This window comes from Cryptomeria japonica, chromosome 2, assembly GCF_030272615.1.
Source record: "Cryptomeria japonica chromosome 2, Sugi_1.0, whole genome shotgun sequence".
Classification (NCBI taxonomy): domain Eukaryota; kingdom Viridiplantae; phylum Streptophyta; class Pinopsida; order Cupressales; family Cupressaceae; genus Cryptomeria; species Cryptomeria japonica.
This window is the reverse complement of record NC_081406.1, coordinates 195,581,714-195,725,892: the sequence shown is the minus strand read 5'-3', so window position 1 is coordinate 195,725,892 and position 144,179 is coordinate 195,581,714. Positions and strand designations below refer to the sequence as shown.

At 36.0% G+C, this 144,179-nt stretch overlaps 1 protein-coding gene across 11 annotated transcripts; it reads right to left on the bottom strand.

Annotated features, from left to right (window-relative positions):
* Positions 1 to 51,072: 51,072 nt before the first annotated feature.
* LOC131072806 (protein ANTI-SILENCING 1) lies at positions 51,073 to 120,176 on the bottom strand. Of its 11 annotated transcripts, none has more exons than XR_009112758.2 (16): positions 119,731 to 120,172; positions 118,596 to 118,695; positions 116,135 to 116,186; positions 115,846 to 115,876; positions 94,738 to 95,157; positions 88,832 to 88,988; positions 87,812 to 88,710; positions 87,641 to 87,667; positions 73,876 to 73,968; positions 60,733 to 60,811; positions 60,332 to 60,422; positions 52,454 to 52,571; positions 51,984 to 52,100; positions 51,805 to 51,884; positions 51,606 to 51,693; positions 51,073 to 51,524 (listed from the first exon to the last, which is right to left on the bottom strand). XR_009112758.2 is itself a non-coding variant. In XM_058009067.2 (14 exons), exons 4-13 carry the CDS (start codon positions 95,113 to 95,115, stop codon positions 51,822 to 51,824), a joined length of 2,022 nt encoding a protein of 673 aa, XP_057865050.2. In that variant the 5' UTR covers positions 95,116 to 95,157; positions 115,846 to 115,876; positions 116,135 to 116,186; positions 119,731 to 120,172; the 3' UTR covers positions 51,073 to 51,693; positions 51,805 to 51,821. The 11 variants fall into 11 exon arrangements, 3 of the variants coding, with proteins under 3 accessions (XP_057865050.2, XP_057865049.2, XP_057865048.2); XR_009112762.2 differs by lacking the exon at positions 118,596 to 118,695 and adding an exon at positions 114,041 to 114,086; XR_009112753.2 differs by lacking the exon at positions 118,596 to 118,695 and having other exon boundaries at positions 119,731 to 119,779; positions 119,924 to 120,171.
* Positions 120,177 to 144,179: the final 24,003 nt, after the last annotated feature.

Sequence of the window (144,179 nt, the reverse complement as noted above, 5' to 3'; positions counted from 1 at the left end):
TTGTGTGCATGATCTCAAGAGGAGATTGTTGGTGTTGATTTCTTTCTTTGCATTGATTGTTTTACACATTCATCTATTGTCGTCAATGTCAAAGGGGGAGATTGTTGGACATTGTTGCTGCTAGGATATGTTGTTGTCATTGATGTCAACATATTCCTATGTTTTAGTATGTTGGTGATTGCAGAGAGTTGATATAGTTGGTTTATCTATTTAATATGCTAAATCAACTAGAGATACTTGATTCAGAGTTGGTTTCATAATGCTATGTGGTGATTTTATCGGGTTTTGGATTTCGGTAATGAGGATTGGTTTTTCAATGTTCAGTGTTGTAGTTTTCTGGTGTTTTATTCGTTGTGCTCCTAAATGATTATATCTTGAGTTACGGATTTGGGAGAGTGTTTGCCATGTTCATGTGTATCTTCAATTCTAATGGTTCATGATTTGGTGCTCTGCAAGTTATCCTTCTAGTCTTGATTGTTTTTTTTTGAGTGTTCTTGAGTATCAGCGTGTTGATCGATGAAGATTTGATTAAGTGGTGTTGGTACAGCTATTGCGGATGGTTCTAACGTGCCTATTGGTGTTTCCTAATCGTGTCCTATTTTTTTTGCTGGTCGTGTTGATCATTGTGCATGTTATTGAGGATCTTATGGGTTCAGTGATGTTCTTTGTGTTATGTGACATTTTTAGTGGTGTAGCGTGTTGCGGATTATCTTGACAAGATTTTTTGTGGTGTTGCATGTTCAAGGATTTGATTTGGGTCCATGCTATGTCATCTTGGGATTATATTGGTCTAGTGGTTGATTTATGTATCGTGTGATGTAATTTGGCAATTAGGTCATGAGGGTTGAGTTGACCTTGTAGTTAAGGTTGATGATTTGTATAAATAGGTGTTATATTTTTGTAATTTGGATATCGGTGGGTAATAGGTGTTGTGTTTGCATTATGTGAGAGTGGTGTATGTGCAAATAAGTGAATTCATATTTTGGTATGAAGTATTGAGCAGAGAGTGTTGCAGAGCAGACAAATGTGCTTAACCAGAACTGTCATCAAGCATTTGGAGATGTTATTCTTTCAGTTCATCTAAACCAGATTGTTGTCCAGATTTTCTTGTAAGGTAGTGAGCCTTTCCTAAGGTTTGTAGCCTTCCGGGTTATCATATTTTGAGCAGTGAGCTCTAGGCAGTGTGCCTAAATGCATGTGCATTTGCCATTATAATATTTACCCATACTATTGCAGAGTATCATCTCATTGTGGGTAGGTTCCCACTATGGTTTTTCCCTTAACCAGGTTTTCCACATCAAAAGCTTGGTTTTATGTGTGTCGATGTTATTATGCTTATCTTTGTTCTTATTGTAGCTTATCAAATCTAAAATTGTGCTTAAGTTGTTTAATCCAGTGAAAGTTGATTCACCCCCCCCCCTCTCAGTTTTCCTCCATTGTTGTTGCCAACAATAGCCTTCATCTTAGGTCCTTCACTATCCTTCCATATTCTGAAAAAATCTTTACCGAAGTAGATTTGTCTAACCTATAGTAAATCCTTTTATTCCCCTTTTGGTTGTTACACCAAGTGAACCAAATGCCTTGATAATATTTCTTGCAACCTACCAATGGGTCCATGAGACCAAGTTAACTAATCATCCTGGTCCAGAAGATCTTTTACTCCCCCTTCCTCTCAAAATTATACCCCCTACCTTATCCACTGGGTTCTCCACCATGTTTAAGTTTCCCCCAAGCATCCAGGAGATATTCTCCAAGTCAAACATCCACCTCCATAACTCCGTTCTACAATTATAGTCATTAAGAGCATACATCGAGCACTCCCCAAACTCCTTAAACTTCAGAATGACCCACATAAGCCTATTACAAGGTGAACAACCCCATCTAGAAACATGATCAGACCATTTCTTATTTAGAAGGATAGTTGGTCTACCTTTGCATTTAGAATGCTTTGTAGTAAAATTCCTTGTATCCCTCCAAATACATTTCAAATTAATATACAGCCAAAAATCCACTGCCTTAATTTCTTGCAATATAAGGATGTCCATGTTTTTGTACAATTTCAAAAATCTCTTAACAACATATTTCCTATCTAGGGTTTTCAAGCCCCTTACATTCCAAGATGTGATGTTTAACTCCATACAAAATTTTATGGGGAGGTTTGCATAGGAGCCTTAAATCTAGCATAGCATTTGGTCAGCTTTCCTTTAGGAGTCCTCACCTCCTTGGAGCTATTGGAGGAGCCACTAGGTCTCCCTCTCTTCCTTTTAAAAATAAATTCTTGATCAGCATCTACATGGGGGTTGTTAGCCATTTTTTTTGTTTTTTATGTTTTCTAGAACTCTTCTTTCTTTTAGTCATCCTATCCCCATACTCTTTCATAGCTTCCTCTACTATGCCAACATTGGAGTGTCTCCCAAAAGGAACCATGGCCCAATTTTCAGTATCCTCACTAATCTTATCCTTCATACCAAAGACCTCAACCTCCATGTTCATCAAGGAATCACCATCAGCAATAGGAGCACCAGTCTTACAAGTCATATCCCCACCATTATTGATTTTAATTCCAAAATCGAATGGGGGTACGAGTACTAGATCCAAGAGATAGATTCTTCTCAAGTAGACTAGCAAAAAGGTTTGAAGCCTTATTATCATCAGAAAGGAACACATCTGAGCACATAGAATGTTTACCAGCCCTATTAGAGGGGAGAAATATGGAATAGAACTCCCAAGGGAGCCACTTATGGCACAAGAGGTGTTAATCAAAGGGGGAGGATTTAATTCCTTGTTTCTATCACACCCATCTTTAGTCTTCAGGCCAAATCCAAAATACCGTGTGTCGGGTTTCATTCGGCTTTTTGAATTCCTCTAGGATAATATACTAAGAATTAGGCTTCCTATGAATATGGGGTGTTTCTAGCAACTTCAAGGACATCACATGATCATTTAGGATTAGCAAAGGGTTGAACACCAGTCGAGGAGCAACTGACTTTCCTAATTTCAGCACATAGGGTGTCCAATTTGTCCATCATAGGGCTAGCAACAAAAGATATGGTAAAACCAACAGAGAGGCCTGAGGGATCAACAGATGTCGGAGAGGAGGGTGAGTCATTCGATTCACAACCTAGGGTCGCAGTAGGGCTAGGTTTAGGATCACCTATAGGGTTAGCAGATTTGTTAGTTCTCTTAATGAGGGAGCAATTTCTCCTAAGATGTCCCTCTCTTCTACAAAGAAAGAAAGCATTTAAACCCCCCAAATATTTGATGGGGCATACTCCAGTATCACTAATAAGCTCAATTTTGGCATCATCAAGGAGATCATTTCCAAGATTTAGAGCCACAAGTAGCCTAGCATTCATGTGTAGCAAAAGTGAGATTGTTTCATCTATTCACAACACCTTCCTCAAGGGTTCCACCACATTAGGAATAACATTCCATAGATACAGGGGGACATTTTGAATGGTAATCCATCTAGGACTCGAGAGAGCCAAAATCTCATTTGTATTAGCCTTGGGGTCCCAAGATATGGCCCTAAAGCACCCAAACCCTATATTCCAATATTTTCAATTAATAACTTCTTTTTTACTATTAAGGTTATTAGAATGTCAAAAAAGCCCCTTTTGCACCATCCTACAGAAGAAAAAGGAAAAACCAAGTTTCTTGCCCCATGTATCATGTAACCAAGCATTCAAAAAATTCCTAGAAGGTAACTTATTTACATCCAAAGCCACAAGAAAAATGGCAGAATTTCTAAGTCTATTCTTCTCAAACAAAATAAAATTAGCTATTTGCGAATTAGGAAAGACAACCAATGAAGTGTCAGGGAGATTCTTACCTCTTCCTCTACCATCTTCTCCATTGTTCGACTGTACTTCCTTTGTGAAGAATTTCACCCCTTCCAGAAGAGGAACCGCCTTTGCCACGACCTTCTTGAAATTCTTTGAACCACCTTTAGCTAAGACACCAGAAGCAATAGCTCCATTCCCCAAAGATTTGGAGCCCATAAAACAGATTTACCAACGCACAGCATTAATGTCTCTCGCACCAACAAGGTTGATTGTCACTCAACCTGCACAAGGTAAGCCTCACACAAGCAGTCGGCCTATGAATGCAAAAACCCTAGGCGACAATAGCAAGGCTCTCATCCAATTCCAACAAAAATATCCAAAAACCTCCCCTCAAAGATCCCTTAATTGTAATTACAAATCTAATGATAATCCTTAAGGGTTCAAATCATGGTTCAATTAGAAAAGGTATTCCATAAGATTTAATGTACACTTTATTTAAGGTTATGTTTATTTAAGATAAAATTATATTATAATAATATAATATTATTATAATATAATAATATTATTATAATATAATAATATTATACTAATATATTATAACTATATTTAATTTTATATATTTATTATCATATTTATATATTATTTTTAATAATATTGTATTATTAATTTTAAAGTTATTATAATATTTAACTATATAATATTAGATTATTAGATTAATCTATTTCTTTTACATGTACCATCTATTATACCAATCATTTTGTTAAACAAAGATATTTCAAATAAATGTTAATCTATACATATTCGTAATATATTAACGCTTTCTTAAATGTTCTTCATATTCTCACACAAGTCTTATAGTCTTTTATTCTTTTACCTTTTCACTTGTGGATCCTCTACCATTGCTAAACCATATTTGAAAACATTTCTTTTAGAGGCAGATTTAAGATTATAGTTATATTGGACATATTTATCAACATCAAACTTAACTATGATTATCCATAATCATTTTGTCAATTATTATCAAGTATTATTTTTATTTCGTTTATTATTATTATTTATATTATTTAATTTAAAAATTATTATTATGATAATATTATTTTTATTATTATATTATCATTATTATTATATAATTAATATATTTTACTTATTTTTATACTATTAATATTATAATTATATTAATCTTATTATTATTAATTCTATACTCTATCAAAATAAGCATTTTGTGAATAAATTTAATCAATTTAAACGAAAGGAGAATATATGAGGACATCTTAAATGATTAAATCTAATATTTTGTATATTTATTCTAATTATAGATATTGAGTGATAATCTTTATTTTGTTGTTAATTATTAATAATATCATGTTGTTAATTATTAATAATATCACATTATTAATTTTGCACTCCTCTTAAGGAAATAAGCATTTTGAATAGATATTGAGTGATAATCTTTGTTTTGTCAATATATCATTATTAATTATGTAGTCACATAAATCTGTCCATTTTAATAAAATGAATATTTCGCATTTATTTGATTAAAAATCCACTAGCCTAATTAAATTAATATTTAATTAATTCACCTTCAAACATTCTCATATTAATTAAATAAATTATTCAATTTATTTTAATTCATTCATTCAACCAAATTCACAATCAATTAAATGAATAAATATTATTTATTCAATTTAATCCTCTTTCCTCTTTTAAATAAATTAAATAGAACATTTATTTAAATCATTATCCCCCCCCCAACTTGCATTTTCCTACAAATGCAAGTTGCAACCACAAGTTGAAATAAATTAATTTTTTTTAATTAAAATCTTATTTTCCCTCACCCACCAAATCCACTTGCACTCCTAAACCATCTTCTAAATTCTTCTAGAACCTATCTAATCCTAATCAATTAGCCTAATCCATCCCCTAATTATTGTCACATTCCTAAGCAACTTGGAGTCACTTTTCAAAGACTTCAAAGTCTTTGAAAAGCATTAAATGCTTGGTGTGTTCAACAATTTAACCTCTAAAGTCTTCCAAACCACTTATGGCTCTTACATGACCATTTATGGTTAACCCCTAACTCAACCCTCATGTGACTCATGTGTCTTCTCAAACATTTATTGTTTTGACCATGTTTATCCCTTTAACCTTTGCACAAGAGTTTATCCATTGGATAAAAGTATTATCCTTTGGATAATAAATTTATTCACTCAACCCAACCTTGACCTTAACTCTCAAGTTAACCTTTAGGTCATGTTAAGCATTTAATGCTTCTTCCCTCTCCTCTCAACCTATCTCATATTGACACTTGTCATCCTGGGAATGAGTTGAAAGTCCTCACATGGATTGAATATCATTCAATCTTGACCCTTATTGAGATTACTCAATCTCAACCATCCATTGCTCCATTTTACCTATAAATAGAGCTCACATTCCTCATTTTCAAATCCTGAAGCATTCTCAAGCACATCTATAATCCTGAAAACTTGTATGCATTTAATCTATAGTGAATTCTAGAGAGCATTTAGCATTTGCATTTACTCTTTTGGATTAAAATCAACACTATACTAGATAATAATCTCATTTCTAGCTTGTTCATACTTACATAGCATTTAGAATAATCATCTACAATCTTGAACCTCCATAAGCATCCATAGTGCAAAAAGTTGCTGAGAGCTACACTAATTTGGAACTTGGAGAGGAGAGGAACAAAGGAGAAGGAGCTAAGAGCATGTTAAAAGGCATTTGGAGATGTCTTGTCTTGTGGTATTTACTTCCATAGTTAAATCATTTATCATGTTTTTAGTGTCTCTTTTGATATGCCTGCTTAGATTAGTTTTTGATTGATTAACACTAACAGTTTCTTGTGTTTTTGTGTGTTATACGACCACAGGCTTTTGTCTAACCATTGTGTCCATTTTGCAGAGCATCATTTGGTGAACCCGACATGAATCCAACACCCAACAACTTTTTTTGTTTTCAAAAACTAACTTTTGACTATTTAGCTTGACACACAGGTCGCACTTTAGCGCTTTTGCTCACGCTTTAGCGCTATTGTATCTACAATAGCGCTATTGTCTCAAATTTAGCGCTATTGTCCGTATATTAGCGCTTTTGAGTCTTAAGTAGCATGTTTGTCCATGTTTTAGCGCACTTGTTTTGCTGTTAAAATTTTTAGTTTAGCGCTTTTGTCATCATTTTAGCGTGTTTGTGTTAAGTAGCGCTTTTGTTTTCACACAGAGTGGCGCTATTGTAACAGAACGTTGTAAAAAAGGCCATGTAACCGATAAAATAAAATTTCTTAGGCTTGTGGAAGCCCACCATATGGTCGAATTTTACTAACCTTTTTCTTCATGTGCAGGTTTTAAACTAATCCCATTTGTTACTTAAAATCAAAAACTTTCATTTGGTGCTCTAAAACTCAACAAAACACAAATTTCATTCCTTGCAAGTTAGGATCCATTTTGTTTTGGTGCTCTAAAACTCAACAACACAAATTTCATTTCTTGCAAGTTAGGATCCATTTTGTTTTGGTGCTCTAAAACTCAACAAAACACAAATTTCATTCCTTGCAAGTTAGGATACATTTTATTTTGGTGCTTAAAACAAAACAAGGCAAATTTTCTTTCTTGCATCAAACTTAAAAATCACAATCCACACTTCAATTTTTGTGCAAGTAAAAATAACAATCAACTTGTTTCAATTTCGCAAAATGATTTTACTTCACGCAAACGTGTTTTTCATTAAGTTGACCAGGATTTCAAATTCTAGTTTACTCAAACATATTGCCTTTGAAGTTAAAAAAAACATCATGGTTGTTGGAGAAACATCTCCAATTAGATAGAAAATCTTTTGCAATGACAAGTTAAAAAGAACAAGTGTATTTTGTGTTTGGCACACTTGTGCAAAAGAGTTTGGTTGAGTGGTCCTACTTCTAACACACACTATCCTCTCTCTTGGCTTTCGTGGTCCTAGGTGCAAGAGAAAAGTGTTAGTAACACTCAAGTTTTATCTTTTTAAGAGAGGCCTGCCAAGAGACACATCACTCTTGGGAATGACCTCGTGCGGTAAATCCTTCGAGCCGCTATAGAAATCAGGTGAGAGCGAAAGTTGTAGCCTTGGGTATAGTTGTTCCTACAGTGTAACTTGCCGAAAGGACAAATGGGCCCCACCACAAGTTACAAGGCTCTTAAGTGAGTCACTGCAGAATGAACTTATGTCCAAAGACATCAAAAATTACTAAACACCTTTATGTAGTAACCCACCCATTCTATTGATTGAGGATATTTCTGATAAATTCAGTGCAAGAGCATAGATGGTTTTGCTCCCAAGATACTAACCATACATATTTCCTTGAGTAGAAAAATAGCTTTTTGAAAAGTCACTTGTGGCTTGATGAAAGTGATGACTCCCCCATCATAGGGATCATCTATTTGTTATGCTCGTGCAAGACTTAGTATATCACATCCTTACCTGCCATGACAAGATTCATAAGGTATGTAGTACCAAAATCGAAGAAACATCAAGATGTGGGCTGAAATTATTGCAACTGGCCATTTGACCTTAGGGATAAAGAGTGTTTGAAGTGTTTTCATTTTGAGTCAAGACCAGTGCAAATTGAACCGACTTCAGGATTTGGAAAACACCTAAAATACATTTGAAGGAAATGGTCATAAAAAGTTCAAAAGATTGGGTTAATCTAGACCCATACTTACTTGTGCCTTTTGAAGCAACATTCTTGTGTTTGTGTTCTTGCTTTGTTTTCTTGTCAAAGAACCATCATAAAATCCAAAAAACCAAAACAAAGTATTCATCCAATTCAAACATTTTTCAAAAATAAAAGATCAAAAACAAAGAGCAACAACAAAAGTATCAAACTATATGACCATTCTTCACATCTTGAGAAAGAAGAATCTTCATCAAAACATCAACTTGAAGAAAAAACCATTGAGCTCAAAGTCTTTTATCAAAAGGAGGAAATTCTTCTATTTTAATAGACAAATATTTGTCTCTCATAGAGCCTTCTTACGTCGCATGCGTCTATACCTTCAAGGGAAATCAAACGAATTTGATCAAGAGTCATTAAACCCCAGAGCTTTTATGCAATATAGAGCTTTGAGTTATCATAAGAACAAGGGAGGCAAAATCAATCTTGCCTTCTTTCCAGATATTTACATCACATATAACGTAGCTTGGGAAGAACCACCGACTCCTGAAAGAGAAGGGGAAGAATTTGTCCCATATGTGACACAAAGCTTTTATTGAAGTTAACATTTCATCCATTATCATATCCATATCTCATCAACTCCATTCCAACTCTCAAAACATCAAAAGGTTTTTGTCCTAAGTTCTATTTTCAAAATTGCTTGAATCAAACACAATACATCACTTTTAGAGTGTCTCTGCATCTAGGATAAACTCATCCTAAGAGGCATTTCTACGCAGGTTAAAACTAGTCTATGAGTGCATCCTCTCATTACTAGGTAGTTAGGTCTGTAACACATCTCAGATTTCTCTAGACCTTATCACATCACACTTTGTCAAACACAACAAGCAATTCAAGAAAGAACTTTGGTAACATCTACCTTTAGTGCTCGGGATCCGTATGCAAATCATTTCACCAAACATCAATCTTTCATTCCATCAACACCTCATCATCATTTTCATCAAACTTCAATAAAAACTTATAAACAAAATGGCTCATACCAAATCAAGATCTAGACAACAAGAAATTGAAGAGGAAGAGGAAGAAAATATCAATGAGTTCCAAGAAGCCCTTGGAGGAAATGTGAATGATGAAAATCCAGGCACTCCTACTGCTGGGGCAATAGAAAGGGCACAACACAACCCTCTCTTCAATAGACTTTTTGATGAGATACTCAAGAGTAATGTTGATGCTCACTTTTTAAGACTTGCTCAAGAAGGAGCTAAACTACCCTCTGACTTTGGTGTTGCACAACTAAGACAAGCATCAGAACGCCAAAGTCGTAATGAGGATGAAAGAGGTCGAGATCACATCAGATATAGCCTTCATCAAGGTAATCCCCCACCTCCTCCTCCTCCGAATGACATAGACATGTTGCGGCAAGAAGTCGAGAATCTCGCCCAACAACTTCATAGTGGTGTAAAAACTAATCAATTTTCACTCAATGACATTTGTCCCTATCCCTTTGATAGGAATCTTCATATGCCACCTTTTCCATGAGGGTTTGGAACACCCAAGTTTGAAAAGTATAGAGGAAAGGGAGATCCTCGTGATCATGTTAGAGAATTCCATTCAGCCTGCCTCAAAGTGGCATACAAGGACACATACCTAATGTGACTTTTTCCCCAAAGCTTGGGAGGAACAACCCCATCATGGTTTTCCCGATTACCCGATGGCATTAGGACCTTCGAAGAGCTAGTCCAAAAGTTCCTGGCACATTACTCACACAACATTGAACGTGATATCACAATGGTTGATCTATGTAACACTAAACAAAAACCAAGTGAGCTATTTTCAGTCTTTCTGCAACGATGGTGTCAAATGTCTAGCAGACGTTCTCTTCAGTTACCTGAACAAGAACTAGTGGAAATATTTATTTCCAACTTAAATGATGAAATAGAATTTCACCTAGACGTAAAAGACACGGACTCTTTCAATGGCATGATCACCAAAGGCTTAAAATGTGAGCGGGCCATCATCAAAAAAGGGCTTATCAAGATATACAATGAGCCAAAGGATGGCCCTCACCCGCACTTCAATAGTGACAAGCCCAACTTCTGGAACAAAAACAAGAATATTGTCAACAACGGGGTTGTGGATGCAAGAACTATCAAAAGTGTACAACCTGTGGTTCAATTTGTAGGACAGAATCCCCCACCCAAGAATAACACAGTTACTCCTCCAAATCAAGGATGCAACACATCTCAAGAAGAACCCAGACAACATCAACAAAATTTTAAACCAAAACGAACATACACTCCCTTAGGCGAACCCATCGAAATAGTGTTACGTCAGTTGGTTTCTCAAAATCTGGTGACCTTACCCAAAACATCAAATAATGAACCTCAAGTCAAACCTTCATGGTGGAGGGATACTAAACATTGCGATTTCCATCAAGGGAAAGGGCATAAGACAAGCAATTGTCACAGATTGAAAGATCTTATTAAAGATCTTATTGACCGAGGAGAAATCGAAATCGAAGGACATGACCCAAAGACAACAAACAATGATCATCTCATGTTTAAAAATCCACTTCCATCACAAGATCAAAGGGGTCCTTCCACTTCAAGGAGAAACACAGATACCACCAATTATACCCAAGCCGCATATAATTACACTATGAATCACCTATATGATGCCATTGAACAGATTGCAACTATTACCATCAAAAATCCTAGCTCCACTTGCAATGTTGTTACACGTCACAACAAGATTACCATAAAAGCAGCTCCACAAGGCACCCCATCTATCCCAAAGTAGTATAACCTTGTGGACCAATTAGACAAAACACCCGCACTGATATCTATCTTAGAGCTATTGCGCTTATCTCCATCCCATAAAACAATCTTGGATCAAGCTCTCCAAGAGGCGTCAGTCCCTGCAAACCTAAATACAGATCAATTCCAAGCCATGGTTGGAAATCTAAGGTCATCACCTTGTCTCACTTTTTCTAAAAATGAAAACTCCTCCTTCCAACAACCTCATAATGCCTCACTCCACATTGAAGGGTTTATCAACCAACATAGGATCAAGCGAGTCTTGATCAATAATGGAGCAGGCCTAAATATCTGTACACTACAATTAGTCATAGCTTTGGGATATGCAATTGAATCAGTGGATCCCCGCAAGAAGATCACAATTAGAGCCTATGATGATGCAAAGCATTCATCCAAAGGAGTTGTGGTGCTACCAATCTGAGTGGGCCCTGTGGTGAAACACATCATCTGTCAAGTCCTGGACCTTCCTCTGCCATATAATTTATTGTTAGGAAGAACTTGGATACATGCCATGCAAGCTGTTCCATCCACCTACCATCAGTGTATCAAGTTCCCACATAATGGTGTAGAAATTACAATCCTGGGCGATGCAAACCCCTTTGCATATTGTCATAATATAGGTCATCAACCAGAGATTACCATTCCCAACAATAGAGAAGCCATCTCATCCACATCATATGTAAGTTCAGCCTCTCTTTCCAGTTCAAACACCACTATACCCAAGCAAGAGAAGCTCAAGATGAAAATAGTAGAGGAAGGTCCTGGGGAATACAATCTCAGCCAACTCTTTTGTGTGGGACAAATGCCTACTTCTCCTAGGACACATGGCAAACCTCAACGGTTACTTCAAACGCCACTAGTCAAACTAGCATGTACTTTGACACCATCCATCCTTGGAAAGAGTCAAGAAGAAGATACCAGAGATGAGGACTTAGCAGAATGGATCTATAAAGATCCTATCACCACAGAAATCCCACAAGCTAAGCTTCCCTAAGATCAGTATGGAAAAGGCCTTCTCATTATGCAAAGAATGGGTTATGATGGTCAGAGTGCTTTGGGACCTTGCAAGCAAGGAAGACATGAACCGCTACAGCCATAATTAAATCCCAAGGATAATATAGGCTTAGGTTTTCAAAAGGAGATCCTTCTTAAGCTATGATTCAAAGAAAAGCCCAGTCAACCTCTATATCAGCCTATTACAAAGAGGTCACCTTTGATTATAAAAAGCAGCATCAAACACCATCGCAACTGCCCCATTAAGGCTAAAATTCCTAACAAAACCATCCACAACACCAGCCATCCCACCAATCAAACCAGCAAACCCCTAAGCAACAGCAATAACATCAATAGCACTATTAGCAGCAACGATTGTATCAGAACCCACGACAGTATCTACAACATCAACAATTCTAGCAGAAGCAGTAGAGACAACACTACCGATACTCCCTGTATCAGATTCCTTGATCCCCATAATCCTTCCTGCAACACTGATCATTTCATCTACAAAGGTACATCAACCGATCATACCTGCAGCGTTTAACTCAACGGATATCCCAGTATGGTATAGTAATCAGAGACTAGAAAGTGACTCAGAGACTGACTCACATGAGAGGGAATTTCATTCCATACAACTTAATACTTCAGATGAGGAAGACACATCACTACCTACACCCCGCAAAGACATCCTTGTTTATGGAGAAGCACAGATAAAGACCTCTTGGGTTCCTGAGCTGGAAACTTCTTCCACAAACCCTACATCACATCCTATGCCTGATTCTGACAGGGAGAGTACCATCAACGACCTTCACCATACCGTCTTAACCCTCACTAATACATCTAACAAACTTAACCTAATCGATGAAGTAATGCCCATTATCCATCCTGAACTCATCGAATGAAACCAACCTAATCCCCCATGTCTTGACCTTTTCCAAAACGATGAATCGACCATTGACTTTTTGGAACTACGGGATAACATACCAAGCAAGGATCACAAAGCTGGATTTGCCATAAAACTTAACATTGCAACATACTTTGGGGCGGATGCCAAACATTTCAGCTGCAAAAATATAACAATAAAACATGGATCTTCTAGTGAAAACCACACCGTGGCATTGTTTTATCCCACAAAAGTAAAAAGAAAGAGTGTATCCAATGGTGAAAACCTCTCTGAGGTGCCTGAGGATGAAATGTTTGACATTCTCCCTTCTAGTACACAGCCAAAACGATCAACAATTCTCATCGAAGAAACAAAAGAATACAATGTGGGTACTCCTGAACTCCTCACCACATACATCTGGCATCTCTTTTAACTCCAGAGGAACAGCCTAAGTTTGTAGAGTTCTTCTAGAAGCGTCATTTCAACTTTGCATGGTCATATGCAGACATGTCTGGGCTTGATCCTGATTTAGTCATGCATCATCTCACCATCGCAGAAGGAGCCAAACCTGTCAAGCAGAAACTTCGCAAGATGCATCCTTAGATTGCGGTATTAGTCAAAGAAGAACTCAAGAAACTCCTAGATGTTGGTTTTATTAGACCAATTGATTATGCAGATTGGATATCCAACATTGTGCATGTCGGCAAATCAAATGGGGGCATTCGCATCTATACTGACTTCAGGGATCTGAACAAGGCATTTCTTAAAGATGACTTCCCCCTACCAAACATCGACATAATAGTAGACCTAACAGAAGGACATGCCATGCTTTCACTCATGGATGGATTTTCAAGGTACAACCAGATAAAGATCGCACCAGAGGATAAACATAAGACAGCCTTCACATGTCCATGGGGAACATATTGCTGGAATGTAATGCCTTTTGGTCTAAAGAATACAGGAGCGACCTATCAAAGAGAAATGACCACCATCTTTCATGACATGATGCATACCATAATGGAAGATTATGTTGATGACTTATTGGCAAAATCACTAACAAGAGAAGGTCATCTAGAAATATTAGAGAAAATCTTTGATAGACTAGAACAATATCATGTTCGACTCAACCCAAAGAAATGTGTCTTTGGAGTAACCTCAGGGAAACTTCTAGGATACATTGTCTCAAGCAAAGGCATTGAGGTCGATCCCGCAAAAGTCAAAGCAATAATGGACATGCCACCACCAAAGAACATCAGCCAGCTAAGGATATTGCAAGGATGACTTCAATACATCCGAAGATTCATTGCACAATTGGCAGATAAGTGTCACCCATTTACACACCTGTTACACAAAAACATCCACTTTCAATGGGATACCAAATTCCAGCAAGCATTCCAGATGCTTAAAGACTATCTCATGAATACACCATTGTTGATTCCACTGGATCCAAGTAGGCCTTTATTGCTCTATATTTCAGCAACAAGTACAGCATTGGGTGTACTATTGGCACAACACAATACAAAAGGGAAAGAGTGTGTTGTTTACTACATCTCTCGTACACTGGTTGGCTATGAACTCAATTACACACCTATTGAGCGAGCTTGCCTAGTAGTAATATTGGCAGCCACTAAGCTGAGACACTATCTGTTAACACATAAAGTACAACTCATCGCAAAGATTGATCCACTCAAGTACTTACTTAGCAAAGCAGCATTGACTGGCCGCTTGGCCAAATGGATGATGATCCTCAGTGAATTTGACATCGAGTATGTGGACCGTAAGGCTATCAAAGGCCAAGTTATTGCAGATTAGTTGGCCGATGCTCCCCTCATAGGTGATCATCCTCTCATTTCCAATTTTCCAGATGAAGAGATATTCATGATCACAATAGCACAACCATGGAAATTATACATTGATGGTTCATACACTAGACATGGCTTGGGGGCAGGCATTCTGTTTATCACACCTCAAGGTGACAGCATCCCAAACTCTTACAGGCTCACATTTTCATGTACAAACAACATAGCAGAGTATGAGGCCTTGATCACAGGACTCAGGCTATCCATACAATGGAAGTTACAAGAACTACAAGTATATGGCGACTCCCAATTGGTCATTCGACAAGCAACAGATGAATATCAGACCAAGGATGACAAACTCATGCCATACAAACAAATGGTGGACAAGTTAAAGGCATCATTCACTACTATCACCTTTGAGAAGATACCCAAAGATCAGAATCGAGCTGCTAACGCTATGACTACCATCACATCTCTCCTAGATCTTCCATAGAATTCAACACGCTACAAGTTCTTGGTAGAACAGCTTTGGATTCCCTCTTATGATATCTCCAAATCTGAGATGATATGTCACCTTATCGGTTCTGAATCCGCATGGTACGGTGAGTTCTACACCTACCTCCACGATAACACACTTCCCCTTAACTAATCGAATAACCAACGTAAAACCTTCATTCGCCAAACCACTCAATATACCATTATTGTTGAAACCCTATACCGATGCAGTCTTGATGGTACTCTCCTTCGATGTCTGGAACATGATGAGATAACAAAGGTCTTGGAAGAGGTACATGAAGGAATTTGTGGAACTCATGCAAGCGGTCTATCACTAGCCAAGAAACTCCTGCGCATTGGATACTATTGGCCATCCATGGAAAAGGACTCCTACTACTTTGTCAGAAAGTGCAAAAAATGCCAAGTTCATGGAGACCTGATACATGCACCAGCATAAGAATTGCAGCCAATCACAACACCATGGCCTTTTTTTCAATGGGGCCTTGACCTTGTGGGTAAAATCCATCCATCTTCATCCAACAGCCACAAATTCATTATTACCGCCACCGAATACTTCACAAAGTGGATCGAAGTTGTTCCACTTACCCAAGTCACTAGCAAGCAGATCGCCTCATTCATCCTTAATTACATCATCTGTCGGTATGGTGTACCCATATCTATCATCACAGATAACTGGCTTCCTTTCAAAAATTAGGATGTCTATGAGCTCTGTGAGAAGTTTCACATCCAACACCGCTTTTCCACTCCCTATTACCCACAAGGCAATGGTCAGTCCGAAGCATCAAATAAGAACATATTGAGAATCCTCAAGAAAATAGTCAATGATGTCGATCGTGATTGGCATGTTCAATTGAATCCAGCACTATGGGCGTATCGAACTAGCATTCGAACCCCTACAGGCGCAACTCCCTACTCACTAGTCTATGGAGCAGAAGCTATCTTACCTATCAAAGTTGAAATACCATCACTACGGGTTTCCTTGCATAATCTCATTGATGATGAGGCATACTGAGTATCACGTCTTCAGGATTTAGAGCTACTTGATGAGAAGCGACAAGCTGCATACAATCACCTCAAAGCCTATCAGTAGCGCATGAGCAGGAGTTATAATCACCGAGTTAGACCTCGTACATTCAAGGTAGGTGATCTTGTTCTTCGAGAGAATCCTCATAACCAACCCAACAGAGAACATCAGGGAAAGTTTGAATCAAACTGGCTGGGTCCATATGTTATCACTGTTGTATTTGGGTCTGGGGCATATCAGTTGGCACCTTCAGAAGGAGAACCGCTAGTAGATCCGATCAACAACATGCACCTTAAAAAAATTTATACATAAGCTATACAGAGCATCAGGCTCCCATACATATCAGCAAAAACACCAAAAACATTCAAATAAATGTCCTGAAGAAAATACAAAAAAAATCAAAATAGTAAAAGAAAAATCATGCATCCAAATGGTGAACAACCACTCCAGTGGCACCTTGGCTAAGTGCGATGGTGAAAACCTGGTAAATAGGCACCACTCGTAAAAGGCTATGGCTCCATTATCTTTCAAACTTGTTGCGATCACATTCACTCATCCATCAGTCCAAAACCATGGCTTGTTATTGATCAGCAATTGAGGATAGTACTTCATGCGTCTTGCATCCCGCTTTTTCATAATCATATCTAAACTAGCGGCAATGCCCTTAATCTACTTGATGGAAGTGGATTCTACATTATTTTGTGATTCATCAAGTTCTTCATTCAAAACTATCTCACAAAATCCAAAAACATCAGAAAACATCAAACAAACAAAAAAATGGCAACACCCTGTACATACATTTTTCAAAGAAGATACCAAATAAAACATTGTGAAAATCTCCAAACAATGACCACTTATCACATCGACCAAACAATCAACATCAAACATGCACACTATCTTAAACAAGGATGCATCCTTCCTTACCAAAACAAAGACAAAATGACATTTTCTTTGACAAGAAAATTTTGTTTAAGCTATCAAATACTTGGTTGATTTGTAGGGTCCTACAACATTGTTTGTGTATCTTCTGTAAATTGTTCTAATGAAATTCTGGGGCATGTACTAATGGTGTCTATGTGGGAAGTTCACTAAGCTACGTGATCATAGGCAAAATACAGTCATAGATCACTACGGATTGCTGACTATAGCATATACCTCGACCATATGAGCATGAACCATTATCGAGGGTCTATATTCTTTATTCTTTATATATGTTTTTTGCTTACAGGTACCATTCTCCATCCTTGTTTCCTACTACCTCATCCAAACTCGATAATGGTTTATCTCTGAGTACTGTATGAACTTGTCTTAGGATATGATCGGCAAAAGATCAAAGAGGACGTTCCAAGTTATGCATGAAAGGAGATAATCCTTGTCTGTTCCGCAAGCTATACTCAGGTCACTTGATCCATTATATCAAGTTGCTTGTATTAACTTGCTATATCAAAATCCATGTAAGGAATACTCAAGTCATCTTGAATCATTATGTCAAGTTGCTTGTATTTTCTTACAACATTTTAAAGCTCAATGATGAAAATAAAGCACTATGGATCGGCATTTCATCTCATCTGTATATATTGCATTTTGTTGCATTCCATCCATCCAAACATTCATAAATAGTTGCATATCATGCATACATAGTCATAACAATGCATACTCTATTTTACTCATCTTCTTTCATAGGACTTTGTCCTAGGTCCTCCATATCTTCTATCTAACACCGAATCCCCCCCTCACCCTCCCTATCTTGGTCATCATCATAATCTCTTCATCGTTTCCCATCAACCCAATCAAGCCACGTTCATCACCATCCATCTCTAAATAGGATGGACTGCATTTCCCATCCTAAGTCAACCCAATCAAGCAAGTAACTCTGTCTACACAGGTACATCGACTCACACATACCTAGACTATCAACAGATACTCTGATCAAGTATCTTCAGGTCTCAACAGGTAATCGATCATGGGAAACCTAGACTACAACAGGCATTTATCATAATGACCTAGGCTCAATGAGGCTACCATGATTCTTCACAACCATCCATCACACGCAAACACTATCAATTGATCAACCAATCAAACACAATCCAACAGACAATTACATCAATTGTCTAAGTCTCAACGAGTATTTTGCTTCAGATACCTTGACTTCATCGGACAATTACATCAATTGTCTAAGTCACATCAGGTCACTTTGATTCACTTACTCAAACTTTACCCTATCCAAGCGACCCACTGACATCAACTGTCACGCTTTGACTCGACCAGGGCAATTAAATTGATTGCACCAGATTGTCCAACCCATTTTGATCAATTGTATAGCATCAATCCAAACCACACACTACATTTGCTTGATATCTCTTACATGACCTCAAGGTACTTGCTGGCTTGTTTTTTCTTCGTATTCACTCTATTTTCTCCCATTCTTTCACCATTAGTTCTATTATCTTCTCTTCTACCACCCTGCCAATTTTCATCCTTTTTCGAGAGCGCCCGATTTTTCAAAAAAAATTGACCCATCTCTCAAGGGGGCATGCCACCCATTAAATTAATATTTTATGGGGCATATTTCTTCACACCTATTTTTCTTTCTTCAAAACAACGCGATAAACCGCACCGTCTCAAAGAGGGGCAAATGTAGTCACATAAATCTGTCCATTTGAATTAAATGAATATTTTGTATTTATTTGATTAAAAATCCACTAGCCATCAGTTAATTAAATTAATATTTAATTAATTCATCTTCAAACATTCTCCTATTAATTAAATAAATTATTCAATTTATTTTAGTTCATTCATTCAACCAAATTCACAATCAATTAAATGAATAAATTCTATTTATTCAATTTAATCCTCTTTCCTTTTTTAAATAAATTAAATAAAACATTTATTTAAATCATTATTCCCCCCCACTTGCATTTTTCTACAAATGCAAGTTGCAACCACAAGTTGAAATAAATTAATTTTATTTTAATTAAAATCCTATTTTCCCTCACCCACCAAATCTACTTGCACTCCTAAACCCTCTTCTAAATTCTTCTAGAACCTATCTAATCCTAATCAATTAGCCTAATCCATCCCCTAATTATTGTCACATTCCTAATCAACTAGGAGTCACTTCTCAAAGACTTCAAAGTCTTTGAAAAGCATTAAATGCTTGGTGTGTTCAACAATTTAACCTCTAAAGTCTTCCAAACCACTTATGGCTCTTACATGACCATTTATGGTTAACCCCTAGCTCAACCCTCATGTGACTCATGTGTCTTCTCAAGCATTTATTGCTTTGACCATGGTTATCCCTTCAACCTTTGCACAAGAATTTATCCACTGGATAAAAGCATTATCCTTTAGATAATAAATTTATTCACTCAACCCAACCTTGACCTTAACTCCCAAGTTAACCTTCAAGTCATGTCAAGCATTTAATGTTTCTTCCCTCTCCTCTCAACCTATCTCATATTGACACTTGTCATCTTGGGATTGAGTTGAAAGTCCTCAAATGGATTGAATATCATTCAATCCTGACCCTTGTTGAGATTGCTCAATCTCAACCATCCATTGCTCCATTTTACCTATAAATAGAGCTCACATTCCTCATTTTCAAATCCCGAAGCATTCTCAAGCACATCTATAATCCTAAAAACTTGTATGCATTTAATCTATAGTGAATTCTAGAGAGCATTTAGCATTTACATTTACTCTTTTGGATTAAAATCAACACTAGACTAGATAATAATCTCATTTCTAGCTTGTTCATACTTGCATAGCATTTAGAATAATCATCTGCAATCTTGAACCTCCATAAGCATCCATAGTGCAAAAAGTTGCTAAGAGCTTCACTAATTTGGAACTTGGAGAGGAGAGGAAAAAAGGAGAAGGAGCTAAGAGCATGTTAAAAGGCATTTGGAGATGTCTTGTGGTATTTACTTCCATAGTTAAATCCTTTATCATGTTTTTAGTGTCTCTTTTGATATGCCTGCTTAGATTAGTTTTGGGTTGATATGCCTGCTTAGATTAGTTTTGACTAACACTAACAGTTTCTTGTGTTTTTGTGTGTTATACAACCACAGGCTTTTGTCTAACCATTGTGTCCATTTTGCAGAGCATCAAATTATACAATAAATTTTAATATATCTTAATAAATATGGTGCATCTAATATGTTAAATAGTGTTTTAGATTTGATAAATAATAATAAATATCTTTTCCAAAATCTTAAATTTTATACACATTTTACAATTACATTATATTTTTTGTAACATCATAATGTATTATTTGTAAGATATTTGAACTAACTTAAATATATGTTTTATTTAAACTGAGCATACAACATAATATGATAATATCATAAGTCTAAAAAAATTGTTATACTTGCATTAAAATTGTAAATATATCAATTTTTCTCAGTAAAATTACATAATACTCTACTTCTAAGAGATAAATAGATCTAATAAATTGTTCCATTATATAAAAAATGTATAAATATTAAATTAAATATTAACATATATTTGCCCATGCATTTGCAAGAGATGTCGTTAGGAACGCGAGTGCAGACAATGGCTATGTCTTTGGATGAAGAAGAGGAAGCGCAAGATTCCAATACCGTAGTGGAAATGGACACAATGGATTAATATTACTTGCAAGTAGAATGTTTCTTACTTTTTTATTTTTCTCTACTTACAAGTGACTTTGTGAGTGCTCGACGACAAATTAAATTTTTTAGATTAATTTTGTTATCTTGGGCAATTTTTTCTTGGCATAAAATAGTCTTAGTTTACCTAGATGTATATAGTCATTGATGTATATCTGGGTAAACTAGTCTTAGTTTAATAGTCTTAGCTTATAAGAGACATGCTTGTAATGACTGTCCAAACAAGGATTAGATTATATACATTTGGAAGGAAATGATGTTAATGGGTTGCTAATCAACCTATTTTTTATTAGTCGCTCACATCATCAAGTTTGATGATAAAATAAAGTTTATGGGGGGTGTTAAAAATATAGCCTATATTTTAATCACAGTCATTACAAGCATGTCTCTTGTAAGAGACATCTCTCTATTGATGTACCTATTTAAGGATATTTGGATCCATCTATTTGAAATATAGTAAAAATATTATTATATTGTTCGCCATTATCCATAACAAATGTTTCCTATACTTTTCTTTGTGCATTCTCTACTTTGAAACCCCCTTAATTACTGTTGTTCATCATTATCCACAACAAGATGTCTTTCATGGTTATTCCATAAGGAAGGTGAAGCATTTCCAAAGATCTTTATGATCAAAAAATTCATAGGAATCAACAAAATATAGTGAAACATTTAATAAGATCTGTGTGATTAGCAACTTCATGAATATCAAAAAAGAAAGCAAAGTATTTACAAAGAGTTTTGCAATCAAAACCTTCACAAATATCACTAAAGAAAGTGAAGTGTTTCCAAAGATATTTATGATCAAAACCTTCGTAGATATCAACAAAATAAGATAATATATACTCATGTGTATCATGTATACCAAATTGTGTCACACATGGTAGCAATTCTTGTGTTTCACATCACCACCTATGTGATACATTTAGTTTCGAAAAAAAGTAAGTTATTTTTAGTGAGTTTTGCATGGTTATGTATAGACATTATTATAGATAAACCAAAATAACCTTTTTCAAAGTAAGAAGTAAACATGAATTATTCCAATCAATTCAAACAAACTAACCATGTAAGTCTCCTTTATCATTTTGATCTATGGGATTAGTACAAACAAACAAGTCAGCAAAGTAATTCTCTAAATAATGTCTTTATTATAAGTTTTATTTCATTATTTATATAGACATGCATTTTGCCTAACATATTAATTCTTCTCTTGTCTAATTTTTCAAGATAATGTTATATTTCCTCTCTATATCCAATGGAATTAATAATGCCACAAAAAGAAATATACAATGAAGGAATCTCTAGTTCAAGAGGCATAATGGCCTTAGTACATAAACCGATGAATAACGATTTTTTTATGATACATATAAGTGTGATAATCATATATTTACAACTACCTTATGCATGTGAATACATGTTTTTTACAACAATTAGGGAGAACTCTAAATCAAGATAAGTATCATGAAACCACTCCTCTTAAGCTAGTACAGTACAAACCAATAACATAGTATCTTTAGCAAACAATTATTGTAATATATGAATAAGCAATGTAAAGTGGAGACAATTGTCATCCATACTTATTAAGTGGCACTACTAATAGTAACTACATGTCTATTTTCCTTGTGAGGAAGAGCATCAATAGTAAATAAATCAAAAGAATCAAGTAATTGTACAACAGCCAAATGATGATGTGAAAGTGTAATTGTAATAGAGGAAATCTAACTCTAGAGAAGGAAAACTGTGTTTCTTTGAGAACCAATTTCACAACATAAATTCAAATATCTCCAACTCATTAAATTAGAGGAAATATATAATTATAGAAATAAAATTAAGTTCTTGAATACAAAAATGGAAAGTGTGGATGATAGGGAGTCTTCAGCCAAAATATGATCGTCTCGACCAAGGATAATAGCAAGGTGCATAGATGTATATGTGGTGCATTGTTGTCTCATACGGTCTGTGATAGAAAATATCCAACTCTATGCTTCAACTAACCTGCAAAACCCAAAAGTCAAAAATGCAACAACAAATACTACATAAAAGAGCTAAATAGAAATGAAATAAATAGACACAAGTTGCATTTAGATGCCTCTAATAAACATGCACACATAGAAAATGAAAAATGTGTGGGGTTTTTTGTAGACTTGCCTCAGTCAAGTCCCTACCTCGGTGTTTCCACCTCCACAACAGCTAGTTAGATAGTAGATCAAAAGACAAATAAAAAAATAAATTATTTGTAGACAAGAGATGTGATCAATCCAAGAATTATCAAAGGCACCAAAGAGATATTACCAAATGGGCTTGAGGAAGCCAAGAGTGTTGCAAAGATTATTGTGAGAGATTGATACCCTCTCTCTATTGTGAGACAGTGGGAGCTATGAGATTTCAAGAGATACCAATGTAACCTTCAAGTTAGATTGTAAGGACTAAAAGGATAGATTTAAAAGTGATAAGGGTAAGGAAAGAAACAGTCGTCAAGTTGTTACAAGTCATTTGGGGCATATTTCACTAACCCAAGTAGGTGACAAGTGGTGGAAAAGTCAAAAATGACAATTGAACATTAAAATGTAACAAGACACTAGCGTGATGTGCAAATGTCCACACAAGATACTAGTGTCCAAATAAATGACAAGAGATGAGAAAATTGCATAGTTAACACAAAACTAACATAAGAATTTAGTTGTTGAAAAGTGACCCTGAGCATCCTAAGAGGCAAAAGGTTGATGCAAGGGTTGAATTGAGCCTGCAAAAATGCTAGAGGAATGGACACTAAAGTGACTTCAAAAGTGTAGGTGAAATTGCAAAGGCTGAGCAATTTTTGACTTTATTGTAATATATTTGGTCTTATACTCAAAAATAATTTATCCAACCATCAACTACGAATCACCGTGAATGCCAATAGATTTAAATTTCAAACAAATGGTGACATGTAATCTTGTAACCAATACCTCATGCTAAACTATATTCTTAGAACCTAGAAAGTCTAACAAGAAAGATAAAGGGATCAAATCACATGAGGGTGGTATCAATTTCACACCACCCTAAATTAGTCATACATATAGCGTTGGAATCCAAGAACACTGAGAGGGGGGCTGAATCAGTGTTCTACCGGAATGGAGAAATTTAACCTTATTAATACAACTCAACAACCTGTAAACATAAAAGCATATAACAACAAGCAATAATGCAACCACAAAGATGAACACCATAACACCATAGAGTTATACGTGGAAAACCTCAAAGAGGAAAAACCACGATGGGATTCGAGACCCACAATATCTATCCACTGATCAGATGAATAAATATTACAATAAGGGGCCTGCACATGCAGGAAGGCACATTGTCTAGAGCGCACTGCTCATCACAATGGAGTCTCATGGGCTACAAAAGAGGTTAACCGCCTCAAAATATTTGGACAACAATCCGGAAAGAAGAACTGCCCATGATAGCATCAAACATGCCAGATTACAGTTCTGGTTAATCTCAATACCGGAGGTCTAAAACCTCTTGCATAAACCCAACTCGATCACCTATGATCGACCAAATCCTCTGCTCAAATGATTATTACATTATTCACTCCTTGCATATGATCTACAATGAGATCTTACAAATATTTATACAAACCCTGGACCTAAACAATTAGGTCGGCCACCCAAATGATAATTCAATAGATCTATTACATAATCCTGAAATAAAATCATAAAACATGTCAGCCTAAGGCCAAACAAACACCATCCAATCAATAAAACATCCCAGAAGTGCATCAGAAGGATTCATCAACATGTTTCATGAAACCGATCCATAACCTAGATAGCACCAGACCTAAATTAGATCCACACACGCCAAAGAAATGACACCAATCAGTTGAGGCACGAACACAATCACCATCAGCATCATGAATCCCTTCTAGAAGTTGCACCAATACCACTTATTGGATTCATCAAAACATCTTCAACAAAGCATTGTCAGTAAAACCCTTACCTGTAACCAAAAGGCTTACTAGAACATAAGATAGCATATGATCATCAAGTTAATACCAACTGAATGTGATACGCATCTGAACACATGAATAACCAATCCAAACCAATTCCACAAACCAGAGTATACAGGATCAATGTTGTAATCCAACCACTCTACCGAAACCAACTGGAAACCAATAAACAACCAAAACAATCAGTGTTTCCATCAATGACAAAACATCAATGCAACACATAATCAATTCCTCCAAATTTCCAACATATAGAACCATAATATAACATAGTACAAAGGAGTGAAGAATCAATATGTAGTGTATGTTATTCATATGTATACGAAAATGATCAGAATATGTTGTTGCAACTAATCATCTACTACTTGTTTGTTAATAGATTTTGAGAAATAAACCTTAGATCAACCTCTAAGTAGCATGAACCATCATTTTTCATGACCAAAATAATTAGTCGCAGAGAGCATATATTTCAATGGACCTTCCTTTACTATCACAAGTGTCTTAATATGCAACATATAGTGCCTCAACTTCTATGAAAGAAAAGACCATAGCCAAGCATGATGAAAGTATTGTCATTGAAGTCAAAATATTGTCAGGTTTATATAGTTGGTGCTCCTACAGTATCTCATTCAGCAAGCAAACAGAATTCACAGACATATTGGTTTACAGATAGAAAGAGTGATCAAAGAATATAGTATTGCACATTATAGTATCGGCGAGCATGAAGCGACAGAGATAGCGATGTCTCACGACATGTATTAAGCTTAAAAATATAGTAATAATAAATTACTATAGCATCTCTATTTTAAAGTGGCGAGATTAAAAACTAAGCAGATCTCTCTATTATCAATATATTAAAGTGAAGCGGTGATATATTGGCAGCAATAAAGTTTTTAGAAAAATATCAAACAAAGCAATTGATAAATCAAATTCATCGTGGTCAAAGTTAACTAAAGAGGACAAAGTATTTTGATAGCAGATTTATTAACCAAAAGTTTTTGATGGCGCCTTATTTATGAGTTTCTTTTTATATCGAACAAGTCAATGTTATTTGAAGCGGAGTATAAAAATTTAATTTTACCGATATACAAATATAATTGTGGATGTATTATCATATGCTATTGGTGGCTTACGATATGAAAAGATATATTATCGCAAATACATCATTGCCAAGTTTTATCGGTGGATACATATTGATACAAAACTATTATCGCACAGCCCACGGCAAGATATATATTCAGCGGAATAACTTTATTTTACGACAAGTATATAAACACTTATCATAGCATGCTTAAATAGATGGAGCGGAGTTTTAAATCAGCGGCAGCTTTATGATTAACACTCTAAATAAAACCTTAACTATAATCAAAACTGTGAAAAATAAAACTAAGCCAAAGTTATGAAGCGGTATTATTTTGTTATTATTTTTGAAACTCAACCAAATATCCGCTAAAAATAAAAAACAACTACTTAGTATAGAGTCACATTGTTTTGCTGGAGACATGAAAAAGAAGTATGATGTTTCAATTTATATAATATTACAGTGAAGACATTTGAATTATAAGTTTTTTTTTTTGTGGAATATAATGCTTGTGTAAAAAGGGAGAAAGTATACCTGGCATGAAAGGTTAAGACTATAATAGAATCTACAACAACACCTATCTACACAGATTGTTGTGACATAAAATCAGTAAGGATGTTTTTGAAGAATGATACAAGCTCTTAAGACTATTCATATTCAGATTTATTTGCAGTAATAAAGAGGGTTGGAAGATATAACCTGAAGATAGAATAGATGCATATATATGAGCAGATTTGAAGGATAAATACAAATTTAAGGAAGAGGCAGATTCTTTGTCATTTGCTGATTTGAGAAACGATTAGTGAAGAAGATAATGTCCATCATCAGTTGGTACAGCAACATGTCTAAGATGGGAAATTAAATTGATGAGAAGTGGGTTGGTGCTCACAATTTCAGCAGAGGGAGTTGGCGCTTCCAGTGGATTGGTGCTCACAATTTCAGCAGAGGGAGTTGGTGCTTCCAGTGGGTTGGTGCTCACAAAACAAAGTTAGGGGGTTGGTGCTTCCAGTGGGTTGGTGCTCACAAAACAGAGTTAGGAGGTTGGTGCTTCCAGTGGGTTGGTGCTCACAAACATTGTAAAAGAAATATATATATAACATCCATTTTAGTGGTTTTCTCCCGCATTGGGTTTCCACCTAAAATTATTCTGTTCATGTGCATAATTATTTTTAGCGATTGATTCTATCATATAAAATATTGAATTAGCAAAAGTTTCGTTATACTGATTTACCCCCCGCCCTCTCAATATAACTGTGTGCTCTTCAATTGGTATCAAAGTCGGTTCCTTCGGAGATAGCCTTACAACTTGAAGGTAGATCCTCAAAAGAGCACAATGGTAGATAACTATGCAGTTAGAAATCCAATTTTCGATGGGACAAATTATGCATTTTGGAGTATCAAGATGAAAGCCTATCTAAACGCGCTTGGTTATGATGTTTGGCAATCTGTGGTGGATGGGTACACACCTCCATCAACTCCTCCGACCGATGCAGCAGGAAAGAGGAAAAGTGAGAATAATGCCAAAGCAGAACATGCTCTCCTATGCAGCCTGGCTGATTCTGAATTTACAAAAGTCATGCATTGCAAATCAGCAAAAGAGATATGGAACAAACTGAAAAGCATCTATGAAGGGGATGAAAAGGTAAGAGAGGCCAAGCTTCAATCACTTAGAATGAAATTTGAAAGCCTTAAAATGAAGGAAGATGAAGATATCGCCACCTATTTTTTGCTTGTGGATGAAATCGTGAACGCAATCACAGCATTGGGAGAAGAAGTTGAAGACACATTCCTTGTTCGGAAATTGCTAAGAACTTTGACAATGAAATTTGATCCTAAGGTATCAGCCATAGAAGAAATGAAGGATTTGAAAACAATGACAAAAGATGAGTTGTTTGGAATTCTCACAGCCTATGAAATGAGAAGAGAAGACAAACCCTCTCAAAAGGAAGCATCTTTCAAAATATCAAAGAAAGGCAAAAACAAAAACCATGCGCCAAAGGAGAGCTCAAGCAGTGAATCAAATGAGGCTGAAGCTTATTTCATGAGGAAATTCAAAAAGGGCAAAGGCAAATTTCCATTTAAATGTTTCAATTGTGGTAAGGTAGGGCACTATGCTTCAAAGTGTCCTCAAAATGAAAGCGATAGTAGTGAAGAGGAAAATAAGAACTATCCAAAGAAGAAAAGAAAGAAATAATTCAAGAAGAACTACTCAAAGCATAAGAAAAGCTTCTACTCTAAACAAAGCTCTAGTTCATCAAAAGAAAGCTCTAAAGATATGTCCAGCAGTGATGGAGAAGAAATTCTTTTCATGGAAATGAAAGTTGAGGATGATGAAGATGAAAAAGAAGAAGAACAAGAGGCTATGGGTGATGAAGAAGATGTAGATCTAGAAGAAGAGTTACATTATGCTTATGAACAAAATGAAAAGCTAAAAGGAAGGGTTTCAAAATATAAGACAAAATTACAAGAGTCAAGAAAGCTCATTGAAGATCTAAAAATACAATTAGAGGAAGCAAAGAAGAATGAGGAAGAGATAAAAGATCAGATTAAAAGAAAAGAGGAAGGATGTAGTAAATTAGAATCAGAAATCGTCTCCTTAAAACAAGACTTGGAGAAACTTCAGAAATTTGATGCAGTACCAAGAAAATGGATAAACTTCTCAAAACACAAAGACCTACTTGCATTAAATCAAGTCTAGGATGTAAAGAAGATCAAACAACCAAGGCTACTAGTTCAAAAACCTTGGATGAGTCATGGAAGATAGTAGAAAATAAAAGAAGGAAGAATGATACTCATAAATCTCATCCTCCCACTAATGTGTTGAAAACATCCCACCTAAAGAAACCACATGTAACTAATAATTATTATTCATTCAAAGGACATTGTTTTTCATGTTATAAGTTTGGTCACAAAGCAATACATTGTAGGAGTCATAATAGAAATATTTCTAATTTTACTCCAAAGAACCACAATTCATTTTCTCCTCTAATGAATTATGATGTAATATGCTATAAGTGTCACAACTTTGGACACACAACCAGATTTTGTAGAACTATCTTTCCTAGTTTACCAAGAAAGGAAGATGTACCCATCAAAAGGGAGGAAACATCTAGAATGACTTGGAAGAAAAAAACAGCAAGAAGATAAAGAATCCCTATTTGTTCAAATAGCTCTTCATGCAAAGAACAAGAAGGATAGGTGGTATGTAGACAGTGCATGTTCAAGGCATATGACAGGGGACAAAAACACGTTCATCTCCTTTGAACCAACATATGAAGGAACAGTAAGATTTGGTGATAACACAAAAAGAGAAATAAAAGGTAAAGGAACACTTAGCCTAGATTATGGAAAGACTAAAACTGAAAATGTGCTATATGTTAAAGGATTAAAAGAAAATATGTTAAGTGTTAGTCAACTTTGTGACCAAGGACATAGTGTAACATTCTTGTCTAAGGGATGTGAGATTAAAAAGGATGGAAGAATTATTGCAAATGCTCATAGAATGGCAAATAACTTGTATATTCTAAATGAAATAAATGAAGAAACATGCAATTTTGTTCAGGAATATGAAAATTGGCTATGGCACAAAAGACTAGGTCACCTTAACTTTGACAATCTTGTCAAAATCAGCAAAAAGGAAGCAGTAAGGGATATGCCTAGGATTACAAAACCATCCAATGTCATTTGCAAGCAATGTCAATTTGGAAAACAAACTCGAGTGAGCTTTAAATCCAAAGAATACTCTTCATCAAAACCTCTAGAGCTTATACATACAGACTTATGTGGACCAACTAGAACAAAAAGTTTGCAAGGTGAAAGATATTTTATGCTACTTATAGATGATTATTCCAGGATGACTTGGGTTGCCTTCCTAAAAGAAAAATCTGAGGCTCTTGCAAAGTTTAAAGCTTTCAAAGAGTTAGTTGAAAATGAGATGGATGCCAAAATCAAGTGTCTTAGATCAGACCGAGGAGGAGAATTCACTACAAATGAGTTTGAAGATTTCTGCACAGAACATGGAATAAGAAGACAACTTTCAGTAGCAAGAACTCCACAACAAAATGGAGTTGTTGAAAGAAAGAACGGGACAGTTCAGGAAATGGCAAGGGCTATGCTAAATGAATCAAAGATTGCTGACACTTTTTGGAAAGAAGTTGTTCACACAGCCGTGTACATATTGAACAGGGTGCAAATAAGGGTAAATAATGACAAGACACCATATGAACTTTGGAAAGGAAGGACTGCAACTATTGATTATTTCAGAATCTTTGGTAGCACTTGCTACAATAGAAGAGACGAAGAGGACTTGGAAAAATTTGATGCCAGGTCAGATGAGGGATTTTTTCTTGGATATTCCACCAGAAGCAAAGCTTATAAATGCTACAATAAAAGACTTCACAAGATAGTTGAAAGTGCTAATGTGAAAATAGATGAAGGAAGACAATTTGAGAAAGACATGGAAGACCATCCTAAGGAGCAAAGTGAGGAGGAAGAATTAAAAGAAGAAAGTGAAAATGAGGAACAAGACAGTTTTGAAACTCCATCAAAAACACCATCAAAAACTGCATCAAAATTTGTTCTGGAAAAATCATCCAGAAGGCTTGGTTATTGGAGAGTTGGATACAAACATATAGACAAGGAGAAGATTGGCTACCACCACAGAACATGGTCATTTCTGCCTACTTTCAAAAATAAAACCAAAGAATTTTGATGAAGCTAGTGAAGACAAGTATTGGGTAAACGCTATGAATGAGGAGTTGGACCAAATTGAAAGAAATCACACATGGGAGCTTGTTCCAAGACCCTCAAACAAAAATGTCATTGGAACCAAGTGGGTTTATCGCAACAAAATGAATGAGGATGGTGAAATTACAAGGAATAAGGCAAGGCTTGTATGTAAAGGTTATGCACAAGTGGAAGGAGTCGATTTTGAAGAAACCTTTGCCCCAGTTGCCAGGTTGGAAGCCATCAGAATGTTTCTAGCGCTTGCAAGTCATAAGAATTTCAAAGTCTACCAAATGGATGTGAAATCAGCTTTTCTAAATGGTGATTTAGAAGAGGAAGTGTATATTGAACAGCCTGAAGGATTTATCTTGTCAGAAGAGGAAGATTATGTATGCAGATTGAAAAAGGCACTCTATGGCCTCAAACAAGCCCCCAGAGCATGGTACTCCAGATTAGACAGCTACCTACAAACACAAGGGTTTAAAAGAGGAGTAGCAGACAATAATCTGTATTTCAAGTGTGAAGGTAATCATTTGCTGATTGTAGTTGTTTATGTAGATAATATCATATTTGGTGGTAGTAAGAATAAAATGTGTGAAGAATTTGCTTCTGACATGCAAAAAGAATTTGAGATGTCTATGCTTGGAGAACTTTCTTTCTTCTTGGGATTGCAGATTTCACAAATAGATGAAGGGATATTTCTTTCACAAACTAAGTACGTTAGGGAGATGTTGAAGAAATTTAGAATGGAAGATTGTCATCCTATCAGTACTCCTATGGTCACTGGTTGCAAACTTAGCAAAAATGATGAATCCCCTGATGCAAATCAGACTCTATATAGATCCATGATTGGAAGTCTCTTATATGTGATAGCCACCAGGCCAGATATAATGCAAGCAGTTAGTGTAGCAGCACGGTATCAAGTAGCACCAAAGGAAACACACATACAGGCAGCTAAAAGAATCTTCAAGTATTTGAAGGGTACAATGGATTTTGGATTGTGGTATCCAAAATGTGATGATTTCACTTTGAGAACATACACAGATGCTGATTAGGCAGGTGACAAGGATGATAGCAAAAGCACTAGTGGAGGAGCCTTTTTCCTTGGCAACAACCTTGTATCTTGGTTGAGAAAAAAATAGGCTTCAATATCTCTATCTACTGCAGAGGCAGAGTACATTGTAGAAGCAACATGTTGTACGCAAGTATTATGGATGAAACAAACCTTGCAAGATGTTAAGATTGAGTATGATCATCCTATCTCTATCTATTGTGATAATACAAGTGCAATCAGTATGTCAAAGAATCCAGTGATGCACTCCAGGACAAAACACATACCTATCAAAATTCATTTCTTAAGAGAACAGGTTCTTGAGCAGCAAGTAAAGTGGGAATATGTTCCAACAAAGGAGCAGTTAGCAGATATCTTTACAAAGCCTCTTCCAAAAGAGACTTTTGAGTACCTATGGGAGAAATTAGGAGTAATATCACTCTCATCTTCCCAGTAAGTGCTTCGTATGAAGCATACATTAAACAGGGGCAGGTTACAAACAACAGACAATTTCTTGCCATTGATGTCAAAGGGGGAGAAATTGGAGACAGGGGGAGTGTTGGATTGAGGGGGAGCAACCTGAATTGAAAGGTTGTCATCAATGAAAAAGGGGGAGATTGATGAAACTATTGTCAATGATGTCAAAATATTGTCAGGTTTATATAGTTGGTGCTCCTACAGTATCTCATTCAGCAAGCAAACAGAATTCACAGACAGATTGGTTTACAAATAGAAAGAGTGGTCAAAGAATATAGTATTGCACATTATAGTACAAGCAAGCATGAAGTGACAGAGATAGCGGTGGATCACGACATGTATTAAGCTTAAAAATATAGTAATAATAAATTACTATAGCATCTCTATTTTAAAGTGGCGAGATTAAAAACTAAGCAGATCTCTCTATTATCAATATATTAAAGTGAAGCGGTGATATATTGGCGGCAATAAAGTTTTTAGAAAAATATCAAACAAAGCAATTGATAAATCAAATTCATCGTGGTCAAAGTTAACTAAAGCAGACAAAGTATTTTGATAGCGGATTTATTAACCAAAATTTTTTGACGGCACCTTATTTATGAGTTTCTTTTTATATCGAACAAGTCAATGTTATTTGAAGTGGAGTATAAAAATTTAATTTTACCGATATACAAATATAATTGTGGATGTATTATCATATGCTATTGGTGGCTTACGATATGAAAAGATATATTATCGCAAATACATCATTGCCAAGTTTTATCGGTGGATACATATTGATACAAAACTATTATCGCACAGCCCACGGCAAGATATATATTCAACGGAATAACTTTATTTTACGGCAAGTATATAAACACTTATCATAGCATGCTTAAATAGATAGAGCGGAGTTTTAAATCAGCGGCAGCTTTATGATTAACACTCTAAATAAAACCTTAACTATAATCAAAACCGTGAAAAATAAAACTAAGCCAAAGTTATGAAGCGGTATTATTTTGTTATTATTTTTGAAACTCAACCAAATATCCGCTAAAAATAAAAAACAACTACTTAGTATAGAGTCACATTGTTTTGCTGGAGACATGAAAAAGAAGTATGATGTTTCAATTTATATAATATTACGGTGAAGACATTTGAATTATAAGTTTTTTTTTTGTGGAATATAATGCTTGTGTAAAAAGGGAGAAAGTATACCTGGCATGAAAGGTTAAGACTACAATAGAATCTACAACAAGACCTATCTACACAGATTGTTGTGACATAAAATCAGTAAGGATGTTTTTGAAGAATGATACAAGCTCTTAAGACTATTCATATTTAGATTTATTTGCAGCTATAAAGAGGGTTGGAAGATATAACATGAAGATAGAATAGATCAATATATATGAGCAGATTTGAAAGATAAATACAGATTTAAGGAAGAGGCAGATTCTTTGTCATTTGCTGATTTGAGAAACGATTAGTGAAGAAGATAATGTCCATCATCAGTTGGTACAGCAACATGTCTAAGATGGGAAATTAAATTGATGAGAAGTGGGTTGGTGCTCACAATTTCAGCAGAGGGAGTTGGCGCTTCCAGTGGATTGGTGCTCACAATTTCAACAGAGGGAGTTGGTGCTTCAAGTGGGTTGGTGCTCACGAAACAGAGTTAGGGGGTTGGTGCTTCCAGTGGGTTGGTGCTCACAAAACAGAGTTAGGAGGTTGGTGCTTCCAGTGGGTTGGTGCTCACAAACATTGTAAAAGAAATATATATATAACATCCATTTTAGTGGTTTTCTCCCGCATTGGGTTTCCACCTAAAATTATTCTGTTCATGTGCATAATTATTTTTAGTGATTGATTCTATCATATAAAATATTGAATTAGCAAAAGTTTCATTATACTGATTCACCCCCCCCCCCCTCAGTATAACTGTGTGCTCTTCAAAGCATATATTTTCCACAAAAGTATATCATGAATCAAACCAATAAAGTGGCATATATAAGCAAACATGTGGTTCATTATTCTTGATATCGTATGCCTAGACTCAATAGTAGATACATATAATAATAAATATGTTTACTATCAATAATAGGAATACAGACTAGTATTCAAAAAATAACATTCTTGATTTTATTTATATTTCATTTTTTTCTTAATGATTTAAGTGAAAGGTAGAGTGGCATCTAATAACTATAAAATTAAGTGTCAAATAAATCTAGTATTTGGAGAATATAATATTGTGTAAGATTTCAAGGTTGAGGCATCCCAACAATCCACCTTAGTACCTTGTCTATGTACAATAACTCCCAAAAGGTGACCATTGTTTATACCAAATATGAATGTACTAGGATTCAAGCAAACTAGATAGTGTATTAAAATTTAAAAGTTGTTCCCTAAGTATCATAAACGATCAAATTCATTTCTTAGATTTACCCAAAATATCATCCAGGTAATATTTTAAGATATACATCAAATTATGAAAAAATTAAAGTCATTTCTCTTTAACAAGTAGTACTAGCATTTTTAGTAAAATTAGTCTTATATTGATCTTAGGGATGGGATTCTAATAATAACATGATAATTCATTCATAAATGACATCACATGTCCTAAGGTAGAATCAACAATTATACAATATTAGGCAATAGAAAATCATATTTAAGCAATGTTGTGGATCTCTAAAATCAATACATATGCTAATGTGTTCAAGTTTGGTCACAATCAATGTTTTTTAAATCTGTGGAAAGTAGCCACTAGGTTTAATGAAAACCTATTAATTCATCTTTGATCATAAAATAATCTTTTGGATGCATCTTTCTATTTTTTATTTATAGATTTATCATTTAGATCTAGAAAAATATTATATATAATAATATCACTAGAGATTTTTAGCACATCCTTATAAGACCACGCAATCAAGTCGCTATAATCAAGAAATGGCACAAAAAGATGTGGCATTCAAATATGTTCAAACATTTATCAAATTTTAAACACTTATAGTTTCACTAATAACAAGTGTATTTCTAGCCCCAATGAATGGTCTAGTAAGTAAACCCTTTAGTTAATTCTAGAAAATCTTCTAGTGTAAGGGAGGCTTGATCCATATAAGAATGAATCTCAAGAGCATATGGGAAACCTCTATCATGATGGAATTAGAATGAATTATTCACTAAAAGTAGTTAGGGATTTATCTCTACCTAGTACAAATCTTGTTTCAGATGATTTGCAACTTTGGCAAATTGTGTTCCTTTGATTTTATAATTTTGTGGCACAAAGTGACAATTAACTATAAATTTTAGTTAGTGCACACTATCTATTCCATGTCAACCTCATTCAATGATATGTGGGGTTCCTTCATACAATAATTTAGGTATTGGTTTTGAACCTTGGTATTGGTCCATGTCATTCAATAAACTGATTTTCTTTTATGATAAGTACTATTTGTTAACCCTTGAGTATCATATTGTATTCATGCCCAATTTCCTCTCTATTGTTTGTATCTTGACAATTCACTTACCTTGTGTTGACTTGTGTAATGCTAGAAGATATGAGATTCATTATGTGAGGTAACTTTCACTCGTTTTAAGGTATTCCAACTATCAACAAGCCCATTCAAGGAATCCAACTTGTAATTGGTTCTTTCCTCCCATTGATTTCAAGTTCAAATTCAAACTTTTTGTAGGTTCAAATATTTTTATGGGTTAGGTATTCTACTATCCATATTGTCTTGTGTGCCCAATTTTAGTTAAGGTTCTATTTTATGTGGATGAGCTATTGAGATTTATGTGTAAAACCTTTTTCTTGCAAGAGATCCTGGTGTTAGTGATATTAGATTGTATGTAATTGTTTAACACTATTAAATGTAGATAGATTATTATCCTTAAAGTTCTAACTCTTGATTATGTGTATGAATTTGTCTAATGCATGGCTTGGTTTTGTTAACTATTTACACCATGCCTTGTAATTTTTTTTCCATTATAAAAGAAAATACATTTAACATGAGTCTTTTTATTTCATGTTGTTTACTTTCTTGCATCTCTTACGTGGAATAGATATTAATCTATCCTTGCAATCTTTAAATTGAGTCAAAAACCTAACATTGATGAAGCTTTCCATGTTTGATGGTCATGCATTATGTTGTTATTCTAAACAAACATTTAGGGTCATTAATAGAAACCTAGGTAAATCTAAGTAAACACCAAATAATTCAACAAGAGGTTCATCATTAGTAAAATTGTATAGAAGAGTGGAATTTGGTATGTTTGTATAAATTAACATAGAATGTACCAATAGTAAGTCTATATAATGATTAATTGTACAAGTTGACTAAAGATTATTTGTTGTGAACCTTTGTGTTGTTATCCATAGTAGGGTAATAACCCAGCGACTAGTAATGTGCTTTTGTGATTGTTGAATGGGTTCTACCTGTAGACACCCCAAATTCAACACTAATTTTCATCATACTAATATCTCATAATTAATAATAGAATTTATTACTTAATTAAATATATTTTGAATTCATGATTGCTTAACCCCTCCATTATAACAGTAACCAATTAAAGCTAATTAACCAATCTTAACCAATTAACCTTACCTATGGATTCCTCCAACTCGATCAATTAAGTAATTCATGATTAGTTAACTAATAAGGCTCATTAATCATGCTTGTCATTTTCTTCTCTTTTAATTATAACTCATCGTATGACAAAATAATTTGTCATTTAATCCTAACCCTCCAATCTATTCACATGAATCAATTTAAAGTCACCAATCATCTAACATGTGTCCTTAGCCTCTCCATGTGGAGTGCTCTTAACCATTTCCCTCTTTGCTTACACGTGTGAGTATGCATGTCCTTTCACCACATTCCACTCTCTCAAATCTCTTTCAATCTTGTGATTTGATCATAGCTTTTTGATAAAAAAACCTTTGTTCCTTGTGACAGTTGCCACAAAGCTATGAATCATCTCCATGCAAATGCTTTAGATCCATGATTAAAAGCACCCTCATTTGTAGTAATATCCTCATGAAAAGTAAGTCGGTTAACAATATATAGTGGGATTCATATGTGAAGGTGGAATAGCATAATCAGTATTTCACTTCATGTTCTTCAGCATGATGTTGTGAAATCAAGGGAAACATAATCAACTTGAGCACATAATGTTGTGAAATCAAGGGAAACATAATCAACCTAAACACATAATGTTGTGAAACCAAGGGAAACATAATCAACCTGAGATCTAGATGGAGGAGAAATTATCAATGATAATATAATTGTAATCAATCAGTAAGAAAAAACTAAGATATTTTATTTTCCAACCATTTAATAATAATAATCAAAATTATCATTAGTTATGAATATACACCTCATTTTACTACAAATAAAAGTCCAATAAAGTGTATAAAGTATAGCACTTGTGGTATTGACCAAGAATTGTCCAAAAGAATATTATACACTAAAGGACCAATCATCACACAAAACACAATATTAAGCGTAATAGGTTCATACGTAATCGACAAAGTAACAATACTTAATTAGATTTGATCCAAATGTCCCCATACTTAACAATAATGTATAACAATTAATGCTTCTAAATAATATGGGGAGGAAACTCATGAGTTGCAAATGACATCTTCAAATTATTTTTGACAAATAGTTTCAAAGATGGTAACTACATTTCTAGGACTATCATCAAATAGAAAAAATAATTTTGCTAAAGCTTGCCTAAGGACATTTATATCTCAAATAAATACAATGAATCCCAAGATAATGTTTTAAGTAGAATATTTTTAAGTTGATCAAGTAATTCATATCCCTTGTTGTTTTTTAATAATCTTGTTCGCTTTTATGATAACTCAATGGTGTAGTTAAGGCATGAGAAGTAGGAATGTAGGAATGTTCTTGAGAAGAGATGGTGTAAGATGAAAGATTTGACATGAAGATGAATAAACTAAATGAAAAAAGGGAAAACTTATGCAACAATAAAATCACTGAAACATAAGAACATTGTTAAAACATACCTAAAGCATCATGGAAGGATGGAAAAGCGTCAAAATAAATAGCACATACAATTACAGGGAGGACTCCCTCATGTGCTCAAAGATATAGCCACTACAACAATAAATAATGAGCACCAAAGTACATAGATAGCATATCATACAATCATATGAAACATCACATTCAATAGAAACTTAACAAGAGAAACATCTTTAGTTAGTTCATGGAAGCTCGCCCATTGTTCATGTCTCCTTTGTTTTAAGCATTTTGGGGGCCATTGATCTGTCTAGTGCATGTTTTTCCCTACTTATAATGAAAGTTGTTTATCTGCCACGAGTCAATGGCTTAGATTATTTGAGCCCTTCTGTGGTGTTTGTGGTGTCGTGTTGCCCTCTCTTATGGATACCAGCAACAATATGGCCCCGACTCATGATTTTTTCGGTGACTGCGACTTTTGGGGTCATTAATGTTGCCACAAAGCTACAAATCCATGTTCCAATGCTTGGAGTTACTTCTAATAACCATTCTTTGTAATGTGAAGTCTATTGCTATGGGTTTTGGGCGTCAACATTTCTATACAGCCATCGCAAGTTCTCAAAATGCTACTTGCCCTCAATGAGCTAAACTTCAACCCTATTATGTTCAAGCATTTTGCAAGTCAGATGAAGAAATCCTGACGAATGTTATAGTCCACTAACGTTTTATCATTTTCAAGCACCCTATTACCAAACAAGAGCATCTACTTTTTCAGAGGGAATTCCCCCTCCTGAATCTTTGCCTTCACAAGAGCGGTTGTTTTTTAGGGGGAATTCCCCCCTCCTGAATCTTTGCCTTCACCAGCATCATCATGAGGAGGAGGAGCGAATTCCCAATGATGAAACGTTAGCGGAATATAACATTCGGAAGGATTTCTTCATCCGTCTTATGCAGGATTCACAGGATGCTCTGAACATAATATGGTATCAGAGCCAAAATAAAGAATTTTGAAATTATTTTTTAGACTTTTGAGCCTGCTGAAATTTTTGAAAAAAGGGGTTTTTTCGTATCTGCAGATTTTCCAAAATAATGTTTCTGCACATCGCGTTCGAGGGTTTTTGTTAAGAATCGCAGGTCTATAAATTCTCGTGCTTTGTTTCTCTTCGCGTTGCATCAGGCTTGATTTTTTTTACCACACGATTTTTATGATTGCGACTTGTTGTCCGTCTACAACAACTTTTCTTACGCCTACGACCCATAACGACTTGCATCGACTCTTCCACACTCACAACGCGATTTCGTGTTTTATCTGCAGTTTTCGTGTTTGTCAGTGATCTCTTTTTTCTACTGCGTTCTGCTTTTTCATGACGGCACCGACTGTGTGAAGGGTTTTGGCACCTTTTGTCTTCGTTCTTTGTTGGGTTTTTTCTCGCATGATTTATGCATACTGTGGTTCTCTATGCAATTTGCGGCCTCTCTTTTCCAGGACCCATCTGCGCCCTCTTAGTGCCTTCAACTTGAGAATTTTTTTTTACAAATTTTGAAATTTACTCGACTTTTTTTTTTGCACTCGACCCAGGGTTTCAGCCAGCTAGGGTTTTGTAGCATTCTCTCAGATTTTTTTTGTTGGAATTAAGTTTTCATTGCAAATTCCTTGTGGGTTTCTACCACATTGTTTTGGGTCTACGAAAATTGTACCTTGGGATTTGTGCCAGTTGTACTTCCCATTTTTTTTAAGTTTGTACGTAATCTGTCTTTATTTCTGCATTGGGATCTATACCTCAGATTTTGACTTTAGCGTTTTGCCTATTTAAAATTTCTCATTTTTCGTGCTTTGAAAAGTGTGCATGATGGCATCTTTGACCAACTTAATGTTGGAGGCCAATTAGAGATTCAACGGCAAGAATTATAACACCTAGAAGTAGTACATGCCGACGATTTTTGAATATCGTCGTCTTGATGAAATCCTCCTGGGTACAAAACTTTGTTCTACTGCAGCTAGACATTGTTGGCATTATGTTGTCATTGATGTCAACCAATATAGGAAGGCTACCGGTACAAGAGATGTATGTGCAACACTATCATTGATGCATACCGGATGTGATGTCTTTGATATCACCTAGCTTTCCAGACCACCGGTAAGGGAGAGAATGTCATTAAGCATAATGACCAGTGGAGTCACCGGTACACAAGTTAGTGTTTGACTTGTGTGGAAGATATGGACAAGAGACCGGTATGATATAACAACTGGTAAATGATGACATCTGCAAGAGAGCAAGATGTTGGTCGGTTGATTGTGATGAAGAGGGGGAATGTTTTCTAAATCACATCAACATCGAAAGAGAAGGATGTACAGGTCACCGGTATGTTGTGTGGATGTCAAACAACAAGACTCCCACCGGATAAGGATGCAGTCACCATATGAAGAGAAGACTGACAGTGAATGTGCCCCAACTAGATCACATGTGCTTGTTTGAAGATATGTGCACAAACAAGGAAGCCACATGAGTGCATTGCAGGATGCAGATGACAAGGATCCGCTCCCACTGGTAAGTGGAGCTTATCTCCTATTATGAAAAGTATGCATCTTAGTTCTGTGAGATAAGACAGAAGTAGAAGGCATGTGGTTGAGGCTCACACCGGATCTACCGGTGAAACAAAAGGATGCCTCAGGTGCATGTAATCAAAGATGTACACCAGATCAGAAAGGGTTGGCATATTGTGCCACCGAGATAGAAAAGGAAGATTAAAGAAGTGATGGGGTTGTCACCTTGACAAACCGACTGAGATGATGTTCAATCTGATGATGATGGCAAAGTTGAGCAACTGTAGATAGAGAGTGCAACTAGCATGCAGATGCCTCAGATGGAAACAACTGATGGTTGATGACATGGTGTCATCAAGGTGCCTACCGATAAGTATGAGAACCAATAAGAGAGCAAAGAGGCTAAGTAATGTGCTCCTACATGATGAGAATGAGCATGCTATAGATAGGCATGTTTGGCGACCGGTTAAGGTGTTCCACCGATAGAGAAGCAAAGTGCAGACACGATGGTTAACCGGTAAAATGTGAGATACCAACAGGGTTAGAGAACCGACAAAATAGAAGGACCGGTTGTGTGTTGATTGTCGGTGACCGAGTCTAACCGACACAAAGATCTTTGTTGAGGCGGATATCGACAAGGATGCCACGTGAAGTTGAAGTAGCAAGCTCGCAGAAGTCAATGAAGTGTCGTGTCGATGAGGTTGTTGGTATTTGGTCGACAATTAATGTCGACTGCAAAAATCATGGGAGACGTTGCAGAGGTGTGTGGCTCGAGGAAGGTCGAACAGATGTGATCGAAGGGAGGCATTGATCAACGCGAAATGTCTAGGTGTAGAACAAGGTTGGTGATGCAATCAGATGAACCATTTATGGTGAGTGACCAAGTGCCTTTTGGACAAATTGTCTATGTTTTCTAAACTTAGCAAATGTGTATTAGAAGTCGTGAGATTGGCGGAGCTTGATTGATTAGTTGCAGGTGATCGATCTCTGGAAGGAGATCTGATTGGATTCGATGTGCCTCATGATCAGTGGAAGAAACCCTAAGGTGCCAAGTTTGAATGTTGCTTTTGGTGGGAAAGTTTGATTATAAATATGCAAGTCGAAGACAGAATTTGATGATGCCTTAGAGAGAGATGTTGCCAAGTAATGCCAAAGGCCAAATAGAGAAGTAGATGAAGAGTGATATCTGCAGAGGATCATAGAGATAGAACAAAAGGGAGACAACCAGTAATAGGTTTTAGGGGAGGTTTAATCGATAAGGTTAAAGCAACCGGCAAGCTGCAAGAGAGTATCAGTGAAGCCAACCGGTAATGCTAGAACCGGCTAGAAGACAGTAGAGTGTTGAAATGTAGAGCAAGTGAAGAGGAGATCCAACAGAGCAAAAGCAGAAGAAAGGTAACCAGTAGAATTGATCTGGTGAGGCAGCAGAAGAGTGTAGCAGAGAGCAGAAGATAGCGATCCGGCAAAAAGCTGAAAAGAGGCAGAGTGACAGGAAGAGTACATAACCGATAAGGCGGAGAAGGGGTGATACTGGTAGAGAGATTATATGCAGTGGTTGCAAGATTCACTTGTACTAGGTTATTACTTTTGCAATCAATGATATATTTTGTAGATCACTGAGTTGTAGCTCGGTGCAGGCATTGGTGCCCTAAATTAGGGGTTGGTGCTCCTTGGGTCGATGCCCTAAAATTTGTAATCAGAAATTCATTGTGACGTTGGATTGGAGCAGTAGACTCCAACAGCATTTCTCATCGATGTTTTTCCCATCTTGGGTTTACCTCACATATGTTGGTGGTATGTGATGTCCCCTTGTGTGTGATTGCATTGAGTAATCTCTCCTTATCATACCGGTAGGTTACCTTAGCTTTAGTATGTTAAATGGTACACATACTTAGGAGTTTAAGGGAAAAAAAAATGAGTGCCATTGATTCACACCCCCTCAGTGGCACATTGTGTCTAACAGACATGACCAGGAAAAGTTTGATGAGCAGAATCGAGAAGTTGTCATGCTCCTCAAGCTCTCCATCACAAATGACCAATTGTCTCAAATTCCCTCTAGCAAGTTGGCAATAGATATCTGGAAGCACCTGAAGGAATTGCATGAGGCATCCGACAAGAGCCGAACGTTCTTCCTAAAGAACCAGTTGTTCTCCATCATGATGGATGAACATATGTCCCTACAGGAGTATCTCATGAAGATTAAGGACATTTGAGATTAGCTGGAAGCCATTGGTCAAAAAATAGAGGAAGAGGAGATGATGGTTATAACTTTGAAAAGTCTACCTAAATCTTATGAGCACTTCATAGAAACTCTCAACATTACTTCAACAAATGTTGATCTAAAATTTCTAGAGTTGTGCATCAAACTTCTCTAGCAGGACCGTTGCAAACAACTGTTTGGTAGCAATGCCACTTTGTCCTCCACCGAGCAAGCCTTCGCAGCCAAATCCTTTCACAAGGATAAAGGTAAAGCTCAATCATTTCGACAGAAAGGCCCTAGTCAGTCTCAAGATAGCACGAAAAAGAAGAAAGTGCAATGTAAGTATTGTCACAAATATGGTAACATGATCAAGGATTGTCGCAATCGTTTAGCTTCCGAACAGCAGAAGCGAGGAGGGTCTCATCCTAAAGCCAATGTCGTTGAGCGCACAGAGAAGAAAGAGTATGTCTTTTACGCCTTCATGTCTAAAAGACCTGCAGACCATGTGAAGTCTTATGCCTAGTATATAAATTATGGTGCATCTCGACATTTCACTCATCAACGTGATTGGGTTATATAATTCTCTCCCTTTATTGATTCAGTCATTTTTGGAGGAGGTGAAGAGTATATCATTGTCAACAAGGGCAACATTCAGATACAGTCTAGTGGGAGCAATCTCATTTTCCTCAATGTACACTACATTCCTGGCATGGAACTCGATCTTCTCTCAGTGAGTCAAATTATGCGGCATTCTCCTCAGCTTCATGTGATCTTCAGTTCACACAAGTGTTCAATTGTTGATCGTGCATCTCACACTATTATAGCTATTGGCATCAAGGATCATGTTCTATATAGACTTGTGGATACGAGTGATTCTCTTGAGCATGCTTTTGCAGCTAAATCCTCCTCTATCAGCAGTCTCTGGCATCATCAATATGGTCACTTGGACATTCACTATCTTGTTGAGCTTGTACAGGAAGATTTAGTACATGACCTACTTGAAATTCAAACTTAGAATCAACAAGTTTGTGAAGCTTGTCAAGCTGGGAAGCAGCACAGAACACCGTTCAAGGATGGTGACTCATGGCAAGCCTCTAAGGTACTACAGTTGGTCCACGTTGGTGTATGTGATCCAATGAATACACCTTCTATTACTAGGTACACATATTTATTGTTTTTTATTGATTATTTCAGTCGTAAAATGTGGGTGTACTTTCTGTTAGGCCCAATATGGAAAGCTAATGTACTGAGAGGGGAGGGGTGAATCAATACTCCAAAACTTTTCTTCAACAATAACTTTACTGTTATATATAAACCGAATAGTGCAGTAACATAATATAAAGCTAAAACAAATAGATAACAATCATACATGATTCACTCCATAACACATAAATTTTGGTTACGCAGAAAATCTTGGTTAGAGAGAAAAACTACGGTGGGGATGGCACCCACTTCACTACTGCTATAATAAAGGTTGCTCGGTTAGAGCTACATGTTTAGCTATTTCTGATAGCTTACCCTATTAGGAGTATCAAGATCTGTTAGATCTACCTTGCTAAAGGATTTTACAACACTTAAACTAAATGTTGCACCTGGTTAGAGGCTTTACAATTTATAGACTTGATTAGAGTCTTTTACCCTATTAAAGGTTTCTCTTACAACTTCAAAATATTACAATAAAATCATTACAAATATCTGCAACTTTACATTTGAAATGTTATAGCAGATTCTATGTGCTCAGAATAAGATTACCTTGCTTATAGCATACCTCAGAAACCCATATAGTAACTTAGTAAACCCTTTTGTTTACTCTGTTCTTTGACTGTTCTCTGAAATCCTTCTCGGTGACCTTTGTGTCTCTGTAACAATCATAACACTTAGTGCTTTCACATGTCTTGCTTCATATATTTCTATATCTTCCTTTCTGTCATGCTACATGTATATTTCTGATCTTAATCCATGTTGTATAAATAGATCTCTTATATCGGTGATCCATTCATTGCTTCGATCTTACAAACATGTTTTATCGAATGAATAACCATGCAAGATATTTCATTGGTTAGATGATCTCAAAATCATACACAATATTTAAGTGCAATTTCCAATGTGATAACGGTTAGATGTTCCTCGATCTTGTAACACGTTTTCATATGTATGTCCAAGTTCAATGAATATGGGAACACGTTTCACTCGGTGTGTCATCTTTGTTGCTCGGTAGACATGGAATGATACTCGGTAGACAGCTTGGTGTATACTACGCTCTTGACTACTTTCTTCTATAACCGACTGGACTGTGCATACCGATTGAATATCTCGGTAGAGATAATCAACTAGAGTATATAGAATAACTTTGAACATAAAACTAATGGCAACTTGATAAGTAGTAACACTTTCTTAGACAAAAATCAGATGTGTTTCTTGTATTTCAGAAATTTAAGGCCTTGGTAGAAAAAGAGCTTGGTTGTTCTATTATTCCTCTTAGGTCTGATAATGGGGGGAGTTTTGTTTTACTACTTTCTCCACTTTATGTGATACACATGGCATAAAACGTCAGTTAACCAAACCATACACCCCTCAACAAAATGACGTTGTAGAACATCGCAACTGCACCATTACAGAAATGGCTAGATCAATGTTGGAACACAAGAATATTCCTAAAAAATATTGGGCAAAAGCAATGTTTACTGCAATCTATCTTCTTAATCGGTCTCCTACAGATGTTGTTAAGGAGAAGCCTCCTAAGGAAGCATGGACTGGTCATAAACCCAGGATCAGTCATTTGAAATTTTTTGGCTATTTAACATATGTTTGGATTCCAGATACTAAGCACTCCAAATTGGGTTCCAAGAGTTAGAAGCCTATGTTTACAGGGTACAATCACAACCACAAGGCTTACCGACTGATTGATATAGACATTGATTGTCTTATCTTCAGTCGTGATGTTGTCTTTGATGAAGAACGAGGACCATTTCATCTTTCCTCGTCTGAGCATAATTATAAGGATCACCCTTTGAAGGCTTCTGATTTAGGTGTCTATCTTCCATTTGATTCACCTGATGGGAGGGATGATGCAGATTCTGAATTTGATGGTGCACTACCTAAATTTCCTTTGAATGATGTTAATCTTCCACCTGTTACACCTCTGGTTCCAGTTATTACTTATGTATCTAATGTTGGCACTTCTACTCTCCGGCCTAAATGGTGGGCTAAGACCATCAGTGATCTCCTTCCTGATGAGCTCATTGAGGGCAAACCTTCCAAAAACAAGAGCAAACAGCAAAATACAGTCAACTTTTCTCTCATGGCAGACATTCATAGTATTTTTGAGCTTCAAACATATTCTGAGGCTAAAGGGATTCCTAAGTGGAAAAAGGCTATGGAAGCTGAACACCAAATTCTTCTGAAGAATAACACTTGGGTCCTCTCTGATCTTCCACGAGGGAAGAAAACCATAAATGGGTGTATAAAGTTAAGCACAAAGCTGACAAAACCCTTGAAAAGTACAAAGCTCATCTCGTTGCTCAAGGTTTCTCACAGAAGGAAGGCATTGACCATGAGGAGACTTTTGCTCCTACAGCCAAAATGAGTACCATACAGCTCGTTCTTTCCTTAGCAGCTCAGTTTGGTTGGAAAGTCCATCAAATGGATGTTAAGAGTACATTCCTTATCGGTGAGTTTCAGGAAGAGGTTTACATGATGTAGCCTCTAGGGTTTAAGGTTGTTGGAAAAGAACATCAGGTGTGCAAACTAGTGAAAGCACTTCGGACTTGGTACATCAAGATTGACAAGTACCTCATAGATAATGGTTTTCAGAGGAGTCCATCTAATTCTAATAAATATGTCAAAAACAGTGGTGATGATATTCTTATTCGTGTTGTCTATGTTGATGACCTGATTATCATTGGTAGTTCGGCAACTTTGATCAATCAAATCAAACAGAGTTTATGCCAATCCTTCGACATGACAGACTTGACTTTTTCACTATTGTTTAGGTGTTTAAGTTTGGCAGACTGAGGATAGTATCTTCATATATTTGTCAAAGTATGCTCGCAGTTTGATGGACAAGTTTTGGATGCAAGACTGCAAACCTGCATCCACACCTATGGAGAAAGGCCTGAAGCTGACAGCCAAATCGGACTCACTTGTGGTGAACAAATCAACATTCGGGCAACTAGTGGGCAGTCTCATCTATCTTACTGCCACTAGACCTGATCTCATTTTTGCATTGAGCTACATTTCACGCTTCATGACAGCTCCAAAGGTTGATCATTAGGTAGCAGCAAAGCCTGTGTTGTGTTATCTGAAGGGCACTTCTTATTTTGGAGCAGAAGTCACAATCCTAAAATCTCTGGTTACTCAAACTCGGATTGGACAGATTCAATTGATGACGGAAAATAAACTTCTAGGTATGTTTTTAGTTTGGGATCTGGTGCAGTCACTTGGACTAGTAAGAAGTAGCAGGCGATGGTTCTTTCCTCGACAAAAGTTGAGTATCGAGGAACAGTTAAGGCAGCTTGTGAGACAGTTTGGCTTTGACGGATGCCTTCAGACATCAAAATGTCTCAAGCAGGTCCTACTCCCCTTTAGTATGATAATCAGGGGGTGCTCAAAATAGCCAAAAATTTGGTCTTCCCCGAGAGAACCAAGCATATTGAACTTCATTGTCATTTCATTTGAAAGTTGGCTAAAGACAAATCAATTCAGTTGTTTCATATTCCCGACGACGGATCAGACAGCATATATCCTCACCAAATCTCTAAGCCCAGACAAGTTTGTCAAATTTAGGGTGCAACTTGGTGTAGTTGATAGATTGGCCATTAAGGGAGGGTATTATAATAAATATCTTTTATTATTAGTTTATGGTCAATTATGTAATATATTGTAAATATTTAGTCAGTTTCTATTTACGATTGTTTCTTTTTAGAAACATCATTTTGTAAACTCTTTATAATGATCTTGCTATCATTCATTTTAATACATTGAATTTTTTACCAATTACTCATCGTAATAAACTGCTCCCCTATGCACATCTTCCCCAATGGTTGTTTTTGGACATGGTGTTCTTAAAATTAAAGATTTTAATCTATGTATGGGTTTGGCTTGAAGATTAAACGATTCTCAGTCCACCCTTTTCAATTTATACAAATGAATCTAGCATACATGAAGCCTCACATCTAAGAGTGAGATTGAGATTTTCCTTTGTGTCGAGAGCTTCTTTGTTGCACCTTTTAACTCTTCTAAAGATAGAGATTTGGTGCTTGACGAAAGATTATGGATATAGGTCAAGCACTTTGACTCAATCAAGCCCTAGTCTATCTCATTCAACCCTCTCTTTGAACCTCTCAATGTTCAAACTTTGTGCGTTTGGCTTCCAAATCTCCAATTTTGATAAGACTCATGCTATGAGACCATTGGGAATACTTTTAGTTGTTTTTTGGAAATTGACTCTTCTACTTCCTATATGTGTCACTCTATATTATGAGCTCATGCGCTAGTGGACATCAACATCTCCAAGTCTTTACAAAAACGTGTTTTTGATGGTGGGGAACAAACCTAGAACCTAACAAGTAAATTATGAGGGTCTTCCCTTCACAAGTAAACAAAGCTTTGCCATTGACCACCTAAATTTCTATAGTCCTCCCTCCCCACACAAGGGTGCAACACCATGGTGGAAGAATGCTTGCTAAGATCACTGGACTACTACTCGTTTTGACTCTATGATTGATGCTTTGGATAACGATTCTTCTCAAGATATTAAATCTTCTGTTCTTGTACACCATGTGGGCTACAAGGAGTCTCTTGTAATTGATGTGACTTTAATCAGTCTCATTCCTTTCGCACCATCAACTCCTATTGGTGAATCCCACTCACCTTTTGACCCAATTACTCAATCTCTTGTAATTGATGTGACTTTAATCAATCTCATTCCTTTTGCACCATCAACTCCTATTGGTGAATCCCACTTGCCTTTTGACCCAATTACTCAATCTCTTCTTACTCCATTAGCTTTGCTTCGGCCTCAATCTGCTCTTGAAGTGGTTGTTCAACTTTTGGCTTCTCAAACTCGACATTATATTCAAACCATGAACAAGGCCCTATGTGGAGGAATTACATAGAGAAAGAAAGGTTTTTTTAAATCCATCTCCCAAACTCATTCTAGAGTGAAGGGTGTGAGATGTGAGATTGAACATGGTTGGGTCTAGCATTGTTTAGACTGGTTTTGTAGGTTTTCCTTACCTATATGGGCTTGCTTGATCACAAGATTGGGGCCCTTGTTTTAAAATCCAAAGTGTGGCGAGTACGGACCAAAGAGATCCCACAACAAAGTCCAATCCTTGAAAAGTAGATGAAGTAATAATCAACAGACTACAGTGAATCTAAACCCTAATCAAACTTAAAATCAATGTAGGACAATCAAAAGCATCATCTACTTCATAACTATGCTCACTACCGTATAATACACCACCCTCTCCACCATAATACACCACTGGTTTTGCCAACCTCGCTATTTCATAACTATGCTCATTATATAAAAACATACTGATCAATTTCTGTACAGAATTTTCAAATTATCGAGGCATACAAAGCAAAACATGATATACATATGCATTAAAAAACAAATAAACTATGAGCTCAAATAGGACATCCTAATCAATACCATTGGTGTTCAATATACCACGGCTCTTGCCATAAGCATACCTATATTATAATATCATCGTACATTCAAAAGCCCATCCATTCACAACTTGTTCGCCCATATGCGCAAATTATATCAAATATGAAATCCTTTACACATATCAGTCTCCAGAAGGCATTTCCATTTTAAGACTGAAAAATATGTACAGCCAAACTTGCAAAAGTATCAGCAGAAGGCACATTTTGAGTTTTGAACATTTACCACCGGACTTGCAAAAAGTCCAGGCTAGCAATGCCAACAAAGGCAGCTATATCCTTATACTCTCAAGGCGCTTTAATAACGTTCTTTAAAATGTATGAGCCAGTCTTATGACCACTACTTTCATGTATTTTTTACCCATTTAAGCATCATATGCAAGACCTGAATCTTTCATTGCGATCTCTTGTTTATGACGTCTGTTATAGGAGATTAATTTTGGCTCAAAATCCTTGGGCACACTATTGAAACAAGATTGATGTTCTTATCTTGTTATACATTTGTATCGCAACTACCCTCTTGTGGTTGTATTTAACAGACCAGCAACAAGAAAGTTTATTGGATTTAAGTAAATAAATATTACACCCAAACGTCATTCTCATTACAACAAATTGTAATAAGCACAAGTCTGGTTTATTTTAGTCTTACCAATGCAAATAGTGGTATCATTATAACCTTTTAATTAAGTTATCTAGGCATCAACTTGTATTACTTCAAAAGGCACCCACTAGGCTTCTGGCTTCAATTTAAAGTCAATAGTTACTGCATCCAGACATCATTGGCATCACGAGCGATTCTAATAAGCGTACATTTGTTATATCTCTAGTCCTTCCAATGCAAAGACCGGTACCATCATAATTAGGCTTCTGCCTTGCAGATTTACATTTAGTTAACATATGATCGATGTGGCAATAATGCAAATCGTATGATGTAAAATTTGGCATGCACCTACTGGCAAGGCTAATAAGCTTTGCTAGAGGCTAGAGGCCATATGCGTGAAGGATAGAAATTACAAAACACTACAGGCCTCGGATAATTTAACAAGGGTAAATATTCAACCTATATTATGTAAAATTGTCCGGGCTATAAAGCCTTTCCAGGATAACATAGCAAACAAACTTTATGAAGCTTCTTGTCATTTTTCATCTTTGTTTTGCATTATTAGCAATCTTCATCTAATTAACACTTCTACAATATTAAATACTGTCAATATGAGAGTTCAAATTGCCCAAATATCAGAGAGATTCAGAGGAAATTTTGCATTGTTATATTTCTATTATCATAGCTATCGTACATAGGCACATGGAGTACAATGGGTAAGCCATACAACCAAGACAATCATACTGTCGCTGGTCTATCGTTCCGAGAGTGTTTGCATTGCCAGCTTCACTCAACATACTTTACATTAGGAGCAAGTAATGAGAAACGTGCAAAAATATCATACATCAGAGGTATAAGATGGTGAAGCTTTGAATAGGTATCCGATCAGGCATAGAAATAGCTATGATGTTAGACATCATAGAAACCACCATGTCAATTTACCTTGCGAAGAAAGTTGTTTCTCAGGTAAGCAATGCCGATAACACTTGTCCCCACTCACAGACACTAATTAACACTTCTATCCTTTTGTCATCCGCAATCAACGTACTATAGAAAAATCTCCATACTAAAATGTGCCGACCTCTGAACTTATCACCTGTAATGCAGCTCTTGTTAACTCAGCCTTCACGTATCTTTCAATATTTGCACTGAAATTGTACCACAAACCAATACCTACCAGCCACAATAATATGTGAAAGAATGGCAAAACACCACACTCGTCAGTATCTTCAGTAACATCAGCACTAATCTGTAAAACAGAATTTCTGCAATGAAGATTACAGTTCAAAATATAATTGATTACGGGTTAGAAAATAAACATTAATCCAAGGTTACATCTTGCTGAGTAAGACAGGCTATATATAGAAAAAACTCACCGTAATTACACCCTGGCTTAGTTCTTTTTTGTAGAAATTATATTCTTGCGCTTGACATCAACAACCTCTGATGCTTCTTGCTGTCAAAAGGTGCATTGTTAAAATTAATTTTGATTCTTCTAGTGGCGCAAAACCAAAATAAATCAATTATCATTGTAATAGAAATCAAAACTTGCAACCTTAAATAACTCATTCCACCAACGCTCAGACTTTTCTTGCAGAAGACGCCATTCCATGGCCATTTCATATTCAATTGTATTTGGTTGAGAACAATGTGATGTTGAAACTGCTTTTCTCTGTTGACAATAGAAATTTGATCGCATTAGATATTGCACCAGCAGAGACACTAAACAATTGCCACCTCTCTCAAATGCAGAAGAAAATTAGAATCCAGGATTCCTCGAAATGTAGTTTGATGTATTTTCCATTCAGAATTAGTGTTTTTTTTAACATTAAGCTTAATGTGGTTTATAAAGTCATCATCAAGCAACCAAAAACTAGTCTAACAACTTTAACTACTAACAATACCAAATCCAAATTTTAATATTTGGGCCCATATTGCTGTTAAAATTTTTATCAATGAATTATAACAACGTTGCTGCCAGTTTTACTTAAATTGTTTGTCTGAATTAATGGAAAAGTAGCATACCATATCCTCAGACTTATGTGCCCTTTGCATTAGGAGTTTATGCTTCTCTATACTAATATGCCCAGCAAATTTTTTTTTTCCAGACATCACAGGAGTTGCTCTTGTAGCGATGAGGGATCTGCGAAAAAGTCAGATTGATAAGAAAGTGGGTTCAGATACTTTGCTCGACAAATATAAACCACATCCAATAAAAATGGAATGAACAAGCGCTTCATAAATCAAAACAAGCAAAGTGATTTCCTCACACACAGCAATGATATACAGACTAGTTATGTTAAACTGACAACATCATTTCTGGTTACCCATATGCAAAAATCTCCCTAACAACAAAATATTTTCAGACTAAGATACGTATATGCTAGTGCTGGTACAGAGCTCAGTTATGTTGTTACAACAAAATGTTTTGCCCCAAGCTTAGTATGGCACGATGCAGCCATACCAAATATATATTAACTATTAAAAACATAAAAATTATAGCCAAATGAGCAAAATCAACCACATAGTCCAAGGGGTTGAGCTTAGTTGGCTAAAACATTGGGTTTTCATTGTAGAAACATAAGTTCAATTCCCCCGCTAAGTTGTGACTCTTGGTCTTCCATTGTTGGCTTCCAATATGGAGGCGGTTTCTAAATAAAATTGTTGGTATCATGTTGATGCTCGAACAATTCCCCCTCCAAGTTGTGACTCTTGGTCTTCCATTGTTGGCTTCCAATATGGAGGCGGTTTCTAAATAAAATTGTTGGTATCATTTTGATGCTCGAACAAGCAAGATACTTGTAATAGATATAAAGTTCAAAAAAATAACCACATAAGATAAGAAGAGTAAACAAATTAAGTTAAATAGATAAAAAGAGTAGTAAACACTAGAGATAATTGATAATTCAAATCCAAATGTCATGACAAATGCAAATGGATTAATATTCAGTCATAAAAGTACAAGTTGCATGTGACAAAAGGATAAATTCAAATAAACTAATAATTTAATGGACAGGGATAAAACTACGAGTAGCACCACACAAAATGCAAACTCAATATACATCTTATAATTCTCTCACTAGGCTGATGGTCTCAAATGTTGATGAAAATTAAATGTACACAGTTTTTTCCAGAAGATTTTAAACTATAAAAATCATATCATTGTATTGTTCTTCATTGAAAGCATCAACATCATCATGTGGTTGATTTATAGCCACAGGCACTAGCAATTGAGGTGCCTCTCACTAACTGCAGGATGCCCCTTCGCTGCAAGCTCCTCAATCTCCTTGATGTCCAATGAACACATGTAGTTGTGTAGGATTGAGGAGTTTCTTGCAGGGCATTTCTCATCATGGCTGCCAAACACTTCTTGACCACCACCTCCACTTGCCCCACTGCCCCACCACTCCCTGCCTGCAAAAAAAATGGATACACATATCTGTGTATCAGATAACAGATACAGATATGATACCCCGAGATACAACATGGATAATGTATCCAGACGTATCTATATGCAAGCCTGTATTTAAGCATTATCCAACGTGTTTAAATACAGCCCCTATCATCCAGTGCCATATATCCAGTTTAGGTTTCTCGAAAGTGCACTCAAAATTACAAATAGGAAGAAAAAAAATCGTACAATTGTTCATACATGCACCAAAGTCAATACAGACACTAATTATAACACATAAAGAGTTGAATATATTTATTTTTTAAATATTAATTGTCATATAAACTAATATTGCATATACGCATGTTTTTATAAGTGTCATATCCAGCTGTATCTATATCAAGGGGTACTGAATACTCACCACATAAGTATCAGATCCCTAGAATGAATGGCTCCCTCCAAGGTTACTACTCTGAGGTTAGAAACAGTGTTACAAGAAACGCCTAGACTCGGCAAGTCCTGAGGCAAGTGACCCTCAGCGAGTTTGGGAGACTCGGCTGCTGGGAGTCTCGGCTGCCACGTACTTCCCAAACTCGCTGAGTCTAGGAGACTCACCAAAGTCACCTATTCTAGGCAAATCCAACAAAGTAGACTTGGCCATTTTAGGTACTTTTAGAAAACAAATTACAACCTTTCAATATGAAAATGGTGTGTGCCATGAAGGTCTATGTGGTTTTGAAGGTCTCCATTTGGGCTTTGGTGGTAGGGGCTTTGCCCCAGAACCCTACCCTATACCACGTCAAGGGACGTGTCAAGGGTGCTACCCCTTGACCCTACCAAGGGGCGTTGCACCTCAATTTGCCACCAAACCCCCATCAAACTATTAGTCTAAACAAAAAATAGGCCAATGATGAATCGCGATCAAAAAATCTACAAAATACGTATCCCTGTTGCAAATCTCTGCATCTCCATGGTCAAAGCCACAAAGTATTGTCTCGCTGCATACATTGGACAACTTGTTTAGTATACAAGGACTGCCATAAGCAAAGTTGGCATGCTACAAACATTGTGTTTCTAAATACAAGTTAAGTCATAGTGGTGCAGTCAAGGTAGGGAGGTCCAATTAAGGACAGCCCTGCCTTGCAGCCTAAAACATAAACACCGTGAATAATAGAGGAACCGGTTTACACAACACAAGTTACAACCGGGGAAAACAGGGAAAAGGAGCAATCTTTTAAAATAATTTGATGAATTACATATGCCCTCAGGCTTTATAGATGCTAGGTTGCAGCCCAGGATAGCAAAATGATTCAAACAACTCAATTTCCTGATCCGGTAGATCATCTATCTTCTGCTCTGTTTGCTGATCCGGACCTCAGTCTGTCGTACCAAAACACCTCTGCAACTCTGGAATCTACATCTTTCCGGAATCTTATCTTTCGCGGATCTCCCCCCCTTCAAACGAATCTCCATCTTCCCCTTTATACCTTCTGCAAGCCTCAACAACTTAATCAAGTCGGCCAAAATGCTCCGGTTTATGAAGAAACATGTAAACATAAGCTCATCGGCCAAATCACCACGAACACCTCCAAAAATGTTCAGAGCTTCAAACGGGACCTCCACAAACATCGGCCACGTCCAAGACAATACTCCCATGTGATCTACACATCACGGGAACGATTTGCAACCCAATACCGCACCAATACCGGAATCGATATCTGTAAGAACACGGCAAGGACAAACCACACCGGAACAATACCAGAATCAAATCCAAATGCCATGAAATTCAAATATGTTTAAGTCAAGGGTCTCTAGATGCTAAATCCAGATCTGCAGCTTTAAATTCACATATATGAAGAAACGCAACAATCTTCAAGGTCTCCTCCTCGATAATCAACAACTCCACAGTCAACTTCTCCAACCGGATGAATTTCCCGGATGCCCCTACATCACATAGTTGGCAAGAAATGTCATTTCCATGATGAAAAAATGTATCAATCTTGCCCTGCACAGACAACTCATAGAACAACCCCATTTATTAGTATCCTTGCTTATGTCAAACTGTAACATAACTATTTATCTTCTAACTTAACCATTCCTCTTTGAATGAGTTTGACGACAAAACATCCAATCTTGAAGGCTTGAATCAAATAGCATGGTTGCATCATCATCCGGGACCTATCTTCGACGCCAACGCATGACTCGTTGTGATGTTGCGATGAGTAATGCAAGCTCCTCTAAAGCCATAGACTTATATTTTTAATTTTAATATTTGTTTTGATGCCATGGAATTCATATTCCATGAATTCTATATATATTTCAAAGTAATTATATATCTAAAATTTGTTATTTCCTTCAACTAAAATTTGTTTTTATACTTATATGTTTCAAAAAAATGTTAACAAATTTGGCATACAAAGTAATATTTTAATTCAATTCACTTCCCATCGTTCAATGCCTATTACATCTTTATAGGATTCCAATATCCTATTTTATAGGAAACTCTCTAAACGAATTTCCTAATTATAATGAGTTGTTTTAACAACTCTAAATACAAACAAACAAACTTCAACAAATAACTATTCTCACATACGTGATAGCTACCTTAGTTGTGTTGATAACTCACATTATTAACTTATGTGAACACTAAAAATTAATTTCCCGGCATTCCCCCCCTTAGTGTGAACATGGTAAGAAATCACACACTCCATCTACGGTAAGCCTAACTCTTATGATCTTGATTCAAAACAAAGGCACCTCCCATCAACCTTTCATGGTTTTCACACATGCTTACCACAAACCTGGACACGAATAGGACCCACCAACTGTCCATCTCGTGTGATTTTTTGGATCCTCCCACAAACCCTTTCAAGATGCTGGAACTAACTTACTTTGTTGCTTTTGTTCACCACTATGCGTGTACACCAAAGAAGTTTCAACAGACACATCACAAATCTAAAAAACCCATACTAGAAAAACATTACATTCCAAAAGATTACAATATTCTTAATTGTAGTCACTGTTATCAATCGCTGCCACTCAATCTTGAACAACATAGACAACTACCACTACCACTGGAAGATGCCCTCGACTTTAGTCATTTTGGCACAAAATGGGAATGTAACACTGGTTATATTCCCCCCCCCCCCCCCACACACACACACAAAATGTGAAATTCCACTTATTCACACAACTAGGAGCACTGAAAACTCAATCATATCATGTTGCATACGAGAAAATAAAATGCCACCAAAACTAATGAGCAGCCTCATCGTTGGTGACTGACGAGAGGACGTAGAGTGTCCTCCAACCTCCTATGCCTCCGACCTCCAGTCTTGAATTTATCTAAAGCACATATTCATCATCAATAGGACACGATAGCTCTTCGTCATTGCCATGGCTTTCCCAAACAGTTTCTTCAGCTAAAGAAACATGATGATCCAGTTTATCATCTAGTAGATCTTGTGCCGCCTTCTTACAATTCAAAATTAAATGTCCTATTTCATTACAATAGAAGCATTTGATTTTTCCTTTAGAAGCAATATGCTTGGATTTACAGAAACCTTTTCTTGCTTTGTTATGTACAAATAAAGACTAATGCTCAAGTAGAGTAGATATTACCCCTTCAAGACTAATGGTTACCTTGCTTAATGTGAACACCATCCCAGACATATTTTTAGGCAGACTATTCAAAAGTATTGCTTTGGCATCATATTTTTTACTCTCATTAATCCCAACTAGCTAATTTAGGAGAGAGTGAAACTTCCTAATATGATCTGCCATTTTTGTACCTTTTTTCCATCTTTAATCCATGCAATCGTTGCTTCAATGTTGTCTTGGCACTTTCTACTTCACATCTGAAGAGCTTGTTTAATGAATCCCAAATCTCTTTTGCCAACTTCACAAAATCCACATGCTATAAATATGTTTTTGATAAGCCGAGACCAATAGTTCCCAAAGCTTTCTAATTTTTTATATTCCACTTAGCCAGTTCACCTGCATCAGTTAGTGTGACCAAGTTCAGTTTGACAACATCCCAAAGATCTTTTTCTATCAAGTGTAGCTACATGTCTATCTGCCATGTATGTAAGTCTCTACCATCGAATTTCTCGATGAAACTCAATTTATCCATGACTTCTCTTTTAATCAAAGGTGTCAAACTCAACCGATAATACACCTTGACTATAACACTTTGACACAAAGACAATAGGTTTTCTAGGATGACAATAATCAAATCCCTAAATATGCCAGACGAGAATGAACACGACTCGATAGGGACTAGAAAAATGATCTACCATAAGCCACAATATACGCTATAAATCCAATCGCTGACAAAAGTAGAAGATATTGACAAATCAAAGGCCCAAAGGAAAGAAAAAATCTAGCGTGGAAGAATATAAAACAAAACTACTTTTTTTTAATAAGACCCTATTTAACTTTGAAGAGGGAACATTTGATGCAAAAGAGAATATATTGTCTCACATCTCCAACAAAAATCTTCACGGGAAGACTCCAGGCTGCTCGACTTCCAAGACTTTCTTGGCTTCAAGGTTTTGAATTTAAACTCTAAATGCAATAAAACTTAAGGAAACAAAACACTACACATTTCTGACTTGACATTTTTCATACAAAAACAACATTCTCCGATATCAATCTGTTAAGTGCCTTTTCATTAGCAAGGACTTCTAAACCATAGCAGACATTTACACCAAAATGCACTGGCAAACGAGTAAATGCCAATCAGTGATGGGCAGCCAAAAACAAGAAACTGGTGCTGATCCAAAGAATGCCAATCTCCCTCACAGTTCCGTGGATGGGACTCGATCTAGGAAAGAAGGTTCTTCAAAAACAACTGCCAACCTCCTAAAACGATCATGGAAGGAGTGCAGTAAAAGCCCAGCGAACAAAAATCTGAAATCACCAAACAAAATGTCACAAAACAGCGAATCAAGCCTTCCAAGTGATATGAGCCTTTGCTGGTCAAGGATACATGTGAAACGCCTGTGAAGTCTGTTGGTTGTAATTAGGGATGGCGGATTCCAATTGCCTTGGGCAACATTGGAATCCCCCTAAGGGGGCCAGCCGCTTCTCCAACGTATAGGACTAGGCCCTATACCTCTCGGCATCTCCTAAAGACTCCATGTTACATCTCCACGCTACATTCAAGCCTAACACGCCATCATGATAGGGCCAACCCTATTCCAATACATTCCGCATTTAATAAATTAAAAGTATTGCTACACATATAAATAAGTATAAACCTCACATCACAAATCACTCATTCAATTTTCATTTCATGCGAAATTCATATGCCTGGCTAATGCGAACTTCAGGGAGATATATTGCATCTGCACTTACAGCAATTACCTCTGCCACATCAGCAATTTACATCTGCCATATGAGGTGCGAAATTCATCATTAGGAGTCAGCGAACTCAGTGAATACACAGCGAATTCCTTGAAGGTCTGCAATCTAGGTTAAAGGAGCAGCAAAATGGTAGCAATCATCACTCATGTGACAGCAAGCTAATCTTGAAGGCAGCTACCTCAATCAGCCATACGTCTTGTGATAGCAACATCTGAAACTTGAGATAAGTGTTGTAATGATTGCATAACTATAATCCATAATCAGATCTAAGGATCTTTTCTGGCTGGGTTTTTCCTCCTAGGAGGTTTTCCCAGGGTAACTGTGTCTTGTTCTGAATTTGTTCATTTCTATGTTGTCACTAATTCCAACTTCTTTCAGTTAATCAAACTAATTAGAAACTAAATATAAATTCTGAGTTTATAACAATCTGAAAGTGTTAAAATCAACAAAGTCATCATCCACATTACAATCTCCACATGCTTCGACCAATCAGCCAAGGAATCTCAAACACATTAAGGATGGCACGCTAGAAGGATGGCAATGGCATTAATGTTTTGTACATGCCAACTGCTTCTGCATAACATTCTACAGTCCCTTATCGACAAATAAGTTGAGCATTCACAAAAACAAAAGGCATCCACCTTATGCACCTATGAACCAGTGCTCTGATACCATTTCAGAAAAATGTGAGCAAATCTAGCGCACACAGTAATATTTTAATTCAATTCACTTCCCATCGTTCAATGCATATTACATCTTTATAGGATTCTAATATCCTATTTTATAGGAAACTCTCTATATGAATTTCCTAATTATAATGAGTTGTTTTAACAACTCTAAATACAAACAAACAAACAAACTTCAACAAATAACTATTCTCACATCCATAATAGCTACATGAGTTGTGTTAACAACTCACATTATCAACTTATGTGAACGCTAACAATTAATTTCCCAACAATATGATCGATGAAAATAGTACAAATCCAAATTTTTCAGCAAATGGACACAAACATCAGAGGAAGCAGACAAATTGCTTCCAAATTTCTTAAATTTCTTAACTTTAGTTTCTTAGTTGACTTGAAACTATGCAGTTAATCCTGTTCAATTAAGAGGTTTTCCAAGAAAATGACTTCAGCAACAACCTTCCATCTGAAAAAGTTAGGCATGCTTGATTCAATTTCTTTAGAGCCATTTCTGCTGCTTCTTTTGTTCTGAAAACAACCAGTGCATCACCTGTTCCAACATCGAAACAATTAGCCTCATCTCATTAAGAACATTATTACTTAGAACAGAATCACATAACAAAAAGAGGAACACAGCTTTCTGTTAAATGATATCAGCTGTAAGCACTCAATAGAAAATAGACACTTGCAGCAGTATTTTAGAATTCCTTCAAACAGACAGTCATTAATACAAGCATACCCTTCATTTCAATAGTCTTTCATATGGATTTATCCAAACAATCTTCTATTGAAAAACATCCACATGTGATTATAGAAACTGAAAGGAATATTGCTGATGTACAAATAAAGGAAAGCCTTACCACTGTTTGGGTTGGAAAACATCGTTTGGGCCAGGACTCGTGCAGTACATCGCTCCCCAACCATATGCCACATAATGTCCTGTAAAAAACAGACAAAAATTTATACAAAAATTCATAAGCAAACTAAGCAGGTGATGAATATAATACTATAATGAATAAAGGTAACAGAGCTATGTTGCCGGTACGGGTACATGTACAATAACTGTGTACGTGGCGACATGCAATTTTTTTCGCCCTTCGGTACATGGGTTTGGATATGTCCACACACAAAATTTGAAGAAATATACAGACTTGTAAAACTAGATACATTTGATAGTACGATACTTCATCATTGATCAATGCCAAATGCCAAATTGGTAGTGATAAAGATAAATATTAAATGCCAATTGATAGTTAAATATTTAATATATATCTTTATCAATTGGCATTTAATAGTGATAATTTTAGCTGTGTAAGTTCTTGATTCTGGTCTCAAATCCTAAACCCCCTTATTGTAGTCAAATTTCTTATATGACAAGAAATCCCACTACATAGAGGGAGTTTGGTAGTGGAGACCCTAATGGGTTTGAGAAGCAGAAATGATAAGCTGCAAAAGGTGTTAATGTGAAAAAAAACCAACAACAAAAAACATTTAACAAACAATGAGAAAAGAGTGAAGAGAGCACAAAACGATCTTTGTATTGGGTGAAATGATACTTTAGGGGCATCTTAGTTTTTTGAATGCAAAAAAAAAAGGTTCAAAAGTGTCGTTTGTTACTTTTTGGTGCTCGAAAATCGTCAAAAGAAAGCTGTTATAAGACAGAACCACAATTTTGTGGAAAAATCGTCAAACCCATAATGCGAGGCTGAAATCACACGACTTTCTGGAAAAATCGACAAAAACCTTAGTTTTGAGAGAAAAATGTAAAAACCCTTCATTTTGTCGAAAACGGTAAAAACCCACACTATATAAAAAAAAAAATACAGCAAAATAAGACTACAATTTTTAGGAAAAAATAATGAAAAAACAAGCCACAATTTTTGGGAGAAAATCGTGCAAAAGACCCTACACAACTTCTTTGGAAAAAAATCGTGCAAAAACTCATCTGCAGAAAAAATATCTGCAAAACCAATTGTGCAAAAATTCATCTGCAGCAGGACAACAAAGACTTCGCATGCAAAGGAAAATCTCAATTGGCAGAATCTCGTTGACCAATGATCTAAATAAGAATATATTAATAATTATGTAACTTAATCAAGAGGTAAGGTAGTTACAAGCCAACTACTAATAACCCTATGCACACTCTATGATTAAGGGCATATCATGCCCCACTCCCTCAACGAAGTATTGTCCTCAATGCTAATCAACTATGGATCTTATTCACGAAGTCTCCTCCCACCTGACATCTTCAACTAGTCATTTCCTCAACAAAAAGGAAAACTCCATTATTGTCCTAGTCCTCAATTTCTTTTGAGTGTCAGAAGAATTAACTCTAGCTCCAAGATGTTTTTTCCTTCTCCATCTAGCTCTAGTAATATTGCATGTGTAAGGATATTTGACTCAACTACTTTCTTCAAACAAGAAACATAAAAAATTGGATGTATCTTTATTACTAGAGGTATAAAGATACATTCACAAAAAGTCATCTTCTCAAAAATTTGGTATGGACCATAATAGGTTGGTGACAACTTCTTGTTCTTTGTTGGTTGCTTCGAACCAAATTAACCACGAGAAACTCCTTTCATGGTGGTGTTGGTCAGCCCATTACTTCATTCTATGTTGTCCCATAGCTAAATTCTTTGAGTCCTAAAAGTACTTCTTGTCAATGATTCATGTGGTCCTCCACAACTTGAACTCTTGATGTCACCTTCAATGATGATGTGATGTATGGAGGACAATACCCACATAGTGCCATTAATGGAGACATTTTCAAAGAACTATGTAAGTGCTATACCACCATTTTGTTAGTGGTAACCAATCTACCCATTGAGACTACTCATTGGAAGTGCAACAATGTACATACCATTCGAAGAACTTATTGACAACTTATTGACGACCTATTGAATTCTGAAACCAGAGAATAAATCTGTCCAAAAGTTGCTAATAAAGATGGGACAAAAATCTACTTGCCCATTAATGGGCTTTCTAGGGCAAATCCTAGTGGTTATGGTGCCTTTGATACTGTTTGGGTAAGACCGGAGAAAGGATGGGTGAAGATCAATTTTGATGGTATTTCAAGTACTGGTTGTGTGGCTTGAGATGAAGAAGGGAAAATTTTGTTTAAAGGTGCTCAAAGGTTGCAAGATGGGACAAACAATGAGGCCAAGGTTCAAGCGACGTTGTTGGCAATTGAGTTGGCTTGTAATCTTAAAATTTCTAACCTCCATCTCGAAGATGATTCCAAAATTGTTACGGATGCAATCTCGGGTGGATCCTCCAAATATTGGCGTATTACCAAGTTTGTATCAGCTATCTGCTCAAAATTAAGCCCCTCCCAAGATTTCAAAATTTTGCATATCAGGCGGGAGAGTAATGGGGAGGCTGACACCTTGTCCAATGTGGCATGTCATTTGAACCCTCAAATGATCTGGTGGTGGTACAACTTAGGTGTTGAGGTGGCTTGGGATGCCTACTTGGTATTTGTCATGATTTTTTTCTACTGAGTTTGTGGAACTGTAATTTTATTTCATCCCTCTGCGTTGCTCTCTATGTCGATCCTACTCTCATTATTAATTTTGTGCCGCCACCTTAATTTGTCACTATGACTATGGTTTTTGGGATTGGTTGCAAATGGGACGGCACGTTTTACAGAGTGTGAAGAGGCTGGATTCATTTATTTAGAAATTTCCAGATATTGTCGGCATTGTGAAGTTTTTTCTATTCGTTGTGGGGCCGGGTGTTAATTGTTTTCCTCTGCTCTGGATGGAGTTAATTGTTTCTTCTGCTTTGGGTGGAAATGGAGGCCAATTTCACTCTCCATTCCACCAAGCAACAGCTGTCTTTCCTTGGTGTCATCTCTGACAAGCGGTCGGGTGGCATTTTCCTCTGTGATGAGGCATTTCTTGAAATCATTAAGCATCTTCTTGGTCGAGAGTATCTGGTTTCTGAATTTAAATACAAAACCGGCATGGATATTGTGTCGATGTTGTTGGCCTGGGGTTTGTTGTTTGGGACTAAAGTAGAGATTGAATGGATGATGAAAGCTTGTGTTCCTACCCACTCACTTTGTGGATTGGTCTCTCTAATGCAGTGTTCCACGGGCATTGGGTAAGGGGGGACGCGGGGACGCGTTTCCGGGACGGGGGGACCAAGGGCCTAAGTTTGGGGACGGTGGGGGGACGACGGCGGGGGGGTGGCGGGGTGGTGGTGCTGATATAGTTATACATATACATATAGTACATGAAAAACTAGTTTTGAAAAGATGTATGACAGTATTACAATATAAGAATTACATTTCAAATGAGACTACAGGAAATTTGAAATACTAAATCTAAATATCAAGATTTCTAAGTTCTGTTGTTATATGGAGCCTAATCAAACTCTAAGGTTAGATTTTCCCTACTTCTATCGACGCAGTTTCCCCCTATATTTTTCAACGGGGGTTTGGGGGCAGCACCCCCAAGTTGCGGTCAAGGGTGAGGGGTCAAGGGGCAGCCCACGTCCAATTAGAGTTACCCTTTAACCCTCAAAAAATTTAAGTCACTTTTTTTTAAAATTTTAATTTTAAACATTGCATATACGTGGGGGCGACAGGGGACGTTCTTTACGAGGAGACGTGGCCAAAAAAGGGGGGGACGCGTCCCCATGGAACACTGCTCTAATGGGAAGGGTGATTCCTGGGCAAGGATTGAGGAGACCATTTAGGGAGGGTGTGATGTCGGACCGAGTGAATGTTGAATATCAGCCATTTCTGTTATGGAGGGTTGGTGCAGATCATGTGAAGAGAACCAATGAGGCTCAAGAAGCATCGGAAGATTTGATGGAGTTTGTTCACTCAGTGAAAATTGAAAGAGAAATGGTGCGAGAAGCAAAGAAGAATAAAAACCGCAGCAAAAAGACGAATGCAAGATTTGCAAAGAAACCAAGGTCTGTGTCTGGACAGAATATGAAATTCAAAGGCAGCGTGAGGTGATGGATAGCACCTTACTAGTGACGGCTCAAGTGGAGAACCATACCGAATGCCCTAGTTTTTGGAGGTGCAGGGGCTTCAGGTGCTTTATTTTTTCTGCCTTGTCTTGTTTGTTTTGTTTTTATGGGGTTTTGTAATGGTTACTTTGGTTTTATATGTAAATGCGTTAATGTATTATGGCTCCTGTGCTCGGGACTGTAGACATGTAAATGCGTTAATGTATTATGGCTTTTGTGTTTGGGACTGTAGACTGTGTAGGTTTGGTGGTCAAAAAGGGGTCACCATTTTGGTTTGCCGTTGTATGTATTCATGGATAGTGGTTATGTTGGCAATTTGTTTAAGTGCCAACTAGTTGAAGGTTGTTATGGGCGTCGGCAGGGTTGCAGGTATTATGGGTATGGGGGTTGATCGCTTGTCTAATTCAAGCCTTCTGGAAACTTTTTGTTAAACCCTTTTATATTTCTGAATATTAATCAAATCTATATATTACCGATCAAAAAAAAATTGGGACCACAATCATTGACAATTGCCCTAGGCGCCCACGTAATTTTTGTATATTCTCCATAAATGCTTTTGCATGATTGGTAAGGCAATTAACTACTGCCAAGATAACACTCTTACCCTTAGATCTTGGAAGGCCTCTGATGAAATTCATGAACACCTCTTCCCAACACTAGCTAGGTATAACTAGTGGTTGCAAAAGACCAGTGTATTAATTGCCTTCCCTTTATTTCTTTGACGAACCAAGCATTCTCTAACAAATTTTTGACCGTCACCTTAAGCACTTCCCAAAAGAAATCTTGCTTGATCCAATCATAAATCTTCAAAACTCCTAAATGGCCCCCAACTAGAGAATAATGAAGTTCTTCAAGAATTCTTGTGTTTCAAAGTGGAATTCTTGCATCGATGTAAACTCTCTTTATACCATAAAGCATTTAAAACATTGTCAATGACTATAATAGGAGATTTATCTTTGATGGTGTGCACGTCAAGCACTCTATTTTAATGTCACTTCTCTCCTCAGAATTTTCATCAAAATTAATACAATGGTTAATAATAGAGCTAACATGATTTGCAATATATAATCTTATCCAAAAATAGATATAAATAGCAAATGTATACTATAGATAAATTATAAGAACTTTGAAGGAAATATCTAACAAGGTAAATTAAATAACACAACCATAAAAATGTATCATATTATCAGCAAATTCATATATTTCCAATACTTAACTAAATCTTCGGCGATTTGAATGGTCAGTCTCACTCTAGGAAAATATTAGTGATCTTGGTCCACAGATGCTTCCCAAGCATCAACGCAACATGCTCCAGAGTAATTACTCAACATGCACAACCCCCCTGGCCAAGACAATCCCAAGTGTACGCTGTGCCCTAAGTTGGACACACATTGTGTGCCCCCTTCTCCAAGCCCATAGCCCACCAAGTCACCTTCTTCTTCTTCCTTGAGTGATCTTCTTGCCCCTTACAAGTTTCACATGAATGCTTTATATAACCTTTTAAGGGGTGGTTTCCATACCACCACATCCTTTCAAAAGGTTTCTTTTTAATTATATTAAATAAATAATTATTCCTCCAATTTTTTATAAGAGTTTTTATAAAAATTCTTTATTAGTTTCACTTTTAACCAAAGGATCATAAATCCTTTATTTGCATCTCCATCTTGATTCTTAAGGGTTATTTCATAAATTTATCTTCTCTTGGGCAAAAGTCAAATAACATCTATGGTTAGGGCACATGCGCCAACTTTCATCCTTCTCACTTTTTTGTAAAGGTTACTGGTAAGGCCTATTGTTAGGTGGTTGGGTCCCTAGCATGAGTTGAATGGCATGATCACGATCCCTCTTAAGAGGGAATCCTTTAGGCATATCTCCAAAACACCTCAACAATGACTTATAATTGCATGTAGATGTGGATGGGTGGAAGCATTTGATTGATAGACTACTAATAGATATAATTGGGCCATAGATCCATCTACTGTCTTCTTCAGTATTTTTTTCACCTTATGAGAGCTTACCTTTTGTGGGTACTTTGAAAGCAACTTAGTTTAATTGTCTTCCCTTCTAAGTGAAATCTCATGAATAGCTCCTAGGTTTATATCAATTGTTCCTAAAGTAGTGAGCCATTGTACTCCCAGTATTACAACTGCTACACCCATTGAAATATCAAACATCAAAGATTAAGTGCTTCCCAAGTCGATCAATATTGTTACTCTATTTCTTCCAGAAACCCACTAGCCTAATAGTTTGTGAGGCACTAACACCAACAAGTGCATGACAAGGTTTGGTTGGATGAGTATTTCTCGATTCCTCCTCTAACACATTGTCAAGATGTAATATCGGTTCCTCCTCTTCTTCCTCACTTGGCCTCTCACTATAGAATAAATTATTATCCATTCATGGGAGCTCTCAATTATATTTGTTCTCTTTTCATAAATTTGATGTGGTGTTAATCAAGTAGGCTAAGGAAGTGATTGAGCAAAAACGCCTTTCTATCCTAAATGTGATGTAGTGTTAATGTTGTTTATTGTAATTTATCTAATTGGCAAAAGCAATTGTTTTCTACACTATTATCATGCTATGATTGCAACTCTTTTGTAATGGTCATCCATGTGATAGTGACAGTCTATTTCTTCATGAATTCCTCTCATTTTAGACATAACAAAGCCACTATCACTTTTTGCCTGCTTGAAGTTTGATGCATATTAAAAAAAATCTCCATTTGATTCATCCAAGTTAATGAATCCTTGCCACGAACTTGTGCATGCACATCTTTGCTAACCAGTTCCTAGTTCCCATTTGATTGTTAATATTTACATTTAGATTAGGTGACCTAAATGATCCCACTTGGTTGATTGAAACATCGACTTCTAGCTTATTTGATTCTAGATATAAGCACTTATATGAGCCAATCTGTTCTGAATGCCAAACATATCTCCCACAAACCCTTTCATTTGCTCCGCCACATCCAACTTGATTTCATCCTTCTTTTTTTGGTTTCTTCTCGTTTTCCCCTTATAAATTCATTATCTATGGAACCAATCTCCTCAATAAACCAAATCATCATTTTCCCCTTGTAGATTCATTATCTATGGAACCAATCTCCTCAATAAACCAAATTATCATTTCCTAGAAATTTTCCAACTTTGACAATTTATTTTGACCCTTGTTGCAACCTTGACATGATGGAGAAAAATGATTTTGCAATAAATCACACGAAACGAATCAAATTAATATAATTTTTTTCAATAACGAAAATTCACTGATTTGAAGCCTGAGAAAAAAAAAATTCATGAAAACCCAAATTTTGCAGTAACTCCTTGAGTTCTGCTCCAAATGGCCTAAAATTTGGCCTTTAGTAGTAGAAAAATGATTCTGATAAACTCACTACAAATCAGAAAAAAAATTCTTTGATTTCAACTTCAATTCTGCACTAATTCATTGAAATATGTACATCAGTAACTTCAGTATGATCTTCAAAAACCTTTTAAAAACCCAGAAAAATTCGCCCAAATCATAAAATACACTTCCCATAATAACCTCTGAAATAAAATAAAATAAAAAGGCCTCACCTTTCCAGAGCCAAGATCATGCTTGATACCACTTGTAATGAAATAAATTGCACAAGGTAAGAATATAATATGAAATATAATGCAATTATTCAATAATAACTGATAATAACAGACCACTTTGAGGGGGCAAACATCCCAAAATCTCCAATGAAAACACGATTATATGATGATCATGAACTAACCACTAGCTCCTATATATGGACTATTTATGCCCTAGTTGCCACCCAGGCCAACTTATATACATATGCATAACACCTGAAACAACCTAAATAGCTATATAAGAATATGATAATAATCACATAACTTAATCAAGAGTTAAGGTAGCCACAAGCCAACTACTCGACCCTATGCACACTCAACGAATAGCAACGTCTTCATCTAAAGGGCATCTTCAAGCTGTAATGTTTTATATAATATTAGAATCATACTAGCGAAAACCTTTGTCCAGATAAAAAAATTTAATAGGGAAAAAAATGCTGAAAATTTATAAAAATGAAGGAAACATTTCTAATGAAATCACAATTTTTTCATGATATTGTCGTGCATAGGGAAGTATGTCCAAATCTACAAAACAAACTAACAATCCACTTCAGATTGAAGTACACTTTGCACAAGGGATTTTATTGCTTATGATTAAATTACTCACAATAATTGGAGATTACTAATTTTTCTCTAGAAATTTGCTGCAATGGTTAGATTACACATTGTCCACAAGCATTTACATTATAATTCTAATAATGTGGTTAACACCACCTCCAACAAGTAAATATCAATTAAGTTACAACTACCTTGTAATAATAGAAGCCAGACTCGTTGAAGAGTATGCCATCCAATTCTCTCAAACTCCATTAATCCATTTTTATAACAATTGCTATCAAAGTAAGGAAGCCCTAGAAAGGGTGTGTTGATCTAGAGCGAGAAAGCTCTTCGAGATAGCACAATGATGGAGAAGAAATTGAAGAGAGATGAGAATAGTTGTCAAAGGAAGTCTATCCAATGTCCATCAAAATGTTGTCCAAAAATGAGATTGCTGCTAAAAGCAAAATAAATCTGCTCTTAAACCAGATATCCAAGGAGACAAATTGTGGTATGGACAAACAGTACCACACAGATTGATGGTGAGGGAAGACCAGTTGTAATTTGCTCCTAAGGGGGGCTAATTGTATGTTGTCAAAGGCCGATTGAAGAATGAAAAATAAATTGAATGAATGATTCAATAATCGGATTATGTATATACAGAGATTACAAGACGATGTTCTAAATTAAGAACAAGTCGTTTAAAGTGAACTACTAAAAAGCTAAACACTAAATAAAGCTTAAAACCTAATTAGCTAAAAAGAAAAAGCTAAATGCTAAATAAAGCTTAAAAGCTAATTAACTAAAAAGCTAAATGACCATTAAACAAGGAACTAAATATAGGTGACTAAAATATAATTAAATATTATAATACCCTCACTTAATGGTCATTCTATCTACTAACTACCCTACAGAAGACACTGCAAGTCTTTCGATCACAAATGAAAAGAACACTCTGCGGCGGTGGAGACCCTTCTGGATCTGAAAAGTGTTAATGACCAAGAATACCAAAAGCCATACAAGCTAATGTAGCCTTCACACGCGAATTAGAGATTGGCACACACGAATTACTGAAGCCTGAAACAATGATTTTGAGGAAAAAATCAGCAAACCCTTTTGCAGAAGAGTACCAACTCCAAAACTGACTGCAAGATAACACAGTTGCAGATGTTCGCCCTGGCATGTGCGACCAAAACTGACTGCAACAAAGCACGATTTTTGAGGAAAAAACCGTCAAACCCTGAAATGGGAACCCTTGAAAAGAGAATTTACGATTTTGAGGAGAAAATTGAAAAACCAAGAAATCTGAGGTTACAAATCATCGTTTTTGTGGAAAAAAAGGGTAAAACCCATATAACTAAAATCTTACGCGAATATTGCGGATTACAGATGAGATAATTTTTAAGGGAAAATTATAAACCCTGCGAACAATTTTTGAGGAAAAAATCGTGAAAACCCTCCCATGATTTTTTGTGGAAAAAATCAAAAAACCGACAAACAATTTTTCAGGAAAAAATCGTGAAAACCCTAGGACCTGTAAGACGAGGTCTGGCCTAAATCAATCTGATCAAGGCAACAATATTCAGATATCGTGAACATGCACTGTTTCCAGGTGTTGTGGCAGTTGTGGAACTTTTGTCTGTGTTCCAACATGATGTTGATCAAAGATGCCATTACGAAAATGGAGGTTGAACGAGGTCAACCTAGTGAAAGCATGAGACAAAAGAATCTGATTCAAAAATCAGAATAGAAGCAGGTGCACAAAAAATCTGAAACCTTGGAGAAGAATTCTGGCACGAATTCTAAGGTGCAAATTTCGAGGTTTGGAAGAAATCCAAAAATTAAAAAAATTCTGCAAACTTAAAACAGCATAAATGGTGCCCAAAAAAAACAGCAAAAATCCCAATGTCCACAGAAATAGCAGAAATTGTGAACTGCTTTTAAATTCCCAGGCAAATTTGTTGGCACAAAATTTGAAGTACGGAAAACGAGGCACCCAAAGAAATCTGAGATCAACCCAAAAAAGTTCTCGAAAAACCAACCAAGAATCTGAAATCAAAATGCAGATCTGACGACTCAAAAATTGAGGCACGGAAAACAATGCACCCAAAAAAAATCTAACGACGACCCAATTGAGGTTTCAAAAAACCAACAAAGAATCTGCAACTAAAATTTTTTTTCGAGTTGAACTGAAGGGTCAAAACCCTAGTTGAAAATTGCAGAAACCCTAGAAAAATTTTCAATCTTCAAAAAAAACATGAACTGTTGCCCAGCACAAAGGAATTCGCCCACGAACTCGAAACCCTCAAAAAGCCTTCAAAAAAGCAAAATCGTTTTTTTATAAAAAAACAAAAAAAAAATCTAGAAAATATTCCAGAAAGAAGGCCATGAATTTTTATTAAAAAATTTGCCAAACTTTAAAGAATCCCATCGACCTGCTCTGATACCATGAAAAATAAATTGAATGAATGATTCAATAATCGGATTATGTATATATAGAGATTACAAGACGATGTTCTAAATTAAGAACAAGTCGTTTAAAGTGAACTACTAAAAAGCTAAACAGTAAATAAAGCTTAAAAGCTAATTAGCTAAAAAGAAAAAGCTAAATGCTAAATAAAGCTTAAAAGCTAATTAACTAAAAAAAAAGAACTAAATGAAAACAAATAGCTTTAGGTCTACGGAAGGAAAACATTCAAAGACAAATGATAGGAACATAGACCTCTCAACAAAATGGGGTAACCAAGAGGAGAAATAGAATTTTCATGAAGATGGCTCCAGGCATGGTGCACAATGACAGTCTTGTATAAATATTCAAAAGAAGTAATGAACAAAACAATACATATCCTAAAATGTTCTTTAAATCCTCAAAAGATATCACACTTAAAGAATCTTGATCCTGGCTCAAACCCAAGGTAACACATTTTTGTATTGTGATATTACTATCAGGGTTCAACTATGTAGTTTTCTAGTCAAACTCATTGAACCATGTTTCCTGAGTAGTGGTTCACAAGAGCCTGTCTCTCATGAGAATGATTGGCTCAACCTTCAGCAAGCGTTGGGACTTATGATTGGCTCAATTGCGCATGTTTTGTTCAATAATAACAAAAATAGTCAACAAGATTCTAAAAGTTTCAGGTATTTCTTTTTTGGGTATAGTGAAACTTTCTTTAATTGTAATCCCACCAACAGGTGATTAGTAATCAATCTAGAATTACTGATCAATGCATGAGTCATTCAAGAGACAAATGGTGGAAAATTTAATTTATCTAACATCCACACAAGATTGCTCATTCTAATCCACTCAAAGATAAGGAGCCCATATGGATGACAACCTTGCCCTACCAGCCAACACAGAAATAGACACACCCACAATATTTGAATTTATAATCTTTGCACAACACTTTGAAGGATTAGCAAAAGCCAGCAAAACAAGCCAATATGACAAAATCAACATATGACTAGGTTTTGGCATATCATTTGCTAGCAGTTAAGTTCTTTTGCTGGATTCAAGCATTTTTGCAAAATTTTGACTAGGGGACTTTGTATTCTAGGAAAAAGTAGATTTATACAAAACAAACATCATGTACTACAAGCAAAAATAGGAAGCACTAAAAAAAATGTGAGCTATGTATAAAACAAAGAAAAAGACAAAACGAAACATGGTTACTGGGGGCAAGGAGGAATATAAATGCACACAGAAAGGAAATTGAACAGGAAAAAATTATGTAAAAATAAGAAAAAATACTTACATTAATAACTTCAGTTAAATTCCATACACTAACATTGCCAACATAGCTCCATCCGGTGTCGATAGCTCAAATACATTAGCCTATTTACAAGCTGTAATATCATATAGCCAACACCACAATGAACCCTACTTCTCAAAACGACCAGGTTTTTCCTTATTCCTATCAATCCTCTCTCTAGAAGCTAACTACAAGCATTATTTATAAGTTTCTACTCGTCTAAACATTTTTTATTTATAAGCAATGTGACTTCTTAAAATATCATAAAGATATGTGACAAAGTTAGCATTGCATAAAAACTCATGAGTTATATCTTGGATCTAGAGAGTTGACAGTGGAACCCATTTCATGACAATATTTTCTCATTGCTACCCAGGCATATTGTAAATTTGTTTGTAATTCATCTTCTCTCCTTACAAATGTTCCAATATATTTGATAAAGATAATGGGTGTCCAGTTTATGAGCATGCTATCGAAGCTAATTATTAATAAGAGAAAACAACATATTCCACTTTCTGAGATTGTCTGTGGCAGCATTAATGCGAGATTTTAAAAAAAAAAAGCAAGTATTTTACATAAAATACCATCCTTAACCCAGCATGTGTGAATGGCCGGTATGACCAAGCGATTTCCATGAAGGATTGAGATTCAATCCCACACAAGAATCACTTAGCCAAACTCCCAATGATACAGCTGTTGCAACAGTGTGGTTGCTGCATGCTTGGGGAATGAGACCCCAGTTTGTGTCCCCAATCTGTAACAACAGAACCCTCCTTGTTTTTAATGAAGACGAACCAGTGTTTAAAAAATAGCATTTGATATATTTGTCTGCCATTTCAAAAACGATATGATGCAGTTGTGGATTCCATATAAAGGATCATTGGTATGTTTCAATTTGCAATGGTCAGCTTAGAATCCATCCGTGTCAATTATTGAAGTTGAACACTCAATGTAATGTTATGTGGTCAACATGAATATTTTTATCAATCAAGAAATGACTTTTCTCAGTCCCAACAAGCTGCTAATTCCATCCAACAACCAGACAACACACAGTGGTTAACCAGAAATTCTGAATAACCTAAACAACCCCACATACAATATATTGTTAGAAAATACTTACATCTATTTCTGCCGATGTGTATGATGGATCAAAGTTTTGTACTCGGATTACTGCTCTCTGTTCATAACCTTTCTTAAGGCGCTCATCCCAGGGCTGGATATACAAAACTCACTATTCAGATTATTGCTGACAAAGAAAATGACTGATAACTATCTACAAACATTAAATGTAAATAAATTCTTGATACAGTATTGTTAATTGCATTGTAACATAAGATGCAATTGAAATTATAGTGGTGCTTGATATGTTTTCAATGGCATGCAAATTGGCAGATGATCCGTAGAAAGCCTTCATGCATAACAAGATGACATTGACTGTCAGTTGACAATTATCGATACAAAATCTATTCTCTCACTACTACTTTCTCATATACCAGCCAATAATAATTTGAGATCCTGCACATAGGTTACATAATCCTCTTAAAAAGTGATTTGCATTGGCGGTAAAAGGAAAGACCATGATGTTAGCAAGTGTGGTTAATTAAAGTCATACATAAGTATAGAATCCAATATTTATCAAAACAGTAATGAAAACACAAATATATCAAGACAAATTAACAGCAAATGACAGCATAAGGATATTGGTAGGCTTAAGCTATTAGATAATCACACTCAACCCAATCCAGCAACCAATGGTGGGCTAAAATACTGAATTGGCCTGAAAACTGTTTATTTCCAAGTACAAGTTGTACCAGAATCAAGCATGGAATGTAATCAACCATTGGTTCACTTAGGGTTTGATTTAGAGATTCAACATGATTTTCTGGCTCTTTCAAAAGAAACTTGAAAACCCTAAATGACTATTGCAGCAATCCAAAACAAAAAAATTGTACCTGTATAATTGTAAAGATATATTCTGTGTGGCATTCAGTCGTGAATGTAGATTTATCAATTGCTGGATGAAAAAATATTGCTGAGTGGAGGCATTAGGTCGTGAATGTAGATTTATCACTGGGTGAAGGAATATTGCTGAGCGGAGGCATCCAATTCTCTAGTAGGCATCTAACCCTGTTATTGAGTGGTGCCATATTCTACATCAAAATTTCCAGGCTTAGGTTCTCCTCTATTAATTGAACCAAATCAGTTCAGCGGAGGAAATAAAAGATTCTCTTGAGGGAAAAAATAGTCTTTCCCAATCCTATCACGAATAGTCGGGGGAACATCACTCTTGATCAGTAACATATTGTTGAAAATATTTATACTTTATACGTATTATAACATTTTAATTTTCTGTAGATGGATTAAATATTTAATACATTAGGCTATTATATTTCAAAAGTTTAAATATTTATTAAAAAGTAGTAATGCCTGTTAAAGGGCCTTAATGGGTTCATCCATATTGCCGTAATGAGAAAACGACTGATTGGATTAAACCTGAAGAGGGTTGGATCAAAATAAATTTTTGACGGGGCCTCGAAATGTAACTGAAGACCATTAGGGGTCATATGCATTGCTCGGGATTGCTCCGCGAACATTCTCGCATGGAGTGCTCAAAGGCTTGAAGACGGGACTAATAATGAAGAAATAAAAGCTACTTTGCTCACCGTAAACATGGCGAGCAAACTATCAGTTTCCAAAATTCACTTTAAAGGTGAATAGCAAATAATTACCAATGCAATTATCAAAGGTGAAATGCAAGTATGGAAGTTAAATAAGCTTATTAAATTAATTAGAGGAAAACTCAATGCCTTTCAAAATTTCGCACACAATGCGCGAGGGGAAAAAAGTGTCGGATGTTTTGTCCAAGTGAGCAACCACATTAATGACTAGCAAGTATGAGATGACATGGGAAGATCTACAAGAGGTGGATTTCAAGAAAAGAGGAGTACAGGATGCAAAAAACTCATAATATGAAGACAAACCATTAAATGCAATGACACTTCCAAGACATTTGATCCATGTGAATGTATTTTTATGAAGGCGAATACCACTTTGTGAATGATGAAGCAACAAAGTCACCCACATCAACATTAGCCACAAGCAAAATCCAAGGCACCAGTTAGTAGGCGGGTAACGATCATGAGTTATTTCTTAGGGAAGCGTGACATGAAAATATTCCATTTCGAGTGCTGAAAGGAATAACATAGTGTTCAGGCTTAACCCTAATCCACCAAGTGGACTTACCACTTGCTTCCATATTACCACACTCGTGGATAGTCAACTTTTGACACTAGGATGTAAAGTGATCAATTGAAAAGCACTTTTTGCATCAAAAGCAATTTTTTCATAATCTAATTGCTACTTCCAACAAGGATCACCCACTTTCAACGAAATCTCTATAGAGATCCCTTTGGATAGATCCATTTCCACACATATATGTTAACATGTGGAACTCTAATAGTATATTGTTTCTTGAGAACTACAATGGTACTTCCCTATGTCATTACCAATGGCCCACAAACAATCTAATTCCCACACCTATAAGGGAATATAGTGTAATTGTGCCCAAAAAACGTGGAGGAGAAAGTCTTGATTTGCATATCAAAAGCAGGGTACCAAGGTTGCATGCACAAGAAGTCTCCCTAGAGAACCCAAGGGCTGTTTTCTAACACCCAACCCTTATCTGCAAGAGACTAAAAGTGAAGGAGACTACACTTCAAGGATAAAAAAACACCTTGGCACAACAAGGTACGCATATTTCTTCCTTCATAAATTCCTTCCAATTTTCCAAATGCAAGCAGGCAAGTCGCTTAGCTTCGGCCACAACTTTGTAAATCTACAAATTACGACATGATTTTGTAAAAACTCCTCCCTATCATTGGCCAAACTAATCTTTGGGAGAATGGTGTAACAACTTATAAGAACAACATAAGTAAGCAAGGCAAAATCACCACTCTCCACGCAGGGTTTTGCCTAGAAAAGAAGATGATGATGGTAGCACATCCATGCATCCCTAAACAGACCCCTTACAACCATAGCATAGGGCTCGCCCGTTTTGTTGTTGCAGGTGAGGGTTATGACATCGAGCATGATACAACTAAGAACCATCACAAGCCCTAGCACTAGAACACGAGGCCTCCATAAAAGTAAGCGTGCCACCACAGTGTGATGTAGACGCCACGCAACCAAAAGTATTGACACCAAATTCTCCAACGCCATGAGAATGCTTTAACGAGATGAGACATGCATCACCTATGGAGAGAGTAGAGTGAAGAGTTGCAAGAGCAAAATATAACATTGCAAGAGAACAAATGAATAATATATCTAATTATATTTATATTTATATTTTTTTTCGATAATTGATAATTTCTATTGGTATTTAATATTAAGCAAGTCGTACATAAAATATTTAAACAAAAATATCTCGAAATAGACCAACAAAACAAGTTTTAACACCATAGCAATAAACCTGCACCAACAACTACCAAGGCTGTAAATACCTACTAAGTCTTTACATTCAAAACTTAAAAGAGACAAACTGTAGAACCCTAAGAGCCACCTACAATTACGAGTTCTTTGCCTCTACCTTCCGTGTCATTGTCGACACCCTTCTGGTCTACCAAGTCGTCCACGTCGTCATTCCTTTGAACCCCATTTTATCAACTCCCTGCGTATCTCTTGTCTCTCCCATGCTCGGAGGTATTCTTCAACGCCATGTAAACCATTTTGTGATGCCGCCCTTCGAACCTCTTTGTTGCTATCTGCACTCCATAAAAGATATGGTCGAAGTGGAGGCCAAAATTCATTCGAATGGAGCCAGGCTCCATTCCAACGAACAAATCCATTGCCATCCCTCAACATGTTCAAAAAGCTCTCCAAGCCTCCACGCCACTCTTCCTTCATAGTATTTGTGACTATCTATCTCACCTTTTGTACACCAACCAGCTCAAAACACCATACCGTAAACATGGAGAAGATATCAACATTCGACCTGTATTTGAATTGAGCCTTAAGGTATTTCTCTCCAAGCACCGCCTTGATGCGGGTCAAGAAGCCCTAATCATCCAAACGAAAGACATTGGACAATCTTTCGTCAGAGATTTGGCCCCAAAAGACCACCATTGGCCTCGCTGCCCTCAAAGTGAAATTAGGCTCCATTGCTACATAGGCTAAGCACTTCGCTATTCGTTCTTCCACCACCACCATCGTCTCTATCTAGGTCTCTATCAATATGCTTCGACAACTTTAATCTTAACAATGAAGCTGCACGCACCTCTTTGTCGTAAATGACACATTGCATTCCAAGGTGGTATGTGTGTGGCAGGCATGTCATCATAAATGCTCGCGGTACTTCAGTTGTCCATGACCGCCTGACTATCCTACTCTCATCGTCACCCTACCCAAGGTAGACCTGGTTTGATATTCCTTAAAGGTCGAAGAGATTACAATCTCTGCCACCCTTCCACCTTACTGTCGATGGATCTCATCTAGAGTTTGAATTATTAACTCCTTCCTATCTTTTGTCGGCCCCAAATTTGAAAACAATTAAGGCTGGTAGTTATTCCACCTCAAATACTACGTCTCCAACTTGGAGTACCAACGCCTCCTCCGCACACCGATCTGCATCTGCATTGATTTCCCGCCTAACATGAGCGACTTTGAAATCCTGGAAAGATGCAAGTTTTTCCCTTATGTATTTTATTTCCCTGTCGATTTTCCAATATTATGATCCCCTTCAGACTAAGGCATGGATGATAATTTGGGAGTCACCTTCCAGGTGTAGCTTCGTCACTCCATTTCTTTTTGCAATTGAATGGCCAATGAAGCTGCCTGCACTTCTGCTTCATTATACGTCCCTTGTGGTAAACGTTGTTTGCCTCTGGCAATCACTCTACACTGAGAATCCTTAGCTACACACCCTACACTTGAGGAGCCCGAATTACCTTCGCTGCTCCATCGAAGTTAACCTTAATCCATATTGATTCTGGTGGAATCCACATTGAGTAATTCACCCCTTGCTGGTTCAGATTAACCCTAGGACACCCATTAATGGGTGTATATTTATATATTTTATATGATGTATATAAATATATGTGTATACATATATATATTTTGTTCAGACGAATGCAACCCCCTCTCAAAATTTTGGCATACCAAACATATCATACCTCTATACCCATACTCACATTTGTACCTGATTTGGTAACTTAGGTGGAGGGGTGTTGCATCGTGGAGGGGTGTTAGAGAGTTGATACAAAGAAAAAGGGCACAAATGTAAAATCTTTCCTTTCCCTCTGTAGGCCAGACATCTCCCATATTAAGATAGAAATAATTAGAACATCCATAGGCTAAGTAAGCAATGAAGCAAAAGAAGATTTCAATTGCAGAAATTGTCATCATCATTTTAGACATAATTTCTTCTCTCATCAAAATTGTCCAATCAAAATGACCATTTGAGACAACATGCAGATTTTCGTATAAATGAAACCTGTTTAAAGTTAATAGCAATATTGTCCTCTATTTGCATATTTATATGTTATTTGCATATCAAATATTGTTTAGATTTGCTTTTTCTATAACACACCAAATCCTGAAATTTTAATAAGACACCCACCATATTGATCCCCTATTCATTTCAAGTTGTATACCATGAATAAGCATTGCCTTGTTGCTCCTAATATCCTAATTGCGTCCTTCATTTGTGAGTCTTCTGCCCCAAATGTAAACAAAAGTATGTCTTACTTCCTTATTCATAAGTGGTTTGATTGTGATCTTTACTACAATCCAATCCAAATAATTGATAAACCATCAAAAATCTTCTAACCCTAGTAAAGACACTTCTTTGGGTTTATCCTTTGGTAAAGTTTCATACAATTTCCAACCACTAATTATCTACAAAGCCTTCCACATATCTCGTTGATAATTTCTAAATGCAGAATAAATATGTAATTTGATAGTAAAAAATAGAGAAACACATGAAGCAATGATAGATGGATTACTAAATCTCAGGAATATAACTTAACATCAAGCCAATTGAACTAGCCAAGTAAACAGACTACAAAGCTGGTATTTTTCAGTCTTGAAATGATGTCTATAATTGCCAACCTACTTAATATAAATCAACTCATGCAAAGGGCTAGCTCTGTAGACAAATCTCATGAAGGCTACAAATAAGAGCTCACTGAGCTTTGTTCTAATTGTGATGAATGAAAAGCGAGTTGTCACCCTACATGCAAAATGTACTACAGTATTATTGACAAGTTTCATCTAGGCATCAATATAAAAGAATAACGTGGACCAAACCATCTTCTAAACAATGTTAAGAAAGCACAAGTCCCTATCTAGAACAGTCAAAAAGGGTTTATGAGACTTACCCAGTAGTGAGTGCTGACCAGAAATAACGGTCATGAGCAAAAAAAATACAACATATTATTAAGGAAGTGGACACAAATGACTCAAGATGATATGGTAGAATATTACACATTTTTTCTTTAGTGCGATTGAAGAATTATATTTCAGCCAGCGTAGACCTTGCAAACTTGCATCTTCTTTCAACTAGAAGATTAGAGACATAATATTTCCATTATCCATATTATTGATGATGTATGCTTTTGGATTTTAACAGTGTAAAAAACTGAACATCAACATTTCTCATCACCCTACATGATCCATCATCAGGATGAAGAGAGAAATAGAGTAGTGAATTAGCTTACTAAATAGAGGAAAGAAAACAAAACGCACTATAAGACAAAATAAGAAAGGGGATTGTCAAGGATTCCTGAAATTAAGAAGAATGAAGAAAATACCACAAAATAATACAAAGGGAATTAAAAAAGAGTTAAATTTAATAATGATACCAAAGTTTTTCTAAAATCTCATTAAATGGGTGAGATTACAAAATAAGGATAGACCCAGAATAGTGTTAACATTGTAGAGTTAACTTTTGAAAACTCTGTATAGATATTTGAAAATGTATATACATATATTGAATGAGAAAAATAGATGTGTTAAATATACATGAGAAAATTAATTCATAAAAACTTCTATCGTAGCGAGTATTTATATTGTTATGACATTGCCACACAGAATTGAGGAACATATAATAAGGTATAAGAAGCTAAACTAATAGGCCAAGCAACGCATCGAAAGCTAAGCAATGTTAATGACTTAAGAATTCATACAATGCATGACAAGCTTAAAAATAATTCCTAGATGATGGAAGTGAGCACTAGGTGGTTAGAAAATTGAAAACTATGTAAGGTATCGAGAACTAGTTAAGAATGGCATATCTTCTCTAAATCAAGTTTTAAACCATGCTTGACCATAACATTTGACCAAAATGATGCCTTCTCTATGTAGCAAACATACATTTGTGTGGGTGCAAAGCATGGAATACCAAGTTCATGTGTCCAAGATGACTTTTAAAATTCCAGTAAATGAGAATGAACAATGAATGGTTTGATATTAGGAGCAATCATAAGGCCCACAAGGATAACCACCCACTCAAAACTACACTAAATAAGGAAATGTACGCCAACAACCAATCCTTGGTAACAAGAAAATATTATATAATGTCTCTAGCACTTACACTTGACCTTCAGAAAAAACTAAATAACTAAAACTTGGAGCAAAACTTCAAAAGTAATTGTTTGCTAAGTGCTTCGACGACCTTTTGAAGCCTTCAAGACTTTTGTGGAACTTAACTGCATAAATTGAGAGAAATGGTTACTTTCAAGGGAAGCATACACCTATAACGTCCATTCCACCAAACCTTTATCTCAACTACATAAAGTCTAAGTCTTCATTACAATGTCAATATAGTATGCTCTAGATTCCAACTTATTTAACTATTCCAATTGGCGCCCTTATAAGCTGAAAGGTTTACAAAATAAATATGTTTGAAATCATAAACTTGCAAACCTTGTTGATCAAGCTATGATTTAAAATGCACAAGGAAAGTGTACCCCGTACATTCCCTCATGAAGCAAGATAATCCTCCAAATTTGAGGAAATCCAAGTGATCAATGCCTTGCATTCCTGCGTTCCCCAAGAATACCTCAAGTAAGGCATTGAAACAAAAAGATAATCCCCCTTCTGAACCCCAAAGCACTCAGCAGCTAGCTCCCAAAAACATTCAAGTCAAAGTAGACAAAATTAGAAAAATTTGATCTCCACCAACCAAGGAATGGTAGATCAAGCCTTCATCAATGGTTCTAATTAAAAAATAAATTGAATGAATGATTCAATAATTGCATAATTACATTGAACGATATACACATGTATATATAGAGGTTACAAGACGATGTTCTATAAATAGAACTAGTCGTTAAAGTGAAATCAAATAAGCTAAAAAGCTAAATATAGCTTAAAATGCTAAATAATAAAAAGCTAACTTAACAAGCTAAATAAGTCGACTAAAAAGCTAAATAGCTAAATAAGTCGACAACTAAGATGACTGCTAAAAATAGAAGACGACCATTATAGAAGATATTAATATTATTTTAACACCCTCCTCCCTAATGGTCATCGTACTCAATACCCTACAAAATACAATGCAGGTGTTATGATCAGAAATGCAAAGACCATCTGCTGCTACGGAGACCCTCCCAAGATCTGCAGAATGTAAACGACCAAGAGTACCAAAAGCCATCCAAGCTAATGTAGCCTTCACACACGAATTAGAGATCTAGCACACACAAATTACTAAAGCCTAAAACCATGATTTTGAGGAAAAAATCAGCAAACCCTTTTGTAGAAGAGTACCAACTCCAAAACTAACTGCAAGATACCACAGTTGCAGATGTTCGCCCTGGCAAGTGCGACCCAAACTGACTGCAACAAAGCTCGATTTTTCAGGAGAAATCAATCAAAACTAGAGAACTTTGCAAAATACAAATCCCATGCAAACTTAATGTATTACAGATGATTTTTGAGGAAAAAATCGTAAAAAACCTCCAAACAATTTTTCAAGAAAAAATAGTGAAAACTCTAGAAATATGAGGTTACAAATCATTGTTTTTGTGGAAAAAACCAGTGAAACCCCAAAATAATGAAATCCCACGCAAACTGTGCGGATTACAGATGAGAATTTTTAAGGAAAAAATTATAAACCCTGCAAACAATTTTTGAGGAAAAAAAAATGTGAAAGCCCTGCCATTGATTTTTTGTGGAAAAAATCTAAAAACCGACACAATTTTTCAGGAAAAAACCGTGAAAACCCAGGGACCTGTAAGACAAGGTGTCGCCTAAATCAATCTGATAAAGGTAATGATATTAAAATATCGTGAACATGCATTGTTTCCAGGTGTTGTGGCAGCTATTGAACTTTTGACTGTGTTCCAACAACATGTTGGTCAAAGATGCCATCACAAAAAATGGAGGTTGAACGAGGTCAACCCAATGAAAGTATGAGACAGAAGAATCTGATTATAGAAGCAGTTGCACAAAAAATCTGAAACCCTGGAGTGGAATTCCAGACATGAATCCCAAAGAACGAATTTCGAGGTTTGTAAAAAACCCTGAAATTAAAATTTTCTGCAAACTTAAAACCTGAAATTTTTCCTGAAAATAATCAGAAAAAATAATAATTTGCAAAAATAATAAAGTACCTCATTTTTTTTTTACAAAACAAAAAAATATGGACGTTTTTTTTTTTCAAACAAAACACAAAAATTAGGAGCAAAAACCCAAGGATTGGATGTACAGCATAAACAACGCCTAGAAGACACCAAAATTATCGACGTCCAAAGAATTAGTAGATATCGCAGACTCTTTAAATTCCAAGGCAAATTTACAGGCACAAAATTTGAGGCACAAAAAACAAGGCACCCAAAAAATCTGAGACCAACCCAAGAAAGCTCTCGAAGAACCCACCAAGAATCTAAAATCAAAATACAGATCTGACAGCTCAAAAATCAAGGCACAGTAAACGATGCACCCAGAGAAATCTAACGACGGGAAAAACCCACCAAGAATCTGCAACCAGATTAAAATTTTGAATTGAACTGAAGGGTCAAAACCCTAATTGAAAATTGTAGAAACCCTAAGAAAATTTTCAACCTGCAAAAAACAAAATCTGCCCAAGAAGAGAAAAAGAAACTGCTCTTTAAAAAAAAAAAAACCATTTTAAAAAAATCTCTTCAATAAAAACTTCGAAAAAAATTTATAACAAAAAATTTCGAAATTTTTAATTTCCATGCTTAAAAGGCTAAACAATAAAAAGCTAAAAAGTCTACTAAAAAGATAAATAGCTAAATAAGTCGACAACTAAGATGACTGCTAAAAATAGAAGATGACCATTATAGAAGATATTAATATTATTTTAACACTAATCTCAACCTGGGGAACAAAGCCTTTGGTAAGGAAATGGTGCTCTCTTGTTGCTCAATTGCTTGTCTCCAAACTGTCTAAAAGTGATAAATGTGATTTTCGACCTTGACTATTTAAACAATAATGGCAATCAAAGTACAAGAGGTTCCATTCTGAAAGATTTCAAACAAAATCTGAACATGGAGTGCAAGATTGTGAATTACAGGAGTCTTGAATTGTTGTTGCTAACCTTGACTTCAGAGTAGTTGGAGTATCAATAGGAGAAGACAAAGCCTTTTCAATAAATGTCATAGAGAAAGGATAAGGTAAAGCTAGTCATCTAGAGATCGATTTAAGACTCATGAATGCTACAGTGTTAGATAATGGAGCATGTGTGTGTTGGATAATATTATAAAGATATAAATTCGTAATGAAGGATTAGGTCATTTTACATCATAGAGATGTTTTAGAGGTCTCCAATGGATAATGATTAATCACAAGTGTAAAGATTGATGGGTTTGATAATTCTATAGACCCAATGTCATCTATGCTAAAGTCGACTAATGTCTTCCTGAAATGAATTACATAATCGTTCCTTTGACAACTAGAAGACAGCTCCTCCAAATGTTGAAATGGAGAAATATGACATCTCTATATTGGATAGTTTGTGTTGATAAGTCTTTCAAAATTTTTGCAGTAACTATTAGCTTCTGATTTATAGTATAGGCTAGTTTTAGTTACATGTTTCAAGATTTGTCTTATGTTGTTAATTCATGGTATGACCAAGGAGGCAAGATATTAAATGTTAATGCAAATGTTTTATTTAGTTATAATATATGCTTCCTCTTACCAGCTGTGTGGGGACCCCATTAATAGAAACCCTAAATTATATCTAAAACATAGTTAAAATAATAACCCATTTTTATAGGTGACTTCAGCCTCTACTTTGTTGCATCTTTGCGCTCCTTTAGCCTCCATTCCTACCACACGTTTGCCTAGAGACCCAAGGGTAGGCACATAACATCACTCACAAGTTGACCCAAGCAACTATTCCTTCAACTTTCATTCCTCAGCCCAATCTTTGGCATCTAATGACACCCCAGTGTGAGTGGGTCATGATTTTCCTGCAAATTCTTTGCATATCTATTTCCGAACAAATTTCTTTAACAAGGTCAGGATCACTTTTCTACCAAAGTGAACAAAAGAAACATTTGAAGATCTTTGAATTTGGAGATGAAGTGTTGGAAAAGGAACAATACCTTAAGGATCATGCTCTAACTTATAGGTTCCATAAATTATGGCCAACATTGGGAAAGCTTAATGATTAGATTTCAAATATCTTGGAAATCCTTTCTCAAAGAGAAAGGATTCGTTGGCCCTTATGCCAAAGGCTTTTCCATTATTATTTGTAGATCGGTTAAGGATATAGCTAAGGTCACTGAAGATGGTCTCTAGTCTTAGGGATAAAGCACTTCTATGTTCAAAACCATGATTTCCAGAATTCAATCCCCTCAAAGAGGACTTTTCCTATCTTTCCAATCTGACTTAGGGAGACTGTTGCCTCCTCGCTATTCGAAATTCCTTACGTAGACTGATTTTGAACCACAAGGAAGCTCAGCTCCAATGCCCCCTTACCTTAACATGAATCCATAAGAAAATGTGTGTCTCAGATTTTACACACAAATAGATTGTAATAAAGGTTGCTGTTTGGAATCAACCCTTGAATCATTAAGGAATAACTTTTAGGTGCAATTGATGTTTCACCCATTGGCATTTATTGGATGCCTGCACTCTTCCAAAGTCTTTGTCTGCTGCAAAAACAATCAGATTGTCCAAAGCAGGCTACATGGTGGAAGGACAGAATTGTGGCATCAGCATGTTATCCTGGATTCACAGTCTTTGGTTCCCTTGGCTCCTGCATTGCCTTCTTCAATTAAGACCAAGCCTGTTTCAGGGGTCCTTCCAGCAGGCAGATGTTCCTCTCCCTTGAATATTGGGTCAATTTCCACTAAGTTCGTAAGCAAGATTGATTGTTCTCCTTCCCCTTGTAGAGAGCTTAGGTTGGAGGGCTTTCTTCCAGCCTCTGGGATTCATAACGAAGAAGTCCTCCTCTAGAAAGGAGGATGGTCTATTCAAGATGGTTCTTCATTCTCAATCCACGAAAAAGTAATTCTTAATTATCACTCCTCAGCTTAACAGGTACTGTTTAGGTTGTTAAATAGAAAAGCTTCTACAAGGAAAGAGCTGATCAATTTGTAACTTTCATTTCTTTATTTTAATTTCATGTAAAGGGAGAGAGATCCACTTTCCTCACATAAACATGAGAAAAGAAAAAGCCGATAATAAGTCATAAAACATTCATATCTAAAACTCTTCTTGTAAACTCTCTGTTTTATGTGCTATGCTAAACTTGAGAAATGGGAACACACTTTTTCGAAAAGTTATATAACATTAACTTCAATCTTGCCATAATAAGTCATAAAACTTTAATGATTATGACTCGCCCAACTTATCCTTGTGCATTGATTTGTGTAAGAATGGGGGCATACATAATTTTTTCAATAAAATATTTTAAACTTCTTATCTTTTCTTAAATTTTGTCTTCATCTGTCACATTTATAAGTTGGAAACTCATTTACATTTAAAAACTAAAGGCTAAAAGATTATCAAATTATAGAAAAATATTATATTGAAATATAAAGTGTACCCACCATTGCCTTTTTATGTTTTCAGATTGCCAATAAAATAAAACAAAACAAGGAGAGAACGGAGATGGAAAATTAAAAACAAAAAATCAACTGGATTTTCAAATGATACCATATCTGCTTATGCAATCTGACATATATTTTTTCCAAAGAGACTGCTGAATATACACGTTAAACAATTCCCTCTAAAACATGGGGCATAATCAAAATGAAGTCTATCTTTGAACCAAGATTACCACTTGTATTCATAACAAAACAAAACGATATAAACAAGCCATTAACAATTTTGAGACTGAAAAAATTTTGCTGAAACTTCAGATGGCAGCATTATTGTAAGATTCTTTCTCTATTTGAAAGCATGTGTTCTATTTAGAAACAATTGAAATTGTTGGTATTCTTTAAGTGTTCCACTCCCATACCATACTAGACTAATCTTATAGAGGAATCCCAGGAATAAATCATACAAAGCACCTCCTCAACTTGTCTTAAGCTACTTTTGTGCAATTCATCTGCTACCAAACTCATTGGCCATTGGCTAGTCTGTGAATCAGCTTCCCAATCATGCTGATAAAGTTTGAAAGAATACGTATTGCAACCCATGATATCAAAGAAAAAAGGAAACTAGAAAACACGTATATAAACAGCACTTGTTATATGCTATAACTATCTTAGATCTATACTTGACTGGTGGGTGTTAAACCTGAAAACGACCATTCTGGAAGAGAAGATCAGAGGAAAGTTGAGAAAACCCTTTTCTCATTTTATACAACCAAATTTCTACTTAACATTCTGATTAATCCTATCTTTAGATTGACAATTCCTGATTATTCCATACACATACACAAATACAGCCAAAGCGAAGTTAATACTTACAAGCCCTTTGAACCATTTGTTACTTTCCTGCAAAATGACAGACAAAATAAAACATCAGCAAAACCAATTGTTACTCTACAGTTTACGGTGAAATAGAATAGGAACAAAAACCATTAATATTGATAACGTAAATCATCACCGAAACAATCACAAGTAATTGAAGACACGTACCACTTCCGGCCTCTTTGTAATCTCAATTATTTCACGACCAAGCTTTTTTTCCTTGATTAGCTCCTTTGGATGAGATGTCATCTTTGCCACTTCTTCGGAGGTTTTATTAAAGTTGTCACTCAGCTTGGCCTTCTTGACAACTCTATTTTCAGGTGCTGAAACTTCTTTCTTAGAATCTGTTTTTTTCCTGTTTGCATTTGCTGAACCACCCACTTCATCTGCCTCGTCATCAGAGTGCACTATTGCTCTTGCCCGCTTGAGCGGCTTTTTTTCATCTTTAAATGGCTCGTTTTTACTGCTTTTTTTATCATTGGATCTTACTTCCAACCGTGGAGATTGTTTTGGACTATCTATTTTACCAATACCCTTTGATGGTATTTCTAATTCAGCTTTTGTCAGTCCCTTAGTTGCAGTCTCCGACTTTTTCCATTCATCATTTGAATTCTCATTCTTTTCGATTTCCTCTTTTCCAGTCTTGTTCTTTTTTGTTTCTTCCTTTGTAATCTCACCTTTTCTTAGCTCCTCATCAGGAATTCCATTCCCTTTCATTTCTTCCTTTATAGTCTCAATTATCTTAAATTCCTCCTTAAGAGTTTCTTTTCCTTTCCCCTCGCCCTTTACTGTCATACTTACTTCCATTTCTTCCTTTTTGATTTCAATATCGTCTAGTTTTTTCTGTGATGCTTTATCCTTCTTCGGTTCCTCCTCCTTTGTACTTGTGTCTACCTTACTCTTAGTTAGTCCCTCTGAAATTACCAGTTCAGCTCCTTCCTTCCTTGCAAACAGAGATCCATTTGCCATAGATTTATTTGCCTGGTTTTCATTAGCTCCATTTGCTTGTTGATCCAGTGATCGAACAGACTTACTAACCCAAGCCTGTTTGTTAAGAAAGGCCTCAGCTGCAACATGTATTCGAGCTTATGAGTGTACAATAATGCTCAAGAAAACCCCAGCAAAAAGCATTGAGGATAGAATCTTTAGAATTCTAGAAGCATCATTTAAGCATGTAAATCAACTCACCTTCAAGGCCCTCAAAATTTTCTGAAACTATGCGTTTGCCACAATCAAATGTCCGATTAAAAAAATAATCTGCATTATTCAAGTCTTCTTCTGAAGGTTGTGGATTTTGTGGATCTGTGGATGTGCAGAGTACTTTGCACTTCCCAACAATCACCTCCTATAATTAGGAAACAATCAATGTTCAGCTTATCATCCATAAAGTTATTACGTGTGACAAGTCAAATAAAGAATGGAACATTATTCATCTGGCTAAAACTATAGATAAGAAGCATTCACATGCTTTGCTGTCCGTGAATAACCCATATAGGTACACAAGACTTGAAAGCACATAAAGTGCCAATTGTAAATCGGGTATACTAAAAAACACCACCCAGAAATAATAGATCTAAAGCTAAATCTAGATTTAGATCTCAAGACAAAAAACCTGACAAGAGGGGTGAACACACAAGATAAAACCAAAAGAAACCGATTTATAAAAGGCATGCCATTCTAAGAATCATGGAAAGAAACATTCCGTGCTAAAAAGAGAGCTCTCAATAGAAGCAAAATAAGGGAGGCACTCAAATACAAGGCTATATGTGTCATAGTCTAGAGTAAAAGACAAACCAACATCATCTTCAACTAACGCAAGAGAGGTTATATAAAGTATGATGCACTTACAAGAAATGACGACCTTAGGAGAACAACTGCAATTACGATGCCACAATAAGCATTCTACTACTAAAATATATGCTAGAATCGATATTTGGCAATCCTCCAAACAAAAGAGAAGATATGGGTCAGTGTGGTTGTTCTTATCTCAACTTAATTGCCACCTCAAACTTGCTTGTGTAATACTTCTTGCATTTAGGCTTTTGTTTCCCCTTCCTTTACACTTAGTTTTGTTGAGGGGAGCAAGACCACCAATAGCATATGAACGCCCACCCTTAGTAGTCCTACAATCACTCTATTAATTGCATATCCAGACTTAGAAGCACGCAATTCTGATTGACAACCTTTACCTACAAAGGGGTTCCTTGTAAGTTGTAACACCTCATCCAAGGAGAAATGGAAGAAATGGAATTGGAAATGAAAAGGCCAAGATTCCCTTAGAAGGCCATCTTATTTCATTATCCCATTGAAATCCACCGTATAAGCTCCACACCTTCCAAAATTATGTATAACTAAGTCCCAAAGCCCATTATGTTGTTAAAGTGTTTCCTTGATAAATCGATAAACATTTCTTTAAATTAGTATGTTACATTCTACTCTACTATATATATTAAATACCCTTCAAATGATAGACCACCATACCACAAGTCAACTACTACAGAAACTTTGATTTAGTCCTAAACATTAGCATTTAAATTAGTTTTGAAGTAGCAGTTGGTTTGCTTAATTGTCACTCCATTTCAACTTCCATATCATCTGCTTTCTTTGCTTGGTTTGATCATATATACCAAACAAATACGAGGAATTTGGTTGTTGTCTATTCATGGAAATCACCTCAAACTCTTTAGAATCATCATTCAAAATGTTTTGCAAATATAGATCATATTTCCTTGGTTTGTTTGCATTTTATACTTGTCTATAACCTTGTATTTCAAGTGTCAAACAAAAATTCTCTTCATCAACCTTTCATATTTCCATTTTGTAGAACGAGGTTCAAACACATAAGCTTTTAAGGCATTTTTAATAGTAAGGCCAAAAAGGCAAGAATGTGGACCAAAGAAGCTGTTTTGGAATTTTTTATATTACTCTAGCCTATCATTCAATGTTATCAAGCCCAAACATACATAACATTGAGGGTAGATATGGTTAATGAGGCAACAAAAAGGCATCACAAAAGTTGTTACCAAACATTGATTGGAGTGGGCAAAGACAATCATTATTTTATTTCAGAGTTACCCGGGGACGCGTCCCCGACCTGAAAATCCTCGTCGTTTCGAGGACTTGGGGACGGCCAGGGGACGTTTGTACGTCTCGGGGACGGCTGGGACGTCCCCAATCCATCCCGGGGACGACCAGACATCCCCCAAACCTAAGGCCATTAAAAAATATTAAAAAAATAAAAAAAGTTGTATTTTCAATATGGCAGCAATGTAGCCTTCGGGCATTTTGAAACAAAGATTAGAAAATCGCCCAAAAATCGCCAAACTCGGCGAGTCAATAGGAAAATAACACCCAACGCCTTTGTTAAAGAATAAGTTTTTTTGGCCTCGCGGGGCGCTGCCCCTCAACCCAAGCTAATAGGGAGCGCGCAAGGGGCGCTACCCCCAAACCCCCGTTGAAAAATATGGGGGGAAACTGCGTCGATGGAAGGAGAGAAAATTTAACCTCTTTGTTTTGACATTTTGTATGTTATTTCTTTAATATCTATTATGATATGCATATTGACAATGTGAATGAATTGAAATTCTGATTTATGAATGCATAATTGCGAATTGTCTATTGAGTATTAACAATGTTGTATGTTCAGAATTTAGATTCTAAAATGTTTTCAACTTTTCATAGTATCATACACATGCTATATCCATGTTTTATTGTTTCATATGAATATAATGTATGTATGCATGCTTTATTCATGTTTTCATATGAACATTTAGAATTTTGAAATTTTCCTATATATTTTAAATTTTTCCTATATTTTATATAGCCTTCCGCTTTGCTGTCCCCCGCCGTCCCCAAATTTGGCAAAACAAATGTTGTCCCGGAAACGCGTCCCTCCATCCCTTGCCGTCCCCGTCCCGAAATCTCAGGGTAACTTTGTTTTATTTGAATAGACAAATAGAAGAAAGCAAACACTAATCAACTTACTTGCATTCTATGATCTTGGCATGTATATTTTTAAAATCTATGGATGCATCAAATAGGGTCAAACCCATACTTGCTTTGTTTGAATTGTTTGGGACGGTGATTGTTGATGTAGGGCCACAAATTTGTTGCCATTGGGAGATTCCTAATGGACAAGTATCCATGATTGTTTTTAGCCTACATAACACATTGCCTTGATCAAACCCTATAGAACATCAGAAAACACGAATGGATTAGGAGGTATTGCAAAAGCCCTACACTGTTATCAAGTTCATCTATAAACACACGAGTTATGTGTGTTGACAAAATGCTACTTGGGCCTAGCACAATAGTGGAAAAGCATTTTTTTCGACACGTTTTTGGAATGAAATGCAAAGTTGTGAAACTTTCTAAGCCTATAGTAAACGTTTTGAGTGTAGTGGAATGGAAAAAATGCCTCATGGGCTATTTGTACAAAGCTATGGATAGGGCCACGAAGGTGATGAGGGGTAGGATGGAAATAATTGGTACATGCACATGCCATTGTGAGACAATCAATAGCAAATGGAATCACCAAATGCATTCATCTCTCTATGTCATTAAATACTATCAGAGTCCACCATTGGTTTACCATAGACAAAAAGACCTTCTAAACATGCACATCTCCAACCAACCATGTAATTTATCTACTTCTAAACATACTTGGAGGGACTTTAGCGACATACACTCCAAGAATCACAACCACCTAACAAAACAAAGAATGAATGACAAAGTTTATTCGCCACAACCTCTATGTAAAACTAAAAAAATCTCAAGGCAAGAAATTTGAAATACCTACATTGTGACTCTAAATTGTAATTATTGTTTTGTTTTAGTTGTCAAATCTAATTTCTATATGCTAAAAATCTATTGCAATTGAGGAAGATCAAATAATTGACCTCAATCCTAATTCTAAGTGGTTACAAATGATGAAGTAAACCCTTTTTCAAGTTTGAAGATTTTGATACACATGATGAGACCAACATTAAAAATGATGTGGTCAAACAAATCAAGGGTGGCTCTAAACATTCAGCAGCAAGACTTGTAGCCCTTTAGTGTAGTTTTCTTCATTGTAGCAAAAATCATTGCCTACATTAGATTTTTTGATACTCTTTGCTCCGTATATCAGCTGACTTTGTACAAGATAGATTATAATCAAAAATTTGAAACTATTAGTATGCAGTTATCATTCATGCATTATATGATGCAACGTAATCAATGATATGAACATAAATTAAGAACCTTTATTCCAAAATTCATGGAGTAAATCTCATTTTTTATTTGCTCTCTATTTCTTTATGCAATTAAAATGCCTTTAAAATTAAAAAGGCAAAATTATGTACTCTCTCTTTTTGCTTTTTGAAAATCTGATTTTTTCCCAATTTTTTAAAAAGTTCTTTTGGTTTGCTGATCTATTCCCGGCAATGATGGTTTTGAAAAATCTGATTTTTTTCCCGATTTCCTGAAAAACTCTTTTGGTTTGTTGATCTATTCCCAAGAATGATTTTTGCTGCTATGGGCTCAAGAAACAACCCAATCTTTGAATAACTTCATTTTGCCTCAAAGAAAATAAAAGGCAACTTAATCTGAGGTACAATTCCAAACAAAAATATCTCCCCCTTACCCAAGCAAAACTACCAATTCTATGTTCGCTTATCCTTCTTGAACAAGCTCATTTAATTCTGCAAATCCTAGATACAAGTCTTCACTTTTGCTTTTCCTTTATATTCAGCAACGAGGGATTTGTTTTTCTTCTACTTCTACATCAATACCAAACTGTTTCTCTCCAACAAATATTTCAGCTTAGCTTTACAAAAACAAAACGTAACCTGCTAAGCTTCTAACTATCATAAAGAATTCCATGACTTCGATTTGTGACAGTTATTATTCACCTACCAACTACATGAGAAAAACCAATCTTCACACAAAGAGTTGCTCTACCCCTAATCATGAACTTGAATCTCTGATTGAAAATTTGACAATTAAAAATCAGGATTAGAAGGTTCTAAAAATTGCTAGGAATGCCTTCATCCAGAACAGCTGCTCACTCAGCAACTAAATCTTCACCAAAATGATATTAAATAAATAATCTTGTCTGCAAACTGGCAACCACAGGTATATTATCTGTTATCATAAGCCACACCCTACTTCTTAAGTGCAAAAGGTTTGCTTTCAGATTCCTGTCGACACGATTTAATTTTGAATCCAGCTTTGAAAATCTTGAAGTAGGCTCAACTCTATTGCAATCACATTCTTTCGTTCGAAAAATGTCAAAACTTTTGAAAAATGAATAGTGAGACGTCAGATGAAATAATTCCTCACCGCTACAAATGTGAGTAAATTATGGAAACATGTGATTTAATTGGCTTCTACATTTGGAAAACATTTAAGCTAGCTCTCATAAAACATTTTCAAGGCACCATTCTAACTGGCCGCCATGATTAAGAAAGGCAGACAAACATTTCACTATAAGAACTCTACCTTGTTGTGGACACCACAACTCATTCAAATTTGAGTTTTATCACTCACATTCTCTTACAAACTAAAGTAAGTACAGGTTCCTTTGGCTTGAAGTAAAAAATGCAAATTAAGGCTTTTCGTCCTTTGAACAAGAATTTAGAAGAAATATGTTAATCGTTTTTGTCATGGGGTTTCCTGTTCACTACAACATAGAGATGTCTCTGAAATCTGGCATTCATAGATACCAATTTCTAAATAGCTAATTTAAATTCAGATGAAGTGTGTCATCCTCAACAATCTCTAATATTTGTTTCATGAAACATATCACTTTGCAAAACCATATCAATGGATGTAAAAAATCATATGCAAAAATCAGAATCTAAAACCAACATAAATCGTGGTAACTGTATTTAGCTGGAACCAGAAAATGTTGGTAAGCAACATGAATAACAACTCACAACTTTTCTTGGCAAAACAAGTAGATATGGAAATTTTATTCTAGTAAGAGCTCTTAAAATTTAGCTGTTGCAAATGCCTGAAAATTCATAAAGATGTAAAGACAATAGTAACTAAAGCAGTAAAGTTAACCAATATAATTCACTTTCAAGTAAAAAAGCATTCGAGTCTTCCATTACCAGCAAATTCACATTAAAAAGACCTTGTCCTTCTCCAGATGCCAGAAAAAGCTCCCTATTAGCTGGGCTACAGTCACCTTCGTAGAAGTTCCGTATCTCAATAGGGCGAAAGAACCACCACACCTTAATCCTTTTCTTTTTCAATTTACGATCATCCCAGATTTTCATAATTTTCCCAATGTATGGTTCAGGCTCACCTTCCTTGTGAACATAAACACAGTCGTAACAAGAATATTCCACACCATCGTAGGTGAAGGAATCATAAAACTGAATATCCTTTCCTTTTAATCCCTTTCCACGTTTCACCCCCCAACGAAATTCAACATTTGCCACTTCATCAATTATCGTATTCTCTGGCCCTTCTTCCGGAGGAGCCATATTTGGTAGCTTCCTCTTTATTTGCAGCCAAACACCCTAATCCTTCAAATCAGAAAAAACAGATATATTCAGTAAGGTTTAAAAAAAGGTCAAGTATTAGATCACCTGACAGAAGATAAATACTTATCTAATATCATTAAGCAAATAAAAAGTTAGAGATGCAGCAGAACTGCAAATGTCACATTAAGAATACAATTCCAAAATCAACTAAAATCAGTAACATGAACATCTTAATATCTATAAGAAAGGGACTTCGAACAAAACTTACAAACCCATGTTCTATCAAGTTTCCAGGATGGGATAGTACGGGATGGGAGTATGTGTATCAGGAGGGAATTTTTTAGGGGATGGCAATTAAAAAAATAGGGAATTTTTTAATTAAAGAAATTTCATATATTCATACGATAAAGCATTCATCATATAAATTTATAATTCTAAAACCTAATTACATATTATCAGAACTGAATTGAAATTTCACATGAGAATCCACACGTCAATTTACAAAATTTCATTGATTTCATTGTCAATGAAAATATATATAATATAAAAATTACAACAAAACATACAAAGGCTAGAAGCCTCCACCACAAATTGTCAGGATACATGTAGTTTCATAAATAATTACAAATGTGCACAGTCTTGGCCACTATTCTACCCAGATGCCTTTTATTATTGTACAAAATAAGGCCGTTTCACCCCTCAACATTGAATTGGCAATTATCAACAAACGCAGCCATGCCTAGCCTACAAATAAAAAAATCTAAGGTGAAAGAAATTGCTTATCTACGACATCCTAGACATGCACACTATGTTCATATGTAGGCACCATCTATGCCTTGAAGATCTAAAATAGAGATGATAAGACATGCCAAGTGGAATGCTCCAGAACCCCTACTTTTGCAGCCACACAAGCAAACACCAACTTAAAAGGGGTCAAAATGTTTCAAACTTTGAAAGCACCAATAGTTTCACAAAAGAAAGAAAGGAAATGATATGACCTTGGCCAGCAATTGGACACGTCCCCCCCCCCAATAAAAAACCCATGTCACCTGTAGGGGGACGTTGTGAAACTTGGGAGAAACGTTCCCCCACAGCACCACCACTTCTGCCACCTCTGTCGGGGATGCCGCCGGGTCACTTGCTATATGGCACATGCCATTACATACTGATTGCAACCTTTAACTTCATGAAAACTAGTTGGCCTTTCATTGGGCACTAACAGAGATGTTATATTGCAGATTTTGCCTTGAAGATTTCAATTTACCTCTATTTTTATATCAGCATCACCCCCCCCAGCACCAATCCACCACCATCCCCTCATTGTCCCCAAATTTAGGCCCTTGGTCCCCATGTCCCCAAAACCTGCCCCCCATCAGGAGACTCCATGGACCTATGCAAAAAGGTCAACCTTGCCAACCCATATCCCAGCAATCAGCCTGTGTGAGTGTGTCTAAAGCCCATTGACTTTGACAACTAAAAACCCTAGCAACCAAAATCTACAAATCATGTTTGTGTTTTCTTTTAAATGATTTTATGACTAGGTCATAGCAATCCCAAGGACTGTCAAGGTAGGGAGCATCCATCGATGTTTCCCAAAAAATTGAAATCTCAAGGATGTTTTGAGTTTTTTCATCAAATGTTAACAGCTAGGGGACATCTCTGACTTATCCCTACACCCTCAAAACATCTAGTGGGGGAGTCTAAAAATACAGGAGATGGGTTCCCAAGGCAAATATTTACAGCATTGTGCATAATCATGATATATGCAATACTAGTATTTAAGAGAGCAATTACTAGTCAATTGTTGTGCATGTTAACTCCGATCAATTTTGGCAGCCTCGATGGGCCGCCCTTCTTAGCTTTCAAGATTGCACAATATGTTTGTTTAACAAGCATATTTCGACAGGCGGGGATACAAATTAAAAAGTTGGCCTAAAATTATATTAGCATAGCTAAATTAAAAAAGAAATGCATCACTTCTTATAAAGATGGATTGTGTGATGGGAAACCAAAGCTCAAGAACCAGAGATATCTCTTGACCCAAAAACTCTATCTTGAAGGTTGTTTTCGAGACATAACCAGGCTCCATGTCAACTATCAAGATATTGATCATGGAAGAGCGTAGAAATTCTTCAAACTAGTTTAAATCTACAAATACTATAAAAAATTTACAGCCAAAAAGTGAAGGACAAAAAACATGAAACTTTGATGCCCTTTTACAGCCAACAGTTTTTGTGAAAGCTAGCGTAGACAGCCTTGTGGTCAATCATATGACACTTCACAATCAAAATGCAGCAACCACTGTAGTGACATCACAGTGAACAGTTTCCCTCAACTACTCCATAAATACATCACAAAACACTCGAGTGTCAAGTACCTGACATTCCCCTCCTTTATCCATCAACTATGTGAAATAAGGTTCTTTTAACTTTCACTATCAAGGACCAACTCAACCAATTTGCTCTTGATTTAAGGGTTATGACTAAGAGTAAAATAAGCTCCCAATTTTTTCCCAAAATAGTCATACACATGAAAATTTAGTGTTGGAATTGGATGCCTAAACCTATAAACTTCTACTCAATTCACCTAAAAGGCCTTGGCACTCCCTAATTTCAAGAGAGCAAGTTCTTGCACAGAATGTCCACTTAGTTATTTTAAGCACAATAGTTCTTCCTATTGTTGTAAGTTTGTAACCCTTATTGGAGCTACACTAGGAAAAAAATTAATCCTTGGACGTCTCGGATGACTTCAACGCGTGTCTGTCAAACCGAAGAACACCAGTACAAGTCAAGGACACTAGTGCATTTCTAGGACATTGGTGCACATTGACAACTATGGTGTGTCACACCAATGTCCTCAAGGCGTCCAAGTGTCCATTCTCAGAGTCTATGTCCAATCTGGGCGCATGTCTCTTGTTGTTCAGTGTGGAGGGGTTTTCAAGAGCTTGAAGTATAAGTTTGACTCTATTTCAATTGTGTTACGAAGGTAATCGAATCTAGGAACTCTCAAAAGGTGTTTTGGGTTGGTTTAGAGTGAGTTGGATGGTATCAAGGGCATTCGAGTGCGATTAAAGTTTTGCCAGAGCTCATCAATGACACCTAGGACCTAGTAGGTGGTCATGTTTGTTGAATCAAGTCTTGCAACTTTGGGAATAGTCTTTTATGACCTTAATCACCTTAGTGACCTTGTCCTAGGGTTTTAGGAGACCCTTCCCCATGTTCAGTTAAAGTTTCAAGAGCTTAGTCTTTCTCATGTGCATTGTTGGTTAATGACAATTTGACCTAATATTTTGATTTGAGCATAATACTTGTGTATATCATGTATGTTTATATCTAATTACTTAAAAAATATATTTCCATGTATCCTATGTGTATTTTCACTTTGCTCATATCCTCTATGGTTCCTTGGCTAGGTATTAAACATATCACAACAACATTACTCAAAAATGGGAATAACACAGCAAACCAAAAGTATAAATGGAATTCAATTGCCTTGGTATCTAATTAAGAATAACTCAAGAAGTTTTCCATCTAGTGCAGCACAAACTTTGTTGTGTTCTTTAAAGCCATAGTGGGGGCTTCGAGTGCAAATTAAGGCCTTTGAGGCCATAAAACCCTTCATGCATATCTCTTAGTGGGTGTGCATGTGTGATGCCCCTAGCTGAGCCTCAACAAATGTTCCCTTGAGTGTGTACCCAGACCAAATGGTGGGGCCAAAAACCACATGCCCACGAGGGGATTCACCTACAATGGCACTCTAGTGAGACAAAAACCTCACCCTCAACATCGATGGGGGCCATTTACTAATAGCAAAAGCTTTTGGTGTAGTGGTCACCTAGCAATGGTATCAAAGCATTGATCTTACCAGCCTGTATCATTAAAGTTATATAGTTTTTTATGCAACACGATTAGAAATCAAAGAGCAAGATCTACAAATTCGCTTGAGGATATCTTTAATAGATATCTAAAGCAAATTGACAAATGAATAAAACAATATTTGAAAGATGGTGAGGCATAGATGACAATATAATTGGACAGATTTTGGGAAATAAGGAAAAAGAAAAGAACAATCAAATTCAAATTTTAAGACACCGTTGAGCAAGAACAAAAGGGACCAACATAGAGTTGTGGGTAAAAATTATTTGGTAATAGAAGATGTTTTGACTTCTAATGATTGCATGTGTCAACAAAATAGTGATCAAATCAAGGCAGAAAGAGCTTTACTTGTTGTATACAAAGAGTTCAAGAGGGAGGAACATGCCCTCTGCTTTAAACTTCCAAAGGGTGAGCCATTGGTTGTTTTCCAAAGTAATCTTATGGATGGACCTATATTTTAAGGAATGGGTTTGAGTCATGGTACACTACAACTATGTAATGAAGGGAACGCATAGGGGACTGCTGCCCCACTAATTCCCGATCTTGAGGGAACTGTCATCATCATTTCCAACAACCATACTCCATTATTTGCAGCAATATTGTGCATCCAATCATAGGATTGAGTGATTTTCAGCTTGTCACTACTTTCAGTGTATCTTCAGTTATTGTATGGTTGTTTTCAGCTTTTGTATTGCTAATTTTTGCAAGGGATTTTCAGTATTGCAGCTATTGTACCATTTTTATAATGCTGATATTCAGGATTTCTGATTTTGACCTGCTGTTATCAGTCAAATTCAGCTACCAGCTTGCAGAATTTTGGAAAATTTTCATGTATCATGCTGTTTATGAAGGGTCTCAGCCATTGGAGTTACAGAAAACAATTGTTCCAACTACTAAACTACTGTTTTAAATGAGGTTTGGAATGAGCTGAAGTTGTTGCAACCTTATTCCAACTTGTATGCAAGCAGATTAGTCCAAACACTCAAGAGATTCAGCCTACAGTACAAACATAAGGCCGATTGGAAGTCCAGGAGATCATCAACATGTTCATTTTAAGATCAGAATGGTGCAGCAAAAACATAGTGATAAATTCATGGAGTTGCCTTTCATTTTGTGGTTCCTTGAAGATGTCTTCAAGCAAGGGGAAGAAAGCATCATCTGTCATCACATCAAAGAGGAGCAAGTTGTGGGTTAGAAGCTAATATTTCTTGATCCACGTCAAAGGTAGAGAAGTATAAATCTAGGGATTGCATTAATGCTGTTGGGAGTCATGCACATTAGTTTGAGGCCAAATTGTTGGAGGTAGTCAAAGTTCATAAGTTGCATAACATGATTCTTAGTGTTGGCATGTTAGTATTTGAGAAAGTATAGGATCTTGACTCTATGGACTTAATTACTTGTGGGCAAGCAAATTGAGGACAAGTGATGTGCGCTTTTTTCAAATTAAGATAATTAATAATATTTTTTTAAGTTAAACACAGTAATCTCTAATTTAAAGGGCAACTTGATAATAATATTAAAATTAAAACAAAAAGTGTTTTTAAACAATAGTATTAAAATAAAAGTATTTTTGAACACACAAAATAAAAATAAACAAATATGAAGTATTTTTATATCTTGGAGGAAAATTTATGACCCAAGGGCCCAATTTGAAAAGGTATATCAAGGAGGTGCATATCTTCATTTAGGATATCATCGATCAAGTTACCTCTTGCATCCAATCTTCAGGCGGTGCTCTAACTAGTTGATCTGCAATTACTTGTCCCTTGATAGTAGTGAATATCAAACTCGCTGAGAATCAGGACCCATTTAGCCAATCTGCCAGTAAGAGCTGCTTTGCTAAGCAAATACTTGAGAGGATCAATCTTTGTGACTAGCTTGATTGTGTGAGCTAGCATGTAATGTCGGAACTTTTGAGAGGCGAAGTCCACAGCTAAGCAGGCCTTCTCAATAAATGTGTAATTGAGCTCATAGCCATTTAATGTCCTGCTGATGTAATAGATAGCTCGTTCCTTGCCTTGTTGATCTTCTTGTGCTAACAGTGCCCCCAATGATATGTCGGTAGTAGATACATAGAGAATGAGCAGCTTTCCTGCTATTGGTGGTACCGGAACTGGTGGGTTCATTAGATATTGCTTGATCTGATAGAATGATTCTGCACATTTGGCTTCCCATTTGAATGGTATGTTCTTATGTAGCAGATGATTGAATGGTAGGCTTTTATCTGCTAGTTGGGCTATGAATTGCCTGATTGACTGGAGTCGCCCTTGTAGAGACCTGAGTTGGCTAATGTTCCTGGGAGGTGGCATCTCCATAATGGCCTATACCTTTGCTGGATCTACTTCAATCCCCTTTTATGATACAATGTAGCCTAATAATTTTCCTGATGTTACCCCGAAGACACACTTCTTAGGGTTGAGCCTGACTTGGAATTTCTCCAATCTTTCAAATATTTTCTCTAATATGTATAGATGTTCTGCCCGGGTAAATGACTTTGCTAGTAAATCCTCCACATAGTCCTCCATGAAGGTATGCATCATATCATGAAAGATTGTTGTCATTGCTCGTTGATAAGTCGCCCCAGCATTCTTCAAGCCAAAAGGCCTGACATTCCAATAGTACGTTACCCAAGGACAGGTGAACGTTGTTCTATCTTGATCCTCTGGACCTATCTTGATTTGATTATAGCCAGAAAAACCGTCCATTAATAACTTTGCTCAATCTAGGGAATCCAAGGACGAAATCCCGCTTGGATTCCACATGTTGGGTCAAAGATAAGAACCCTTGTTTCGAATTTTGGGTGATTACATTGGGTAATCACAAATAAATTGATCTGTTGAGGCTTTGAGAATAAAAAATTAAATTTATAGTTGCCACTACAATGACTTATTGAAGGCTACGGTACTTTGAAGGTTCCATGTTGCTGCTATCATGTCACTGCAGCACTCATCTTCAAAACAGCTATTTCAGGAGCATCACTGATCATCCTTTGGTGGTGAATTCAATTGAGACAGATCTGAATATTTGTTCAGGGTTTTGGAACTGATTTGTGGATGCTGTCAGCCTTAAACTGGCCATACGACCCTCCATAGCCCAGCTAACATTCCTTGGTTGCTGGTGTACTCCTTCAAGGGCAGTCATACCATTGGAGTATCACACTAGATGATTACTATGATGATTTCAGGTGTGATGAATTTTGTCAACTATTATATTTCAGTGGTTTCCAACAATTATGCTTGTGGTCAGATCAGGATTATAGAACTCTATAATTGTTTATGATTCAGATATGAAAAGAATCAGCTTCCTAGGTTTTATAAAATCTTTAACAGAGATTAGAAAATCGCCAAACTCGGCGAGTCCGAGTCCGAGACACACTCGCCAAGTCTCTGGAGCTCGGACTCGAGCTCGGCCGAGTCTAGCGAGCAAACTCACCAGACTCGCCGAGTTGATGAGTTTGGCAAAAACTCGCAAACCTCGGCGAGTCCCAAGCCTCAAACTCGGCCGGCATTTAGCATAAAGAAAGTCAAAAAAAAATAATAATAATAATAGATTTTTCAAGTCCCTTTTTTTTTTTCAGTTATCTCTAACCCCTAAAAGTGAACTTCATTTCATTCACTTGCAAAAATAGGAGAAGTAAAGTGAGTTGGGAAGAAAAACAACGGGGCATAGAAGAAAAACCAGCAAGGAGGAAGCTCAAGTTTTCTTCAATTTATCACATTGGGGCTGCATTGTGTTTGAGGAGGAAGCTCAAGTTTTCTTCAATTTATCACATTGGGGCTGCATTGTGTTTAGATTTGGTGCATCAAGAATTGGATAGGAAGAGTTTGCAGCTCATTTCAAGCTTATTGTAAGAGGAAAGATTGTTTTTTTGAAGATTTTTTTGTTTCTTGTATGCAAAAATTCCATTTTCTATTCATTTATTTTGAAAGTTTTACCTTTTCTTCCAAAATCTTTTGTATGTTTGTAACTTTGTATGTAGCATGTAGTATGTAGTTATACTATGTAGGGTTTGTAATTTTATTTTTTTTAAAGTAGGGTTTGACAAACCCTACAATTTTTATTTTTTTTAAATTACAAACCTATTGTGACCATTTCACACATCGCCCCATTGCAAATGGGGACCCCTGCTTTTTGCTTTCTAGGGTTTGTTTTTTTAGGTGTTTTAGGGTTTTGTCTCTTAGCCTTTAGCTTTCGAGTGTCGCCAGGGGGATCACCTAGATAGCAAGTTCTGCTCGAGTTAGATCAAGTTGGTGAGTGATGAAGTCTGGAATGTCCTGATCCTGAAATTTGGCTAAGTCTGAAAATCCTGATCCTAAAATTTGGCCAAGTCTAGAATGTCCTGATCCTGAAATTTGACTAAGTCTGGAAACTGAAAATCCTCCAAAAACTAGATTTTGCAATATAGCTCCTGGAGGTCTAAAACCACTCTCAAACATCCTGAAAGTATATATGGAATATAACTTAAAGTATAAGAAGGAAATGTCACTTATACTTAAATGTTATATTCCATAAAATGATCCTAACGGAGAATTCAAAAAGTCAAATTTCGCTCCTGACCCTTCCAGAGGGTCCAAGGCGAAAATCGACCTAGGACTCATTTCTTGCCTTATTTGACCAAATTTTGACTTGCAAGGCATTTTGAAGGGAAAATTGGAAATGTTTGAAAACCTTAAAAAAAATGATGGATTTTGGCCAAGATTAGGAATTTCGCTCCTGACCCTTCCAGAGGGTCCAGAGCGAAATTCATTATAAACTTCAGAGCGAAACCTTGTTCCTGGCCTTGAAAATGATCTAACCTTGTCTTGTGAAATGATTTGAAACTAAAAAATTGAGCAATTTGGCCTAGGATGAAGATTTCGCTCCTGACCCTTCTAGAGGGTCCAGAGCGAAAATCTTATTGGAGCTTATTTTTTCACTAATTTTGGCTAAATTGTGATGTGCAGGGTACCTTGGAGGGAAGCTTGGACATTCTTATTGCCTTTGAAAGGTTGGAAAGCATTAAAGATGATGAATTTTGGGCAACAAAGGTAAAATCGCTCCTAACCCTTGCTGAAGGCCCAGGGTGAAATTTTGAATTTTCCTTATTTTGCAGTGAAAAAAGATCAAGTTTTGAACATGAGTGAAATAAGGACATCTCTCTTTACCCACCTAAGAAAGTGTCAACTTGAAAAGATGAAGGACTTTGTTGAAAACCTAAAATTCGCTCCTAACCCTTCCTGAGGGTCCAGGGCGAAAATTTTATGGGGGATGTTTTTGCTTAGTTTTGGAATGTCAAAGAGGTTTCAAGGTGAAAAATGAAACATCTTGAGTCTAGATTGCAAAATTCGCTCCTGACCCTTGTTGAGGGTCCAGGGCGAAAAGGCTTAGAAGGAGGCTTTCTTGCTTGGTTTGGTTGAAATGAAGTGTCAAAAGCATGATGAAAGATGAGAACCTCTCTTGCAAAGGAGTTTCAAGTTGGAAAGATGAAGATTTTTAGTCAAAATTGCAAAAATCGCTCCTAACCCTTGCGTTGAAAACCTAAAATTCGCTCCTAACCCTTCTTGAGGGTCCAGGGCGAAAATTTTATGGGGGATGTTTTTGCTTAGTTTTGGAATGTCAAAGAGGTTTCAAGGTGAAAAATGAAACATTTTGAGTCTAGATTGCAAAATTCGCTCCTGACCCTTGTTGAGGGTCCAGGGCGAAAAGGCTTAGAAGGAGGCTTTCTTGCTTGGTTTGGTTGAAATGAAGTGTCAAAAGCATGATGAAAGATGAGAACCTCTCTTGCAAAGGAGTTTCAAGTTGGAAAGATGAAGATTTTTAGTCAAAATTGCAAAAATCGCTCCTGACCCTTGCTGAGGGCCCAGGGCGAAATTTCCAAGTTCTTCCCTTTTTTTTGCAAAATTAAGACAAGATCTTGCTATTCATGATTTGGATGGGAGGGAGGCATGATGTTATTTGCCTTAGAAGTGATTTCAAGTTAAAAGCATGAAGAAATATGCCTAGAACCCAAAAATCGCTCCTGACCCTTCCAGAGGGTCCAGGGCGAAAATCTCAAAATCCCCTATTTTGCCTTGCAGGAACGAACCAAGCTTTGGATGGAGTGAAAGAAGAGGAACTTTGCCTTGCCAGAAGTGGATTGAAGTTGAGATGATGAAAGAGCAAGCCCAAGGAGGAAAAATCGCTCCTGACCCTTCCAGAGGGTCCAGGGCGAAAAAACCTAAATCCACCTTTTTCCTCCTAGGTTGAATCAAACTAAGCCTGGACCTCGGTGAAAAATGCTATTTGAGATGCCTTGAAGGGGTTGTGATTTTTAGAAAATGAACATTTTGGGCCCAATTATGAATTTTGCTCCTGACCCTTCCAGAGAGTCCAGAGCGAAATTCCCAAAAATGCAATGTTTCCTCCAATTTTTTGATGAGCTAGCCCAGTTATGGAGGTGAATGAATCCTGGAGATCACCTTGAAAGAGTTTAATGATTGAACTAAGGTGAAATTTAGGCCTAATTTGAAAAATCGCTCCTGACCCTTGCTAAGGGTCCAGGGCGAAATTATTGTCAATCTTCATTGAAGCCTTAATCAAACATTGATATTCCTCAAATCCCCCAAAATTGCTAAGTTCGACACATTTGGAAAACTAAAGCAAGTTCGCATAAATTAAGGCATTCATAATTTGATTAATTAAATTCTAAGCCTTTAAACAAATGAAAAAAAAACCCACCTTTGAAGCCTTGAAATTAATTTTCAAATTTTAAATGAAGGTGAGCGCTCCAATACATTTATTTGCTTTTACAAGCAAGTCGGCCTCCTTTTAAGTGGGATTTTATCTTATTTTAAAAAGCTAATTTGCTAAGTCGGCCATCCTTCAAAAAGGAGGGTTTTATTTCATTTTTATTTCCTTTTGTCAAGTCGGCCTCAACAAGAATCAAGGTGAGCGCTCTATATAATGGGAGAGGTTCTTTAGCAAATTCAAATCATTCTTGCATTATCTCTCATGCGAATTCAAAGAGCCTATTTGAAGGTGCGAAATTGGGCAAGCTGGAGGATAATTTCCAGATTTTGGAAGGTGTTTGAAGGCGAAATTTTGCTAAGTGTTGGAGGCTAAAATTCCAGAATTTGCTGAGTGTTGGAGGCAAATTTCCAGAATTTACTAAGTGTTGGAGGTTAAAAAAGGTGAAATTCATTTTAAAGGCTAATGGAGGCGTAATTCATCCAAGGGAGGACTATAATCTAAGCCTTGTCCATCAAAATCCGGTCTTCTTTCATCATTTTTCAAGGTTTTGTAGTTAAGCATTCAAGGAGGAGGTATGAAGAATCATTTTTTTTGAAGTTCTTATTCAAGACTTATTGTGATCTCATTGTAATTTTGTAAAATCTAAGTCTTGAAAATCCAATTTCCATTCATAATTAATTTGAAAATGTATAATTCTTGATTTATCATGACTTTTTCAAATTAATATCTTAAGTTATACTCTTGAAAGGTCTTAAATTTCATGCTTTAAGGTTTGATGCTCAAAGACTAACTTTAATCTTTTGTGTAGGCATCAAATGGAGACCCCGGAGTTGGAAGATCAACCACTTTGCGGACTCTCATCAAGGAAGATCAAGGCATCGACAAGGGCGACCTCCTCCAATCCAGTTTCATTAAGGACGACCTTCTCCATCTATCTTCCAATCTAGCATTCCAAGGCGAGGTACATCATCATCCTACACATGAAAGACAAAAGAAGTCAAAGCAAGGGTTCGTTGAAGAAGCAAACAGTTTCAGCATCGAATTGGATATCTACCAAGTTGCAAGTATCAGACAAGGTGGCATCCTAGTCATCACTCCTTCAGTCAGATTGGTCCACCTCAGTGTGTCCAGATTCAGTGTACCTAACTCATTAAAGGTGGCACAAACTTCGATGTACCTACCCCAGCTATCCATTGGTCAAATATTCCAGAGAAGACATGTGTCCAATTAATACAATTATTTCATTGGTCAGAATTGAGTTTGCTGTAACAAACCCTAATTAGGGTTTTCATTGTAGAATCTTGGCCATTGAATTGTATTAAGGGCACTATATAAGCCCCGGCTCTTCATTTGTAAAGGCTAATAGAAAATAGTTAAGGAATAGGAGTCAGTAATAGAGAGTAGTTAGAAGGTGAATAGTTAGAAATAGTGGATGGTCAGTTGATAGAATAGTAATTAGAGTAGAGTAGAGAGAGAAGGCAAAGATTGTTGCCAAGATGTTGTAAAAGACTTGTAAAACTTCATTGAAGAAATGGTGAAATCTATGGGTTGATTCAACAATTTGCATGGTCTCTATACTTCTCAGTTTTGATTTCATGTTATTATATGAGTGGAAGAAATGTGTTTGATCGATGGTGAAATTTGTATTTCCATACTACTAGCAATTTGTTGATTGCAGACTTGCCTTGTGTAGTCAACTGGAATCATTCAGCTTAAGCTTAACTTCAATTGTCACTTCTTCACTGATATGCATCAACCTGATGGTGTCTATGCCTGTAGTGATGATCTGAACATCATAAAGCTTTCCTCCAAAGATCGCACTAACCTTGAGGAGATGGTCCTAGGATGTCAAAACAAGATTAGTTAGAATTTCATCAAAGATCATTCATTGCTCCTACATTCTTAGTATCAGAATTAGATCCTTTCCTCGCCCTTGTCCTTTTTCCTTTTTTCAAAATCTAAGCCAGTGAAATCCTGTGATTCCAGCAAAACAGGCGTTTAGGTCGTCAAGTGTAAGTCCCCTTGTGATTCCAGCAAAATCACATCATACCACAAAGAGCTTATCCACGAGTAGAGAACCTACATACAAGAACCTTGAAGTCATCCTGATTGATCCTTTTCGCGACATCTTCAGCATTCGGAGGCTTTATTCAAGAGAGGATAAGGTACCCTTTAGGTATTTTATTCTGTGTTCGCATGTGCATAAAAACACATCAACAAAACTCTACCTTAGTTTTTTGGAATGTATGTATTAATTTCATTTTGTATTTGTAATGTTTTATTGCAGCAAACTTCACTTTATTATTTGCCTCAATTTCAAGTTTCACAAACCTATCCTACAATGTCTACTTCAGCTTCTAGACCCCCCATTAGAAAGGACCCTGCTTGGAAATATCATGAGGATTTTCCAGGGCAAGGAAAGGGGCAAACAAAACGTACATTTTGCAAAACAATATTCCATGGAGGTATATATAGACTGAAATACCATATTTCTGGTGTGCGTGGACATTATGCCGAACCATGCCTAAAAGCACTCCCTAAGGCCGTACGTGATTGTTATGTAATGGTTGAGGAAATTGAAAGGAAAAAGAAACAAAAGGAGGATCAAGCAGCCATTGGGAGAGAGGCAACTTTAGGAAGAGGGACACAGTTAGGTTGTGTTGGAGGCCCTTCTTCCTTACCTTCATATCGTCCCACTCAGTTTGCTATTGTTAGTACTTCCGCTTCTACTTTTGTAAGTGGCAGTGTCACAGCCACTTCTCATGCTCCTAGCACTAGTAGTTGTAGTGGGAGTGTTAGCATTGGACCTAGGATTCGTAAATCTTGGTTGGATACCTTCTTTGTGCCTCGCACTACTCCTGGGTCCCAACAGTCAATTGAGGGCATGGGTTGGAACAAGGAGCTCCATGACGCCGCTAAAATGGCAGTTGGCAAGTTTTGGATCTACAACGGTATTCCATTCTTTACAACCAGGTGAATGTTTTATCTTCTATGTTTGATTGTTTTAATTTGTATACTTTGATTCTCTTCGTTTTATTTTTTCTCGTACATACTACATAATACATAGAACATACTCGACTTATCTCATTGAATTTATTTGTGACAGGTCTCCTTATTGGCAAGAAATGGTTGATGCCCTTACCATATGCGGGGCAGGGTTCAAAGCCCCTACTGAGAGTGATTTGAGGGGACCCATTTTGTCTCGATTGGTGAATGATGTGAAGAAGGAATTAGATGAACAGCGCCAAATATGGAGCACTAAAGGTTGCACCATCATGACTGATGGTTGGACGGATAACAAAAATAGAACTCTCCTTAATTTTCTTGTTTCTTCTGCAGGTGATTGATTAATTTTAGTTTCATTTAGTCTTTTATTTTTTATTTTTTATTTTTTATTTTTTATTTAATGATTTATTGAATGATCATTGATCTAGCTTTATTTTTTTATTTCAGGGGGCACCGTTTTCATCAAGTCCATTGATGCCTCCGCCCATTGCAAGAATGCCACCTACCATTGTGAGCAAATAGAGGAGGTGATTGATGAGGTGGGTAAAGAGAACGTGGTACAGGTGGTGACCGACAATGCAGCAAATTATGTTGATGCGGGTAAACTTTTGATTACAAACTAAATTTGTATGCAAATTAATTACTATTTTGTACCTCCATTAATTACAATGCAACAAATTATGTTGCTACAAGTAGACTATTGATGGAGAGGCACCCATCTATAGTTTGGACTCCATGTGCTGCCCATTGCATTGACCTCATGTTGGAGGATATTGGAAAACTCCCATGGGTCAAGAGATGTGTAGAAAGGGCGAGAAATGTGTGCAAATTTGTATATAATCATTCATGGTTGTTGGCTCTTATGAGACAATACACAGAGCAGAAGGAGTTGGCTCGTCCAAGAATTCACAAGATTTGCCACAAACTTCATCACATTGTAGTCCATGCTTAGCTCTAAGTCAGCCTTGAGACGTATGATTGTTGGTGAGGAGTGTTCTTCCTCATCCTATGCTGCCACCCCTGTAGGGAAAGATATGGCAAACTGCATTTTTGATGAGCGAGACTTTTGGGTCCCTTGTGATGAGATAGTGAAGGTAAATTTTTTATAAATTCTACAATTTAACTTTATGTTTTATAACTTATTATATATATTCTCTTATTTGCTCATTTTTCTAAATTACACAATATTTTCAATTTTGCAGTTTGTTAAGCCCTTGGTGGTTTTGTTGTGAGTTGCGGATGGAGAAAAGCCCACAATGGGCTACATATATGAGGGCATGGATAGGGCGAAGGAGGGCATCAAATCCGTCTATGGAGGAGATGAGACCAAGTATGGTCCCATTTGGGAGATCATTGATAGGAGATGGCATCATCAGCTTCATAGGACCAACCATTCAGCAGCTTATTATCTGAATCCGGCATTCCATTTTATCCCTTCTTTCAAGGCTGATGTGGAGGTCCTTAATGGGCTATACTCGATCATGGAGAAGATGGGACCTGCTGGTACTACTCAGATAGAGCTTATTCGAGAGCTAGAGTTCTTCTCGGATGCACAAGGGGAGACCTTCTCTCATCTTGTCGCCAAAGACGGTAGGACAACTATGATGCCAGGTAAAAATAAATTGTAAGGCTTCATTTTAGTTTTATTGTATATTGTAACTTGTTAAATGAGTTCACGAGTGAGACTGATTTTATTTATTTTTCTCATTTCAAACTCAGATCATTGGTGAAGCTTTTTTGGCCCAATGACACCAAATATTCAGAAGTTGGCCATTCACATCTTGAGCAAACCATGTAGCGCATCTGGTTGTGAGCGCAATTGGAGTATGTTTGAGCACATACACTCCAAAAGGCGCAATAGATTATCTGGGGAAAAGATGAATGATCTCATCTTTGTTCACTACAACCTCCGCCTGAGAATGAGAAAGAATACATCAATTGACATCTCTCCTATCATTCTAGATGAGGTTGATCCTAAAGCAGAGTGGGCCAATGAGAGTCGAACAGATCCTGCAGCTATCTTTAGTGATGATGACACTGATTGGATCGACCTGGTAGATATAGAGGTTGCCGGTGTAGCCATGACAGAGGAGCAGAGAGCACGAGCAGAGACAAGAGATACTGATAGTGACACAGATGTTCCTAATGTTGGTGAGCATGGCATGGTGTCATGGCGAGCGACTATGGCTGTGGAATCATCCAGGAGCTACCTTAAATGCCTTCTCAAGGGGCCAGGGCGAGAGGGTGCACGTTCCTTTGAGCCATAGGCTTGTAGTTGTATTTACCTTTGGTATTTGTGTGGAACGTTTGATGATGATCATATGATGACATGGATTTTTTATTTCATGACAATTGTAATATTGTATACATCTGACAATATTTATATACTTATGTTTGTTATTTCCTTGAGCTACAATTTGCGTTTATGCTTAAGTGATTGATGTATACTTGTGTATGTAATCAAATGAGCCGAGTTTGATGATATTATTGTGTCTTTAAGGTGTATTCAATAAAGGGTGCATGAAACAAGTTTTAAATCTTTAAAAATCTCTAAATGTCTTGAGTTTTTCACTTTCCTGAGTCCAACCGAGTCTGACTCCGAGTCCCGAGTCCGAGTCCGATTCGACCTTGCCGAGTCTGAGTCCCATTTCTTTGATCTTTAACCACCATCATCAATGATGCAACCTTACTCAAATCTGGTTTATGATGCATTTTGAAGATGTTTAACTGAGTTCCTGCAAGATTACTCCTCTAGTGTTTCATTCTTGAATATCATTGATGTTGAGAGTTCATCTATTTTCAGTCATGTCTACATCTACGCTTGAAAATGTGAGTACTAACTTCTCAAATCTGAGTATATTTATATGATAAGGGTGATATTGGACTATAACCAGCTCTTTTCATTTGGGTCAATGCCATTGTAAATGAATTTGATGTTGTTTTCAGCCAATACATGATTTCAGTAACAAGTTCTATTAGTTTCAATTTTGATTCACTGTTTCAGTTGGTGCTTTACATATAAAAAAAAAAAAAGTAACAAATCAGAATATCAGCATAATCCTATAAAGCAGATTTTACAGCATGCAAGTCCTTTTAAAAAATATATTGGTTTTGAATGGCAACAGGCAGGGGACGTCATAGGGACCTCAGAGTCAGAAGCCCATCTCCTGCTGCCATTTCTGCAGGAGGATGCCCTTTGAAATGTCTCATCTAATTGAAGACAATACACCACATTCTATTAAATAAGACTTTTATATATGAAATATAATAGACCATAAAGAGCTAACAAAATTGAGCCCATTTGCAATACTTTTACAAGCACCAATTTAATATAAAAAACAATTTCAAAACAATTTAAATGTATCAGAACATTAAGCATTCACTAATTTGAATTACTTTAAACTCAAAAATATGCATCTGCAATTACGGACAAACTTTACAGATGATGTCATTCTAAATTACAAAACAAAAACTCAGAAATATAAATAACTGCACAGTATCCACCAAAAAGGTCTTCAATCTTTAATACACATGGTGCTTAACTGCCCGCTGAAATGGCTGGACCATTCTTCAACCTCCAGCACTATCATGCTAAAAATTTCTCCCAATCGCTGATTGCAGAAGGCTAGAATGTCAAACATTTGCATGGTCTCTCACACATCATATCACCATCCCTCGCAGGACTTCATCTTAGTAGCTGCTCACGAATGGGGTTACATTCCTGGTTAGCAGACTTGTAAATTTACAACAAAGTCTCTGTATTGTTGTATGCCTTACAAGCTGATCAATGCCTCTGCCCTCCACTTTAAATTGTATGTTGTCATTGGCTCCCTTACCAAAAGCATCTCACTCGTTGGTAATGAAACAACATACATAAGATAGTACCACGTCCACCGTGTGAACTTTCCCGATGTATAAATAATTCCTCCGTCACTCCCATCAATCTTTTTCAAGGTTTGACAAAGTAAATCTAGAGGCCTTACACATACCAAGTGTAGATTGGCAGGTCCACACAAATGCCAATAAGGTTTCTCAAACACCAGCTTAAACTTGTTGAGATTCTCGATTAAAAAGCTAGGCCACAAATAAATTACCCAAAACGGATGTATTTGGAGGCAAATGGAAGACAATCACAATGATCTGCTGACTACACTTAGTAGATTACCAGATCAAGCAGTAGTTGCATAAAGTAAAACAATAAAATTTCAATATTTCCTTCCTGAATTCAGCGCAATAAAGTTGGCCCTACCCAGCTGGTCATCAGCCAAAAGCCTATGACGTTACAGGATCACGGAAATGTCAAACAAAAAGAAACTCCACAACGAAGTTATAAAACAAAACCAAGATTATCCGAGATGAACATATCCAATTAACAGCTCATGGTGAGCTAGTCTAAAGAAAAACCAAAAAAAAGGGACTTGTTCAAAGGCCTCACATCAACATAGGACCCCAGCGCACCATCTCCCCAACCATATGCTAACACCTTGTTTTACGCGCCCGACCGAATATATGTATCAATTAAAATAATCTACTAATGCAGTGATCTCACATTATGAATAGATGTGCCAAGAAATATATCATTTTACATAATCATATATAACAAGAGCTCTGATGGAGCTATGGTCCCTGCCTTTTGCAAGTGATGGGGGAATGAAGTATTGGATTGGAGAATGGATGATAGAGAATGGAGAGTAAAGACTTTGCAGGAGAGAGTGGAAAATAAAGGCAATAATGTGCATTTTGTGGTTCAATTAAGTCTTTGATATAGGGATATTGGAGTTAAATGAAACTTCCAATACACAATCACTGATTTATAAAAATGTAATATTAATTACTTAGGGGTAGCGTACAGGTATTTTGTGCATGTTCTGAATGTGTTCAGTTTATTATTTATTAGAATTTATTAGCTGACAGCACCCAGAGGTGCTAGAGATGGTCAAAACTAAGAATTGCGTGTGTCAAATTCAAATATAGTGAAAATTTCGCCAAATCTTAACTCATTAAGTGAGCATCATACAGTGGAGAAAAGTGAAGCAATAAATTGTACACTAAACATTTTAAGTATTAAAAGAATGGAGTATACATGCATAATCTGTAACATAAATTATATACTATTAAAACATGCTATGGATTTGACATCGTAAAGGTTTTTGTATTTATATTTTATAATTTGGAAAATAGTTGAAAGTTGATACTGGGTACAAAAATGATAACTAGTTGTAGTTTGCTATGAACGAGTCTTGAAAAGTACTATTAAATGGCAATTTGAAAAGTATCATAGGCAACGTTGTGTCTGTTCTAGATACAGGTAAAGATTGGACAACATTTATATTTACAAAAAGCAAGCATGGCGTCGAATGTTTGTAGTAATCATTTGGGAACCTGTAAAATTAACAAAATAAAGATATTAATTATTAAAGTTGGAGAGCAAGTGAAATGTGCAAATGTACATGAACAATGCTGATATCACATATGCATTGTAGATATTTTTTTATTTATTTTTTTAATATGCATTGTAGACATTATTCCTATGTCAAGTTACATTACATTATTTTATCAAACCCTTCCGATTGAAAATATAAAGCAAAACAATAAGAATCATTAAGCAAATACCATAAAGCAAAACAATAAAGCAAATACCATAAAGCAAAACAATAAGAATCATTAAGCATATACAGAAATAATCCTTTAAAAATATAAAATTTATATTATTCCTTCCAACAGAACTTCAATCTGATGTGTACATTGTCGAAAAGGGATTCAGGAAGCTTATTGAAGATTAATCCTCTCGCTTTCCCTTTTAATTATCATGACAATGAGGAGTTGGATGGAGCTGTTCAAACTAAATTGAAGGAACAAAAATGATGTTGCAGTTCTGTTCTTCAGCATGAAATGTCTATTTTATGGTTAGCAAGATGAACAAAATAACAGTATTAATCTATGTAAGTATTTTCTCCCATGTCAACACAAGTCATATAGGAAAATTTAGCTCTTCTGATTATGGAACCATGTACCAACTTTGAAAATTGAAATCAGCATCGTATTAATAGTTGAAGCATCAAAAAGAAAGTTAATAAACTGTTTTATAAGTCCGTAAAGTAAAAATTTTGAGTCTTGTTATGCACCTATCTCTTTGATTGGAATCATCGTGGACAATCATGTTATAAATGCTATGAGCTATAGTACAAGAGAGAATTTCAGAAAATCACATTTTAAGGCACATAAAACAATAGCTTGCAGAAATATATGTACATTTGCATACGTCATGGCGGTGTAAAAAGTTACAAGATATATCGATGTGTTTGGGAAAGTTAGCATTACCTTGAGGAGTAGTGCGTAGTGAATGAAGATCTTGTTGGAAATGGCAAACTTATTTTATACACGCTGCAATTTGCAATTGTATGTGCTTATCCTTGAAAAGATAGGCTCATAATGTCCAGCAGCTGGATTTGTGTCATGGAAAAGAATTGATATTGGAGCATGACATGCATCTTTATTGAAATGCAAATATCTTTTTTTGTGTTTCAAGGACCAAATGCATATGGGTATATTTAACCAACGTGCTAACCAGTGGACACAAAATGTGTCACCCCAAAGTCCAATTTCACCATTGGCATCGATTTTTGTTGCCAAAAGTCTCATTCTACATGGATATGTATTTTTGTCATGTATATTATGCAAATCATATAGTATCGTTGGATGTAATTCATGTTTAAAAGACTTCAAAGCTACAGGACAACCTTCGTGAAGACAATGTAAGAAATGGTCCACAAGACCATTACGTAGTTCATTAGGTGTATATCTACAATGAAGCAAGACATGTATTGTGTCAAATAAGCAGTTACCAACTTTGTAGTTGAATGAATCAATTAAAAAACAATGTACCTTGTCTAAAGCCTCATCAATTGATATCATATTTTGTTGGTCATGTGATTTGTATGTTTCTACTATAATTGGGTTATCTAACGCATTTTGTTTGTTTGGACTAGTGTTTGCAAGCATTTTACTAAACTAGTTAACCAATCTAAGAAACTTTGTATTTGTAGTAGTGCCAACTTAGAAATATGGAATGTAGACAAAGAGGAAAGCAATTATGTTTGACGAAATAAACAAGGAACAACTTTAAGAATTCATTACTCACCTTAAGAACGTTGCCCTGCGCAAAAGATAGCCTGCAAAACAAAAGCACAATTATATTGTCAATCCATCTGGAAATATTTGTTTTTACTTAAAAATCAAAATTTCAAATCTTCCCCAAAATAATCCATATATAGTAGCAGAAATATAGCTCTTTTGAATAGGTTGAATGAGACAATCGCAATCGAAGGAGATGAAAATGAGCAAGAAAGCCCACAGATGGATGCACAAAGAACAAAGCAATTATGTTTGAAGAACTAAACAAGGAACAACTTTAAGAATTCATTACTCACCTTGAGCAATAAGTGTGTGGAAACTAGAACGTTGCCCTGTGCAAAAGATAGCCTGCAAAACAGAAGCACAATTACATTGTCAATTCATCTTAAAATATTTGTTTTTGCTTAAAAATCAGAATTCCAAATCTTCCCAATTAACACAACAAATTTCTAAAATTCTTTTCAACAGCGCCCTCGAAAATTAAGTAAAATAAAAAACAAACCTGTTAAATTCAAAACAACTTAAATTCTATACAAGATGCTTTTTTATTCATTTTCATGTGAACATGAAATGCTAATAAAACTTATAAAACAGTAAACACTAAATAGATAGAAGTACATGCATAAATTTAGTAATTTAAAACATCCTTTCAAGATATAAATATTAAAGATTAAATTAAAGAACTAGCTCTCATATTTGATTATTTTCATGAAAAAAAAAATTATATTTTTATTTTTTATTAATTATCTTATATTTCTATTATACAATTACAACTCAAATCAACATTATAATTTTTTTAACTAAATAAATGCTTAAAAACACAACCATAATTCAATAATATTGAAGTAAAACTATTGAAAGTTAAATCAGAATAATGTGACTTATTTATCATCCCAAATGTGTTTGTTAAAAATATTTAAGTACTCTGTTACTTGAAATTTATAAAATTATCTAGCATGTCCCTTTTTTGCCTTTGTCAAATGATTTAGATGCAAGGTTAGAATTTTATTCTACCAACCAAAGAATCAAGATGGGAAGAAAGGAAGACACTTATGGTATTGAGATCTTATTCGGAAGGAAATTCAAAAAGTTATAACTTGAATGTTCTTTTTTTATAAGAAATGCAGCTAACAGGAATACAGAGGAACTAGGATATGATAACCTAGGGAGATTGCAGACATGCAAGCATATATAAAACATCATATTATTCAAAATGATCCATATATAGCAGCAAAAGATAGATGAAGAGTACGAGAGGATACCCCACCAATTTGGCAGCTAGGGAAAAGTGGTTCTTCTCAATATTACCTGTTTGAGTTTGATTAGGGATTAAGAATGTTTTTGAAGCATAAATTTTCTGTTCTACAAGCAAACAAATGCATGGTTAGTGCATTTCATGAACTCAAATGTTTGCTTCTGTAATCCTTCTTTTGGAAGTTTTTTTTTCAAATGGTACTATTTAAGCTCAGTATTAGAGCACTCACTCCTTTCTAAAAATTTAGTCCATAATGAGCGAAATTCTGAACTTGACAATGGTTTGAATGATTGTTGCTTCTGTGATGTTAGGTCACCATTAAATTATGCAAAAATATAATGAATTACTGTTACATTAGACCTGAATCATCCAAATTTATCAAACATTTGTCTCAAATGATTTCAAAAACTTATTTCCATGATGAATGAATATTTCCTAATTGTCAAATATTGATCTAGTATTCATATCACACATATAATTTGACTCAAAAACAAAAAAAAACGTTGCAGTCAAATTTCCACCAAAGCTTTGAATGCATAGAAATCCATCTCTGTCAAGAGCACAACTACTAAGATGAAGGCCCTGTAAGCTGATACCAATGTACATGAAGAAAGTGTTGAATAGGAGTGATAAATTAATCGATGTAGTAATCAGCATGGACAAATGGGTAGTCTATGATCATGGATTAAGAGACTTAAGTTTTGCATCTATGGAAATTGTAATGAAACATTTTACTATTAATATCATCCTTTTCTCTCTGTTGTCTCAGTTATTGTTAAAATACTTATAACCTCAAATGCAAGCTAGGATCTCAACAAAAGAAAAATAATCATTACAAGCACAATACTGGAATTTCAATACAATACAAAAATCTAATCATGATAACTTTTTCCAAAAAATAAGTGTTAAGATTTTTTTGAATTCTTTTCAGAAGTTTGTAATTTTGATAAATATATAATTGAAAACATCAAAACAATTGTACTCATACCACTTTCTTTATCAGATGCTTACCCGATATAGGCTTGTCTAAAATAATTAATAAGTGTTACTCCCAAATTTTTCAATGAAGAATAACATAAGTGATATTTATAAAAAAGATTTAAAGTTTTACTATGTAATACTTTTTCTGGAATGTGAAATTATCAGAAAATGAAAATAGTGATAAATTATTCTGAACTCATCCGTCAGAAGAAATGTTTTGCTAAGAAGACAAAAAAACTATCTTTAAAATGAAAACACAGACTCCCCTAACCATTCTATAAACTTCAGTAAATGTGTCATTCAGAGATGCCATATCCATCAATATGGACCCCTAATTGAACTATAAAGGATGCGTGAGTGCAGAAGCAAGATATTGGAAATAATATTCGCAGCTTCTGACATTGTGAGCAAACCGCAACAAGGCCAATCAGGCCCCAGAATGCTAATTGTTTGACAAAATGCCTAAAAGAAATGTGGTCTTATGGAATGCCATGTTAGCACGATATGCACATAATGCATACCTTGAAAACGCTTTAGAAAATCTCAAGAAAATGCAATCGACAGGTGTAAAGCCGTTGCACAACCTTTGCCAACATCCTCCCTGCCTTAGGGCACAGTGAACTGTTTGATAGAATGCCACTAAGATATGTCACTCGTAAACTGCGATGATTGTAGTATATGCACAGAATAGATTTATTTTAAAAAATCTGGAAAGGCATTCAGAAAATGACAAATGAATCATGTAAACTCAAAGACTCTGTAAAAGGATAAAAATGAACATCTGGACCTGTGAAATTCCTGTCAATAAAAGAGTCTTATTTTCTTATGGTAATCTGCTTAGCCAATGTACAGAATACAATAAAGAGTAATTAAAATCCTAAATTCCTTAGAGGCATTCTCCTTGGGCATTTTATAAATTGAAAAACATAGCCAGCTAATGAAAATAAACCACCATTGCATATTGAATTTAATACACCTTCACCCTAAAAATTCAGATACTGTAATGTACTCGATGACTAATTTGGCCAGGAGTTTTCTGCGTAACCAGAGAAAGAGCCACCCGATTTCTGTTCTGGCCAAGGGTTTTCATAGTATTGAAGAAGAGGTCTTTCTTATCCTACCTACGCAACTGGGAAGAGGACGTGTGCTCGGTGTTGTTAATGTCCACTTGACAGAGGAGGAGAACCTTAGTCTCATGAAGTCCGCCTGGTCCATTCTGGATGTTCAACAACGGCTTTCTATTTCACAGTTTCTATGTACCTACGCCTTTTTGCTTTGTTATTACATGGTTTTTTAAGACCCTGCATACATACAGGGTTTTGCAATGATATTATATAGTTAGCCCTTAAAATTTATTCTTGGCAGAATAGCTGCGGAAGATTCGACAGTAGCCCTTTTTGTCAGATATTTTGGCTGCAACCCCTCTGTAATTTTGAGTTTCCCGCTTTATCCACGCCGCCATGGAACTATTGCAGACTAGGATTAGTCTACCCTCACAGGTTTGTTTGTCAGCAAATGGATGCAAGGTACAATGGACAAAATTGTGGTCAAAACAAACAAACTCAAGCAACACTGCGAATTTGGGTCATCAGAAAATAGAGAGAGAAATTGCAGAGAACATTTCATCTTAAAGCATGAAATTTTCTAGAAACTCACCTGGATAAATCAATCCGTTTCCCTCTCTACAATGTTGTCTCCAGAGTGCCTGATTACGGGAATGCTTTCAACCAAACCACCTTTATAGCAGCAAATACTAAAATGCACGGTAATCTTTTTTTAACCCTAAAAAATTAATAAGATCTGTGCACAACATTTAATGAATAAGTAAAAAATATTAAAGAAATTGTACCACCACTTGCCGTGAGGACAGGTCTAAACTTAAATTTTTCTATATTTTCTTACTGTTGAAAATTATTTTAAACCCCAGCAAAATTGTTTCAGCCATCTCCAGACCCTATGGATTTAATCACTTCGTGTCCTCTAAATTATAAACCACACAAACAAAAAATCAACCCCTTGAGTCCAATTCAGTCTATTTTATCGAATTTTCTACACCAAAATTCCATTCAAAACCCTTATATAAAAAAATTTAAAAACAGCCCTAATATTTTTCCACTCTATCTCAAAAAAAAAAGAAAACTTAAAAATAACCCAAGCCATCTAAAACAGCTCTCCTTATATAAAAAATTTAAAAAGAGCCCTAATATTTTTCCACTCTATCTCAAAAAAAAAATGAAAACTTGAAAAGAAACCTATCAAAAACAGACGATAAATTACAAATTCGCTATTTAATATTACAAAATCTTTTGTCGTCACCCGCCTAATTTCTATCAATTACCCTAAAAACTCTCCAGCGTAAATTGAAAACCTAAACAGCCTCGAAAATAAGTTTCACGCACTTCCAAATCCTGAAGGGTTTTCTTTTTTGGAGCCAAAACCAGCGAATTTATAGGCAGACATTTTTGCTAATCGTTAAAGAAGAAACAAGAGAAAAGTAGGAATGACCCCTAATTTATTCCAGAGGGATACAATCTAGTTGGAAGAGGAGATTTCAAACCCTACCCCTTTTATTTCCTTCGAAAAGGGATTAAAAAAAATGTGTACTTGGCTAAAGGGAAATGAAGGTTAAAGGTTGGTTGCTTTCTTCTGTTTATCGTTTAAAAAAAGGTGTGAATGTTGTGAATGTTGTGAATGTTGTTGAAAATTAAAGGTTTAAGAAAATAAATTAGTTTAAGTAGTAAAATGTCCATCTACTTTTTATTATGGAATTAATGAGGTTTCAATTTAAAAATAATTGTTAAAGATTAATATAATCTAATTATATGTAGCTTAACTTACATGGAGGAAAATATAATGCCAATCTCTTTTTTTATTAGGTTGATCTTCAAGTTTACAAGAGAGATTTTTTTCAATATAAATTGATATGCAGAGGTACACTCTTTGACATTAAAATCAAATTCGTTTGAATCTCATTTGCTACATATTTAGCATAACATATTATAAAAATATTTAGCTAACATATAATAAATAGATTTGTTAAATAAATATTTAATTAATATTTAGAAAAGGGTTGGATCGGCGAAAATGAGAGTAGCAAATGTATATGCGAAAAGTAGATTCATTTATGCAAAACCCACGAAACACCCTCGAAAGCAAGGGAGGATAAATGGTGATTGGCAAAGTGGAATAAATTTACATAAGGTCCGTAAAAATGTTGTGGGCACCTCAAATAGATTTGCAATTCTGAATGCCTCTCAATCATGTGCTATAGGAGCAAATTTGATTAATTTATAACTTAATGATATATGCAAAAGGGTAGTTGGGGTTCCAAGGGGTCCCCCAACCAGTGAGAGGAATACAGGTGAATTGGCATCTTCCTCAATTATGATAACTAATCCGGTTTGGAGGACACAATGGAACCTTAGGGCACCATTAAAGAGACGGGAAAATTCTTTAACACGTAGAAGAAAGGAATTTTTTACCATTCCGAAGGCTTCTCAGGAAAATTGTTACCCTAACAAAGGCAGTGTTACATATTTACCATACATCCGTGTGGAGAAATTCTCTCGAGCCCAAAACGATGTTGCATCAGGTGCAAACAGAATAAAATTAGGGTTAAGAAAACCCGCCACGATCAGCTCAAAGTCATTGGTCCAAACTCAGTGCAATGAAGGAAATAACCCTAAACAAAGCTTAAACAACACTCAGAAGTCATTGTGCAATAGAATGGATAACATAGTGATAATAAGCAACGAACATACAAATGAATTGTGGGATCGCTACAATGATTACGGGCTCTTTGGCAAATGGTATGGATTTGGAGCGTCGACCTCTGATGTCCTCCATTGGTTGAGAACTGCCATGAAAAACCAAATAAGTATTACTTCTTTGGAAGATGAAATTTTGCTTATTCAATGCAATTCACATGAACTTAAAAATCATTTACTTAGGAATAATCACAGATTCTTTAAAGGTTATTGTTTCGAATTTTTTAATTGGAAACCTAATTTCTCGCCCAAAGATTTTGAAAAGCATAGGGTGCCTAAATGGGTTCGGATCTCTAAAATGTTAGTAGAATTGATTCACGATCATATCCTAAAAAAATTAGGGGATTTTTTAGGAGGATTTGAGGGTATGGAGGAGAATTGCAAGGATTCCTCTGACATAAAAATATTAGCCGACGTTGAGATAAACAAACAGAAATTAGAACCCATCGAAATTATTACAAACCACTCGATATACCAGATCCAACCAGAGATCTTTACGGGTGATATCACAGCCAAAGAAGTTATCTTCCCTGAACAGAATATTGAGAGAAAAAGTATTAAGACAAAAAAAGATCATATAGTTGATAAAGGTATAAACATAAAATTCAACCCAAATGGAGGATTTGTGCTCCATAAACAAAACCCTAGGGCTAAGGAACCAATAGACAATCAAAAAATGGCAGAATATGAAAAAGATAAAACAAAGATAGGAAACAAAGATAACATTTCTAAAGCAGGGGAACTAGTAGTTGAACAAAAAGGAAAAGATATAGAGAACATAGAGTGCTCTGAACAAGAAGCAACTCCACCATCGATAAACAATGATAGCAAGGAACATAGAAAAAATAATGAAAAATAAAATAGATCCCTAATGAGTGGAGAAAATGTTGATAACCAGGAGGAAACAATAGAAGATAACGGAAATAAGGATGAAAATATTGAGGAATCAGAAAACTATCCCACACCACACACAATAGAGAAGGCAAGATGCTCTGAAAAAAAGAAAAAGAACAAGAACAAAAAAGGGAAAAAAAATAAAAAAGGAAAAGGTAAAAAGAAAAAGAAATCCAGTAATAAAGACAATGAAAATGATATAGAAAGGGAAGAAAGGATTGAAAGAGAAAACAAAATCATCCTTGAGTATGTTGGCAATGAAGTTACAAATGACCTCATGGAGCTATTCATAAATGAAATAGCAGATGAGGAAGAATTAGCATTACAAAAAGAATTGTTAGCCAGAAAATTACTCAAACTTAATGTAACCAAGGAAGAGTTATAGGACCGTAAATATAAAGAAGTAATGGAAAAGATGGACAAGCTGGGGATAGCTAAAACCATTGAAACCTGCTCATCCCTAGATTGTGCTACTGAACTAAAAAAGAGAGGAAGAAAATCAATTGCAGAATTACTAACCAAAGCAGGAAGTGTTGCTGGCCAGATTAAATCACAAACCTTTTTTATGCAGGGAAGGGGGAGGACCTTCCCAAGGAGATATGAAACTCCTTACTTGGAATGTTAGGGGTCTGAATGCCCCTAACAAGCAACGTATCTTCAAACATTGCATAGCTAAATTCAATCCAGAAATATTCTTAATACAAGAAACTAAATTAAGTAACAATGAGATGACAAACTTCAACAAAAAATTAGGTATTAGAGAATTAGAAGGTCAAACTGCTTGCGGAGCCTCAGGTGGGTTGGCCATCATATGGGATCCTAGGCTAATATCCTTTAAGCTAATTAGCAAGAGCCCAAACTGGATGTGTGGCTGGGCTATAAGCATTAAAAACAACTTAAAATTTATTGTAATAAATGTATATGGACCTATCCAAACACAAGCAAAAAGACAAGTGTGGAATGAAATTGAGGACTTCCTATTAATTGACATGGATCAAACATACATAATAGGTGGGGATTTCAATGCCATCTTAGACCCCAAGGAAAAATGGGGGGTAATAAAAAAATTTCCCAAACAATTCAAGATTTCAAAGAATGGACACATAAGTGTAACTTGATGGAATTCAAGACAAAAAATGAAGCCTTTACTTGGAATAATAGAAGACAATGATTCTGCAACATAGCAAAAAAATTGGACAGATTCTTCCTAAGTAGAAACCTCACACAGTCTTATGAATCCTCAGTTCTCTTGTTCTCAGGATCGGACCATTTCCCGGTCCAATTGACCATAACAAAGGAACTAAAGCCAACCAAAACCCCTTTTCGCTTTGAAATAATGTGGCTCAAGGATGAAAACTTAATACAACTAATAGAAAAATGGTGGAAAGAAACAAAAGTTATAGGCTCCAAAACTTTCAAAGTAGTTACCAAATTAAAAAAGATAAAGCAGCAATTTACAATATGGAACAAAATGAACTTTGGAAACATCTTCACAAAAAAAAGGAAATCGAGATAGTAATGGAAAAAACTAATGAAGAGGTAATTAGGCATGGGATGGATAACACGCTTTACCTAAAGGAAAAGACCAACTTGGCCCAATACGAGGAAATCCTAGCAAGAGAAGAAATATGTTGGAAACAAAAATCCAGGGAACACTGGTTGGAAGCTGGGGACAGAAATACAAGCTTCTTCCACAACAGCACAAAATAATGGAGAGCTATAAATAGGATCAATAGAATAAAATTAAACTCAGGAGACTTTAGTGAGGACCCTGATAGTATAGAAAAGGAAGCAGTATGGTATTTTGAAAATATCATCAATAACAAAGAGGGATCTAGGTGAACAAAAGAGAGTGAATTCTTAAAATGCATTCTCAAGTTAATCTCTAGGGAACACAACCTGGTGCTTAATAAAAAACTATCTAGGAAAGAAGTAGAAACAACTTTATTCCAAATGAGACCGGATAAGGCTCCTGGCCCTGATGGATTCCTAGCACACTTTTTCCAAAAATGTTGGAACTTCATGGGGGAAGAAATTACAGAAGCACTAGAAGGGATGAAAAATTTAGGAAAGATTCCAAGAGAACTAAATAACACATTCATAGCTTCGATTCCAAAAAAGGAAATAGTGGACTGTTTTGAGGATTTCTGACCAATAGCATTATGCAATACCCTTTATAAATTACTCACAAAAACAATTGCAAATAGACTTTACAAACTCCTCCCCATAATCATTAGTGAGGAATAGACTGGCTTTGTGCCAGGTAGATCTATTTATGATGGCATAATCATTGTTCAAGAAGCAATCCACTCAGTACAAAATAATAAGGAACCGAGTATGATGATAAAATTAGATATTAAAAAGGCATATGACAAAGTAGATTGGTACTTTCTATGTAAATGTCTTGAATCATTTGGGTTTAATAATAAATGGATCAATTTGATATATGAATGCATATCAACACCTAGAGTATCAATCTTAGTCAATGGGGCCTCAGAAGGATTCTTTGAAATTTCAAGAGGACTCAGACAGGGGGACCCCCTTTCCCCCTTTCTTTTTATCATCATGGCAGGATCATTGGGAAGGATGATTAATAAGGCAAGAGAAACATAACAGTTGAAGGGTATAAAAATTACATCAGACATGGAACCAATAACCCATCAACAATTTGTTGATGATACCATGTTGTTTGGACAGAGCAATACAATAGAAGCAAAAACACTTAAAAAAATCTTAAACAACTACACTGTGATTTCTGGACAAGAAATCAACACTTTGAAATCCAACAGTATCTTTTTCAACACAGATAAAGAAATCCAAAGGAAAATCATAAACATTCTTAAATACAATGTAGGGTAATTACCATGTAAATACCTAAGACTTCCCCTAGACGAAGGGAATAGATCATCCAAATTATGGGATCAGGTGGTCTCCAAAATTACAAACAGGATCTCCTCATGGAAAGGCAAATGGTTATCCTCAGCTGGAAAGGCCACCATGATTAAGTCGGTTCTCTCAGCGATGCCAATATACCAACTTTCATGCATGGATCTGCCCTCAACCAAAAGAAAGGAAATTACAAAACATATCAGGACATTCTTCTAGCAAGGTTCCGAAGACAAATTCATACTCCCATTGGTAGCCTGGGAAAAGATATGCCTGCCTAAAGACCTTGGGGGTTTAGGTATCAAAGATCTAAAAATTCAAAGCAGAGCTCTTGGAGCAAAACTAATATGGAGAATGTATAATAACACAAACCTCAAATGGGCAAGGATCCTTTATAAAAAATACCTTCACAACTCAGATCCCACGAGCATCTTCAAGATAGCCCATCCACATAAAGGATCCAGAATTTGGAACTTTATGATTGGTTGTAGAGATATCATAACGGATAAGCTAACATGGAATTTAGGAAATGGGGAGGATGCCTTATTCTAGAGAGATTCCTAGGGGGCACAAACAACCATCAACAAACTTCATAACTTTAATAAAATTATACCCATCCTTGAAGAGCACTAGGGAGATAGAGTGAGAGACTATGTGAAATAATACAACATTGAAGGCCTTAAACAATGGAGATGGAAATCACTAAATAATTTTGGCCTACCAAACCATGAGAGATCCCTCTTAGCACAGATCCTAGCCTTAAGAAACCCTGCATTAAATTTTGAAAAAGATAAACTGATGTGCGAAGGATCCAAGAAGGGGAAGTATGAAACTAATGAGGGATATAAACACCTGTCAATCAAAAAGAATAACCCAAGCACTAACCTGCCCCTAAAGCTTTGTTGGGATAAAAGGTGCCTACCGAAGGCTGGCCTGTTTGCATGGTTAGCAATACAAAACCGGATCCTCACCAATGAAACCTTTAGGAAACTAGGATTTGAGGGCCCCAACAGGTGCCCATTATGCGAAAAGGAGGAAGAAAATACTAATCATATATTGTTAACCTGTGAATATGCACACAATTGTTGGGGTTGGTTGAGAAAACAACTGAATTGGTATACCCCTATTCCTAGCACTCTCTCTGACATATTCCATGCATGGCCCATTCGGAACATGGGATGTATGTACGAAAATCTATGGGTCATAGCCCCCTCCCTAGTGATCTGGGAAATCTGGAAGGAGAGAAATAGGAGGATTTTCAAAGATAGTAAAATGCACTGGGCCCAACTAACCAATAAAATCGAAGTTGACATAGTAGAAATGGTAAATAACCAAATCTCTAATAGTCAGAGGGATGTCAATATGTCCTATTGGGATGAAAAGATGAGACTAAGGTGGAAGGGTCTAAGGATTCCACCTTTCATGGGGAAAGGTCCAACACCCAACAACACAAAACGTGCAGAATGTAAATGGCTACCCCCTAAAGCTAGATGGGTTAAGCTTAAATTTGATGGGGCATCTAGGGGCAATCCGAGAGATGATGGACTTGGATGTTGCTTTCACAATTCAAAAGGAGAAGAACTGGCTCACATGGCCATACCCATGGGCAAAAGCACAAACAATGAAGTAGAGCTGAAAGCATTAGCAGGTGGTATAAATCTATGCAAAATACTGAATGTAAAGAGGATTAACATTGAAGCGGACTCAGCAATAATCATTAATGCCCTAAGAAAAGGGGCAATGCCTAATTGGAAGCTAAATGCCTCCCTAACTAAGATACCGACAGACATCAAAACATTTGATAGAGTCATCTATAACCACATCTATAGAGAGGGCAACAAAAGGGCCAACTACCTAGCTAACATGGGGGAAAGATGGAAAAACAGTGATCCATGTGGCCCCTGGCATCTATCCTTAACAAGATTTTAAAATGACACACAACCTATAAAAATATCAGCATTTATACAGATTTATCCACAAATCGACCAAACATATCATCCCTTTATATACATAGAGAATGCCTAAGTCTAATATTAGGGGTAGGTGACAAGGATTATATATCTAAAACAACCTTTTACACTTGTTGCTTAGCACACTCTATATATAAAAACTCATTTATAATCACTCACTCACTCACACACACACACACACACACACACACACATAATATTTTGTATATATATATGCATATATATACTGATTATAGGAGTTTATATACATACATCATTTTATATATATATTGACTTACCACTGGCATTAAACTTTTGTAATAAAATATGCAGTAATCACATTGACATACTACACAGTATTTTGGGTGAGCCACCAAGAAGAGACTATAGGCACTCTTTTTGCATGAATTTAAATAGATTATTAAAATTGATACTGTATATGGTGAAAATGGAAACAACAATATTGAAAGACTAAATGAATTCAACCACAAAACCCTAGCCTAACAACAACAAAGATCCACCATAACATATGAAGATTACCTAAGACAATGCAAATCAAATGAAATCACAAAGATTATACCATCACATGTCCAATAGGGTTTGGATCTCCATTATTCCTATCTCTATTGATCTTGCTTGATATATTTGCTCTCAGATTTTTATGTGTGCACAAGAGCTCAACAAAGAACGGAAATGTGGTTGCAAGTAGGATCGCATATGAAAATTCAAAAGCGTAGTGTAGTCGAGTAATCATCGAGGCTAAATGCATAGATTGATTAGGGTTGATAATGAAGGAAGTATCCTCTTATATAGAAGACACTATATGAAATGGAGGGATAAGATTGAGAGGTGTAAAAGATAAATGGTCGACTATGATTAAAGGGTAGGTAGAGAAAATAATAAAATAACGAGAGGGTAGGTAGTGTAGGAATTAAGAGATGAATGACATGTGTCATGGGTAGAAAAGGCTAATGAATTAATTAAATAAATAAAGATTTATTTAGTTAACAGAAGAAGTGGGATCAATTAAATAAATAAGATATTTATTTAATTTAGAAAAAAAGATAATTTAAATAAATAAATGTATTTATTTAGATGAGAAATAAGGCTAGAAGAAGATAAATGAATTAATTAAATAAATAAGGATTTATTTAATTAATAGAAGAATTAGACTTAAGATAATTAAATAAAAATATTTATTTAATTAGACATGACAATTTTAGGTGTATACATTTTGCCCCTCTTTGAGACAATGCAGCTTGTCGCGTTGTTTCAAAGAAGATAAGATGAATTGATACAAAGTTGCCCCAAGATGGGAATGATATGCCCCCTCGAGAGATTGGATGAAAATGTCTGAAAAGATTGCAGACAATCTCTCGATAAGAAAGAAAGACTAGAATGGACTGACAAGATAGGATAGAGTGACAGAGTCACAGGATAATGAAGACTGACACGAGAGACCCGAGTTAGGGCCAGGGCTAGGGTAGTCTATAAAATAGACCACGTGGGGAAAACATCCTCATTGTCATCCACACATCCAAGAGATTAGAGTGCAGAGAGAGAATAGAGCAGCAACAGTCAGCAGCAATGGAATTGGTTCACAGATTCGATCGCGTTTGCCAATTTCAGAGGCCAGCAGAAGCAAGAGAGTCGGTAAGTACCACAAAACCTCTTTGTACTTTGTCACATTAATTGTTGTCATTAATGCATGCTAGGTAGTGCAATAAATGCGCTTTAGGATAATGTCAAAAAATGTCAAAAACGTGTAAGTGTGTTTGCGTTGGTGCCAGGCACGTCTATGTTGGCTAGGCACGTCTATGTTTGTGCCAGGCGCGTCTATGCTGGGAAAAGCGTCTATGCCAGATGCGAGCACGTTTGCGTTGTGCAGGCGCATTTGTGAAATGTGGGCACGTCTGTGCAGGACAGGCGCATCTGTGCAGAGCATAGGCACGTCTGTGCAGGACAGGCGCATCTGTGCAGAGCATAGGCACGTCTGTGTATTTCAGGTGCGTCTGTGCAGAGAAGGCACGTTTATGTCTTCAAGGTCAAATCGACAGTTCTGTGATGAACATACACCATCGATTGGATAAGCTGCTGAGAGGATACACTCAAGCAGGTCCTCTTGGGAAGACTAGGATAGAAGATAGGGCTAGGATTGACAATTCTGTGATAGAACATACGTTGTCAATTAGGAAATTACTCAAGAGGATACACTCAAGCAGAGGCCCTAGGATAGGATAGATCGAGGCACTTTGTGATGAGCAATGAGTACCAAGACATAGTACTTTGTGATGAACAGGGAGTACTAAAAAGAGCAGCACTTTGTAATGAACAAGGAATGCCACTATGACTGACATGATTGATTTGATTGACTGCAGGAGTACCTACCTATGCTGGAGTCACGGGAGAGATTCCTGTCGACTCAGAGGTTACGACCGGAGCTGACATTTGAGGACCGAGCTGCCATTGAGGTTATGGGTTTGAGATTTATTCTGTATATGCCTGAGTTTTGGGTGAACATGGGTTTGCTGACTGCGTTGGCTGAGAGATGGCACTCAGAGACTTGTAGTTTTCATTTGCCGATAGGTGAGATGACAATCACCTTAGAGGATGTATACAGGATTCTGAGGATACCGACCGATGAAGAGTTAGTTCCTTACGATCGAGATGGAGATAGAGATGCACTGAGATGAGTGCTCCAAGATCCCGAACTGGAGATGAGGGCTGGACATGTGGCTTGGGACACCATGAAACAAACAAGATTAGCACTACGAGCAGTACTGCCAGGAGTGATCAGTGGGTTTCTCTGTTCGGATAGGGCGACACGAGAATTGGTTGTGTAGCCATATGTATTTTGACATCATTGTATCATGACACTTATGAATATGTATATATATGAGACGATTCATCTTTGCAGCAGCTATATGCATGTGTACCTATGTGATGAGATGTTTCATGATGTATGTTTCTATGTGATTCTTATGTTATGGATGCAGATATGTACATAATGAAATGCAATTTTTTTGTTCTTTTATGTTTTATATGTTATGCATATGTGAATGTGAATGTATGAAATGCAAATGATTATTTATATGATGAAAATACAATTGCTAACATGTGTTGTGTGTAGGATGTGATGCAATTGTGAGATCTATATGTATATATGAAATGCTTATTATGTGATAATGCAGGTGCAACTACATGAAATGCAAATGTTTTGGGTGTGTCATTATACTCAGTCATGTGATAGCAGGCTACATAGACTCAAGAAAGATGATGGAAGTCAATCGAGAAAGGGGGATGGAAGATAGAAGATATGAAAGTGAAAGAGCTTCTTGTGTGTTATCATCATTGAGCTTTATTATGGCAAGTAGGTTATGACAATCGAGGCATATGTTCGACCCAGAAAGTCATTGTACCTATTTGCATGGAGATAAGACAGTTGCAAACAAGGAATGCCCCAGTTCACACTAGACTCATAGTGTCCTCATATCCTTGGACAAGTCATAGCATTACTAAGAAACAATCCATAGACAGCAAAAGAAAAATAGGTGACGATACCCCATCCTCGCCTTTCTAGTCAAAGACATCCTGGAGATAGAATCTTTAGTTAGAGACATCCTAGAAAAGCTAAAAGACATGTTACCAAAAAAATAAAAATAAAAATAAAAAGAAAACCAAGACTCAACACCAACATCCACTGTAGTCGTCAAGTTTAGTGTCTCTTGTCACTTATATAAGTCTTATTTGATTGTAGTCACAATCTTTACTTTCACAAAAAGGATAGATAGCACTGAACCATATGTTGTCTGAGTCTGTTGAAAGATTTGATTTGTTGAAGCTCATTGTTGTTGTTGTGTCTCATCTGAAACTGGCTGAATCCATGAAACTGATACTTTATTGCGGAGAAGGTAGAACTTTATTACAGATCGGCGATGCAGATGTTTCTTTATTGCGGATTGTGCACGGATAGACTGAAGAAAAGTGGAAGAAACTGTACTCTTCGAAACGTGTGATGCTCTCAGTTCCACACTCATTACTTAGATGTAGGATTTGCCTTAGCCACGGATGGGTGAAAAGGGGGTTATTATGAATGGCGAACCAATCTTGGGTAGATCAATAACAAGCCATGATGGGAATGGGTAAATTTTTTATGAATGGATAGGTTGTGAGTGTGTGCAAAGTGAAAGGATGCAATGGAATTTTGAAGGAGGGAGGAGCAATGTCTCTACGCATGGCGCTAGTGACCCAGTTTTCACCATGGTACTTGCCCAAGGCGCCACCAAAGTGTTTTTCATCGTTGGATGAAATGTTTTTTTGTTTTTTTTTTTCAATTTTTTTTTGTGTCACAAGGTGCCCGTTTGCCAGGTTTTCACCAAGTAGCGATTTTTTTATTTTATGATTTTTTTATATTTTTGTATTTTTTTGATTTTTTTGTATTTTTGAATTAGGATATTCTGAAGAGCTATGTGTAAAACCTGCGAAGGTGCATGCTGTTGATAGGATCCTCCAAAGGTTCACCCTCTGTGGTTGAGAGCTGATATGCACCAGATCCATATGCTGCTGTGATGATGTAAGGACCAAGCCAGTTTGGTTCGAATTTGCCCTTCTTCTCTCTGTCTTGCTGATTTTTAGGATTCTCTCTAAGAACTAAGTCGCCTACCTCAAATGTGTGAGGCTTTACCTTGTGATTGTAGCTGCATTGTTCCTTGACTGAATGATGTGTAGCTTGAGTGTCTGTCTTCCTTGATAAAGGAACTGAAATAGAATTACTAGTGTGTAGACTACACAGGCCCGTATGTGTGTCACCTGAAGAAGTTTGGGCATCCTTGATAACAAAGTCTTGTGAGGAAGATCCATTAAAGGTCCATGATGTATCGCCAGAAGGGAAATGATGTGTGGAACAAGTGGATGAGTTATGAAGGCTTATGATTGTGAAAAGAAGTGAAAGTAGGATAGCATGATGGAGACTTAGGATCAACGAGTATTCTTTTTGACTTGAAATTATAGAACTTTTGCCCCCAATTATTTTGATATTAGGGGAGATCATCTCTTGTTCTTTTTCTTTCATAGGATTTTTATCCTTGACCTCAGAGTCCAATAACTTTTGATTTTGATTTGGACTAAAGGACTTTTCTTTATTTTTGACTTTTAGATCTTTCTTTTCAAAGCTTGATTTTTGATCCCCAATGAGTAAGGGCTTTTCTGATTCTTGTTGATCCAAGTCTAGGAGCGGACTGGAAATGGAATGAGTGGATGAAATGGTAAAGCTATGTGAGTTCTCAAGAGGGCTGGTGATATGCTCAATAGATTCTTTGCTGGAACCACTCTTAGGACTATTGATATCAAGACTTGCTTGCACCACTAGAAGAGATTTGCAATCAGACTTAGTAGCCACAACACTAGGTGTTTCGTACCCAATTCCTTGCAAATTGTTTGTAGATTGTTCCTGTCGACTGAATGTCTTAGGAGATAATGGGAGTTGGTCAACATGAAATATATACTCACCACATCCTAGGTCTTTAATCTTGAACTTTTCTTTTAGCTCTGCTTGTTTGGATGTAGAAGCTTTCAATGATTCTGGATACACATAGGCCAATGAAGGAATAGCTTGTCGATTGACTGGGATTGTTATTTTTGATCTAGGTCGCATATTGTTGCAATATATGAATGGATTTGGATCAGCTTTGACTGTCACTTCAACTCCATTGCGTGGAAACTTGATACATCGATGATATGTAGATGGTACTGCGCTCATCTCATGAATCCATGGACGTCCTAGCAATATGTTGTATGTGAGATCTAGGTCTAGGACTTGACAAACCACATCCTTTGTAGCTGGCCCAACTCTGAGAGGTAAGGTGACTGTGCCTTTGGATGAACGCTCTTTATCATCATATGCCTTAATGGTAATTTTGTTTGTAGCATTCACAACTTTTTCAAAATATCCCAATTGTTTAATAGTGCTCAATGTACAAATGTTTAGACTTGCTCCTCCATCTATCAGGACTCGTTTTATTCGATGTTTGTGTATGAAGGCTTCAATGTGTAATGGTGCATTATGTGGCTGACTTACAGAGGCGTCATCGGCTTCTGTGAATGTAAGGGAGTGTGGAACAGAAAGGTAACCCACCATGGCTTGAAACTGGTCCACGTTCAAATCAGTAGGGACAGAAGTGTCTCTCAAGATTTTGTCAAGAATAGCTTTATGTGCGGGGGATATGCGTAAGAGCTCAAGGATTGAGATAAGCGCAGGTGTCTTCCCCAACTGTTCTACAAGGTCATACTCAGGCTTGGTTGATGAGGAAGCGGTGTTTTTAGCTGGAGCACCTTGCAAGGTGAATTTACCTTGGCGAGTTGTAACATTACATTCAGAGGTAGGTTCGAAAGAAGATCCAATGCCTTTTAGGACAATCTTAGGTCTATGGGTAGAATTCTCAAGCGTTTTGTCCTTGATGATAATGGTAGAGACATAATTGTCCATTGAAATGTGATTGATAGTTGAATCATAGTTATAGGATGCTCTGGTATAGTTGGTTTGGTCATCTGTGGCTTTAGCTTTTCCCTTGTCATGCTTTGGGAATGGTTCCTTAAACATCTCATGTTCTTGATTGGATGAGTGTCCTTCAATCTCAATGTCACCTCTATCAATGAGATCTTGTATGATGTTCTTCAGTCGATGACAATTTCTTGTTTTATGGCCCTTGCTTTTGTGAAATTCACAATACTCATCATCATTCCACCAATTTGGTTTAACCTTTGGCTCATATGGAGGAAAATCTGGAATTGTGATTATCTTGTTTGCCACTAGCTTCTTGAAAACCGACTCAAGTGGTTCTCCCAATGGGGTGTACTTCCTTCATGATCTGGAAGTTGTTTGAGTATTCACTTGATTGTTTGTAGAGCTTGATCCATAAAAAATGATTTTGGGTCGTACTGTATTGGCATCAACAACACCATCATTGACCGTGTTCTTGTTTTTATTCCAAAATATTGGCTTGTCTTTTCCTTTAAAGTCCTCTTTGTTTTCCTTGAATATCTTAATGACTCCTTGTTCAATTAGGACCTTCTCTGTTGCTAAGCCTTTTTCAATGACGTCCTTGAAGGTGGACAAACAAGCTTTCCTTAGATCATAGCCAATTTCCTTGTTAACATTTTGGGTGAACATCTCTACCATTTGTTTTTGTGGAATTTCACAAGAGCATCTGCTGGCTAGATTTATCCATCTTTGTAAAAATGATGAAAAAGATTCTCCATCCCTTTGTTTGGCGTTGCACAAAGTAGTGACTGATATGTCTATCTCTATGTTGTATGAGAAATGTTGGATAAATGCCTCTGCTAAGTCACCCCATGACTTAATACCAGGTGGAAGTTGGGAGAACCATTCCATAGCTTGATCTCCTAAGCTTTGTGGGAATAATCTCATCAAATATGTCTCTTCTGCTGCTACCTCAATGCAAGTTGTGAAAAATTATCTTATGTGTGCCTTAGGATCCCCTTTTCCTCTATACTTATCAAACTTAGGTATCACAAAGTGTGTAGGAAAAGGAGGCATTGGAATGCTCTTGTCAAATGGATAAGGACATATGTCTCTCATTGTGTATGTTGGCTTCGGTGTATTTATGTCCTCCATTTTCTTTTGTAAGTCCCTGATTTGTTGCTCCAAATTGTTCTTCGGTGGAGACCGACTTCTTGGACCATACTCCATGCCTGAACCACCGAGTGGAGAGGAGCATGTTGCATATATGGATGATATTGATCATACACATGTTCATATGGAGGAGGTCTATAATGATGTTGTGTATATGGACCACTTGGTATAGAGTCATGGTGAGGAATGAAATATATGCGTTGTCCATGTATACCATACTCCACCGAAATGTCATGAGTTTGTTCTAGTGTGTTGCCCCCAAATTTGACACAGGGTTTCCTTGTGTCCAAATTTTGAGCATGCCTTTGGATATCCAATTGCTTTGGTTGTTGATCCTTAGCATTGCTATGTGATTGAGCATATTTTTCTACATAAGACTTCCATAATGGTCTACGAAGGTGAGTATCATATGCTTGACCATGTGTGTATGGGACCTCTGGTTTCTGAAATAAAGATGATGGTGATTCAGGCACAAGATATGGTCCTCTATTGCCTCCACTATTAGGCCTCCTTTGATCCATGTTAAGGTGAGGTTGTTGCAAAGGTCGATTTTCCATTATTTGAGACATGTCAAAATCATGAGGTATCTTGGCTCCATTTTGTGCCATCACTTGTAGACAGTATTGTCTATCTCTCCTCATTATTTCCTCAACCAATCGATTGAAATGGGGATTCATAATGGTATCTTCCACTTTTGCTGAATGTACGGAAAAGTTGTCCATATTGTCATTGTGTGTATCATTGTTGTTTGTAGTGTCCATGTTCTCAACATTTGGAATGTTTCTATAGGCATCCATGTCAGGTAATGTAGTATGATCAGAATTGAAAAAGATATCATTGTCATATTCATAGGAACTCATGTTTGCGGACTCTTGAGCCTCTTTAGTTTCTCTCCTAGATTTTTGGGAATGGGTTTCAACCATGAACTAGGTATTGACCAAGATGTGTGAGACTAGATGAAAATGGAAAGAGTATGGAAGACCAAGAGTTGGATAGAATGTAAATGAATCTAAGGTGTACTTGCAATGTCTAGTAGGCGTGGCTTCCAAAGAGATGATAGTTTCTCTTGATGAGGTAAGTTGACCTTGACTCTAAGTAAGACCAAATGAGACCCAAAGGTGATAGACCTTGATGAGGGACCACTTACCAAAATGTTGTTGTATGTAGTGTGTTGACAAAATAAGATGAGGACAAGCAAGTGACCTTTTGAATCAAGTTTAGACAAATGTGAATGTAATGTAAGGTGTAATGCAATGATGGACTTTGTGAGACCCAAAGACAGGTTGAATGCTAGATGAAAACCCCAAAGAGATAACCTAGGAAGCTCAAGAATTCTGAAACTGATTGCTCTTGTTTGTTGGACTGTAAATTTTTCCAATTTGTGAAGTTGTTGTTGTGACCACATCTGAATTTTTTGACTATTTTTCATGACAAGAGGACACAATGTTGATGAAGACTCAATGTTTGCAAGTGTTTAGACTCAAAAATGACTCAAAGAAGTGTGTGTTGTTTGATGTAAAATTTGTTTTGCATACACTTGAAGACACAAAAGACACAATGTTTTAATGTTTGGTTTTGAATGTTTGATAGTTCAAAATAAGACAAGCACAATTTTTATGGCTGGCCAGGACAATAGTTGTTGATCCCACATGGAGTTTCCCCCGAGGCTAAGCTATTCAAAGTGGATACTTAGATGTTTGACCCCACTGGCTCCACCCTCGGCACTCACTTTTCGGGGTAGCCAAGCATCAGTCCCCACGAAAACTCCTCGTGGCGAACTTTATATCTCTACTAAGAACCGTATGTGTGTGGGCTGCTACCAGAGGTTTGACCTCCTGCCCCAACAACTAGAAGGATTTTGGATTCTAAAATAACAAGGTGCTAGTAAGGGCATCAGCTCGTGTGGCCATACATGCAGCACTTTCAGCTCTGTAAATATAGAAGACTCCCAGCCAGTAGGGGTTACGCCCTACAACTGATCAAATAAATTTGATCAAACAGGTTTATGGGGAGACATAGTGTCTGTATGAACTAATTAGCACACGTTATCCATAGTTTTCACCATAGATACAATTGTTTATAGTGGTTCGAAAGAGGTGGGTTTTCCTCACTACCACTTGGGTCATTCTCTCCTCACTAGTAGTCCTAATGACCACACGGGGAGACATACTCTCTAAAGATTAAACAAAAAGAGCCTATTGCTCAAGACACAAAAGACACTAGTTCAATTTTAGTGCACCAATTGAAGTGTTTGCTAGTCTATGAAAACAAGACACACAATAAAGATCAAAAACCCTTGCCAAAATTCTGCAACAAAGATTTGCTAGTAGTTTTGCAATAATACCCTTCCTGCAAGCACACAAGTTAGGTAAATTTTAGATCCAAAAGACTTTGTGAAATAGGGGCCTTCAACAATGCGTTTTTTTGACCAATTCAAAGATTTGATTCCTCATAAAAAAAAGACCACCTGTAAAATTTCAAAAAATTTCTGGAAATGTAAGAGAATCCAAAAAATTTGCTAATTTGCTCCAAATTTTTTTTTTTAATGAAAAATCATAAAAAAGTCATATAAAATGCAAAATCGATCCAAAAAATCTGAAATTTTTACTGGAGAGTCCTGATGGTCTTCCAAACCTACATAAAAAAATTTCTGCAACAAATCCAAGCAGTCTGTGGGATATGAGCAAAATAATGCAAAACCCTAATTTTCAAAGATCTGATTTTTTAGGAATTTTTTTTTATCAAATTCAAAATCACAAAGAATAGATCCTGTGTATAATTCAGAGACATTTCCAAAAATGTAAGAAAATTTGAAAAATTCGCTAATTTTCTCTCAAAATTAATTTTTTATGAAAAATCATAAACAATTCACATAAAATGAAAAATTGATCCAAAAAATCTGAAATTTTTTCTGAGCCCCTTTGATAATTTTTCTGACTTGTAAAAAAAATGTGATTGCAAAATTCAAAACTGTTTGTGAGTTCTGATCAAAATAATGAAAAACCCTAATTTTTAAAGATCCGATTTTTAGGGAAATATTTTGCATCAAAATTAAAATCACAAAGAACAGATCATGTGTATAAATCGGAGAGTTTTCCAAAAATATAAGAAAATCTGAAAAATTCGCTCATTTGCTCTCAAAATTAATTTTTTATGAAAATTCTTAAAAAATTCATAGAAAATTAAAATATGCTCCAATAGATCTGGATTTTTCTTTGAGAGCTCTTCATACTGTCTTCAACCTGCAAAAAACATTTGGTGCAAAATTTCCAAGCCATTTGTGAGATATGATCGAATCTCTCCAAGACCTTGATTTTGTGTCCAAAACCCTAGTTGCACAAGGTTATTCTCCAAATTGTTTTACAAAACATCAATATATGGTTAGGAAAACCTACAAAAAGCACAGATCTAACAAAAATACATGTCCCACGGGGCGTGCCAAAATGTATATGGTGAAAATGGAAACAACAAGATTGGAAGACTAAATGAATTCAACCACAAAACCCTAGCCTAACAACAACAAAGATCCACCATAACATATGAAGATTACCTAAGACAATGCAAATCAAATGAAATCACAAAGATTATACCATCACATGTCCAATAGGGTTTGGATCTCCATTCTTCCTATCTCCATTGATCTTGCTTGATATATTTGCTCTCATGTTTTTATGTGTGCACAAGAGCTCAACAAAGAACGGAAATGTGGTTGCAAGTAGGATCTCATATGAAAGTTCAAAAGCGTAGTGTAGTCGAGTAATCATCGGGGCTAAATACATAGATTGATTAGGGTTGATAATGAAGGAAGTATCCTCTTATATAGAAGACACTATATGAAGTGGAGGGATAAGATTGAGAGGTGTAAAAGATAAATGGTCGGCTATGATTAAAGGGTAGGTAGAGAAAATAATAAAATAATGAGAGGGTAGGTAGTGTAGGAATTAAGAGATGAATGACATGTGTCATGGGTAGAAAAGACTAATGAATTAATTAAATAAATAAAGATTTATTTAGTTAATAGAAGAAGTGGGATCAATTAAATAAATAAGATATTTATTTAATTTAGAAAAAAAAGATAATTTAAATAAATAAATGTATTTATTTAAATGAGAAATAAGGCTAGAAGAAGATAAATGAATTAATTAAATACATAAGGATTTATTTAATTAATAGAAGAATTAGGCTTAAGATAATTAAATAAAAATATTTATTTAATTAGACATGACAATTTCAGGTGTCTACAGATACAAATTTATTAACATATACAGATAGAACATATATAAATATTAATATTACATCGAACTGACATATACACTTAAACATCCTCATTTAACAGATGAAATACTCGCAGGCTCTTATTTTATAATTTATATATATTACACACACACACACACACAGAGTCTTATATATTATATATCTTAAATTATATATATATATATATATATATATATATATACTTACGATTATACTCTTTCAAGAATACTGACACCAAATATGCATATTAATTATAATTTATTGTATATATATATATATATATATATATATATATATATATATATATATATATTGGACACACACACACACACACACACATATATATATATCATCTCATATATTTATATATATTTTATACTCACTCTGTTTATTATTTATACATCACTTATCACATGTTAAAATATATATTCTTTATATTTAAACTTCAGTCTCAAGCATATTCTTTATACTTATACTCATATGCCTTGGTTTAGGATAATCATTAGCTCCTTATGATGGGTATATTCAAATTCAAATATTTACAATATTATGGAAAATCAATACTCTTAATCAAAGCGTCCGGTCATCATTACACATTTGATCTCAGAGAGATCTGGGCCATTATGGCAGGTTAAAGTCCCAACGTACAGGGCATTAGCTGGCTGTCTTAGTTGGAAACTCGAAAGGACATTAGCCAAAATATGATTGTGGTTTGTAATTAAAGAAAAGGAAACTCAAAAATGATATCTTCACAGGCGAATCTTCAAATGAAGATCTGGCAGTTATACTAAATTAATTAGAGATGTCTGAAGGGGATGAAAGTACGCAAGATTTAAGAGAGGATGTGACACTTCAGTCATTAACATAATTATCTAGCACGACTATTAAGCCAAGCCTTCATGGTAAAATTAATAAGCTTCACGACCAATTTAGGCCGACAATCATTTGTATATACTCATATAGGTGGATACATAATTAGGAAGGGATTTGTTAATAAAGTCCACAATGAAAGCCTTCGACATCTATATATGTAGACTTATATGAACTAAGAGCATCAATTGCAAGATCTATTATTTCTGCAAGTTGTTAAAATATACTTGTATGACACTTGTTGTTGTGATATCTATATATGGAAGATTATCTGACATTCTATAGACTATGGGTAATAAGTGGCAAGCATGCAAAATATTCTGGGTAAGAATTAAAGTTAAATACTACCATGGTACTCATCCATTTCTATCTATTGCCCTTTTCGTATAGATTTTACATGGCTGTGTGAGTTAGCTTGACATGGATACAGGCATGACAGAATCCCCTTTATTCCCTTTTGTTATTGTATCTTGGATATCATCCATTATTGGGGATAGCATCCTGATACAAAAACAAAAGGAAGTAAATCGGTGGTTCATAACTATTAATGTGCATTTTTCAAAAAGGGAATTACTATGAACTCTATTTATGAATGTATCATATCAACTACTTTTCACTCGTAGATAAATGAGGTTAAGGTTTTAAGACACTAAAGTAGGAAATCGAAACACTCTGTTTATATTTCTTTGTTTAAATTTTGGAATGGCAGATCCAATCAGATAAATGGTTGAGGAATAATCCTAAACCAGAATATAAAATATAGTATTTGAAATAGGAAAATTAAATTTTACTAACAATCTTGGCAAGTGGTATGAAAACTAATCATGCAGGGTGAGCAAGGCCATCTTAAACAAAAGAAAGGAAGATAGCTATGCTGAAACGGTCTATAAACAACATTAAATCAAAGCTCAAACTCAAGACAGGGCACAAGGAGATCATTGATAATTGTAATATGTTAAAAGGGGCTTGTAAGGGAAAGAAAATATCTTCCCACCCTGATCACCCTTAGCCCGGGGTGCTATTGTAATTTTCAAAAATCTCGTTCTTATATATTATAGTTGTAGGATTTTTCTGGACTTTGGTCCTGGGCAAGGCCAAAGGTTTTCTCACCTCCACTCTTTCCTACCGGGGCCCGCACAAGTGGAGTGTTGTAAATTTTATTAATGATTAATAAAATTTTCAGCTTCGACCTTTTACCAATAAAAAAAAAAATAAATAAATAAATAGATTTGTTAAAAAAGCTTTAGAAAATTTCAAGCAAATGCAATTAGCAGGTGTAAAGCGAATTTTGTTGCCTAATGCTTAACCACTTGACTCAAATCATCTCGAAATTAGGGGGAGTAGTCATGCCAACTCCCAATCAATCTCCACTCACTAATGATTTCAATGTAGTGGAAAATTGATGAAACTTATGATAGCAATAGGGAAGCTTATGTGGGCCTATTTAATAGGCTCTTAGTTCTCTTCAACAACACCTTTTTTTCTCAAAATTTAGTTACATTCGCTTCATAAAAGTATAATTTAAGTAACTCTCTTTATTTGTTTGTTTGTTTTAAACAATAATGTGAAGTTCTTATGTTGTCATTTAGCTAATTCAAAAAAGCTATTGTTCAAAATTCAATAATTTTTAATTATATCTTTTCGTATTATAAAATAAATAAAAAAGACAAAAACAAACCAAAAAAAGAATTAATCAAACCTCATGACTACTCTAAACACCTACGTGAAAAGAGTAAACAACAAACTCTGGAATATTTCAAACCAAGCAAGTGGAATCGTTGAAGACATAAATGACTATCAATTGCCAAAATAAGTTTTGTTCAAACACGAAGAATTTAATGAGATTTAACTGGTAGTGGTGAAAGGTTGTTTTATAATCTTCGAGCATAACATCTTACTACAATCGTCTATTGGTATTATAGTCTTCTGAAAATCTTTTTTGGGGAATTACTACATATGAATAAAATATATGCCTTGCTCTAGGTAAAATTATATTATCTAATAACATCAATTTAAAAAGTAATAAAGGGAAATTAAGGGATAAATCATACAAAGCAACTAAAACACAAGTTCAACTAATCAACATAGAGCTTCATCTCTTTCCATCAAATACTCAACAAAAAAAATATATACTCAAAAAGCAGACAAGACAATGAAAAATAGTAACCACTGTCAATAAATATTCATTGAAAAAAAAGCATAGTTTGCATAAAATTAGAGTCACTACTTACATATAAAAAATAAAGAAGTTGTTTGTTTTCACTTTGTTTTACAATCTTTGAACATATATAATATATCACACTACTTTTCAATGCATAAGTTATTACAAAAACACTTGAAGCTTTGATATGCAATAGAGAACTCATTGTAGACTTGGTCACTTCTCTGCTTCTCTGTATGCATAAATCCAAGCACTCCCTTCTCTTGTTCACTATCCTAAACTATATTGAAGGAAGTTGGCTATAATAGAACGGTTTGAACAAAAGAACAAGTATCACTCTCAATAACTTAATTAATTTTATCATCTTAATCATGGATCATATCACTAAATCTGATCGATATTTTGTTCATTAAATCTACTACATTAACCATGAAATATTATCTAAATATGTTTTATTGAAAAGGATGGGGATTAAAAATTGATACCCAAATTAATTTTCTAGATGTGAAAGCCTCTTGATAGGTTGCAACATTTGTTGCATAGAGCGAAGTATCACCATCTGCACATTTTGATTTTTTGATTGTTTTGAATTATACACCATAGATCTTGAACAAGAAGATAAATCATTTTAGATGACTCACTTTTTGAGAATTGCACACAATTAAATTAATTGTTTGACATGAAGGCCCGACGATGCTATAAGCTCCTCTACTCATAGTCCATGCCTAAAATGTAGAAGAAAGAAGATTAAAAAGAAAACAATTAAACCTACACCTCCTCTTCCCTTACCCAATTACGTTTTGGAAAACCTTCAATGCCTCCAAATAACACACCAAATTGAAACAACAACTTTAAAGATAGAAATATATATTTTTTCATTTTTTAAATATTTTTTAAAAAATATCATAAATATTTTTTAATATAAATCTAAAATCTCACTTTAATTATGTTGAGAGTCATTCTACAATAGCAACACAAAGTGGATGTACATAAAATCCATTTTTGGGAAGGATATCCTTATCTATTGAATGATAATTTATTATTTAATATTTTAAAGATTTTTTTTTTTTTTTGAGGATATCTTTATTCGTGTCATTCTTATGTTTTTTTAATATAACATAGTTTTTTTAAATTTTGATAAAAAAAATAAGGAGCCAAAAAAGGTTGTGCAAGCTACACGATGAAGAAATAAAAACCAGGAAAAAGGTGAATATGCGAATTACTCAGACTCAAAAGGAAGGGCATACGCTAAGAGAAACTACCATAAAAACAACCACTCTTCCATTGTGACATTTGTGTGAGGGGTAAACCAAATCCCACTTGGACAAGTCTGAAATGAATCTCAAAAGGCAAGTAAGAATTTTGTACTAAGAGATCCAAAGAAATCTCAAAAGCAGATGAACAACAATATTGCTAGGTCTTTGAATTCAAATAAAAAATAAAAAATCCCTACTCAAAAATATGTGAAATTTATGTCACATCTATGGTAGAGAATCTCTTTGCTCTACAAGTTCATGACCCATGGTATGCAAACATTGCGAATTACTTAGTTTAATGTAAGATGCGTCCTTATTTTTCTCCAAGGGAGAAACATCATCTCATGGAAAAAAGTTTCTCTTACTCATGGATATCAAGATATCTCTTCCATGCTAGAACAAACAATGTCGTGAGAC

Excerpts from the sequence above, each read along its gene's own strand:
- LOC131072806 (XM_058009067.2), bottom strand. The coding sequence starts at position 95,115 with ATGGCTCCTCCGGAAGAAGGGCCAGAGAATACGATAATTGATGAAGTG. Across the intron at positions 88,711-88,831 it reads AAATTTTGAGGGCCTTGAAG|CTGAGGCCTTTCTTAACAAA; the intron begins GTGAGTTGATTT and ends TACATGTTGCAG. Across the intron at positions 52,101-52,453 it reads CACATAAGTCTGAGGATATG|AGAAAAGCAGTTTCAACATC; the intron begins GTATGCTACTTT and ends TATTGTCAACAG.